This window comes from Bufo bufo, chromosome 1 (genome assembly GCF_905171765.1).
Source record: "Bufo bufo chromosome 1, aBufBuf1.1, whole genome shotgun sequence".
NCBI classification, from domain to species: Eukaryota; Metazoa; Chordata; class Amphibia; order Anura; family Bufonidae; genus Bufo; species Bufo bufo.
The window spans coordinates 3,755,916-3,900,094 of NC_053389.1; the positions used below are offsets into that span (position 1 = coordinate 3,755,916).

The 144,179-nt window shown below is 48.5% G+C and overlaps 1 protein-coding gene and 1 long non-coding RNA gene across 19 annotated transcripts; one reads left to right on the plus strand and one right to left on the minus strand.

The window, feature by feature from the left end:
- The first annotated feature begins 44,417 nt into the window (after positions 1-44,417).
- LIPE (lipase E, hormone sensitive type) lies at positions 44,418-86,512 on the plus strand. The gene is made up of 10 exons (XM_040419709.1): positions 44,418-44,509; positions 68,224-68,762; positions 76,236-76,326; positions 79,180-79,325; positions 79,914-80,099; positions 83,316-83,610; positions 83,843-84,070; positions 84,486-84,644; positions 85,311-85,858; positions 85,948-86,512. Exons 1-10 carry the CDS (start codon positions 44,458-44,460, stop codon positions 86,236-86,238), a joined length of 2,535 nt encoding a protein of 844 aa, XP_040275643.1. The 5' UTR covers positions 44,418-44,457; the 3' UTR covers positions 86,239-86,512.
- Positions 86,513-87,620: 1,108 nt separating this feature from the next.
- Positions 87,621-92,303, minus strand: LOC120990813. 18 transcript variants are annotated; one of them, XR_005776499.1, is made up of 12 exons: positions 92,204-92,303; positions 92,058-92,130; positions 91,334-91,625; positions 91,042-91,260; positions 90,537-90,828; positions 90,391-90,463; positions 89,959-90,177; positions 89,450-89,885; positions 88,957-89,167; positions 88,738-88,883; positions 88,521-88,593; positions 87,621-88,238 (listed from the first exon to the last, which is right to left on the minus strand). It is a non-coding gene; the product is annotated as an uncharacterized LOC120990813 (long non-coding RNA). The 18 variants fall into 18 exon arrangements; XR_005776486.1 differs by lacking the exon at positions 92,204-92,303 and having other exon boundaries at positions 89,450-89,522; positions 89,667-89,885; positions 92,058-92,153; XR_005776490.1 differs by lacking the exons at positions 91,334-91,625; positions 92,204-92,303 and adding an exon at positions 91,772-91,844 and having other exon boundaries at positions 92,058-92,155.
- Between the last annotated feature and the right edge of the window lie 51,876 nt (positions 92,304-144,179).

Consider the following 144,179-nt stretch of genomic DNA (forward strand, 5'->3'; position numbering starts at 1 on the left):
AGTGACATCATCGTTCTGCCTCCGCCAGCCAGTCAGCTCCTCAGGAGCCAATGACACTCTACTAGAGTTTTCACCTGTATCCATGTCCTGAGGCCCCGGATACAGTTAAGGAAGGCAAATGGAATGTCAGACTTACCAGATTCTCACTCCGACTCTGAACCTCTTGGCCGCCTTCCTCAGCTAGTGCCCAAGAGCTACAAAAATGGCAATACCAGTCCCCATATTTGTAAATATGATCTTTAACACTGTGCATATAACGCCATGCCTGACTACCAGGGGGCACCATTATATATGTGCTATGTAATGCCATGCCTGACCACCAGGGGGCACCATTATATATATACACATGTAATGTAATGCCTGACCACCAAGGAGCACTATTATATATCTGCTATGTAATGCCATGCCTGACCACAAGGGGGCACCATTATATTTCTTCTATGTAAAGCCATGCCTAACCACCAGGTGGCACCATTATATATGTGCTATGTAATGCCATGTCTGACCACCGGGGCCACCATTATATATATGTGCATGTAACGCCATACCTGATCACCGGGGGCACCATTATATATATGTGCTATGTAAAGCCATGCCTGACCACCGGGGGCACCATTATATATATGTGCATGTAACGGCATGCCTGACCACCGGGGGCACCATTATATATATATGTGCTATGTAAAGCCATGCCTGACCACCAGGGGGCACCATTATATATGTGCTATGTAATGCCATGCCTGACCACCAGGGGGCACCATTATTTATTTATTTATTTATTTATATATATATAATTACAAAAAACAAAATGGTTGCACACCATTATATATACAGGGAGTGCAGAATTATTAGGCAAGTTGTATTTTTGAGGATTAATTTTATTATTGAACAACAACCATGTTCTCAATGAACCCAAAAAACTCATTAATATCAAAGCTGAATATTTTTGGAAGTAGTTTTTAGTTTGTTTTTAGTTTTAGCTACTTTAGGGGGATATCTGTGTGTGCAGGTGACTATTACTGTGCATAATTATTAGGCAACTTAACAAAAAACAAATATATACCCATTTCAATTATTTATTTTTACCAGTGAAACCAATATAACATCTCAACATTCACAAATATACATTTCTGACATTCAAAAACAAAACAAAAACAAATCAGTGACCAATATAGCCACCTTTATTTGCAAGGACACTCAAAAGCCTGCCATCCATGGATTCTGTCAGTGTTTTGATCTGTTCACCATCAACATTGCGTGCAGCAGCAACCACAGCCTCCCAGACACTGTTCAGAGAGGTGTACTGTTTTCCCTCCTTGTAAATCTCACATTTGATGATGGACCACAGGTTCTCAATGGGGTTCAGATCAGGTGAACAAGGAGGCCATGTCATTAGATTTTCTTCTTTTATACCCTTTCTTGCCAGCCACGCTGTGGAGTACTTGGACGCGTGTGATGGAGCATTGTCCTGCATGAAAATCATGTTTTTCTTGAAGGATGCAGACTTCTTCCTGTACCACTGCTTGAAGAAGGTGTCTTCCAGAAACTGGCAGTAGGACTGGGAGTTGAGCTTGACTCCATCCTCAACCCGAAAAGGCCCCACAAGCTCATCTTTGATGATACCAGCCCAAACCAGTACTCCACCTCCACCTTGCTGGCGTCTGAGTCGGACTGGAGCTCTCTGCCCTTTACCAATCCAGCCTAAGGCCCATCCATCTGGCCCATCAAGACTCACTCTCATTTCATCAGTCCATAAAACCTTAGAAAAATCAGTCTTGAGATATTTCTTAGCCCAGTCTTGACGTTTCAGCTTGTGTGTCTTGTTCAGTGGTGGTCGTCTTTCAGCCTTTCTTACCTTGGCCATGTCTCTGAGTATTGCACACCTTGTGCTTTTGGGCACTCCAGTGATGTTGCAGCTCTGAAATATGGCCAAACTGGTGGCAAGTGGCATCTTGGCAGCTGCACGCTTGACTTTTCTCAGTTCATGGGCAGTTATTTTGCGCCTTGGTTTTTCCACACGCTTCTTGCGACCCTGTTGACTATTTTGAATGAAACGCTTGATTGTTCGATGATCACTCTTCAGAAGCTTTGCAATTTTAAGAGTGCTGCATCCCTCTGCAAGATATCTCGATATTTTTGACTTTTCTGAGCCTGTCAAGTCCTTCTTTTGACCCATTTTGCCAAAGGAAAGGAAGTTGCCTAATAATTATGCACACCTGATATAGGGTGTTGATGTCATTAGACCACACCTCTTCTCATTACAGAGATGCACATCACCTAATATGCTTAATTGGTAGTAGGCTTTCGAGCCTATACAGCTTGGAGTAAGACAACATGCATAAAGAGGATGATGTGGTCAAAATACTCATTTGCCTAATAATTCTGCACGCAGTGTATATATATATACAGTCGTGGCCAAAAGTTTTGAGAATGACACAAATATTAGTTTTCACAAAGTTTGCTGCTAAACTGCTTTTAGATCTTTTGTTTCAGTTGTTTCTGTGATGTAGTGAAATAAAAAAAATAAAGGGAACACAAAAATAACACATCCTAGATCTGAGTTAATTAAATATTCTTCTGAAATACTTTGTTCTTTACATAGTTGAATGTGCTGACAACAAAATCACACAAAAATAAAAAAATGGAAATCTAATTTTTCAACCCATGGAGGTCTGGATTTGGAGTCACACTCAAAATTAAAGTGGAAAAACACACTACAGGTTGATCCAACTTTGATGTAATGTCCTTAAAACAAGTCAAAATGAGGCTCAGTAGTGTGTGTGGCCTCCACGTGCCTGTATGACCACCCTACAACGCCTGTGCATGCTCCTGATGAGGTGGCAGACGGTCTCCTGAGGGATCTCCTCCCAGACCTGGACTAAAGCATCTGCCAACTCCTGGACAGTCTGTGGTGCAACGTGACATTGGTGGATAGAGCGAGACATGATGTCCCAGATGTTCTCAATTGGATTCAGGTCTGGGGAACGGGCGGGCCAGTCCATAGCATCAATGCCTTCGTCTTGCAGGAACTACTGACACACTCCAGCCACATGAGGTCTAGCATTGTCTTGCATTATGAGGAACCCAGGGCCAACCGCACCAGCATATGGTCTCACAAGGGGTCTGAGGATCTCATCTCGGTACCTAATGGCAGTCAGGCTACCTCTGGCAAGCACATAGAGGGCTGTGCGGCCCTCCAAAGAAATGCCACCCCACCCCATTACTGACCCAATGCCAAACCGGTCATGCTGGATGATGTTGCAGGCAGCAGAACGTTTTCCACGGCGTCTCCAGACTCTGTCACGTCTGTCACATGTTCTCAGTGTGGACCTGCTTTCATCTGTGAAGAGGACTGTCACGGCTGAGGATGGGGGAAACCCTCAGCCGTGCGATGTCAGAAGATGTTAGTGGCTGCTCGGCCAGGACGACAGAATTAGGGAGCAGGTCACCTCCTATCGCGTCCCTAATCTGACCCTGACTCCTAACCATATGAGCCAACCCTGATGGTGGGAGGGCTCATACACCGGAACCTAATAATCCCTGCTAGCCCTCAGGATTGCCCTGGAACAAGGAGCAGGGTAAGACGACCTGTTCCTCCTAGGCACGGAGGAATAGGAGTCTCACTGGCCAAGCTGCAAGGAAAAGGGGTACCAAAAACAGATCTATGGATATGGCACGTGAACTGCACTAGTTCCACCTACCTGCCACAGCCTTGCTGACTGGATCCCTGTGCTGACACGCTGATGTCCAAACCATACTTAAATGGACACAGCCAACACCCATACACACACACAGGAACCCAGATCCATAGCTGCATTAAATAACAAAAGGTATAACATCAACTTAACATATAAACATCTATGACCACAAGGGTGGCCCTCCCTGGCAGATGGTATAAAGAAGGAGGATGACTCCAGCAGACCATGGCTGAAGTACCCCTCTGACTACTGCTCTCAGCAGAGGCTAAATAGCCCATGTAGCCACACCCAGTGCTCACACACACAGAAGGGAGTTAACCCTTCCTACACCAGGCAAGGGAAAACAGCCACATACAGGGGAAGTGTACAAACACTTATCACACTGCAGCTGTTACCGCAGGCAATGACATGCGTGGCAACCGTGTCCTGGGAGTCAGCCAGAAGGCCGAGACACTGCCACCACATGTACACAATACAACACGTTGCCTCGGGCAGCCACAAGTGAAGGGAAAATGTCACAGTGCACACACCCAAACCTCGTGCACACCAAACATATAAAAAGGCACACCTACAAAGATAGGTTGCCAAGTGCAACCGCATGCAGATTGCAGCAAGCTGCCTAGCAACAGCTCAGGCTGCTATACTGCCAAGTATAAACATGTTGCCAGCAGCAACCACATGTGAGGCAACAATCCAGCCGCCCTCACAATGTGATTGACAAAAACCAAACTGCAGGCAACTGCATGCGGATCAGGAGTCACGACCATAACCATGGTCGTGATCAAGCACAGGGCGCCAGTGGCGAATTTGCCAATCTTGGTGTTCTCTGTCAAATGCCAAACGTCCTGCACGGTGTTGGGCTGTAAGCACAACCCCCACCTGTGGATGCCGGGCCCTCATATCACCCTCATGGAGTCTGTTTCTGACGGTTTGAGCAGACACATGCACATTTGTGGCCTCCTGGAGGTCATTTTGCAGGGCTCTGGCAGTGCTCCTCCTGTTCCTCCTTGCACAAAGGCGGAGGTAGCGGTCCTGCTGCTGGGTTGTTGCCCTCCTACGGCCTCCTCCACGTCTCCTGATGTACTGGCCTGTCTCCTGGTAGCGCCTCCATGCTCTGGACACTACGCTGACAGACACAGCAAACCTTCTTGCCACAGCTCGCATTGATGTGCCATCCTGGATAAGCTGCACTACCTGAGCCACCTGTGTGGGTTGTAGACTCCGTCTCATGCTACCACTGGAGTGAAAGCACCGCCAGCATTCAGAAGTGACCAAAACATCAGCCAGGAAGCATAGGAACTGAGAAGTGGTCTGTGGTCACCACCTGCAGAACCACTCCTTTATTGGGGGAGTCTTGGTAATTGCCTATTATTTCCACCTGTTGTCTATCCCATTTGCACAACAGCATGTGAAATTGATTGTCACTCAGTGTTGCTTCCTAAGCAACAGTTTGATTTCACAGAAGTGTGATTGACTTGGAGTTACATTGTGTTGTTTAAGTGTTCCCTTTATTTTCTTGAGCAGTGTATAATTACACGCACTTCATACGTTTCAAAGGCTTTTATCGACAATTACATGACATTGATGCAAAGAGTCAGTATTTGCAGTGTTGCCCCTTCTTTTTCAGGACCTCTGCAATCCGACTGGGCATGCTCTCAATCAACTTCTGGGCCAATTCCTGACTGATAGCAACCCATTCTTTCATAATCACTTCTTGGAGTTTGTCAGAATTAGTGGGTTTTTGTTTGTCCACCCACCTCTTGAGGATTGATCACAAGTTCTCAATGGGATTAAGATCTGGGGAGTTTCCAGGCCATGGACCCAAAATGTCAATGTTTTGGTCCCCGAGCCACTTAGTTATCACTTTTGCCTTATGGCACGGTGCTCCATCGTGCTGGAAAATGCATTGTTCTTCACCAAACTGTTGTTGGATTGTTGAAAGAAGTTGCTGTTGGAGGGTGTTTTGGTGCCATTCTTTATTCATGGCTGTGTTTTTGGGCAAAATTGTGAGTGAGCCCACTCCCTTGGATGAGAAGCAACCCCACACATGAATGGTCTCAGGATGCTTTACTGTTGGCATGACACAGGACTGATGGTAGCGCTCACCTTTTCTTCTCCGGACAAGCCTTTTTCCAGATGCCCCAAACAATCGGAAAGAGGCTTCATCGGAGAATATGACTTTGCCCCAGTCCTCAGCAGTCCATTCACCATACTTTCTGCAGAAGATAAATCTGTCCCTGATGGGTTTTTTTTGGAGAGAAGTGGCTTCTTTGCTGCCCTTCTTGACACCAGGCCATCTTCCAAAAGTCTTCGCCTCACTGTGCGTGCAGATGCGCTCACACCTGCCTGCTGCCATTCCTGAGCAAGCTCTGCACTGGTGGCACTCCGATCCCGCAGCTGAATCCTCTTTAGGAGACGATCCTGGCGCTTGGTGCACTTTCTTGGACGCCCTAAAGCCTTCTTAACAAGAATTGAACCTCTTTCCTTGAAGTTCTTGATGATCCTATAAATTGTTGATTGAGGTGCAATCTTAGTAGCCACAATATCCTTGCCTGTGAAGCCATTTTTATGCAACGCAATGATGGCTGCACGCGTTTCTTTGCAGGTCACCATGGTTAACAATGGAAGAACAATGATTTCAAGCATCACCCTCCTTTTAACATGTCATGTCTGCCATTTTAACCCAATCAGCCTGACATAATGATCTCCAGCCTTGTGCTCGTCAACATTCTCACCTCAGTTAACAAGACGATTACTGAAATGATCTCAGCAGGTCCTTTAATGACAGCAATGAAATTTTTTTGGGGATTAAGTTAATTTTCATGGCAAAGAAGGACTATGCAATTCATCTGATCACTCTTCATAACATTCTGGAGTATATGCAAATTGTTATTATAAAAACTTAAGCAGCAACTTTTCCAATTTCCAATAGTTATGTAATTCTCAAAACTTTTGGCCACGACTGTGTATATATATATATATATATATATATATATATATATATACACTCACCTAAAGAATTATTAGGAACACCTGTTCTATTTCTCATTAATGCAATTATCTAGTCAACCAATCACATGGCAGCTGCTTCAATGCATTTAGGGGGTGGTCCTGGTCAAGACAATCTCCTGAACTCCAACCTGAATGTCAGAATGGGAAAGAAAGGTGATTTAAGCAATTTTGAGCGTGGCATGGTTGGTGCCAGACGGGCCGGTCTGAGTATTTCACAATCTGCTCAGTTACTGGGATTTTCACGCACAACCATTTCTAAGGTTTACAAAGAATGGTGTGAAAAGGGAAAAACATCCAGTATGCGGCAGTCCTGTGGGCAAAAATGCCTTGTGGATGCTAGAGGTCAGAGGAGAATGGGACGACTGATTCAAGCTGATAGAAGAGTAACGTTGACTGAAATAACCACTCGTTAAAACCGAGGTATGCAGCAAAGCATTTGTGAAGCCACAACACGCACAACCTTGAGGCGGATGGGCTACAACAGCAGAAGACCCCACCGGGTACCACTCATCTCCACTACAAATAGGAAAAAGAGGCTACAATTTGCACAAGCTCACCAAAATTGGACTGTTGAAGACTGGAAAAATGTTGCCTGGTCTGATGAGTCTCGATTTCTGTTGAGACATTCAAATGGTAGAGTCCGAATGTGGCGTAAACAGAATGAGAACATGTATCCATCCGCTGATGGCTACTTCCAGCAGGATAATGCACCATGTCACAAAGCTCGAATAATTTCAAATTGGTTTCTTGAACATGACAATGAGTTCACTGTACTAAAATGGCCCCCACAGTCACCAGATCTCAACCCAATAGAGCATCTTTGGGATGTGGTGGAACGGGAGCTTCCTGCCCTGGATGTGCATCCCTCAAATCTCCATCAACTGCAAGATGCTATCCTATCACTATGGGCCAACATTTCTAAAGAATGCTATCAGCACCTTGTTGAATCAATGCCACGTAGAATTAAGGCAGTTCTGAAGGCAAAAGGGGGTCCAACACCGTATTAGTATGGTGTTCCTAATAATTCTTTAGGTGAGTGTATATACACACACACACATGTAATGCAATGCCTGACCACCAGGGGGCACCATTATATATCTGCTATGTAATGTCATTATATATGTGCTATGTAATCCCATGCCTGACGACCTGGGGCTTATATATGTGCTATGTAATGCCATGCCTGACCACCAGGGGGCACCATTATATATGTGCTATGTAATGCCTTGCCTGACCACCAGGGGGCACCATTATATATGTGCTATGTAATGCCATGCCTGACTTCCAGGGGCACCATCATATATACAGTACAGACCAAAAGTTTGGACACACCTTCTCATTCAAAGAGTTTTCTTTATTTTCATGACTATGAAGGCATCAAAACTATGAATTAACACATGTGGAATTATATACATAATGTAACGGACCGTTTCAGCAGACAAGGGGTTAAAATCCGTTTAGGCGATATGCCCCTTTCTGAGAGACAGGCACAGCTACTGCAGAACACCAAACTCCCGAACTGGATACAAAATAGCACTCCGAACTGGAACCTCACGAATAGCTGCTAGCAGACGAACAGCAATCAGCTTACACTCCTGGCAATCAGTCTCTAACAGCATACAGTGGATCCCCCCAATAACGAGACAAGGCTCCGTGTTGAGGGTCAAGCAGTGGTCTGAGGTGCTGGCACACCCAGCCTGTTTTTTATTACAGTTGTTGCAAATACAGGTCCGCCCACAGGGAGGTATAAAACAACCAAGCCCATCTGGTGTACACACCCCTAGGGGACCAGAATGAAGACTGTGACACAGGACAGATATGCAGACCTGCAGGATACACAGAGACAATACATCCCCACAATGCATCATGGTTTCCTCCTCTCTGCCCTAGAGACACCCGAGGAGTAATCCAATTATCTCTCAGGACAAAGGGAAATCACCAATACACATGTGGGGACAACAGAACAGAAATCACCATTTAAACATACAATGTCACAACCCTCTTCAATACACAGATATTTAACATCCCAAAATGGCACGAATTAGACCAGGAGTTCAAGTTAGTTCAAGTCCTTTGTGAACAAATGAGGCCTGGCTGATGAGAGGGCCCATAATCCTGGGGCAAGAGGCCAGCAGCCAGGCCCCTCCAAAACCCAGTGGCGAGGTTGGTTTCGCCACACATCTCCCCCTCCCAGGGAAGACTAACCAGATACCTGACCTCACGGTCAGTACCTAAGTTAGTCTGGCAGTCCACCCACAACCCAATACTGGACCTGTTGAATTTGGTAGCCTGTCTCTGTCCACTGAGTCCACCAAGGTTATGTTGGTAGCTGGTACTCCCGGTCTCTGTGTTGCTCCCTGGCTTGGAGTGGAGGTTGCTTTGTGGGCAGGTATCAGCGGTACTCTGCCCTGGTGCCAGCGTTACCATGGAAGAAGCCTGGTTGGAGCCTGGTTGTTGGAGGGGGAGACCGACTGTCTCCCCTTTGGATACCCAGCTCTGCTGCTGGAGGGGGATACCGACTGTCCCTACCCCCTGTGCTGTAAGTGCAGAGACCACGGTCCCATCTGCACTGTTGTGGGGCTTACTGTCTCCCCCTGGTGCGTTAAGCTGCCGCTGGGGAGAGGGGGTAACAAGCTCCTCTCCCATACATACTTCCAGCCGCTGGGGAGGGCGACCGACCGTCTCTGCTCCCAATACAGTGTCCTGCTGCTGGGGAAAGGAGACTGGGCTCTCTATTCCCTGCTGGACACTCTGCCGCTGGGGGACAGGACCGACTGTCTCTGCCCCCTGTATCTCCGCCTGCCACTGGGGAATGGAGACTGGACTCCCAATTCCCAATAAATCACACGGCCGCTGGGGAATGGAGACTGGGCTCCCAATTCCCTGTACATCACACGGCTGCTGGGGAATGGAGACTGGGCTCCCAATTCCCGGCACATCACTCGGCCGCTGGGGAATGGAGACTGGGCTCCCAATTCCCAAAAAATCATGCTGCTGCTGGGGGGCAGGAACAACTACCTCTGCCCCCTGTAACTCAGCCTGCCGCTGGGGAGGGAGGACGCTGCTCTCCTCTCCCTGCATTTCACACTGCCTTCCCAACATATCACTCTGCTGCTGGGGGGCAGGAACAACTACCTCTGCCCCCTGTAACTCAGCCTGCTGCTGGGGAGGGAGGACGCTGCTCTCCTCTCCCTGCATTTCACACTGCCTTCCCGGCATATCACTCTGCTGCTGGGGGGCAGGAACAACTACCTCTGCCCCCTGTAACTCAGCCTGCCGCTGGGGAGGGAGGACGCTGCTCTCCTCTCCCTGCACTTCACACTGCCGCTGGGGAATGGAGACTGGGCTCCCAATTCCCTGCAATTCACACTGCCGCTGGGGAATGGAGACTGGGCTCCCAATTCCCTGCTGGACACTCTGCCGCTGGGGAGGGGAGACTGAGCTCTCTCTGTCCCGCAACTGTAACTTCCGGTGGAGGTCCACCCAACGTGGCAGCTGACCGTCACCTTCTGCCCGGTATAGTAGGGTCTTGAACACTAGACTCCTCACGAACTTCACGGATTTCTCAGCTGGATTGGGTCCGAAGAAGTTCAGCCGCAACCACATCATACGGTCAAATTCCTCAACAGAGTATCTGTACTCCACTGCTGGTTCCATCCTGGTGCTTTTAGGGTCGCGGTACTGAGACATGCGTTGCCCTTAAGTTGTAAAATCCAAAGAAATGGTGTCTCCTGTAGCTGTCCTTCTGGCTGTAGGAACGATCCCGCTGCTTGCCACCAATGTAACGGACCGTTTCAGCAGACAAGGGGTTAAAATCCGTTTAGGCGATATGCCCCTTTCTGAGAGACAGGCACAGCTACTGCAGAACACCAAACTCCCGAACTGGATACAAAATAGCACTCCAAACTGGAACCTCACGAATAGCTGCTAGCAGACGAACAGGAATCAGCTTACACTCCTGGCAATCAGTCTCTAACAGCATACAATGGACCCCCCCAATAACGAGACAAGGCTCCGTGTTGAGGGTCAAGCAGTGGTCTGAGGTGCTGGCACACCGAGCCTGTTTTTTATTACAGTTGTTGCAATTACAGGTCCGCCCACAGGGAGGTATAAAACAACCAAGCCCATCTGGTGTACACGGCCCTAGGGGACCAGAATGAAGACTGTGACACAGGACAGATATGCAGCACTGCAGGATACACTGAGACAATACATCCCCACAATGCATCATGGTTTCCTCCTCTCTGCCCTAGAGACACCCGAGGAGTAATCCAATTATCTCTCAAGACAAAGGGAAATCACCAATACACATGTGGAGGACAACAGAACAGAAATCACCATTTAAACATACAATGTCACAACCCTCTTCAATACACAGACATTTAACATCCCAAAATGGCACGAATTAGACCAGGAGTTCAAGTTAGTTCAAGTCCTTTGTGAACAAATGAGGCCTGGCTAATAAGAGGGCCCATAATCCTGGGGCAAGAGGCCAGCAGCCAGGCCCCTCCAAAACCCAGTGGCGAGGTTGGTTTCGCCACACATAACAAACAAGTGTGAAACAACTGAAAATATGTCATATTCTAGGTTCTTCAAAGTAGCCACCTTTTGCTTTGATTACTGCTTTGCACACTGTAACGGACCGTTTCAGCAGACAAGGGGTTAAAATCCATTTAGGCGATAAGCCCCTTTCTGAGAGACAGGCACAGCTACTGCAGGATACACCAAACTACCGAACTGGATACAAAATAGCACTCCAAACTGGAACCTCACAAATAGCTGCTAGCAGACGAACAGGAATCAGCTTACACCCCTGGCAATCAGTCTGTAACAGCATACAGTGGATCCCCCCAATAACGAGACAAGGCTCCGTGTTGAGGGTCAAGCAGTGGTCTGACTGTACTTCACGTACAGCCTCTTTTATTCATAAACCACAAACATAGTACTGCCCACAGGGGTTTGAAATATAACCAATCAGTAATTTACAACACATACAATGTAACTACAGCAACCAATCGTTCACGCCCCCAGAGGACCAGAATGAAGACTGTGACATAGGACAACATATCCCCACAATGCATCATGGTCTCCTCCTCTCTGTCCCGGAGACAACCTGAGGAGCAATCCAATTATCTCTGAGGACAAAGGGAGATCGCCAATACACATGTGAGGACAACAGAACAGACATCATCATTTAAACACACAATGGGACAATGGCACAATAGAAACCCACCCAGCATATTCCTCCCAAGCTGACAAGTTACACTTATTATAAATTGTTACAACTTTGTGAGTTTACATTGGCCATACATATAACTTACATCAATTTAAACAGTATAACTTGGGGACAAACCTATCCAAAATTCACTTTAATAGGTTCAGGGGTTTAAAAGTTAGTATATGGCCCATAATCCAGGGGCAAGAGGCCAGCAGCCAGTCCTCTCCAAAACCCAGTGGCGAGGTTGGTTTTGCCACACATCTCCCCCCCCCCCAGGGAAGACTAACCAGGTACCTGACCTCACGCCGGTAGGTACCTGAGTTAGTCTGGCAGCCCACCCACAACCCAATACTGGACCTGTTGCATTTGGTAGCCTGTCTCTGTCCAGTGAGTCCACCAAGGTTATGTTGGAAGCTGGTACTCCCGGTCTCTGTGTTGCTCCCTGGCTTGGAGTGGAGGTTGCTTTGTGGGCAGGAATCAGCGGTACTCTGCCCTGGTGCCAGCGCTACCACGGAAGAAGCCTGGTTGGAGCCTGGTTGTTGGAGGGGGAGACCGACTGTCCCTACCCCCTGTGCTGTAAGTGCAGAGACCATGGTCCCATCTGCACTGTTGTGGGGCTTACTGTCTCCCCCTGGTGCGTTAAGCTGCCGCTGGGGAGAGGGGGTAACGAGCTCCTCTCCCATACATACTTCCAGCCGCTGGGGAGGGCGACCGACCGTCTCCGCTCCCAATACAGTGTCCTGCTGCTGGGGAAAGGAGACTGGGCTCTCTATTCCCTGCTGGACACTCTGCCGCTGGGGGACAGGACCGACTGTCTCTGCCCCCTATAACTCCGCCTGCCGCTGGGGAATGGAGACTGGGCTCCCAATTCCCAAAAAATCATGCTGCTGCTGGCGGGCAGGAACAACTACCTCTGCCCCCTGTAACTCAGCCTGCCGCTGGGGAGGGAGGACGCTGCTCTCCTCTCCCTGCACTTCACACTGCCTTCCCGGCATATCACTCTGCTGCTGGGGGGCAGGAACAACTACCTCTGCCCCCTGTAACTCAGCCTGCCGCTGGGGAGGGAGGACGCTGCTCTCCTCTCCCTGCACTTCACACTGCCTTCCCGGCATATCACTCTGCTGCTAAGGGGCAGGAACAACTACCTCTGCCCCCTGTAACTCAGCCTGCCGCTGGGGAGGGAGGACGCTGCTCTCCTCTCCCTGCATTTCACACTGCCTTCCCGGCATATCACTCTGCTGCTGGGGGGCAGGAACAACTACCTCTGCCCCCTGTAACTCAGCCTGCCGCTGGGGAGGGAGGGCGCTGTTCTCCTCTCCCTGCACTTCACACTGCCGCTGGGAAATGGAGACTGGGCTCCCAATTCCCTGCAGGACCGGTGGAGAGACCTCGGTCCCATCTCTACCGGCCACCTGGGGTCCTTCCCAGTAACACTCTACAATATCTGCCCAGCTGAATGGGTCTGGATCTGGGTCTGTCACCTTACCGTCCTGCTGAGCCTTCTCAATGGAGTGGAAGAGATCTCGGTAGTCCTGCTCCAGTTCCCACTCCAGGGTTGCTAGGTGAGCCAGCTCTTGCTCTACCTCATGGGGGTCATCCCACTCATGCCTAGCCTCCCTCTCATAGAAAATGTCCTGAATTCTGGACTGTGCAGGGCTCCTGAAGTCCGGCTCTGCAAAGGACTCCCATAACAAGCCAGGACCATAAAACTCCTCTCCCTCTGGCTTGTCATGTTCGGCTGTCCAGGGTATATACTGTGCCATATACCACCAAAGCGCCTGGTAGGCATCCTCCAGCCATAGCTCCTGCCATACCCGGTGCTCTAGTTCCTTCACCCATTCCTCCAGGGGCTGCTCTCCCAGGAAGGGCATCCGCAGGGCCACTTGCTTCTGCAACCGCTGCTCTTCACTGGGGAGACTCTCACCTCGCTGGTATTGTAGATTATCCAGGGCCTGGTACCAGATGCCTTTCCTTAATGCGTCCCGGCCATCCAGGTCCTCCTCCTCGTATAACACTGCTGGTTCCATCCTGGTGCTGTCAGGGACGCTGTACTGGGACATGCGTTGTCCTTAAATTGTAGAATCCACAGAAATGGTGTCTCCTGTAGCTGTCCTTCTGGCTGTAGGAACGATCCCGCTGCTTGCCACCAATGTAACGGACCGTTTCAGCAGACAAGGGGTTAAAATCCGTTTAGGCGATAAGCCCCTTTCTGAGAGACAGGCACAGCTACTGCAGGATACACCAAACTACCGAACTGGATACAAAATAGCACTCCAAACTGGAACCTCACAAATAGCTGCTAGCAGACGAACAGGAATCAGCTTACACCCCTGGCAATCAGTCTGTAACAGCATACAGTGGATCCCCCCAATAACGAGACAAGGCTCCGTGTTGAGGGTCAAGCAGTGGTCTGACTGTACTTCACGTACAGCCTCTTTTATTCATAAACCACAAACATAGTACTGCCCACAGGGGTTTGAAATATAACCAATCAGTAATTTACAACACATACAATGTAACTACAGCAACCAATCGTTCACGCCCCCAGAGGACCAGAATGAAGACTGTGACATAGGACAACATATCCCCACAATGCATCATGGTCTCCTCCTCTCTGTCCCGGAGACAACCTGAGGAGCAATCCAATTATCTCTGAGGACAAAGGGAGATCGCCAATACACATGTGAGGACAACAGAACAGACATCACCATTTCAACACACAATGGGACAATGGCACAATAGAAACCCACCCAGCATATTCCTCCCAAGCTGACAAGTTACACTTATTATAAATTGTTACAACTTTGTGAGTTTACATTGGCCATACATATAACTTACATCAATTTAAACAGTATAACTTGGGGACAAACCTATCCAAAATTCACTTTAATAGGTTCAGGGGTTTAAAAGTTAGTATATGGCCCATAATCCAGGGGCAAGAGGCCAGCAGCCAGTCCTCTCCAAAACCCAGTGGCGAGGTTGGTTTTGCCACACACACTCTTGGCATTCTCTTGATGAGCTTCAAGAGGTAGTCCCCTGAAATGGTCTTCCAACAGTCTTGAAGGAGTTCCCAGAGATGCTTAGCACTTGTTGGCCCTTTTGCCTTCACTCTGCGGTCCAGCTCACCCCAAACCATCTCGATTGGGTTCAGGTCCGGTGACTGTGGAGGCCAGGTCATCTGGCGCAGCACCCCATCACTCTCCTACATGGTCAAATAGCCCTTACTTTCAAAGTTTTCCCAATTTTTCGGCTGACTTACTGAGCTTCATTTCTTAAAGTAATGATGGCCACTCGTTTTTCTTTACTTAGCTGCTTTTTTCTTGCCATAATACAAATTCTAACAGTCTATTCAGTAGGACTATCAGCTGTGTATCCACCTGACTTCTCCTCAACGCCACTGATGGTCCCAACCCCATTTATAAGGCAAGAAATCCCACTTATTAAACCTGACAGGGCACACCTGTGAAGTGAAAACCATTTCAGGGGACTACCTCTTGAAGCTCATCAAGAGAATGCCAAGAGTGTGCAAAGCAGTAATCAAAGCAAAAGGTGGCTACTTTGAAGAACCTAGAATATGACATATTTTCAGTTGTTTCACACTTTTTTGTTATGTATATAATTCCACATGTGTTAATTCATAGTTTTGATGCCTTCATAGTCATGAAAATAAAGAAAACTCTTTGAATGAGAAGGTGTGTCCAAACTTTTGGTCTGTACTGTATATTATAAGTATGTAGCAAGGTAAAGAGCAGGCACACATCCTTCTGGAAAAATAATGTATTAGACTGTTTATTCAGGCTATAATAATACACGATTTAAAACTCAATAATACACAAGATATCATATAATAAAAATATAAATATAGACAATAAAATCACTAAATAAAAGTCACTAAGTGAAAATTCAAGGAATGTTCAGAGGTCTGGCGCCCTCATAATATACGGACTCCACTGTATACAGTCTCCTGAAACGTGCCACAACTGTGGCAAAAAAGGGGGTTATCCGGCTGTAACACAGAAGTAAGCACCACTCTTCTCACAGACCGCCCAATATGGTCTGATAAAGAGTTGCCAAGTAGTGTTGAGCGAACTTCTGTTTTAAGTTCGGCGTCTAATTCCGTGGTAGCGGAATCCATAACGCGATTCTTTGATAACCCGAACCCGAACTTTAGACGCCGAACTTAAAACACATTATATATATACATGTAATGCCATGCCTAACCACCAGGGGGCACCATTAAATAAGTGCTATGTAATGCCATGCAGGACCACCAGGGGCACCATTATAAATGTGCATGTAATGCCATGCCTGAACACCAGGGGGCACCATTATATATGTGCTATGTAATGCCATGCCTGACCACCAGGGGGCACCATTATATATGTGCTATGTAATGCCATGCCTGACCACTTGGGGGCACCATTATATATATATATGTGTGTGCATGTATCAGTGAATCTTCTGGCGCAACCGATTCAATGTTCTGGTAGAGTGCCATTCAGGTTCTGGTGAACATCCAACTGGAAATGAGGAGGAGGCCATCCTGCCATGTTCGGCAGACATTCATCCATCTGTGGTAACAGCCATTTCCATAACATTTCCAGGTATGATCGGGCAAAATCCTCGGCAAAAAAGAAGGGTCCGTAGCCGCTGCTCATTGCACAGAATACGGTTACTTTGGGCGAGTCCCTCATGGGTCTAATAAGGGATTGTGGGTTTTCTGAGCCCCAGATCTGCCCTTGTGGTGACTGACCTTCCCACGAGGGTGAATTGTACCAACACCAGCCGCTCAGTGAATTCGTCCTCTTCCAATTGGCCAGTCAGTGTAAGTCTCGGCATTTCGGTTTGTCATCCATTTGTAATTGGCGTGACATTTTCGTAGATGCACCATACGTGGCTTGTGGGATGGTAGGTCCATATACAAGCCCGCCTGGTCGACGGTGCTGATCCACGGCTCCAATCCTGTTTACCGTCTCTCCCAAAGTCTCCGGAGCGCCCAGATTGTCCCGGAAACAGCCAGGGTTCCCCCAATACGAAGTACAGTTTCCATACGCAGAACATTTGCCACTTTTACTCAGAAAATGTTGCTGCACAAAGGGGGAGATTTATCAAGACTGGCGCTTCCTGTGTACCCCAAAATGGCACTATTAAAAAATACAACTGTTACCGCAAAACCCAATGCCCCCCCTACAGCTACGTAGATGGAAAAATAGAAAAATTATAGCTCTTGGTCAGTAAGGCCCAAAACAAGCTGGTCACTAAGGGGTTATTCATCCTGTAAGTGTGCGTGTAATACCACGCCCGGCCACCTGGTGCGCTATTATTTATATACATGAATTCTACAGAAAAGATACGACTAGCGATAATATAACGCCACCACCTAGTGGTAAAATGGTGGTGGTGCATCATATCCTTCTTTGTGCTCCTTCCTCCATATTTGTGCTACATACATGTCATTTACAGAACTTTCCTCACCTCTTACAGGACCCGTGTGAACACCAGAAGAGGAGCTACCAGCTACTATAGTGACATCACTGACGACGGACATGGTGGGATCCGTCTCCCCTGACAATATCGGCTGGTGGCTTCGGGTCTATTCATCTGACTGTCCAGCATCACACGACAGTGACCCCGCAGGATGAAGCTTCAGTGTAATAGGCTTGTACATTACCCTATTAGGATGCATTGGGGGGGAGGAGCGTCTGGTAAAATATTAAAGATGCTATATATTCAAAATCGTACAGCCTGGATTTATATTATTGTACTTGATTATATTTACTGATATCCAGTGGTCGCCCCCCTTCTCTACACATTACACCCCTGAGCTCAACAACGCTATGTATTGTCTATTGGGGTAAGATTCCCACCTGTAGCCACCACTAGAGGGCGCTAACTGCACACAGATTTCCATGGCTGCCTTCACAGCAGATGGAGGAGAATGGCATTCAGAGAAGTGGTGTGGTGAGGGGAGGCGCTGATAGGACCCCTCTAGTGTTGGGTCAGGAGACGTGGGACAAGGTTCAGTTCGCTGCCACCATAGAACACTGGATGGGGCAGAGTTCAGGTAGGTAATATGTCCAATCACATCTACCAACCCATTTATAGTGGAGATGCAAAAGTTACACTGGTCAATCCATATTACATGGGGATGAACTTTGGGGAGGACCCGCGGCGCGCGCCATGTAAAATATGTACGTTCTCCCATGTCCATGATTAGTTTAAAGGGGTTATCCAAGACCATAACATGCACCCCATAGCCCGGGCCCCTCGCAATGAATGTACTTACCTGGTTCCCCGCTCCCTGTGCCGCTCCTGGTCCCACACCGCTGCTTCTGTCGGGGACGAGCATCGCGGGTGACGCTAGGGAGGCTCACCCCCGCCTGCCACCAGATGTTTTCATCCGCGCACGGGGAGAAGCTGCAGCTGCATCGCAGGGACCAGGAGCGGCACAGGGAAGCGGGGTAAGTATATTCATTGTGAGGGGCCCGGCCTATGGGGTGCATTTTATAGTCTTGGATAACCCCTTTAAGATAATTAAAAGTCTCCTGATTGGTGTGGAATAGAAAAATGGTGCTATGCTCTCCTCTTTCTCCACTACAGCCGTAACGTGCAGGTGTACAGCATGAGACCACTGCAGCCGTAACGTGCAGGTGTACAGCATGAGACCACTGCAGCCGTAACGTGCAGGTATACAGCATGAGACCACTGCAGCCGACCACTGTCCTCAGCGGTACAGCACATACTTACACATCACTGCTGCAGCCAATCACTGTACACAGTGGTACACAATATACCTGCATAACACCGCTACAGTCACCGTCTTTAGCAGTAGACAGTATACCCGTATACCATATGACACCAGTGCGGACAATTACTGTTCTCAGCAGTATACCATATACCTGCATGTCACCACCACAGCCAATGACTGCCCTCAGCGACACACTATATACCTGCATAACAGCACTACAGCCAATCACTGTCCTCAGCAATATGCATATCACTACTGCAGCCAATCACTGCACTCAACAGAATACCATATACCTGCATGTCACCACTGCTGCCAATCAATGTCCTCAGCAGTATACCATATACCTGCATTTTACTACTGCAGCCAATCACTGCCCTCAGCAGTACACAGCATACTTGAATATTGCCACTGCAGCCAATCATTATACTCAGCAATAGACCACATACCTGCATGTCACCACTGCAGCCAATCACTATCTTTAGTGGTGCACCAGATACCTGCTCATCACCATTGGAGCCACATCACCGCTCTAGCTAATCACTGTCCACAACAGTAGACTATACACCTACATATCACTATTGCAGCCAATCACTGCCCTCAACAATCTATCATATACCTAAATGTCACCACTGCAGCCAATCCATGTCCTCAGTGGTCCACTGTATACTTGCACAGCACCACTACAGACAATCACTACCCTCAACAATAGACCATATACCCCTATGTCATCACTGCAGCCAATCACTGCCCTCAACAATCTATCATATACCTGCATGTCACCACTGCAGCCAATCCATGTCCTCAGTGGTCCACTGTATACTTGCACAGCACCACTACAGACAATCACTACCCTCAACAATAGACCATATACCCCTATGTCATCACTGCAGCCAATCACTGCCCTCAACAGCCTACAGTACACCTGAACATAACCACTGCAGCCAATAACTCTCCGTAAGTTCCTCTCCTATAACAGATGTATGTCAAAGACACAGACCCCCCTCACAGAAGAATGTCCTCTCCTACAACAGTCACGGATGAAGGGGGTGTTCTTAATTTTAAAAAAATGCATGACTTTGGGAACATTGGGAAATGGCAAAGAGAACACACAAAGTGCGCTGGCGTATAACAATGGAGGGGTGCGGCCGGTATACATGTCTACTCTGCCCAAGGTACGGACAAGTCCTGTGGGATCCAGGCCTGGTTCATTTTAATGAACGTGAGCTTTTCCACATTGACTCCCACTTTATTAATGAAGCAGGTGGAGCATACGCGTGACGAAGTGCGTGACCGGCCAGCCTGCCTGCTAGTACGGGAGTTTCATAGCACTACGTGGATTGGGCTACCGCAGAGGATTGCTATACCTTATATATGAATGCTGCTGTGTGCGGGGCCCGGTGTAATAGAGTACAGTGACTGCACCGGGCCCCGCCGTGATTCCAACAGCAGTTGCCGGCCTCCAGCCCCTCCTCCCTCCCGGCTGATACATCGCAGGCCGCGCTGTGCTGCATCGTGGCCCGCGATGTATCAGTGTTAGCAGAGTAAAAAGGGCAGCATTCGCCCCATTAGACGCACTGACATTTCCCCCCCACTTTTGGGGGGGGGGTGCGTCTTATTGGGCGAAAAATACGGTACATGCCTGTGGCTGAAGACTGACTTGTACTAAAAAATATATATGAGTAAATAATATAATGACACGATGTACAATAATGCAGGATGAGAAACAATCGTATAGTAATAATGTAATAAAATATCTGTATGATAATCCATTCCAGAAGGGTGAGCGGTGTTTAAGGTGAAAATCCAGAAGGCTTCTCTCCAATAATCATTTTTTGGAACTGCCCCCCCGCTTGTATAATTTCACTTTTTCTATACAAATTAAACTGAGGGACGCAACCTTACCATTATGTTGTTCCAAAAAGTGCCTCTGACAAAAAGAGAAAGGAGTTATTAACCCCTAACGCTGCAAGGTCAGGATCAGACCAACGATATAATAATAGTAACAAACCAAGAATATGACATTCTCCACCACATACAGCCTTGACTACAGACAGATAGCAGATATCATCAATAGATAGATCCCGATATTACATCAGGACAAAACATTCACAAGGGTCTTGCAGGAAGGTGTTAATTGTGTTGCAAAGAGGGCACCTACTATTGGTTCGTTACTTTCGCCAAGTTTGTTTTTTTCTGACAAACCTCACCATACATGGTTAGATACAAAAGGGTTTTTTAATGCAGCCAAAACACATGTCGTTGCTGCGACTTTACAAAAATTTCAAAAACCTTTTCCTCTTTCAATACCAATAGCACTTCTAAAATATCTTCGTATGTGGTGAACCTTGTGAACTGCAGCATCTTTCTGATGTCAGTAATGAGAAGGCGTTGAATATTTCTGCTGATATCCATAAGGGAGATTTATCCTTCTTTACTTTTATTTGTATCAAAAGGGCCATAGGAGAAAGCTTTTGGCCAGGGAAACATACTGGATTTTCATGTTAGAAACCAGAGCCCCAAATGGTCTAAATAAAAGACAGGTTGTAGGGGGCAGGGCCTGCTCGCTGATGGCGCCGGTCACTTGATTTACTCGCATTGTAAAGCGGCTCACATCGGCTTTCCTCGCGACCCTGCTTTGGCACAGAGCATCCCTTGAGACCCACCAACATGTGGAAAGTCAAAAGACCCCCAGCCCCAGCAAAAATGAGTTTTTCGGCAAATCAAACTCTGCCAACCAGGGCCTAGGCAGAGTCACACCGCTGGCGCGCTCTCCTGCTTCTTCCACCACCACGCCAACAGCCTCAAGGGAAGAATGCGTAGGGAAACCTGCCACACACCTCACTGAGAAAACCATGCGTGCAATGCTGGAGTCCCTACCCTCTTCCATGAAGGAAGACATGATGGGCTTGCTCAGAGACCTCAGAAGAGACATTCAAAGCATTGGGACCGCACTGCACACCTGGAAACCAAGATGGGGGGAATTTGCCACCTCTCATAGATGCCCACGAGGTCATGGAGGACGATATAGCCAAACTCGCTGCTTAATTGCACGATTTAGAAGACCGGCACTGTCGTAACAACATACGGCTGCGCAGGATCCCGGAATCTGTGGAGGTGGCTGACCTGGAACCCCTGCTCAGAGAACTCCTCAAGGCAGCATTACCGGAGGCCGCTGAGAGAGATCTGACCATAGATCACATTTATAGGCTGCCGAAACCGCAAGGTCTAGACAAGTCCTTACCTCGTGATGTAATAGCGTGGATCCACTTTTACACGATCAAGGACTCATTTCTTCGGGCCCTACGACAGAATCCAACGCCTACAGATGTCTTCAAAGGGATCTCTGTTTACCCGGATCTCTCCGCGGCAACCCTGGCCAAGCGAAAATAATTGGCCCCCCTCACCAAAATCCTAAGGGAGCACCATGTAAAATACCGATGGGGGTTCCCAGTGAAGTGTTTAGTCTCGTAAAACGGGACCTCCTACGTGCTCAAGTCACCCCAAGGAGCGGCCCGCAAGCTGCAGGAATGGGGTCTTCTCCCGAAGGAAGTTCAACTAGTGGATGAGGCCCAATCGACCTTACAAGATCACCCCAGACAGGGACTGTAACGGCATACAAGGGAATGCTCCAAACTCCAAACGGAACCTCACGAATAGCTGCTAGCAGACGAATAGGAAATTCACCCAAGCGGCTTACACTCCTAGCAATCAGTCTCTAACAGCATACAGTGAATCCCCCCAAGAACGAGACGAGGCTCCGTGTTGAGGGTCAAGCATTGGTCACCCAGAGCTGTGCGTTTATTGATCTTATATAACATTGGTACACATCAGTACCACCCACAGGGTTTTGTAAAAACAACCAATAACCACGTACAATACAGTAAAACACTCCCACACAAAATCCTCCTCTCTGCCTGTGATATAATTATGGTACAATGGGTTGATGTAATTATCACAGGCAGGAGAATACACAATGTCCTCTGTCCTGGAGACAACCGAGGAGTAATTCAATTATTTCTCAGGACAAAGGGAAATCGCCAATACACACGTGGAGACAATAGGACAGACATCACCACTCAAACATACAATGTCCCACCCATTACAGTAACATAGACATTTAACATATCCCAAAATGGCACGAATTAGACCAGGGGTTCAAAAGTTAGTAAAAGTCCTTTGTGAACCAAAACATGGCTTAAGTTAGAGCACTCCTTTCTTAGTGCCCCAGCTCGAGCCCTCTTGTTGGCTGACAGCCCTCTTCCAGCTCCTAGCTCCATACCTAACTCCATGATCCGCAACACTCTAAAGGTCTGGAAGTCGGTCTCAGCTGACAGGGAGATCTTGATGCTTCCCTCCCCTCTGCTGCTTGTTGAAGATATTGTAGCCCTTGCCCCTAAGGAACTAAGACAAAGCTGCCCCTCTGCTATAAGGTGCTCAAAACTCACTTTACCTAGCTTACTGGATTCAGAAGGTTGCTTTCCTACAGAAGTTGATCTTATAAGGAAACTAGGACTCTCGGCCCAAAAGTATATGCTTACCCGTTATCTGATAACGAAAATACCTCCCCTTGTCAAAAAAATACCCCCCAAAAGACAGATTAGCTGGCTGGAGAAGTTGTTTAGCCAACTATTGCCCCCCCTTAAATCAATCTCTACCATATATAAATCTCTAAAGACCTCTCCCCCCTGCCCCAAATTAGCGGCTCTAGGCCTTTGGGAACGAGGCTTGGAGAAGACCTTCTCACCACCTGAAATTGCAAAGATACTGCTAGCGCCGCACAAAATTTCCAGATGTATCCGCATACAGGAGAATAGCTATAAAATTCTCCTCCGCTGGTATAATACTCCTCACAAAACCTGTCATTTTAAACCGGGGTCTCCAGATACTTGTTGGAGGTGCCTTAAAGATAAAGGGACGTACCTCCACATTTCGTGGTCCTGCGATCCTATCAAATTATGGTGGCTTGAAATAGTTAGGCTTAGCAACCAAATTTGTAATACCACATACCCATGTACCCCAGATTTAGTTCTCTCCCTAGGAGTAACTGGATCTAAAGAACACAAGGCTTCTCTCTTCTCTTTCCTGCTGGCGGCCGCCAGAATGATTATACCTGCCCACTGGCTCTCCACCGAGATACCAAAGAGAGACCATTGGATCAACAAAGTTGATCAAATATATAGATTTGAGGAGATCTCTCATTGGGAAACAAGATCGAGACCTACCTTCCTTCAAATATGGTCGCCCTGGAAGAACTACAGGAATTTTTCTTGATCAGTCCAGATATCCCGATCTCCTCCTACTTCCATGCAAAAAATTATGACTTGCCACATATGCGATTTACCATAGAACATTGTTAATATGCTAACCCACATCTAATTGTTGGTATAGTTACACTGTTTTACCCCATTTTTGTTTTGATTTACACTTTATGATTGTCACCATTCAAGAATAATATTTAAAAATGCTTCTATGATTATTGTCTATACGCTTATGTTAGGCGTTTTGTGATACAATGATATGTACAATCTGCCCTTTATGACAAAACAATAAAATTGTTAATTATAAAAAAAAAAAAAAAGTCCTTTGTGAACAAAGGAAGCATGGCTGATGAGAGGGCCCATAATCCTGGGGCAAGAGGTTGGCAACCAGGCCCCTCCAAAACCCAGTGGCGAGGTTAGTTTCGCCACACATCTCCCCTTTTCCAAACAGACTAACAGGGTATCTGACCTTCTGCCGGTCAGTGCCCTTGTTAGTCCAGCAGCCCACCCACAAAACAGAAACAGCAGCACAGCCCACCCACAATAAATGGTTACTACACCTGAGCAAGGGATAAACTTGTCCATGTCCAGGTGCCTCACCACGGCTGTGTGGGGGACTGGTAGACTGCCTTGGTGGGTTGCTGATGGGCAGAGGCCAGCGGTACTCTGCCCTGGTGCCAGCGCTACCACGGAAGTAGCCTGGTTGGAGCCTGGTTGTTGGAGGGGGAGACCGACTGTCTGCCCGAAATATACACCGCTCTGCTGTTGTAGGGAGAGACCGACTGCCTCCCCTTTAGATAGACCAAGATGCTGCTGTAGGGGGAGAGCGACTGTCTCCCCTTTGGCTAAATAGCCCTGTTGCTGGGGGACAGGACTGACTGTCCCTACCCCCTGTCCTGTGAGTGCAGAGACCATGGTTCCATCTGCACGGTTGTGGGGCTTACTGTCTCCCCCTGGTGCGTTAAACTGCCGCTGGGGGATGGAGACTGCGCTCCCAATTCCCTGTACATCACACGGCCGCTGGGGGATGGAGACTGGGCTCCCAATTCCCTGCATATCACACGTCCCCTGGGGAATGGAGACTGGGCTCCCAATTACTTGTACATCACACGGCCGCTGGGGAATGGAAACTGGGCTCCCAATTCCCTGCATATTACACTGCCGCTGGGGAATGGAGACTGGGCTCCCAATTCCCTGCATATCACACTGCCGCTGGGGAATGGAGACTGGGCTCCCAATTCCCTGCATATCACACTGCCGCTGGGGAATGGAGACTGGGCTACAAATTCCCTGTAGATTATACTTCCGCTGGGGAATGGAGACTGGGCTCCCAATTCCCTGCATATCACACTGCCGCTGGGCAATGGAGACTGGGCTCCCAATTCCCTGTACATCACACGGCCGCTGGGGAATGGAGACTGGGCTCCCAATTCCCTGTAGATTACACTGTCGCTGGGAAATGGAGACTGGGCTCCCAATTCCCTGTAGATTACACTGCCGCTGTTGAATGGAGACTGGGCTCCCAATTCCCTGCATATCACACTGCCACTGGGGAATGGAGACTGGGCTCCCAATTCCCTGTACATCACACGGCCGCTGGGGAATGGAGACTGGGCTCCCAATTCCCTGTACATCACACGGCCGCTGGGGAATGGAGACTGGGCTCCCAATTCCCAATAACTCCCATTGCCGCTGGGGGACAGGACAGACTGTCTCTGCCCCCTGTAGCTCAGCCTGCAGCTGGGGAATGGAGACTGGGCTCCCAATTCCCTGCAGGACTGGTGGAGAGATCTCGGTCCCATCTCCACCGGCCACCTGGGGTTCTTCCCAGTAAACCTCCACAATAACCTCCCAGCTGAAGGGCTCTGGACCTGGGTCTGACTTCTTGCTGTCCTGCTGAGCCTTCCCAATGGAGTGGAAGAGATCTCGGTAGTCCTGCTCCAGTTCCCACTCCAGGGTAGCTAGGTGAGCCAGGTCTTTCTCTACCTCATGGGGGTCATCCCAATCTTCCCTAGCCTGAAGTCTGGACTGTGCAGGGCTCCCGAAGCCAGGCTCTGCAAAGTACTCCCATAACAAGCCAGGACCATCAAACTCCTCTCCCTCTGGCTTGTCATGCTCAGCTGTCCAGGGTATATACTGTGCCATATACCACCAGAGCGCCTGGTAGGCATCCTCCAGCCATAGCTCCTGCCATACCCGGTGCTCTAGTTCCTTCACCCATTCCTCCAGGGGCTGCTCTCCCAGGAAGGGCATCCGCAGGGCCACTTGCTTCTGCAATCGCTGCTCTTCACTGGGGAGACTCTCGCCTCACTGGTATTGTACATTATCCAGGGCCTGGTACCAGATGCCTTTCCTTAATGCATCCCGGCCATCCAGGTCTTCCTCATCGTATGCCACTGCTGGTTCCATCCTGCTGCTGTCAGGGACGCTGTACTGGGACATGCTTTGCCCTCAAACTGTAATTCCAGGGGATGATGTTTCCTGTAGCTGTCCTTCTGGGCTGTGGGAACGATCCTGCCGCTTGCCACCAATTGTAACGGCATACAAGGGAATGCTCCTAACTCCGAACGGAACCTCACGAATAGCTGCTAGCAGACGAATAGGAAACGCACCCAAGCGGCTTACACTCCTAGCAATCAGTCTCTAACAGCATACAGTGACTCCCCCCCAAGAACGAGACGAGGCTCCGTGTTGACGGTCAAGCAGTGGTCACTCAGAGCTGTGCGTTTTATTGTTCTTATATAACATTGGTACACACTAGTACCACCCACAGGGTTTTGTAATAACAACCAATAACCACGTACAATACAGTAAAACACTCCCACACAAAATCCTCCCCTCTGCCTGTGATATAATTATGGTACAATGGGTTGATGTAATAATCACAGGCAGGAGAATACATAATGTCCTCTGTCCTGGAGACAACAGAGGAGTAATTCAATTTTCTCTCAGGACAAAGGGAAATCGCCAATACACATGTGGAGACAATAGGACAGACATCAACACTCAAACATACAATGTCCCACCCATTACAGTAACATAGACATTTAACATATCCCAAAATGGCACGAATTAGACCAGGGGTTCAAAAGTTAGTAAAAGTCCTTTGTGAACAAAGGAAGCATAGCTGATGAGAGGGCCCATAATCCTGGGGCAAGAGGCTGGCAACCAGGCCCCTCCAAAACCCAGTGGCGAGGTTAGTTTCACCACAGGGACACTGCCTGAACTGCGAGTTGTTCTGTGCACTTCAGGGAATGCAAGGAACCAACAAAAATTATTATCCTCTCTTGCCCCACTATCTCACTACCTTATTGACCACTAAGGTCGGAACGCCCTGAATGGGCATTTTGCCATGTTGGCTAACTGTTGTTTGCTGTTTTTCCTTTGTTCTTTTTATTTTTTCCTTTTTTACCAGTGTGCTCCTGAGAAAGCCACTATTGATCCGTGTGGCAAACCATGCCAGGCCTCACCTTGCTGCGTCAATATACACTCACCTAAAGAATTATTAGGAACACCATACTAATACGGTGTTGGACCCCCTTTTGCCTTCAGAACTGCCTTAATTCTACGTGGCATTGATTCAACAAGGTGCTGATAGCATTCTTTAGAAATGTTGGCCCATATTGATAGGATAGCATCTTGCAGTTGATGGAGATTTGAGGGATGCACATCCAGGGCACGAAGCTCCCGTTCCACCACATCCCAAAGATGCTCTATTGGGTTGAGATCTGGTGACTGTGGGGCCATTTTAGTACAGTGAACTCATTGTCATGTTCAAGAAACCAATTTGAAATGATTCGAGCTTTGTGACATGGTGCATTATCCTGCTGGAAGTAGCCATCAGAGGATGGATACATGTTCTCATTCTGTTTATGCCAAATTCGGACTCTACCATTTGAATGTCTTAACAGAAATCGAGACTCATCAAACCAGGGAACATTTTTCCAGTCTTCAACAGTCCAATTTTGGTGAGCTCGTGCAAATTGTAGCCTCTTTTTCCTATTTGTAGTGGAGATGAGTGGTACCCGGTGGGGTCTTCTGCTGTTGTAGCCCATCCGCCTCAAGGTTGTGCGTGTTGTGGCTTCACAAATGCTTTGCTGCATACCTCTGTTTTAACGAGTGGTTATTTCAGTCAACGTTGCTCTTCTATCAGCTTGATTCAGTCGGCCCATTCTCCTCTGACCTCTAGCATCCACAAGGCATTTTTGCCCACAGGACTGCCGCATACTGGATGTTTTTCCCTTTTCACACCATTCTTTGTAAACCCTAGAAATGGTTGTGCGTGAAAATCCCAGTAACTGAGCAGATTGTGAAATACTCAGACCGGCCCGTCTGGCACCAACCACCATGCCACGCTCAAAATGGCTTAAATCCCCTTTCTTTCCCCTTCTGACATTCAGTTTGGAGTTCAGGAGATTGTCTTGACCAGGAGCACCCCCTAAATGCATTGAAGTAACTGCCATGTGATTGGTTGACTAGATAATTGCATTAATGAGAAATAGAACAGGTGTTCCTAATAATTCTTTAGGTGAGTGTAGATGGAGCGTACCCACCTCCACAGAGAGCCTAAGACCACATGCCATGGGGTTAAAGGTATATTCACTTAAAGAGGACCTCTCACCGATCCTGACATTCCTGGTTTAATAGCTTCATGCATCCCTCACGTAATAACAATTCTGGAGCCTCTAGTCCAGGGGTGGCCAACCCATGGCTCTCGATCTGCATGCGGCTCTTTGCCGCTTCAAGTGCGGCTCTTGCGGTGGAGATGGGAAGCAGCTGCGCAGCCTAATAGAGAACATGGCATGCGCCGCTTTCAGCGTGTACCATGTTCTCTTCACTAGCACATTGGAGAAGGAGGGAATCCCTCCCTCTCCACTGTGACGCGGCTGCCGCTGCTACCAATTAGGAGATAGCAGGGAGGAGAAGGGGAGCGGCTGTGGCCACTGCACCACTAATGAATGTAATTACCACATTAATTCAAGTATAGGAGGCAGCGGGTGCCGGCGGTGGTATCACATACCCGGCCTGAATAACAGGGCATGCGATCCGCCGAACCGCGGAAAATTAACCCCGGCGGATCGCATGGGCTTCGGCGGATCGCATGCTCTGTTATTGAGGCCAAGTATGTGATACAGCCGCCGGCACCCGCTGCCTCCTATACTTGAATTAATGTGTTAATTACATTTATTGGTGGCGCAGTGCGCGCCCCCCCAGGTTTATAAATTCTAAGTATTGGTGGCACAGTGCCCAAGTATTAGTATCATTGGTGGCAGTGGCCACAGGGTCCCCTCCCCTCTCTTCATTGGTGGCAGTTCTGATCTGAGCCCCAGCAGTGTAATCCTGGGGCACCAATCTGTTACCATGGCAGCCAGGACACTACTGAAGCCCTGGCTGCCATTGTAAGCTCCCTGCTGCTGTGTGTACTATGCACAGGGCAGCAGGGAGAGTGTGAAGTCCTAGTCACACTATGTGCTCTTTGCATCCGCATTTCCGGAGCGCAGCCCCGATCTTCCAGTCTGCAGCTCCACAAGAAAATAGAGCATGTCCTATTCTTGTCCGCAATTGTGGACAAGAATAGGCATTTCTATGGGGGTGCCGGCCGTGCGTATTGCGGATCCGCAATGCACTACGGACGTCTGAATGGAGCCTTATCACGATATCTGGAGGTACCAACACGGGGGAGAGCATGATTACACGTTCATCTCTCCGGTTCACTTGTCTCAATCCCGTATTGACTACTTTTTAGTGTCAGGAGGCTTGCTTCATAAGGTGCTTGAGCTGGATATTGGGAGCGCCACGTGGTCTGACCATGCACCTGTGAGCATAACACTTGATAATGGCCTTCCCAATCCACTTCCCCTACAATGGAAGTTGAATCCTTATCTGCTTAAATGTGCCAAGAGGGTTGAGGGGTACACTGACAGGCTGCGGCAATTTAGAGGTAGGCTTACATGAGAGGCATCCTGCTACAATATGCTGTACATCTGAAGAGAAACAGAGAGCTGGCGGTGCGAGACGCCTTACTGCACTTGCAATCTACGGAACAGCTGCATAAATTACATAAAACTCCCTCAACATCAGCGGAGTTGCAAGGCTGTAAGCTGCATTTAAGATCTTTGCTCCTTTACCGGCACGAAGTCGGTCTGAGACGCCTCAAAACTAATTTCTATCACATGGGGATAGAGCAGGCGCACTGCTGACCCGTAGGTTAAACCGTAAGCAAGCAGAGGCTAGGATAGACAGATTGCACTTCGCCAACTCAGTTCTCACCCATCCACAAGAAATAGCCAATGCCTTTACTCCTCTTTACACAATCTGGATGACTGTACCCCTCAGCCCTCTGCCATAACCTCCTTTCTGGAAACACTTTCGCTACCCACACTTTCTCCTGCAGCCTTAGACTCCTTAAACAAGCGGAGCATTATAAAAGCCACCTCAGTAAACAAAGCCCCCGGTCCCGACGGATTTACGGCAGAATATTATAAAACATCTCACCCCTTCCTTCTTTCCTGTATGGAAAAGTTGTTCAACGGCTTTATGACCTCTGTCTACAAACCCCCTGATATGCTTTCTGCCACAGTTGTTACTCTACCTAAACCCCCCTACTAGACCGGCGAATTTTTGACCGATTTCATGTTTAAATGCTGACCTTAAAATGTTCGCCATATTGTTGGCTACCAGAATCAACGCATTCCTGCCCTCCCTGATGGCCACCAACCAGGTAGGGTTCGTGCCTGGCAGGCAACGCAGGGATGGCACCAGGCATATGATAAACCCACTTCAGATAGCGGAATGGTCCAGGACCCCCACAGTATTAGAAAGAGTTTGACAGAGTCTACTGGGGGTTCCCAGACCAGGTTCTGCAGAAATTTAGGTTTAGCGGCCATATATTGACAGCTGTTTCCGGCCTATACTCCAAACTTTCTGCCAGGGTGCTAGCCTCTGGATATCTATCCAATGCCTTTCCGATCACTAACGGCACAAGGCAAGGCTGCCCTTTTTTCGCCCCTCATCTTCACCATAGCCATGGAACCACTGGCGGAACTCTTCCGCACTTCCTCGGATATCTCTGGTGTCCTTGTAGGTAAACGCTCTCATGTTATTGGGCTCATTCTGACATTAACTGACCCATTAAGATCCTTGGAAACGGCACCCAAGCTCATAACTCAATACTCCTAACTCTCCTATTATAAGCTTAATGTCACTAAAACTAATGTGTTACCCAGTAATGTACCTGATGGGACCGGAGACAACATCCGGAGACATTTCCAATATAATTGGGCCGAATGGTCACTTAGGTATAGAGTTGACACAATCTGTTAACTTTAGAAGCCCAAGAATAGATTTGCAGAAAGATTATGCCAGATATGCATCAGTGCAGCTATCTTGGATTGCAAAAATAAATACAGTAAAAATGCTCATATTATCAAAAATACTATACAAGTTTCGCTGCATTCCTCTTAAGATCCCTAAACCGCTGATCACACAATTGCAAGAGGACATGCTCCGTTTTATATGGAGCAATTCTCGTCCTAGAGTCGCCAAAAAAGCACTACACCCTCCTCTCCGATTGGGCGTCCCGGATCTATATAGCTATTACATTGCCAATTTGCTAGATTAAGCTACAGAATGGGGGTCACCTCCTGCGTCACACCAATGGTTACGCATTGAGGAACATTTCACTAGACGGAAGTCTCTGAAATCACTACTCGCTGCTTATGGGCTAAGCCTGCGTAGTCCTAATCTGCGCCTGGGTACCACATTCTTTGCTTGGACCCGCTTGTTCAAATCTTTAAGCTGTATACATTTGGACGCCTTCAATTTCCCAATCACAGTTCTTGAACATCACATTCCCACTTTGTCTCTATCCAAATGGTTGGAATGTGGCATAGATACCTTGGGTTGCCTTTTTGTCAACTCCGCATTGGTAGATTTTGAAACCCTGCACGCCCAAACTCCCATTTTTATCAATATCTGCCGATCCGTCACTTCCTCTCTCCCCAGTCAGTAATTCAGAATAAAGCTAAACCAATGAACAGGCTTTTTGCAGCCGACACCCCACTGCGCTCCAACCTGTCTATTTGGTACTCCACCTTGGTAGAGGAGGATATAGATGTCAAACAGCAATTCATACCCAAATGGGAAGCAGAGCTAGGGAAAGAATTCCCCCTGCCCTCGAGGCAATCTGCACTATATTGGTCTATGAAGGGCTGCCGTTGTATTAACCACACAGAACAGAATAAGAAAATTCAACTCAGATGGTACTTGACCCCAGATTATCCCACATTACTCCCCCTTATGCTGGAGAGGACCCCAACTGATATGTGGTGGTATTGCCCGTCAGTTAATAGTTTCTGGTCGGCTATTATCCAACATTATAAGGGAGGATACAGATCTGCAGATATCACTATCCCCGGAGTGAATAGGCCTAGCAGATCCCTGCCTTCCAGTAAAAAAAAAATCAAGGGTTAATAGCCAAACAAAATGCTATATTTATTGCCCTGATTCTGTAGTTTGCAGAAACACCCCATATGTGGCCGTAAACTACTGTGATTTTGCTGGACTTATGTCCCATTTGAAGCCCCCCTGATGCACCCCTAGAGTAGTAACTCCATAAAAGTTACACCATCTAAGAAACTACACCCCTCAAGGTATTCAAAACTGATTTTACAAACTTTGTTAACCCTTTAGGTGTTGCACAAGAGTTATTGGCAAATGGAGATGGAAAATTTGGCAAACAATTTTAATTCTCTAATTTCATTTAAATCCATTTTTTCCAGTAACAAAGCAAGGGTTAACAGCCAAACAAAATGCTATATTTATTGCCCTGATTCTGTAGTTTGCAGAAACACCCCATATGTGGTCGTAAACTGCTGTACGGGCACACGGTAGGGCGTAGATGGAAAGGTGAGCCATATGGTTTTTGGAAGGCATATTTTGCTGGACTGGTTTATTTACAACATGTCCCATTTGAAGCCCCCCTGATGCCACCCTAGAGTAGAAACTCCATAAAAGTGACCCCATTTTGGAAACTACGGGATAAGGTGGCAGTTTTGTTGAGACTATTTTTAGGGTACATATTATTTTTGGTTTATCTATATTACATTTTTGTGAGGCAAGGTTACCAGAAATAGAAATTCTGAAATTTCATCTCCATTTGCCAATAACTCTTGTGGAACACCTAAAGCCGTGGGAGGGACTGGGAGGAGGAGCTGGGGGCCGGCAATAGCGGCGGGGCGGTGCGGTCACTGTACTATAGCCCCGCCCCACTGCTCCGGTATTCTAATATAAAATGTATTATTGAATTAAAAGTTATTAAACATGCCCCCCTCACTCCTAATAGTACCGTATATCCTAATTGCTTCTGTATAATGCCGGCAGGCAGGCCGGGCGGGCAGCAGCGTAACTGCCTGATGTCACGTGCCTGCGCCGCCTCCTTTATGAATGAAGCAGGCGGCGCAGGCAAGTGACGTCAGTGAGTGACGCGCCGGCCGCCCGGCCTGCCGGCATTATACAGAAGCAATTAGGATATACGGTACTATTAGGAGTGAGGGGGGCATGTTTAATAACTTTTAATTCAATAATACATTTTATATTTGTATACTGGGGGGGCACACGGACTCTGTGGATGGCACAGTTAAGGGGTGGGGGTCTGTGGATGGCACTGTTATGGGGTGGGGGGTCTGTGGATGGCACATATATAACAGTGCCAGCCACAGATCCCCCCCCCCTGTAACAGTGTCCGTCATCCACAGATCCCCCCATAAGTGTCCGTCATCCACAGATCCCCCCATAAGTGTCCGTCATCCACAGATCCCCCCCATAAGTGTCCTTCATCCACAGATCCCCCCATAAGTGTCCGTCATCCACAGATCCCCCCATAAGTGTCCGTCATCCACAGATCCCCCCATAAGTGTCCGTCATCCACAGATCCCCCCATAAGTGTCCGTCATCCACAGATCCCCCCATAAGTGTCCGTCATCCACAGATCCCCCCATAAGTGTCCTTCATCCACAGATCCCCCCATAAGTGTCCGTCATCCACAGATCCCCCCATAAGTGTCCGTCATCCACAGATCCCCCATAAGTGTCCGTCATCCACAGATCCCCCATAAGTGTCCGTCATCCACAGATCCCCCATAAGTGTCCGTCATCCACAGATCCCCCCATAAGTGTCCGTCATCCACAGATCCCCCCATAACAGTGTCCGTCATCCACAGATCCCCCCATAACAGTGTCCGTCATCCACAGATCCCCCCATAACAGTGTCCGTCATCCACAGATCCCCCCCATAACAGTGTCCGTCATCCACAGATCCCCCCCATAACAGTGTCCGTCATCCACAGATCCCCCCCATAACAGTGTCCGTCATCCACAGATCCCCCCCATAACAGTGTCCGTCATCCACAGATCCCCCCCCATAACAGTGTCCGTCATCCACAGACCACCATTAGTTCCAAACCCACCAAAAGCACACCTTTTAGTTAAAAAAATTATTTTATTTTCCTTCCCAAAAACCTAGGTGCGTCTTATGGGCCGGTGCATCTTATAGGGTGAAAAATACGGTATGTGTTTCTGTCCCCTCCAGTGATCCTCAAAATATGTATCATTTTACATATTATTCTGTACACATATATATACAGTATGTCTTTTTCTATGCACATGTGAGTCTTCCTGAGATCCAATACAGGGGCATCGGCTCCTCCGCTTTAACCCAATACGTTGTTTGGGACTGACAGTTGTTGGAACGCACGCCGACCAGCGTGCGTTCCACAGTCGCCATGGATCTCATGGGGCCTCCCATTATTTGAAGCTCCGGGCGCTCGTTTTGCCAATATCCAGTATGGCAGTGGAATGGAACGCACGCTGACCCGCGTGCGTTCCACGGTTACCATAGCTTTCATGGGGCCTCCCGTCTCTTGATGCTCCATGTTCCCTTAGTGTTCCGGTTTGGCTTAGTGGAACGCATGCGTCACTGTGTGCGTCCCACAGGTCCCGCCCCCCTCCCTGTTTGTTTTACCGACACGCAGCCACAATCTTGAGTACCTCCATTCTGGAGAGGTAATATATGTCTTTATATATGGCAGTATATGTTATATGTATGTGTATAAATTTGTCATCTGCATTTATCCTAAGGCCTGATGGAACACCCTTATGCAAATTCTATGCATTCCACTGACGTCACATCCGGTTTTTCCGGCAGCTACCGAACCAAGTTCTGAATCCTTATTTTTCTCCTATTTTTTGATTTAAGATATTATTGGTTTTAATAATGTATCATTGTTTGTCCCCCTATGGGACTGCTGTAAAACTGCTTTAGATCGATTTTCACACCCTTGAAGTGACTGTGTGTGATGTCACTTCCGTAGCCACGCCCACAAGAATTTGGCGCCAATTTTCAATTTGTTTTGATTCGTTCATTTGGTATATATGTATCTGTAGACAATTACTCACCTTCTCTATCTGCTCCTGAGGAAGGGGGATATTATATGGACCCCCGAAACGCATTGAGCTTGTTTTATTCTGAATAAAAGAGAGATTTCATGAAGTAAAGGATCCGCCTGCTGTTTCCATCTCCACCGCAGATTTGGTCTACTTACCTGGATCTCTACCATTCTACCACGACCTCGGATCAGGGGGGTATCACCCCAGGTGTCTTAAGTTTATCCTGGAGGTGACCCCCCTTGTGAAGTGAGTGGAAAAGCTCTAGGCTCATATTACTTGTTTTTACGTATTTATTACCTATATACACTCACCTAAAGAATTATTAGTGCCCCCATACTAATACGGTGTTGGACCCCCTTTTGCCTTCAGAACTGCCTTAATTCTACGTGGCATTGATTCAACAAGGTGCTGATAGCATTCTTTAGAAATGTTGGCCCATATTGATAGGATAGCATCTTGCAGTTGATGGAGATTTGAGGGATGCACATCCAGGGCACGAAGCTCCCGTTCCACCACATCCCAAAGATGCTCTATTGGGTTGAGATCTGGTGACTGTGGGGCCATTTTAGTACAGTGAACTCATTGTCATGTTCAAGAAACCAATTTGAAATTATTCGAGCATTGTGACATGGTGCATTATCCTGCTGGAAGTAGCCATCAGAGGATGGATACATGTTCTCATTCTGTTTACCCCAAATTCGGACTCTACCATTTGAATGTCTCAACAGAAATCGAGACTCATCAGACCAGGCAACATTTTTCCAGTCTTCAACTGTCCAATTTTGGTGAGCTCGTGCAAATTGTAGCCTCTTTTTCCTATTTGTAGTGGAGATGAGTGGTCCCCGGTGGGGTCTTCTGCTGTTGAAGCCCATCCACCTCAAGGTTGTGCGTGTTGTGGCTTCACAAATGCTTTGCTGCATACCTCGGTTGTAACGAGTGGTTATTTCAGTCAACGTTGCTCTTCTATCAGCTTAAATCAGTCGGCCCATTCTCCTCTGACCTCTAGCATCCACAAGGCATTTTTGCCCACAGGACTGCCGCATACTGGATGTTTTTCCCTTTTCACACCAGTCTTTGTAAACCCTAGAAATGGTTGTGCGTGAAAATCCCAGTAACTGAGCAGATTGTGAAATACTCAGACCGGCCCGTCTGGCACCAACAACCATGCCACGCTCAAAATTGCTTAAATCACCTTTCTTTCCCATTCTGACATTCAGTTTGGAGTTCAGGAGATTGTCTTGACCAGGAGCACACCCCTAAATGCATTGAAGCAACTGCCATGTGATTGGTTGGCTAGAGAATTGCATTAATGAGAAATAGAACAGGTGTTCCTAATAATTCTTTAGGTGAGTATATATATTTACATATATGTACCAATTTTCCTTTTGAGCTCCATTTAAAACACTTCTTCTGCTGAGAAGTGTCCAGATTTTGGGTCTTGGTTTAGTTGGAACTATATTTTATTATAGTGAAGGCCTTATTGGCGCTAATACCGATAAGAACCAACAATATCAATACTATATTCGTCTGTCTTGTATGTTTATCTATTGGGGTATGCACCCATCCGTTCACTATTCTCCTATATATACATCACAGACTGGAAGTTTGGCACTCATCCTTTTCCTCCCCGGTGTCGTTTCTATCACTTCAAGGGTTACGGATTTTGTTTTTTTCTGTTTCATGTTCATTGACTTAGTGTTAAAACTCTGTTTTCACTGATTTGAGCTGCCTACTTCTTTTTAGTGACTTTTTACCTCGATCCTCACATTATTACAGTCCTGTTGGCGCCCTTCTTTCCTTCTCTTCAGGGTCATTTAGTTGATCCCTAGATACAGTTGGGATAACCTTGTTCTCTTTTTTATGTTCCTGTTTGGTCATACAGCAGTTTACGACCACATATGGGGTGTTTCTGTAAACTGCGGTATGAGGGTAATAAATATAAAGTTTTGTTTGGCTGTTAACCCTTACTTTGTTAGTGGAAAAAAAAAATGGATTAACATGGAGCAGATTCTTACGGACACGGCGATACCTAATATGTCTACTTTTTATTTATTTATGTTTTACACTATATTATCATTTTATAAAGAAAAAAAAAATTTGAGTATCTCCATAGTATGTTTTTTTTCGTTTAGTTTTTAGCCGATTATCTTATGTAGGGGCTCATTTTTTGTGGGATGAGAGGACGGTTTTATTGGCGCTATTTTGGGGGCATATGACTTTTTGATCGCTTGCCATTACAATTTTTGTGATGTAAGGTGACAAAAAAACACCTTTTTTTGCAGTTTTTTTTTTTTTTTTACCGTGTTCATCTGAGGGGTTGAGGGGGGTATTTTTATAGAGCAGATTCTTACGGACGCGGCGATACCTAATAAGTCTACTTTTTTTTTTTTTTACTAAATAATATTTTTTACAAATTTTTTGTTTTGTTTTAGTGTCTCAAGTCTGAGAACCATTTTTTTTATCCGATTGTCAGTGGCTAAATTGGGATATAAATTTTGTACTCCATGGAAGTGTGGTACTCCCTGAAGCAATCGATAACGCAGAGGCCCGGATGATCGGGGCACGTGTCGCACTGAGTAGTGGTGTCCTTCCGTATCCCCCTCCTGCGACACACTCTGCACTTTTTTTGGGTCCGTCCCTTCTTTCCAGTATGGGGGACCACACCTGGACAGTGTTGGCCAGGGACGATCCGGGCGCCTCCAGTTCCCAAGGTACTCTGGCCTGCTCTTTCCCAGTCCGAAAAGATCAGGGCCTTGAGGACTGCCTCATAGAACTGAAGGAATGTCCCTGTGTTGCCAGTGCTCCAGGACAGCACAAAAGAGTTGTACAAGGCAATCTGCACAAAGTAGACCGCAACTTTTTTGTACCATGCCCGGGTTTTGCGCATGGCGTTATATGGCTTGAGGGCTTGATCAGAGAGATCAACTCCTCCCATATACTGATTGTAGTCAACGATCCAATTGGGCTTGAGGACCGTTGCCGCGGTACCTCGCACAGGGACAGGGGTGATGCCGTTACCATGAATTGTGGACAGTACAAGGACATCCCTCTTGTCCTTATATCTGACCAGCAACAGGTTTTCACTGGTAAGGGCACGGGTCTCACCCCTGGGGATAGGTACCTGGAGGGGGTGGGCAGGGAGGCCGCATTGATTTTTCCGCACGATCCCACAAGCGGACGTGGATCTGGCGGCGAGGGACTGGAACAAGGGGATACTAGTATAAAAGTTATCCACGTACAGGTGATAACCTTTATCTAGCAGTGGGTGCATAAGGTCCCACACAAGTTTCCCGCTAACACCCAGAGTGGGGGGACATTCTGGGGGTTGAATACGGGAATCTCGCCCCTCGTAAACACGAAACTTGTAAGTGTACCCTGAGGTACTCTCACAAAGTTTGTATAGCTTCACGCCATACCTCGCCCGCTTTGAGGGAACATACTGGCTGAAAATGAGTCTCCCCTTGAACGCAATGAGAGACTCATCAACCGCGACCTCCCTTCCAGGTACATAGGCCTGTACAAATTTGGCCCCAAAGTGATCAATGACCAGCCTGATTTTGTACAGACGGTCATAGGCAGGATCACCTTGGGGAAGGGGAGGGGGGGGGGACATGCTGCATTATCTGAATAATGCAGGCATTTCCGGATGGCCTCAAACCGGGTACGTGTCATGGCCATACTGTAAAGTGGGGTCTGGTAGAGGACGTCCCCACTCCAGTAATGCCTGACACTAGGTTTCTTGACTAGGCCCATGTGCAGTATGAGGCCCCAAAATGTCCTCATCTTGGCTGCACTGACCAGGGTCCAGCCACCGGGCCTAGCCAAAAAGGAGCCCGGGTGTTGAGCAACGAACTGTTGGGCGTACAGGTTTGTTTGCTCCACCACTAGATTTACAAAGTGGTCACTGAAAAAAAGACTAAAAAAGTCATATTCAGTGAAGCCCACTGTGGAAATCTGGATTCCTGGTTGGCCTACAAAATCAGGAATCACGGGCTCAAATCACTCTGGGGTACACCAGACAAGTTCACCAACAGGTGGCTCCAGTAAATTTAACTGGTGGGCCGGAAAACTAGTACGAGCCCCAGAGCTGCTCGTACTAGGGTGGGCCACAGGGTCCCTAGCATGGCGGTCCCCTTGCTCCGCCTGGCGGCATCTCCGCCGCCTTGGGGGCTCATCATCATCGCTAGATGATGAGGAGGATGCGGATGACAACAGGAACGTGGGGTCATCCTCGTCCTCACTAAGACTCTCGGACTAAGAGGAAAGCTGGGCGTATGCCTCCTCGGCCGAGAACATCTAGCGGGCCATAGGGGAGCGTGCGTCTGCGTGTGTAAATCTTTATTCAGTGTGCGCGTGTGTTGGGGCACGGGTGTTCGCATACTTATCCCTAAAACTAACAGAAAAAAAAAAAAAAAAAAAAAAGGGGGAAAAATGTGAAAAAAAAAAAGAATAAAAAAATTTCAAAACCGCTGATCAACCGTCCGAAGTTGATCAGCGGTGGGGTGTGCGATGCGATAACAGTGGCCAGACGCTAAGAGTGCCGGCCACAGTCAGCGTACGCACAATTTTTTTTTTTAAAGTTATGTGGGGGGGGGGGGGGGCTAGCAGCAGCACCCCTGGGGGGTCTAGGGTCACACAGCTGTGCTGTGGTCCCCAGACACCCTATTTAGGGTGATGCAATCAAAGTTTTTTTCCCCCACTAAGGCTGGGTTCACACGGGCGTTGCGGGAAAATGTGCTGGTACATTACGGGAACACCCGCAATTTTTCCGCGCGAGTTCAAAACATTGTAATGAGTTTTGCACTCGCGTGAGAAAAATCGCGCATGTTTGGTACCCAAACTCGAATTTCTTCACAGAAGTTCGGGTGTGGAATCAGTGTTCTGTAGATTGTATTATTTTCCCTTATAAACATGGTCTTAAGGGAAAATAATAGCATTCTGAATACAGAATGCATAGTAAAACAGCGCTGGAGGGGTAAAATAAAATAAAAAATAATTTAACTCACTTTAGTCCACTTGATCGCGCAGACCGGCATCTCCTTCTGTCTCCTTTGCTGAACAGGACCTGTGGTGAGCATTCATTACATGAACAGGACCTTTGGTGACATCACTCCGGTCATCACATGATCCATCACCATGGTCCTGTTCAGCAAAGGAGACAGAAGGAGATGCCGGTCTGCGCGATCAAGTGGACTAAGGTGAATTACATTTTTATTTTAACCCCTCCAGCGCTGTTTTACTATGCATTCTGTATTCAGAATGCTATTATTTTCCCTTATAACCATGTTATAAGGGAAAATAATAATGATCGAGTCTCCATCCCGATCGTCTCCTAGCAACCGTGCGTGAAAAATCGCACCGCATCCGCGCTTGCTTGCGATTTTCACGCAACGCCATTCACTTCTATGGGGCCTGCGTTGCGTGAAAAACACAGAATATAGAGCATGCTGCGATTTTCACGCAACGCATAAGTGGTGCGTGAAAATCACCGCTCATTTGAACAGCCCCATTGAAATGAATGGGTCAGGATTCAGTGCGGGTGCAATACGTTCACGTACCGCATTGCACCCGCGCGGAAATCTCGCCCGTGTGAACGCAGCCTAACTTTCCCTTTTATATCCCTGCCTAGCCCAACCTTTCCCTAATTACCTGGCTGATAAGATGAGGGGTGCTGGGGCACAGATGGGGTGATGCTGGCTGAGAACCACACGTGCAGCGGCAGCGCTCCTCTCTCCTCTGCTCCCCGGACACAAAAGGAGGAGGAGAGGAGCGTTGCCAAGATTTGAACGTCTCGCCGCACACCTACCAATCAGAGGCGATCCTGAGAGGTGATGTCACCATCACCTCTCCGGATTGTGATTGGTGGTGTATTATCACACCACCGATCACCATCCTGTTCCGGGTTATCGGGTCCTCAGAGACCCGAATAACCCGGAAACGCAGCAAACCGCAGGTCTGAATTGACCTGCGGTTTGCCGCGATCACCTACACGAGGGGGGTCACAGGACCTCCCAGCGCATTGGCCCCAGGTGCCTGCTCAATGATTTGAGAAGGCACCGGGTTCTGATCACCGCCCGCCGCGGTGATCGGAAATACACAGGACGTACAGGTATGCCTTGTGTCCTTCAGTACCAGGACATCAGGGCATAACTGTATGCCCTGTGTCCTAAAGAGGTTAAAAGTAATATCAGGAAGTATTACTTTACTGAGAGAGTAGTGGATGCATGGAATAGCCTTCCTGCAGAAGTGGTAGCTGCAAATACAGTGAAGGAGGTTAAGCATGCATGGGATAGGCATAAGGCTATCCTTCATATAAGATAGGGCCAGGGGCTATCCATAGTATTCAGTATATTGGGCAGACTAGATGGGCCAAACGGTTCTTATCTGCCGACACATTCTAGGTTTCTATATGTGTAATTTTTTGGGTAAATAAACTCCATGAATCCATTCACAATGTCCGGCTCTTCCAGATGTTTTTGTAAGATTATTGGGCAGTTTCTCTGCCTACAAATTATTATCACAGATGCTTTGTTTACTTTTGCAGTTCTCAAAACTGAATTTGACTCAGCAGAGATCACAGGCCTCTTCTTCACAGCAAAAATGTTATAACATGAAGAGTTGAGAAAAATACCTTAATCCTAACTTCTACAAACCAATAAATGCAGAATCAACCGAATCAAACTAATATGAAAAGTTGTTATTCTAAAAATCTTCATTTACTTGCATAATATAAGTTATACCAGCGAGAATTAGTCTTTATGTAGAAAACTAGGATTTAAATCAAGCCTTACTGACTAGGATTTAAATCAAATCCAAATCCTGCTTTACGGTCACAAGAAATTTGAATTTGTCAACCAACAATGTAACAGCAGTATTGACTAATTGCATTGGACTGCAGCAAAAGCCGCAAATGTAGTATCTTGCACAAAATGGGTGTTTTTTTTTAAACCACAATATAACAGCAGTATTTAACGCTTGTATTGGACTGTCGGAAATGCAGAAAAGGTACTTTATGGAGAAAAAAAATATATGATTTTTTCACCCACAGTTAAACAGATTGCTTTAGCGATTTTATTTCACTATCAGATTTGCAGTACAGGCCGCAAAAGTACTTTATGGAAAAAATATTTACTTAGATTGTACATTACTGAAAAAAAATGTGAATATATCACCCCCTGGGTCCCTGAACTCAGACGGATTGCCTATATTATTTTCCTTTCCCCTGGCACATATGCAGTGCAGGTGCACTTAAAAAATGGGTATATGTTGCTGTGCTGGTGCACTGAACTTGCACAAAATGGCCACCAACGCCCACCTTACTAACAGACGGATAAAACATATTTTGTCACTAGGCTCAGGGCAGGGTACAAAAATGTTGCACTGCACCCACAAAACAAAATCGCTGTAGATTGCAGAGTTAATAAGTTGTGATGTGATATCAGATAGATTCTTTCCTATTCTCTCCCTCACAGCAGCAGCATCCTCTCCCTACACTAAGCACAGCAGAGTGACGGGCGGCGCTACGTGACTGCAGCTTATATAGAGCCTGGGTCACATGCTGCACTGGCCAATCACAGCCATGCCATTAGTAGGCATGGCTGTGATGGCTTCTAAGGGCACACGAGTTAAAAGCTTGTTGATTGGCTGCTCTGCAACCTTTCAAAAAGCACCATTAAATCGCCTAACTTTTACTGAAATCTTCGGGTTCTCTAGATTGCCAGCCTCCATCTCATCCATCGGCCTTATTCTCACGCCTGCGCGTCTGTATTGGGCGCAGGCACCGGCTGACCGTCGTCTGTAGAATAGCATGGTTAGGTAGAGCAGACACTAGCAGATCGCTAGTGTCTGACAGCTAATTAAGTCCAAATGAGGTGGTAGAAACCCTTTAAATAAGAGCAATAATTGCCACCTGCTTTTCAAAGAATGAATGACCTCACTCATTGAACCCCACACTGCTATTATTCTGAACATGCCCCTTTCAATTAGTGATTCACTTACACAGAATGAGCAGCATGTCCTGACTGTTGGATTTATATTACTCTACTACACCTGCTAGTAAATTATTTATATAATTTCTACCAAAAACAGTGATTGATCAGGTTAGTGATGTCTGACTGTGACCGGATCTACAGCCGCCGTGCGAACAGCCCCACAGACTGTGACCGGATCTACAGCCGCCGTGTGAACGACCCCACAGACTGTGACCGGATCTACAGCCGCCGTGTGAACGACCCCACAGACTGTGACCGGATCTACAGCCGCCGTGTGAACGACCCCACAGACTGTGACCGGATCTACAGCCGCCGTGTGAACGACCCCACAGACTGTGACCGGATCTACAGCCGCCGTGTGAACGACCCCACAGACTGTGACCGGATCTACAGCCCCGTGTGAACGACCCCACAGACTGTGACCGGATCTACAGCCGCCGTGTGAACGACCCCACAGACTGTGACCGGATCTACAGCCGCCGTGTGAACCACCCCACACACTGTGACCGGATCTACAGCCGCCGTGTGAACCACCCCACACACTGTGACCGGATCTACAGCCGCCGTGTGAACAGCCCCATAGACTGTGACCGGATCTACAGCCGCCATGTGAACGACCCCACAGACTGTGACCGGATCTACAGCCGCCGTGTGAACGACCCCACAGACTGTGACCGGATCTACAGCCGCCGTGTGAACAGCCCCACAGACTGTGCCCGGATCTACAGCCGCCGTGTGAACAGCCCCACAGACTGTGACCGGATCTAGGAAATCAGCAGTAAATCCCACATACACCGCGATGTGCACTGCAGGGGACCCCTCACTGGGAACACAGCTGTGCACATTGTGCAGCACGTGACCTCAGGGTCTCCTGTATCCGCACAGTAACCAGATTAAACCGCTGTGGTAAACTGAAAGCTAAACGCTGATTGGTTGCTCCTGTGATGCCCCGCCCCCTCTATCCCTGCAGGGCTCGTCCCCTCACGCCGCGACCCCCCCCCCCCCCCCACCTGTCGTCACGTGACCGCCCCGTAGCCTGAGAGCAGGGCGTGTTTGACCTGTCAGCCGTTCGATGACGTCATTGCAAGATGGCGCCGGCCGGGGAGGGGGAGGAAGGAACAGAGGCAAACGGATATACAAGTGAGTTATTATAACAATAAGTGGTGTACTGTGCGGGGGCGGCGCCTGTGTTACGGAGTGTCCGTATCGGCAGAATACGGAGCAGTGTCTGAAGGGGGTGTTCAACAATGTACAGCCCTGGGGTCTGTGTCCTCTGCTACCTGTGTGTTATAAACCTCCCCTGTCCACCCAGACGGAGCCGGTGTCCTCCCCTGTCCCCTCAGGCGGAGGCGGTGTCCTCCCCTGTCCCCTCAGGCGGAGGCGGTGTCCTCCCCTGTCCCCTCAGGCGGAGGCGGTGTCCTCCCCTGTCCCCTCAGGCGGAGGCGTTGTCCTCCCCTGTCCCCTCAGGCGGAGGCGGTGTCCTCCCCTGTCCCCTCAGGCGGAGGCGGTGTCCTCCCCTGTCCCCTCAGGCGGAGGCGGTGTCCTCCCCTGTCCACCCAGACGGAGGCGGTGTCCTCCCCTGTCCCCTCAGGCGGAGGCGGTGTCCTCCCCTGTCCCCTCAGGCGGAGGCGGTGTCCTCCCCTGTCCACCCAGACGGAGGCGGTGTCCTCCCCTGTCCCCTCAGGCGGAGGCGGTGTCCTCCCCTGTCCCCTCAGGCGGAGGCGGTGTCCTCCCCTGTCCCCTCAGGCGGAGGCGGTGTCCTCCCCTGTCCCCTCAGGCGGAGGCGGTGTCCTCCCCTGTCCCCTCAGGCGGAGGCGGTGTCCTCCCCTGTCCCCTCAGGCGGAGGCGGTGTCCTCCCCTGTCCCCTCAGGCGGAGGCGGTGTCCTCCCCTGTCCCCTCAGGCGGAGGCGCTGTCCTCCCCTGTCCCCTCAGGCGGAGGCGGTGTCCTCCCCTGTCCACCCAGACGGAGGCGGTGTCCTCCCCTGTCCACCCAGACGGAGGCGGTGTCCTCCCCTGCCCCCTCCGGCGGAGCCGGTGTCCTCCCCTGCCCCCTCCGGCGGAGCCGGTGTCCTCCCCTGCCCCCTCCGGCGGAGCCGGTGTCCTCCCCTGCCCCCTCCGGCGGAGCCGGTGTCCTCCCCTGCCCCCTCCGGCGGAGCCGGTGTCCTCCCCTGCCCCCTCCGGCGGAGCCGGTGTCCTCCCCTGCCCCCTCCGGCGGAGCCGGTGTCCTCATGGGTGGGAGGCTGTTGGTATACAGCACTTTTCTCTGGTGCAGTTGCAGTAGTGATAATATGTGTGATATATTTCAGCTCATCCATTGCTTTTCAATAAACTTTATTCACGGTGGTCCAGAGAGCAATAAGCGGCCTGTCTTGTGTAGGTCGTAGAGAGGGGCCTCACTATATAGCGCCATTCTTTGTTTTTTCTGACCGCTTTCAGCTGACGCCCCGTCTCCAGTGATAACAGCGGATCGTGCGGGATTTACGCTATGGACCGTGATTGTCCCGCTCCGAGCCCCCTCTTATCCAGAGACTATGCTGATAGCATCTGGAGGGTGCCATGTAATCCCTGGTGGTGTTCAGCCCATTGTTTAGGAGCAGTTTGGCTTTGGCTGTGCGGGCATGCTGGGAGTTGTAGTTTTGCAACAGCTGGAGGCACACTGGTTGGGAAACACTGGTTTAGGGTGTGTATACTTTTGCAACATAATTTATTATTTTTATTGTTTCAATGAATTAAAAAATGGCTGCAATCAATCATGATTAAAGGGGAGGCAGGGAGGCTGGGGGACACGTCGTCGGGGAGGCTGGGGGACACGTCGTCGGGGAGGCTGGGGGACACGGCGTCGGGGAGGCTGGGGGACACGGCATTAAGGAGGCAGTGGGGGGAGGCTGTGGAAGCTCTTCTGGTCTGGATGATATGCGAGTCTGGTGCCCGCTTTGTCATAGTTGTAGGAGCTTCTGGGCCCTGACAGGACATCTAAGGGCAGGTAGGTGACAGTCATCAGGTGGTTCCTCTCCTTGGCTGAGACTTGTTCAGCCCAGAGCTGGATGCACGATCACACCACTGATTGTCATTAGGAAGGCTGAGAGCTGGAAGCACCATGAACACAGCGGGAGGACGTAAGTGCTGCATCTCAAGGCTGAATCTGACAGTTTCACAACAGCTGAGATATCTGGCTGCTCCTTGGACTTTGACCATTCTGCACGATGTGAGGGTTTATCAGGGGATAGGGATCCACGGACCCAGAGCGCCCGTCATTTGTAAGGTTTCTAAAAGAGCTTTTATCGTTAGGATAGACGAGGGCATCTGTGCTGTATGCTGAACTATAGGCACAGCCATAGTCTGGAGGGGGACAGAGGAGTCAGGTGTGCACTGAGGGGTCTGGAGGGGGACAGAGGAGTCAGGTGTGCACTGAGGGGTCTGGAGGGGGACAGAGGAGTCAGGTGTGCACTGAGGGGTCTGGAGTGGGACAGAGGAGTCAGGTGTGCACTGAGGGGTCTGGAGTGGGACAGAGGAGTCAGGTGTGCACTGAGGGGTCTGGAGGGGGACAGAGGAGTCAGGTGTGCACTGAGGGGTCTGGAGGGGGACAGAGGAGTCAGGAGTGCACTGAGGGGTCTGGAGGGGGACAGAGGAGTCAGGTGTGCACTGAGGGGTCTGGAGGGGGACAGAGGAGTCAGGTGTGCACTGAGGGGTCTGGAGGGGGACAGAGGAGTCAGGTGTGCACTGAGGGGTCTGGAGGGGGACAGAGGAGTCAGGAGTGCACTGATGGGTCTGGAGGGGGACAGAGGAGTCAGGTGTGCACTGAGGGGTCTGGAGGGGGACAGAGGAGTCAGGTGTGCACTGAGGGGTCTGGAGGGGGACAGAGGAGTCAGGTGTGCACTGAGGGGTCTGGAGGGGGACAGAGGAGTCAGGAGTGCACTGAGGGGTCTGGAGGGGGACAGAGGAGTCAGGAGTGCACTGATGGGTCTGGAGGGGGACAGAGGAGTCAGGTGTGCACTGAGGGGTCTGGAGGGGGACAGAGGAGTCAGGTGTGCACTGAGGGGTCTGGAGGGGGACAGAGGAGTCAGGAGTGCACTGATGGGTCTGGAGGGGGACAGAGGAGTCAGGTGTGCACTGAGGGGTCTGGAGGGGGACAGAGGAGTCAGGAGTGCACTGAGGGGTCTGGAGGGGGACAGAGGAGTCAGGTGTGCACTGAGGGGTCTGGAGGGGGACAGAGGAGTCAGGTGTGCACTGAGGGGTCTGGAGGGGGCAGAGAAGTTAGGAGGGCATTGAGGGCTCAGGAGTGCACTGAGGGGCCTGGAGGGGGGCAGAAGGGTCAGATGGGCACTGAGGGGCCTGGAGGGGGACAGAGGAGTCAGGAGGAAACTGAGGGGCAGAGTGGTCAGGGGGCACTGAGGGGCCTGGAGGAGGACAGAGGAATCAGTAAGACACTGAGAGGTCAGGAGGGGGGCAGAGGAGTCAGGAGGGGGACAGACGGATCCTGATGAGGACTGAGGAGTCCTGGCTGTTTAAAGGCGGTTTCCAGTATTCTATTATTGATTGATTGTTCTCTACCAGAATCGGCAGAGGGCTGACACCCGGTACCCCCATCGCTCAACTGTTGGGAAGTATCTGTGACAATCTCCCCCCATACAGCAGTAACCAGCTCTGACGGATACACATGGCATGGAGCAGGTACTTCTGGCGCTGGACGTACTCCAGAAAGCTGATCGACAGGGGCACAAAGTGTCGGCCCCCCACTGATCTGATATTGATGACCTGTCCTGAGGATAAGTCCAGAAAAAAGACAGAATGTGTCCTATTATTGTACGTCTCTGCGGATATTTCTATCATAGAGAAGGATGTTCTGATCTGCAAAATACGGAACGCACACGGCCCGTATCCATGGTTTGTGGATCCTTAATTTGTGGTCCACAAAAACGGATACGGCCGTGTAAATGTTGCCTAAAGCTACAATATCAAAATCCTGGACAGCCCCTTTAAGAGGAATCTGAGTGGATTTCCCTCCCAGCAGTGACGATGGCGGCCCTGGGGCTGATGTATTGGTGGGCCCTTCACACGCCGCGTGTACAGTCTTGGCAGTGTTATCTATATGTGACACCCGGAACGCAGCGGGTCTGTGGTTGTCTCATCACCGGGAGGTCGTCCTCCAGGAATGTCGGATGCCTTGTACATCTGGTGCGTCTTTCCTATGGAGATTCATGGTGGAGCTTGTACTGTCTGCCCGTAGACCTCAGCGTGGTGTGAACAGCGCCTTGAGGAGCGCGTGCGCAGTATCATACGTGAGTTGCTATAATCTGATCTACCGAGACTGGCTTCAGCTGGCAGTGTGAGCCGGTACCAGGGGGCAGGTTTAGGGTAACGGCCGCGGTCACCTGATCCACAGTCTTCAGTTCCAGCTCTATACAATATTTATACAAGCGGCTAAAGACGTCGGGGACACGGCCGCTCCGGGTGGTGAGTAGTGGGCACAATGTATGTAGGGATGTGAGCCAGCTCTTTTCTATTACACCTCTGCTCCGGTATTAACCCATTCCTGACTGTGCAGGGTTCAAAACAGATTCTACTTTCAGGGGCAAAAGCTCTGGAAAAGTCTAAACATTGCACCCCGATTAGCACCGTAATGGGGGGCAGTAATCCCCCAGGAATATCCAAACTGTCAGGTCATAGCCCCCAGTAATATCTGTACTGTCAGGTCTACATCAGGTAATAGCCCCCCCAGTAATATCTGTACTGTCAGGTCTACATCAGGTAATAGCCCCCCCAGTAATATCTGTACTGTCAGGTCTACATCAGGTAATAGCCCCCCAGTAATATCTGTACTGTCAGGTCTACATCAGGTAATACCCCCCCAGTAATATCTGTACTGTCAGGTCTACATCAGGTAATACCCCCCCCCCCCCCCCCCAGTAATATCTGTACTGTCAGGTCTACATCAGGTAATACCCCCCCAGTAATATCTGTACTGTCAGGTCTACATCAGGATATAGCCCCCAGTAATATTTGTACTGTCAGATCTACATCAGGTAATAGCCCCCCAGTAATATCTGTACTGTCAGGTCTACATCAGGTAATAGCCCCCCAGTAATATCTGTACTGTCAGGTCTACATCAGGTAATACCCCCCCAGTAATATCTGTACTGTCAGGTCTACATCAGGTAATAGCCCCCCAGTAATATCTGTACTGTCAGGTCTACATCAGGTAATACCCCCCCAGTAATATCTGTACTGTCAGGTCTACATCAGGTAATAGCCCCCAGTAATATCTGTACTGTCAGGTCTACATCAGGTAATAGCCCCCCAGTAATATCTGTACTGTCAGGTCTACATCAGGTCATAGTCCCCAGTAATATCTGTACTGTCAGGTCTACATCAGGTAATACCCCCCCAGTAATATCTGTACTGTCAGGTCTACATCAGGTCATAGTCCCCAGTAATATCTGTACTGTCAGGTCTACATCAGGTAATAGCCCCCCAGTAATATCTGTACTGTCAGGTCTACATCAGGTAATAGCCCCCCAGTAATATCTGTACTGTCAGGTCTACATCAGGTAATAGCCCCCCAGTAATATCTGTACTGTCAGGTCTACATCAGGTAATACCCCCCCCCCCCCCCCAGTAATATCTGTACTGTCAGGTCTACATCAGGTAATACTCCCCCCCCCCCCAGTAATATCTGTACTGTCAGGTCTACATCAGGTAATAGCCCCCCAGTAATATCTGTACTGTCAGGTCTACATCAGGTAATACTCCCCCCCCAGTAATATCTGTACTGTCAGGTCTACATCAGGTAATAGCCCCCCAGTAATATCTGTACTGTCAGGTCTACATCAGGTAATAGCCCCCCAGTAATATCCGTACTGTCAGGTCTACATCAGGTAATACCCCCCCCCCCAGTAATATCTGTACTGTCAGGTCTACATCAGGTCATAGCCCCCAGTAATATCTGTACTGTCAGGTCTACATCAGGATATAGCCTCCCAGTAATATCTGTACTGTCAGGTCTACATCAGGTAATAGCCCCCCCAGTAATATCTGTACTGTCAGGTCTACATCAGGTAATAGCCCCCCAGTAATATCTGTACTGTCAGGTCTACATCAGGTCATAGCCCCCAGTAATATCTGTACTGTCAGGTCTACATCAGGTAATAGCCCCCCAGTAATATCTGTACTGTCAGGTCTACATCAGGATATAGCCTCCCAGTAATATCTGTACTGTCAGGTCTACATCAGGTAATAGCCCCCCAGTAATATCTGTAATGTCAGGTCTACATCAGGTAATAGCCCCCCAGTAATATCTGTAATGTCAGGTCTACATCAGGTAATAGCCCCCCAGTAATATCTGTAATGTCAGGTCTACATCAGGTAATAGCCCCCCAGTAATATCTGTAATGTCAGGTCTACATCAGGATATAGTCCCCCAGGAACATCCATACATTTCCGGACTGCAGATGAGAGGGATTGTACTGTAATGGTTCTTACTGGGATATTGGGTTCAGTGCTGGGGTCTCCTGATACTTCCATTCATAGTGCCCCTCCCCCTCCAGCCCATCACACCACCGCTGACCATTGGCTGCTGCTGACCTTCCAGTCTCACACTAGTGAGCATGTATTGTCCGGGGGCACTTACTGTACAGGCCTGCCGATCCTCACCTGCACTGTAAGTACGTCTGTGTGTTAACCCTTCATAGACTCTGCATGCAGTCATAGCTCCTCTCTGGGTGGGATGTCCATTGTCAAGGTGATTTCTGCTGTCTAATCCCTGCAAAGGTTTTCTAAGGGAGACGTCCGTGTGTATATTCACTATTCACAAAAAGTTCGGGATATTTGGCTTTCAGATGAAATTTATGGAAAACGTACGAAGTTTCTGCTCCAATGATATTATATCATGAAGGCCGAGCATTTAAGCAGAAGCAGTAATGGTGATTTCCTCATCTCAAACAATTTATTGACACAGAAGCCAACACCAGTGCTGGGTATACGGCCACAAAATGTCAGCGTCTCAGGAACTTGTCCTGTGTCCTTGAGCATCAATTCCAGCTTGAAAACGACGTCTCCTGCTGTTCACAAGTCGCCTTATCGTCCGCTGAGGCATGGCATCCCACTCTTCTTGAAGGGCGACCCTCAGGTCATTGAGGTTTTGGGGTACAGAGTTACGAGCCTCCACACGGCGAATCAGCTGATCCCATAGGTTTTCAATTGGAATCGGGTCTGGAGAAAGTGCAGGTCACTCCATATGAGGTCCCCCAGTCTCCAGCAGCTATTCCGTAATGATGGACCTTGATGAGCCGGCGCATTGTCCTCCATGAAGATGACATTAGGCCTGTGTTGTTCCTGCAGAGGCACCATGACTGGAGTAATGATGTTCTTCAAGTAGTCTGGGCTGTCACTGGACCATTCACAGTGTAGGGCAGTTCTGTACTGACAGGACGCACCTGCCCGCACTGTGACACCACCACCAAAGGCTCGTCTGGTGACAGCAGAGGCTGATGCAGAGCGCTCTCCTCGACGTCTCCAACATTGTTGGTGGCCGTCATTTCTGCTCACTGTGAATCGACTGGCCCATACAAGACGATGACGCCTGTGCCTGGTGGTGTGGTTAGGAACCCATGCAGGTCGTCTAGCACACAGATCACGCTGGTGTAAATGGTTTTGAATGGTCTGACGTGACACTTGGTGCCTCTCATCCTCCGATTTCGGCGCGAAATAACCGGTGGAGACGGTCTTAATAGACGTATTCTTCTTATTTAATAGAAACAACGCGTTTCGGGGATTAGGATTTCCCCTTCATCCGGTTTCACAATAATGCAATAAATATAATGCACAGGTTAGTATTCATAGATGAAACATATAAAAAAAAACGCCAAAAGGATGCACCTGGGTGACACCCCCTGGGGGAGGGGCCGCCCCAGGTGTCATCCAGGTTACAAACTGGATTCTTCAAATCAAACACTGAGGGGCTATTCATATCATTTGTACACATGATCGCTTATGGAATTATTGAAAACGAGTGTTATTCATAATGCAGCTCAAAAAATTCTTCTATATGTATAAGCCTCTCGGTCATGTGATCACATGACCCGGGGGAACGGAAGTAACGGCATCCTCTAGTGGTCGCCTCCCTCCCCATGTAGAAAGAGAAGCAGGGGGAGAGGCCAGTCGCCACAAGACCTGATTTGTGAATGGGCGCATGCTCGGTCTTCAACTCTGTGCCGGCGGCTGTAGTTTGTGGGCGCGTCCACAGGTGACGTAGGGTGTCACGTGATCGCATCTGTGCGGTCACATGATCCCTTTTCCTGGGATGCTAACAGTTAAGAGGCGTAGCCTATAGGATCGAATTCAGAATTGTCCAGATATGGTTAATTAGTGCATATCTGTATACAGTTATATATATGCACATTGTCTGCATAAAATGACATAATAAAAAATATATATAAAGATAAAAATAACATTTTTCCTAAAAAGATTATTTTAGGGGATGATAAAAATCCATATATAAAAAAAATCATGTAAAAATCCATGGAGAACGTATTGTGTAGAATATATATATGTTTACACACGTATCCATGGTATGTACATGAAATACTAAATACATGATTGTGAAACGCATCCGGAACGGAATGGCTATTGGGGGATGGGGGGGGGGGGGGGAGAAGTGGCCGGCGGGAGGTTTGACAGGGGATATTTAGATGGTAAATTCAAATTTGGTGGGTGGGGTCTATGTGAATGGGAGTTTGTCCCATACTCAATATATGTCTGTATCCTTGTACAGACACAATCGGCTTTATAGATTGATTTTGAAGACCTCATTCAGGCCGTAGGGATTGAGGCTATGGAGTTTAAAAATCCAATCCATCTCACGGCGTCTGATGTATTGGACGTCTTTTTGGAGATGCATTGGAATTTGTTCAATGGGTGTTACAGAAAACCCGACAGCATTGCCTTCATGGTGTTCGGCCGCATGTCTGGACACGCTGTGCTTCATATATTTCTTTCTTATACTGGAACGTCGTTTGTTAAATCTGTTGCGCAGAGTCTGGATGGTACGGCCTACGTATTGTAGGTGGCATGGGCCCTCGAGCAAATAAATTACATGATTCGAGTTACAGGATAAGAGTACATTGTTTAGTGGCTGCACTTGGTATTGCAGCTCAGCTGCTTTCACTTGAATTGGCCTGAGCTGCGCCTAGGCCACGTGACCGATGTACGGTGATGTCACTGGCCTGGGAAGAGGCCAAAGCGGTCACAAACGGCTATAGCGCTCCATGCACCGTTTAGTGGCAGTGGCGGGGTACATTGAGCTGTGGGGCACGGCCATTGCACAGTGTGTGGAGACTCCAGGTTTCTAGTGGCTGGGGTCAGCCCCTCACCACTTTCATATTAATGACTTATCTGGAGGCAGGAAACCCCTTTAAATTTAATAGAAGACAGGTAATAATCAGTAGAGTAAAGAGTCAGTGGTTAACATGGTGGTCTCCAAACATACGTGTACCATCAGTGGGGATCTGACCGGCCCAGATCCCAATGCCTCACACCTGTGGGTGTATTTGGTTGCCATTTCCTTGTTGTGATCACATTCTCTCAGTTTTAGGGGTTTATTGGTCGTCTTTCTTCTGCTTTCCATTATTTCGGATCCATCATGAGAATGACATGTTGTTGTGAAGATGAAGTTGGCGATATGTGTCCTCTCCTTTCTGTGGAGTTCACAGTCCTCTTGCCAAGTGGTCCCGTGTTGTTGTTGCATCCCCTGACCCGTGGGTTTATGTTGTTCCCTAAGCCTGCACGTTCTTCACCAGTGTTGGCCGAGGCTCTATGTACAGAGGGCACCCCTGCCTCCTTGCTCTATGGGACAGCTGGATATGACCGTCATCATAAACACATCTATTCCCGGAGTTGGGGAATTTCTGTTCGGTCTCCAGTGTTCCAGTGAAGAAGGTTTATTGTTCTGCCAGATAATCTGTGGCATGGGACATTACTATACAGAGATGTAACAAATACAAGCTGTCCAGAAGGGTAAATAGCAATAATTTGCTATGCTCCAGACAAAATGGATGACCATCCACTGACATAGCTAGCTGTCATTGGTCAGACTATCTAGAACTGTAACTGTAGTAGAAGTGCTGTCATGGCATCTATAATCTAATTGGTCCATGGTCTACAGCTCCAGTCTTGCATGCCCAAGAATATCATCAAGGCAGTACCTACCCTGCGCTTTCCTCCCCTCTTCTCTGTCTTCGGGTTCCTTCTCTCTCTTCCTCCCTCTTCTCTTTGGTTGTTCCTCTCTTCTCCGATTCCTTCTGTCCTGTCTCTTTGATTCCTCTTCTCTCTTTACCTGTCCCCTCTCTATGACTCCTCTATTTGGTTCCTCTTCTCTCTTCTCCTCTTTTTTACACTTACTTTGTTTTCTCTGCTCTCTTCTCTGTCCATGATTCTTCCTACCTCTCTCATCTGTTTAGTTCCTTCTCTGCTTTCCTTTCTGTTTGGTTCCCCCACTCACCTCTCTTCATTCTTTAGTTCTTCTTTTATTCTTTCCTATTTCTTTGCCTCCTCCTCTCACCTATTTTCTCCCCCTCTGTTTGATTCATCTCCTGCTCTTCTCTCTGTTTGGTTCCTCTTCTAACCTTTCATCTCTTCTCTCTTTGGTTATTCTTCTGTTTTTCCCCTTCCTTCTGTCTTTGTTTTCTCCTCTCTGGTTCCTTCTCTCTTTTCTTTCTCTCTACTCTCTTCTTTCTTTGGTTTATCCTTTCCTCACCTCTCTCCTCAACTCTCTTTGGTTCCTCCCCTGCTCTCCGCTGTGGTTCCTCTTCTAACCTCTCCTCTCATTGGTAACTTTTCTCTTTTCACCTTTCTTTTGTCTTTGTTTCCTTCCTTATCTTCTGTGTATGGTTCCTCCACACATCTCCTCTTTGGTTCCTCCTTTTGTCTCTTTGGTTAATTATTTGTCTGTCCCTCTCCTCTCTCTCTCTCTTTTTTTCTCATCTTGTTTTTATGTTTTAAGCAGAACTTAACCTATCGTGGCTTTGGACTCAATTTACTTATAGCCAGACCTACACTATGCAGACTCCAAACCCTGACTGTTATATTGTTATGATAAAGGGGTTGTCCCTAAAAAAAAAAAAAAATACAGACAATAGACCCTCAGCATGTCCAATTCGCCAACTACGATTTTATTAAACCACGCTCCCGGGGCCCCTCTGACCCCTGCTCCTGAGGCCCCTCTGACCCCCTACCCCCCCCCCCCCCTGTCACGATCAGTGTGTGGTGGGGGGGGACTTCACACTGCACAGAGGCGGGAAGGGGAACAGTAACTGGGCCTGGAAACCGGGGAAGAAACAAGTCACCTCCTAGACAACCCTAAATCCGGGCCCTTACTGTCAATATGAATGGACCCTTAAGGTAGGAATATTCATATGCAGGATACCTAGGCCTTTATATCCCTATTAGACCCTGGAAAAGGTTAGGACCAGAGACAACCCATTCCTCCCCAGATGGACGAATGGAAGTCTCTGTCTCAGGCCCAGATACAACAACACGGAATATAACAAATACAAACAAACACGACACTTAAATTCTGTAGAGACGAACAGGAACACCAGAGACTACCTCACACCAGCTCAGCCAAACCTAAGTGAAGCTATCTACCGCATAGTCAGAAGGATGGGGTCAAACTATAAAGGGTAGAAGTGGTGACCACTGAGCAACAGCTGAGAAAAGGGAAGTGGTCATTAACCCTATCAACACTGAAATCAAGGAGGCTGTTAGATTCCTCCACGCTCAGCCAATCTCCTTGATTTCCTGACATCAGTCACCTGAGGGACCGTTATAGTACCCCCCCCCCCCACTTCTACGGGTGACCTCCAGGCACCCAGCACCGACCTTATCAGGATGGGCTCTGTGAAAGGCCTTCACCAGACGATTCGCATTAACATCCTCTCCTCTGGTCCGTAACCCTTCCAGTGGATGAGATACTGGAGTGATCTACGGAGAACTCGGGAGTCCACAATCCTGCTGATTTGAAATTCCAAATTGTCATTCATCATGACAGGAGCGGGAGGTGGGGAGGACAGCTCAACAGGTTCGACACATTTCTTCAACAACGACTTATGAAATACGTTATGAAATTTCAAAGCCTGAGGAAGTTCAAGACGGAAGGCTACAGGGTTAACAATGGCAGTGATCTTATGTGGACCAATAAATCTTGGGCCCAACTTCCAAGAAAGTACCTTAAGCTTAATGTTTCTTGTGCACAGCCACACAGAATCACCCACTCTCAGGTCCGGACCATTCATACGTCTCCTCTCAGCCACTCGCTTATACCTGTTGCCCATCTTTTTTAGGTTATTTAGAATTTTCCGCCAAATTGAAGACAAAGAAGAGGAAAATCGTTCGTCCTCAGGAATACCGGAAGTTTGAGAACCAGAAAATGTGTCAAACTGTGGATGGAATCCATATGCCCAAAAAAAGTCAACTTATCAGTGGACTCCTGTCTACGGTTATTAATGGTAAACTCAGCTAACGACAAGAATGAAGACCACTCCTCCTCGTTCTCCGAAACAAAACATCTCAATAAGTCTCCAGATTCTGATTGGTGCGCTTCGTCTGTCCGTTCGACTGAGGATTAAAAGCCGAAGAAAAGGACAATTGTACCCCCAGTCGACTACGGAACGCTTTCCAGAATCTGGAAACAAACTGAGTCCCCCGATCAGACACCACATCAGAGGGAATGCCATGTAGTTTCACAATGTTATCGACAAACACCTGTGCAGGAGTCTTGGCATTAGGTAAAGCCAGGAATGCTATAAAATGCGCCATTTTGCTAAACTCATCAACTACTACCAGGATTACATTTTTTCCTGCATGGACAAATGTGTCCAAGGTCTGGACGGTATTGGTAACAGAAGAAGAGATCCAGAAGGCCGAGTATGTGTCACCTTAGCAGGAGCACAGGTAGAACAGGCTGACACATAGTCCTCAACACACTTACGCAGCCCAGGCCACCAAAATCTGCGAGAGATGAGATCGACAGTGAATCTACTCCAAGGGTGTCCAGCCAAGACAGTACAGTGATGTTCCTCAAATACCTTGTGACGTAAGTCTGAAGGAACAATTTCCCTAGAGGACAAGAGTCCGGAGCATCCTCTTCCTTAGCCTCAAGATCAGGATATAGGGCAGATATGACTACCCCTTCAGACAAAATAAGACTAGGATCTTTAGAATCACCTCCCCCCAGGAAAGCAGCACGACAAAGCATCCGCCTTGACGTTCTTAACCCCAGGGCGGTAGGTGACAATGAAATTAAATCTGGTAAAAAAAAACAGCGACCATCTGACCTGCCTTGGATTCAGTCGTTTAGCTGACTCAAGGTAGGCCACCATTTACTAGGTGAAGGACCTTGCGACAAAACTGCTTCCACTCCTTCGGATGCGTCAACCTCTACAATGAATGGCTGAGACACGTCCGGTTGCACCAGAATAAGGACTGAAGCAAAACATTACTTCACAGCAGAAAAGGCCTGTAATGCCGCCTCAGACCAAACTGAGAAATCTACTTTCTTCCTAGTCATGTCTGTTAAAGGTTTAACCACAGTTGAATAGTTCAAGAGGAATTTACGGTAGTAGTTGGTAAATCCCAAAAACCACATAAGTGCTTTCAGATTTTCGGGTCGATCCCAGTCCAACACCGCATGGACTTTCTCGGGATCCATACAAAAACCTGAGGGTGAGGGCAGGTAACCCAGGAATTGCACTTCCTGAACAGCAAATACACACTTTTCCATCTTAGCATACAACTTATTCTCTCTTAGGATCTGTAACACCTGTCTCACATGATCCTGATGAGTCTCCATGTCTGGAGAATAAATTAGTATGTCATCCAGATATACAACAACCAACCTGCCCACCAGATGATGAAAGATGTCATTGACAAAATGTTGAACAATGGCTGGAGCATTGTTTAACCCAAAGGGCATGACCAGGTTTTCAAAATGAACCTCAGGGGTATTAAATGCGGTCTTCCACTCACCCCCCTCCCTGATCCTTACCAGATTATATGCCCCCCTCAGATCCAATTTAGACAATACCTTGGCACCGACAATCTGACTAAACAAATCCGGAATCAAAGGAAGGGGGTAGGGATCACGGACGGAAATACGGTTGAGCTCACGGAAGTCCAGACATGGTCTAAGGGTACTATCTTTTTTTTTTTTTACAAAGAACAAACCAGCAGCCACTGGGGGTTTGGATGGTCTGATATGACCCTTCACCAAGTTCTCGGTGATATACTCTCGCATAGCCTCCGAAAGATTATACAACCGATATTTGGGCAGTTTAGCTCCAGGAATAAGATTGACGGGACAATCGCACTCCTGATGCAGGGATAAATCCTGGTTACTATTCTCAGAAAACACATCAGAAAATTGGGAAATGAACGAGGGTACAGTTTTAGTGGTGACCACAGAGAACGATGCATTAAGACAGTTGTCCATGCAAAAATCACTCCAATCGAGAATCTGTCTCGCTTGCCAGTCGATGGTAGGGTTATGTTTGCTTCACCATGGTAAGCCCAACACCAACGGAGCAGGCAGACCCTCCAATACATAACAGGAGATAGACTCCTGATGGAAATCACCCACTCCTAAATGATGTAATTTACCACCTGCGACAGGCATTTTTGGGTAAGAGGTGCAGAATCAATTGCAAAGACAGAAATACTTTTCTCTAGTGCACTAGTAGTCAACTCATGAATACGAACAAACTTTCCATCAATCAGGTTCACCCCTGCCCCACTGTCGATAAATACCTCAATTTCCACCGTTTTGGACTCCACCTCGGCAGACAGGAGAAATTGGGTACTACCAGTAAATGACAAAAGTACGTTTTCTTGCTCCCACACCACCAATAGTAATTTGGGGATTAAGTGTTTTTTTGTTTACACCTTGACGCTGAATGTACAGACAAATATTCACTAAACGTTTCTTCTTTCCACAACAAAAACAGACTCCCTTCATATGACCAGAGCTCTTACCAGCAGTCCCAGGAGTCGCTCCCCCCAACTGCATAGGCTCCTCGCAAGGCGTAACCACCGGTGTCTCTTTACCATAAGTGTCAAAGGAAGCCGCCACCTTATTTGACAGTACGTCCTGAGGGTGAGGACCATTAGATCTCCCCCTCAGGCGTCTATCCAGATATACAGCAAGTGACATAGCTGCTTCCAATGAAATGGTTTTTCATGAAAGGCCAACGCGTCCTGCAGCCTCTCAGATAGACCCTGACTGGCTACGGAGCGCAGGATCATTCCACTCCGTATCTCCTAAATTCAGAGCAATAGATCTCCGCTTTCTCCCTGCCGTAAACCACGTAACTTGGTCTCAGCCTGAGAGACCCAATCCGGGTTATCATAAATAAGACCCAAAGCTCTAAAACATTCATCTACCGACTGGAGGGACGGTGATCCGGTCGGCAGAGAAAAAGCCTAAGACTGTGCATCAATCTTAGGCCTCATGCACACGGCCGTTGAGCGGCTGTTCCGTGCATTGGGGACAGCAATTGCGGTCCCCAATGCACAGGCAACATCCGTGCAGCGGGCCGGACCCATTCAACTTTATTTGCGGTACGGAACAACGGAAAGTAACACCTCGGAAGCACTCCATAGTGCTTCCGATGTTCCATTCCGTGACTCCGTTCTGCATCTCCGGAATTGAGGACCCATTGAAGTGAATAGGACCGCATCCAGGACGCGTGGTGCACGAAGCCGGTGCCCGTGGATTGCCGACCCGCCGTTTGCGGGCCACAATACGACCGTGTGTATGAGGCCTTAAGCAAAGAAATGATCATACCCACACGTTGACACTCCTCTCCAGAGGAGTATGGACACAGCTTGAAATACAACTTAACCGGTTCCCTGAACCGAATGAAATTTTCGCTACACCCAGAAAATCTTTCCGGGAGGGCAACCTTAGGTTCAAGGCAGGCCTGGTACCCACCATCTGTAAGACTGTCGCGCGGAGGTCAGCTACCTCCAAAGACAGTCCCTGCAGCTGTTCGACCAGTACAGACATAGGTCAGCTGCACTGACCTGAGCGAAATAGCGGTTTATATGGCGGTAGATAATGTCACGATCAGTGTGGGAGGGAAACTCAACACAGGAGGGAAGGGGAACAGTAACTGGGCCTGGAAACTAGGGAAGAAACAGGTCACCTCCTAGACAACCCTAATCCGGGCCCTGACTACCTATCAATATGAATAGGCCTTGAAGGTAGGAATATTTATATGCAGGATACCTAGGCCTTTATATCCCTATGAGGCCCTGGAATAACTATAGGACCAGAGACAACTCATTCCTCCCCAGATGGATGAATGGAAGTCTCTGTCTCAGGCCCAGATACAACAACAGGGAATATAACAAACACAAACAAACGCGACACTTAACTTCTGTAGAGATGGAAGAACAGGAACACCAGAGACGGCCTCACACCAGCTCAGCCAAACCCAAATGAAGCTATCTACCGCATAGTCAGAAGGGTGGGGTCAGACTATAAAGGGTAGAAGTGATGCCCACTGAGCAACAGCTAAGAAAAGGGAAGTGGTCATTAACCCTATCAACACTGAATCAAGTGAAATCAAGGAGGCTGTTGGATTCCCCCACGCTCAGCCAATCTCCTAGATTTCCTGACATCAGTCACCTGAGGGACCGTGACACCCGGCTCCTGAGTCCCTTCTGATTCCCCCCCGGCTCCCGAGGCTCCTCTGACCCCAGCTCCCTCCAGAGGCCCCTCTGAACCCCCCAGACGCCCCTCTGACCATCCCCTGACGCCCCTCTGGCCCCCCCACTCATTCTTTTTTACATCCGCTCTCCTTTGTCCTCTCTAGACCCCTCTTGCAGCGTCTTGCCTCTAATGGGAATAAAGGTTAGGGCTTACTCGACTGTTTGATCCCCCTACATTTGCTGTCAGGACACCCCCCACACATTAGGTGTTTGTTGGGTTCGGATGACGTTCACATGGTGTGTATGGCCGCTTTTGATAGAATCCATTTCTGTAAGATCTTTTAGGGTGTATGGATCTTAGTGGGTCCCAGAGCGACGAGCCCCTCTAAATAGCGCCTGGCGTGTTGGCGGACTTAACGTTGCTATGTATCACTGGGGAATCGATAAATGGGCGCCGCAGATCAGATGAGCGGCTGGACCCCAGGAAGCCTGCCGTGATATCAATATGGCCGATCATGTGGGAGATAAGTGGCCGCCGCGGCTTATTCACTTCTCCCCATTAATGACACACGTGTTCTGGGCCGAGTATACATGTGTGTGTACAGGCACCTCTAGAGAGGACACTGTTGTGTGACGCACTTCCCAGAAAGTTTGTGCCCCCATGTTGTTCCATCCGGCATGTTTTGTCATGGGAGGACGATGTTCTGCTTCTCTAGATAATAGTGCAGCTCTCTCCTTGCTCGTGTCCTGCGGACGCTGTGCAGAGGGCACTGTGCGCAGAGAGCACCACCAGCGGGTGAGGATGCCGGGCTCAGCTATGCACAGAGACCCCACTCTGTATTAAAGGTCTAATGTAGGAGACCCCGATAGACCCCAGCTGCTGATACTGCACAGATCATATGATGGCATGTATACTGCTGTTCATGATCAGCCTCTCAGGGAGCGGTGCCAGGTGAGGGGCCCATGTGCCATGATGTGTGGGGCCTCACGAGACTTCTTGCCTTTCCAAGTGGGCTGCTCCAGCTGCGGCTCCCTCCTCCTCCTCCTCCTCCTCCTCCTCGGGGTTTATAGCCGTGCGAGGAGGAGAGCACTTGGACATTGAGATACTTCTGTCTGAACAAGCAAAGGCCATACTGAGAGGCACTTCTTCAGCACAGGTATGATGATGGGGGTAGTGTATGTTCCTATGATGATGGGGGTAGTGTATGTTCCTATGATGATGGGGGTATTGTGTGTCCTGTGGATTCGCTACTACAGCTGTCCATGTCTTTTTCTATTTCTTCTGTATTTCTTGTAGTCAGCGCCTCCGGCTCGCAGAGACCTTTACTCTCCTGTGACGCTGCGGGAGCTCTAGATAAGGGATCAGGAAAGTACAGCTGCTCCCCACATATATGATGGGAGGAGGGCGGCTGCTCCCCACATATATGATGGGAGGAGGGCGGCTGCTCCCCACATATATGATGGGAGGAGGGCAGCTGCTCCCCACATATATGATGGGAGGAGGGCGGCTGCTCCCCACATATATGATGGGAGGAGGACGGCTGCTCCCCACACGTATGATCTGAGGAGGGCGGCTTCTCCCCACACGTATGATGGGAGGAGGGCGGCTGCTCCCCACACGTATGATGGGAGGAGGACGGCTGCTCCCCACACGTATGATCTGAGGAGGGCGGCTGCTCCCCACGCGTATGATGGGAGGAGAATGGCTGTCTGCAGATTACATGGTGACAGGTTCTCTTTATATATAATCTGCTCAGCTCCTCCTGCTCTATAACACGCTCCCTGCAGATTACATGGTGACAGGTTCTCTTTATATATAATCTGCTCAGCTCCTCCTGCTCTATAACACGCTCCCTGCAGATTACACGGTGACAGGTTCTCTTTATATATAATCTGCTCAGCTCCTCCTGCTCTATAACACACTGCCTGCAGATTACATGGTGACGGGTTCTCTGTATATATAATCTGCTCAGCTCCTCCTGCTCTATAACACACTGCCTGCAGATTACATGGTGACAGGTTCTCTTTATATATAATCTGCTCAGCTCCTCCTGCTCTATAACACACTGCCTGCAGATTGCACGGTGACAGGTTCTCTTTATATATAATCTGCTCAGCTCCTCCTGCTCTATAACACGCTGCCTGCAGATTACACGGTGACAGGTTCTCTTTATATATAATCTGCTCAGCTCCTCCTGCTCTATAACACGCTCCCTGCAGATTACATGGTGACAGGTTCTCCTTATATATAATTTGCTCAGCTCCTCCTGCTCTATAACACGCTCCCTGCAGATTACACGGTGACAGGTTCTCTTTATATATAATCTGCTCAGCTTCTCCTGCTCTATCACTAACCTGAGGTAGAGAGTGCCTCCTGTCAGTGAACAGACTGTAGTGTCTTTTGCATCATGGTTCTGCTTAAAGGGGACCTCTGTGCTGTCCATACTAACGGCAGTATAAAGTACAGGCAGGTGAGATGATTTCAGCGGTCGGTCATTTATAAGATAAAAGTAAGTGGTCGCCGAGAACCAACATCACAATCATTACAGACTAGGCCTGGAGAAGAGTCCCGGCCTCCTGAGAAGAGTCCCGGCCTCCTGAGAAGAGTCCCGGCCTCCTGAGAAGAGTCCCGGCCTCCTGAGAAGAGTCCCGGCCTCCTGAGAAGAGTCCCGGCCTCCTGAGAAGAGTCCCGGCCTCCTGAGAAGAGTCCCGGCCTCCTGAGAAGAGTCCCGGCCTCCTGAGAAGAGTCCCGGCCTCCTGAGAAGAGTCCCGGCCTCCTGAGAAGAGTCCCGATCATCAGCAGATGGGAGGAGAGCAGGAGATTATAATCACCAGGACTCTTCTCAGGTGGATGTGACTCTTTTCCAGGCCTGGGCTGCAATGATTGTTATGCTGGTTCTCGGCGACCCCTGACCTTTAGCTCCTGAGTGACACTCCGGTGACATCAGCACTTCTGTCACTTTTTTAATGCGCCCTCAGTGAGGTCAGCAAGAAGTTGATGACAAGTTCCCTTTAATATATGAAGGAGTAGCAGGGCACGCCTACACTTGGACACACATAGGAGATTTAGTGAATACAATTTATTCAACCAAACACTGTGTGCAATAACACATATGTATAATAACACGTAAAATATAATTAAGCAGATATTTGCATGCTATAAATTCTCATAAAGATGAATAAAATCTATAAAAATGTCCACTGAATCAGACACTTGAATGTAGTTCTGAAAAAAGGGAGCCTGATGTAGACAGAGAAGGATAGATCCTTCCAATTGTGTCTGTCTATGAAATAATGCTTCTATAGCAAGTCAGAAATAGTTCGTAGTATTCAGGAATTACAAGGCAAAGTTCCCAGGAGTAAGTGGTCTTGTCACTTATATTCCTTTTGTTTGGTTTTGGTGTCCCAAAGCTCACTTGATATATGCACTAGTTCAGCGATAGTTCTTTACTCACGGTTGTGCCGGCTGTGTTGCGGTTAGCGTGGCGTCCCACGTATGTTCCGCTTGCAGGCAGTGATGTAGCTTCCAGGGTATAGATCCAGGGATCTCTGGTCATCAATTGCAGGAGTGCTGCAGTTAGGAGTGTCTAGGTGGAGATTCCTGCCAGGTGCTCTGATCAGGCAGCAGGCTGGTTCTTACTGCAGCCATCAGTCTAACACCGAAAGTCAATGGGGGACGGATCCGACCAAAGACTGAACCATATTATGTCATCCTCAAACGGATCCGTCCCCACCGACCCACACTGCAAGTCCGGACGGATCCGCTTGCCTCCGCACGGCCAGGCGGACACCCGAACGCCGCTTGCAGCGTTCATGTGTCCTCCTGCGGAGCGGAGGCTGAACGCCGCCAGACCGATGCACTCCGAGCGGATCCGCATCCACCCAGAATGCATTAGGGCAGTACGGATGTGTTCGGGGCCGCCTGCGAGCCCCCTCAAACGGAGCTCACAAGCGGAGCCCCGAACGCAGGTGTGAAAGCAGCCCTCTTTTCCTAAAAAAACACTATCAGTTAAATCTACCACCAATGCTCACCAACACACGATAGAAGATTTCCTCACATGCAATTCTATTAGCGTAATCTATATAATACAATGCCCCTGTAAAAGGCAATATGTGGGCAGGACCAAAAGACTACTGAAGGTACGCATAGCGGAACATATCTCCAATATTACATAGGGTTATGAAAAACACACCCTATCTAACCACTTTAAATCCACACACAATCAGGACCCAAAAGGTTTAACCTTTACCGCTCTAGAAAAGGTCGAAATTGATTGGAGGGGTGGAAACCATATCAAAAGAATGTCAAGAATTGAATCTAGGCATATTTTTGAATTTAATACTCTCCTACCAGCAGGATTGAATGCCGAGTTAGAACTATATGGTTTCCTTTAGGATGGTGGGGCCCCTCACCGATGGGAGATCCGCGGGTTATTACCTACGTGGGCCCCCCTCGGTGTGTGACCTCACTGTCCTCCCTATTCTACTTCACATAATTCAAGAAGGCGATGAAATTTATCTAAATGATCAAACAAAAGCAAAGAATATATTTATAATTTTAATAATTTTATAAAATTCTCAATTTTATAATTTTTTAGTATTATATGTACATCTATCTGTTCATCTTAATTAGATTCCATAATATTTACAAAGAATACAAAAATTTTCTTGTCCTGATATATATATATATATAGAAAAAACGCCATATTACTGCAAGGGTTAAATCCGCTTGGAATCAAAAATAACAGTAAAAACAACATTAATGATAGAGAATAATGATCATTAAACAGTTCAGCCAAATACCCCTATGTACACATATAGCAAAATACAAGATTGTCTGTAGGGGTTAAAATTGTTTGGGATAAAAGACTGACATAAATCGATATTCCTTACAAGCTCTTATTGACTCCATTTTTTGTTCACTCTGGTGATTCTTTATATTAATTAGCATATTACAAAATAAGATTGAATGCGAGGTCAGACTAAGGCTACTTTCACACTAGCGTTGTTTTAATCCGGCGTTCAATTCCGACACCGGAACTGCCCGCCGGATCCGGAAAAACGTGTGAAAACGGATTACATTTGAATCCTGATCAGTATTTTGATCACAATGAAAAAATGCATTGGAAAAAACGGATCCGCCATTTATGGACTTTAACTTTTTTTTCACATTTTTCGGGTTTAACATGCAAAAGCCGGATCCGTTTTGACTGAACACACAGCGCCAGATCCGGCGTTAATGCAAGTCAATGGGAAAAAGGCCTGATCCGGCGTTCAGTCAAAGTGTTCAGGCTTTTTGGCCGGAGGTAAAAATACTGCATGCTACGTTTTTCTGAAAAGCCTGATCAGTCAAAAAGACTGAACTGAAGACATCCTGATGCATCCTGAAGGACTGACTCTCCATTCAGAATGCATGGGGATAAAACTGATCAGTTCTTTTCCGGATTTGAGCCCCTAGGACGGAACTCTATGCCGGAAAAGAAAAACGCTAGTGTGAAAGTACCCTAAGGCTACTTTCACACCTGCGTTCGGGTGTCCGCTCGTGCGCTCCGTTTGAAGGGGCTCACGAGCGGTCCTGAACGCATCCATCTGGCCCCAATGCATTCTCAGTGGACGCGGATCCGCTGAGAATACATCCGCCTGCCAGCGTTCAGCCTCCGCTCCGCTCAGTGAGCGGACACCTGAACGCTGCTTGCAGCGTTCGGGTGTCCGCCTGGCCGTGCGGAGGCGAACGGATCCGTCCAGACTTACAATGTAAGTCAATGGGGACGGATCCGTTTGAAGATGACACAGTATGGCTCAATTTTCAAACGGATCCGTCCCCCATTGACTTTCAATGTAAAGTCAAAACGGATCCGTTTGCATTATCATGAACAAAAAAAAAAAAAAAAATTTTTTTTTTTTGTTCATGGTTATGCAAACGGATCCGTTCTGAACGGATCTAAGCGTTTGCATTATAGGAGCGGATCCGTCTGTGCAGACACCAGACGGATCCGCACCTAACGCAAGTGTGAAAGTAGCCTAAGGCTGCTTTCACACCTGCGTTCGGGGCTCCGCTTATGAGCTCCGTTTGAGGGGGCTCGCAGGCGGCCCCGAACACATCCGTACTGCCCTAATGCATTCTGGGTGGATGCGGATCCGCTCGGAGTGCATCGGTCTGGCAGCGTTCAGCCTCCGCTCCGCAGGAGGACACATGAACGCTGCAAGCGGCGTTCGGGTGTCCGCCTGGCCGTGCGGAGGCAGGCGGATCCGTCCGGACTTGCAGTGTGGGTCGGTGGGGACGGATCCGTTTGAGGATGACATAATATGGTTCAGTCTTCGGTCGGATCCGTCCCCCATTGACTTTCGGTGTAAGACTGATGGCTGCAGTAAGAACCAGCCTGCTGCCTGATCAGAGCACCTGGCAGGAATCTCCACCTACACACTCCTAACTGCAGCACTCCTGCAATTCATGACCAGAGATCCCTGGATCCATAGCCTGGAAGCTACATCACTGCCTGCAAGCGGAACATACGTGGGACGCCACGCTAACCACAACACAGCCGGCACAACCGTGAGTAAAGAACTATCGCTGAACTAGTGCATATATCAAGTGAGCTTTGGGACACCAAAACCAAACAAAAAGAATATAAGTGACAAGACCACTTACTCCTGGGAACTTTGCCTTGTAATTCCTGAATACTACGAACTATTTCTGACTTGCTATAGAAGCATTATTTCATAGACAGACACAATTGGAAGGATCTATCCTTCTCTGTCTACATCAGGCTCCCTTTTTTCAGAACTACATTCAAGTGTCTGATTCAGTGGACATTTTTATAGATTTTATTCATTTTTATGAGAATTTATAGCATGCAAATATCTGCTTAATTATATTTTACGTGTTATTATACATATGTGTTATTGCACACAGTGTTTGTTTGAATAAATTGTATTCACTAAATCTCCTATGTGTGTCCAAGTGTAGGCGTGCCCTGCTACTCCTTCATATATACATTTTTTTCCCGAAGATTGGGTGTAATCTTCCTTGTAGGTGCACCCACCCCTATCGTTGTCCAGGAAGTGAGCCCTCTCTAAACACTATTTTCCAAGTTCCCTTTAATGTTCTGTCTGATCTCTGGGGACCTCATGCCTTTTCACCTTTTGTCTCCTAGGTTTGGTGGTTGTGCCCCCCGAGCAGATGGACCCTCGGCCCCTGTTTCAGGAGGTGGATGCCTTGTGCCAGGACAATATCCTTCATTTTCGGGAGTCTGGCTCTGAAGTGTCTTCCCGCCTGGTGCAGGCCTTCTCCTGTATCCAAGATGATGCCCGGGGCCTGGAGCCTGCCCTGCGCGCTCTGGCTGCCGTGTGTCCTCTGTTTGACCTGGACCCCGACACTCCGGCTAACGGGTACCGCAGTCTGATTAAGGTGGTGTTGGCCTGCACCCAGCACATCCTGCACAAGTGCCGCTACGTCGCTGCCAGCCGCCGCAGCCTCTTCTTCAGGGCCGCACACAACTGTTCCGAGCTCGAGGCCTACGGAGCCGCTCTCACCCAGCTTCGTGCACTGCTCTGTTTTGCACAACGTCTGCTCACCGCTAACCGTCATGGCGACCTGTTCTTTCGCCAGGAGCGAGGCTTGTCGGAGGAGTTCGTAAAAGAGTACAGCACTATGCACAAAGGCTGCTTCTATGGACGGTGCATGGGCTTCCAGGTGAGTGTGACAACCCCCCGTAATCTCCGCCGTGTTCCTGGTGCCCTTATCCTGAGCTCCTTCACTAGGGAACAACCAGCGATATATGGGGGAGCGGTGAGTGTGACAACCCCATAATCTCCACCTTGTTCCTGGTGCCCTTATCCTGAGCTCCTTCACTAGGGAACAACCAGCGACACATGGGGGAGCGGTGAGTGTGACCACCCCGTAATCTCCACTGTGTTCCTGATGCCGTTATCTGTTCACTACAGTCCAACCAGCAATTTGGGGGTATGGGGGAGCGGTGAGTGTGACCACCCCGTAATCTCCACCTTGTTCCTGGTGCCCTTATCCTGAGCTCCTTCACTAGGGTACAACCAGCGACACATGGGGGAGCGGTGAGTGTGACCACCCCGTAATCTCCACTGTGTTCCTGATACGCTATCTGTTCACTACAGTCCAACCAGCAATTTGGGGGGGATGGGGGATTGGTGAGTGTGACAACCTCATAATCTCCACCTTATTCCTGGTGCCCTTATCCTGACCTCCTTCACTAGGGTACAACCAGCAACACATGGGGGAGCGGTGAGTGTGACCACCCCGTAATCTCCACTGTGTTCCTGGTGCCGTTATCCTGAGCTCCTTCACTAGGGTACAACCAGCGACACATGGGGGAGCGGTGAGTGTGACCACCTCATAATCTCCACTGTGTTCCTGATGCCCTTATCCTGAGCTCCTTCACTAGGGTACAACCAGCGACACATGGAGGAGCGGTGAGTGTGACAACCCCGTAATCTCCACTGTGTTCCTGGTGCCCTTATCCTGACCTCCTTCACTAGGGTACAACCAGCGACACATGGAGGAGCGGTGAGTGTGACAACCCCGTAATCTCCACTGTGTTCCTGGTGCCCTTATCCTGACCTCCTTCACTAGGGTACAACCAGCGACACATGGGGGAGCGGTGAGTGTGACCACCCCGTAATCTCCACCTTGTTCCTGGTGCCCTTATCCTGACCTCCTTCACTAGGGTACAACCAGCAACACATGGGGGAGCGGTGAGTGTGACAACCCCATTGTGACGGTATCATCCGTGTCACCGTCTAGTATTCCCTTCTCCCCTTGAAATAGCACCGCCAAGTAATCCACAGAGCAATAGATCGCTATTATCGCTAGTATCGCTGGTATCGCCGGTATCGCCAAATAAGTCTATACATTAGCCCAAGCTGAATGCTAGAAAATCTTTACTCGAAGACTCACATTGAAAAATGCAATTGCTTTTATCCCCTGCTCCCATGCAAGGGAGACACCCACAACAAACATACATTAACCCATAACACAAAGGTTACAACCCACATAGACACCATGGTTAACATAATCAACACAGGCAGGAGAATACACATTGTCCTCTGTCCTGAGAGACAATCGAATTACAACTCGGTTGTCTCCAGGACAGAGGACAATCGCCAATACACACAGAGAGACAATGGAACAGACATCACTTACTCAAACATACAATGTCCCACCCTTTACAATACACATAGACATTTAACACATCCCAAAATGACACGAATTAGACCAGGAATTCAAAAGTTAGTACAAGTCTCTTTGGCCTGGATGTACTTATGGGTTTTCTGCACAAAACCGGTGCATTCAACATGGGACCATAATCACATGGTGAGAGGCTGGCAAGTAGTCCTCTCCAAGCACTCGTGGCAACCTCAAAAGAGGGGAGTTTGTCACACCCATAATCTCCACCTTGTTCTGATGCCCTTATCCTGAGCTCCTTCACTAGGGTACAACCAGCGACACATGGGGGAGCGGTGAGTGTGACAACCCCGTAATCTCCACAGTGTTCCTGATGCCGTTATCCTGAGCTCCTTCACTAGGGTACAACCATCGATATATGGGGGAGCGGTGAGTGTGACCACCCCGTAATCTCCACCTTGTTCCTGGTGCCCTTATCCTGACCTCCTTTACTAGGGTACAACCAGCGACACATGGGGGAGCGGTGAGTGTGACCACCCCGTAATCTCCACTGTGTTCCTGATACGTTATCTCCTGTCTCTCAGTACTTCACTCTCGCACTCTCCTGTCTCTCTCAGTACTTCTCTCTTGCACTCTCCTGTCTCTCAGTACTTCACTCTCTCGCACTCTCCTTTTACTATGTCGCTCTCTCGCACTCTCCTTTTACTATGTCGCTCTCTCGCACTCTCCTTTTACTATGTCGCTCTCTCTCACTCTCCTTTTACTATGTCGCTCTCTCGCACTCTCCTTTTACTATGTCGCTCTCTCGCACTCTCCTTTTACTATGTCGCTCTCTCGCACTCTCCTTTTACTATGTCGCTCTCTCGCACTCTCCTTTTACTATGTCGCTCTCTCGCACTCTCCTTTTACTATGTCGCTCTCTCGCACTCTCCTTTTACTATGTCGCTCTCTCGCACTCTCCTTTTACTATGTCGCTCTCTCGCACTCTCCTTTTACTATGTCGCTCTCTCGCACTCTCCTTTTACTATGTCGCTCTCTCGCACTCTCCTTTTACTATGTCGCTCTCTCGCACTCTCCTTTTACTATGTCGCTCTCTCGCACTCTCCTTTTACTATGTCGCTCTCTCGCACTCTCCTTTTACTATGTCGCTCTCTCGCACTCTCCTTTTACTATGTCGCTCTCTCGCACTCTCCTTTTACTATGTCGCTCTCTCGCACTCTCCTTTTACTATGTCGCTCTCTCGCACTCTCCTTTTACTATGTCGCTCTCTCGCACTCTCCTTTTACTATGTCGCTCTCTCGCACTCTTCTTTTACTATGTCGCTTTCTCGCACTCTCCTTTTACTATGTCGCTCTCTCGCACTCTCCTTTTACTATGTCGCTCTCTCGCACTCTCCTTTTACTATGTCGCTCTCTCGCACTCTCCTTTTACTATGTCGCTCTCTCGCACTCTCCTTTTACTATGTCGCTCTCTCGCACTCTCCTTTTACTATGTCGCTCTCTCGCACTCTCCTTTTACTATGTCGCTCTCTCGCACTCTCCTTTTACTATGTCGCTCTCTCGCACTCTCCTTTTACTATGTCGCTCTCTCGCACTCTCCTTTTACTATGTCGCTCTCTCGCACTCTCCTTTTACTATGTCGCTCTCTCGCACTCTCCTTTCACTATGTCGCTCTCTCGCACTCTCCTTTTACTATGTCGCTCTCTCGCACTCTCCTTTCACTATGTCGCTCTCTCCTTTCAATATGTCGCTCTCTCGCACTTTCCTTTCACTATGTCGCTCTCTCCTTTTACTGTCGCTCTCTCCTTTCACTATGTCGCTCTCTCCTTTCACTGTCGCTCTCTCCTTTCACTGTCGCTCTCTCCTTTCACTGTCGCTCTCTCCTTTCACTATGTCGCTCTCTCCTTTCACTATGTCGCTCTCTCCTTTCACTATGTCGCTCTCTCCTTTCACTATGTCGCTCTCTCCTTTCACTATGTCGCTCTCTCCTTTCACTATGTCGCTCTCTCCTTTCACTATGTCGCTCTCTCCTTTCACTATGTCGCTCTCTCCTTTCACTATGTCGCTCTCTCGCACTCTCCTTTCACTATGTCGCTCTCTCGCTCTCTCCTTTCACTATGTCGCTCTCTCGCACTCTCCTTTCACTATGTCGCTCTCTCGCACTCCTTTCACTATGTCGCTCTCTCGCACTCTCCTTTCACTATGTCGCTCTCTCGCACTCTCCTTTCACTATGTCGCTCTCTCGCACTCTCCTTTTACTATGTCGCTCTCTCGCACTCTCCTTTTACTATGTCGCTCTCTCGCACTCTCCTTTTACTATGTCGCTCTCTCGCACTCTCCTTTTACTATGTCGCTCTCTCGCACTCTCCTTTTACTATGTCGCTCTCTCGCACTCTCCTTTTACTATGTCGCTCTCTCGCACTCTCCTTTTACTATGTCGCTCTCTCGCACTCTCCTTTTACTATGTCGCTCTCTCGCACTCTCCTTTTACTATGTCGCTCTCTCGCACTCTCCTTTCACTATGTCGCTCTCTCGCACTCTCCTTTTACTATGTCGCTCTCTCGCACTCTCCTTTCACTATGTCGCTCTCTCCTTTCAATATGTCGCTCTCTCGCACTTTCCTTTCACTATGTCGCTCTCTCCTTTTACTGTCGCTCTCTCCTTTCACTATGTCGCTCTCTCCTTTCACTGTCGCTCTCTCCTTTCACTGTCGCTCTCTCCTTTCACTGTCGCTCTCTCCTTTCACTATGTCGCTCTCTCCTTTCACTATGTCGCTCTCTCCTTTCACTATGTCGCTCTCTCCTTTCACTATGTCGCTCTCTCCTTTCACTATGTCGCTCTCTCGCACTCTCCTTTCACTATGTCGCTCTCTCGCTCTCTCCTTTCACTATGTCGCTCTCTCGCTCTCTCCTTTCACTATGTCGCTCTCTCGCACTCTCCTTTCACTATGTCGCTCTCTCGCACTCCTTTCACTATGTCGCTCTCTCGCACTCTCCTTTCACTATGTCGCTCTCTCGCACTCCTTTCACTATGTCGCTCTCTCGCACTCTCCTTTCACTATGTCGCTCTCTCGCACTCTCCTTTCACTATGTCGCTCTCTCGCACTCTCCTTTCACTATGTCGCTCTCTCGCACTCTCCTTTCACTATGTCGCTCTCTCGCACTCTCCTTTCACTATGTCGCTCTGTCGCACTCTCCTTTCACTATGTCGCTCTCTCGCACTCTCCTTTCACTATGTCGCTCTGTCGCTCTCTCCTTTCACTATGTCGCTCTCTCCTTTCACTATGTCGCTCTCTCCTTTCACTATGTCGCTCTCTCCTTTCACTATGTCGCTCTCTCCTTTCACTATGTCGCTCTCTCCTTTCACTATGTCGCTCTCTCGCGCTCTCCTTTCACTATGTCGCTCTCTCGCGCTCTCCTTTCACTATGTCGCTCTCTCGCGCTCTCCTTTCACTATGTCGCTCTCTCGCGCTCTCCTTTCACTATGTCGCTCTCTCGCGCTCTCCTTTCACTATGTCGCTCTCTCGCGCTCTCCTTTCACTATGTCGCTCTCTCGCGCTCTCCTTTCACTATGTCGCTCTCTCGCGCTCTCCTGTCACTATGTCGCTCTCTCGCGCTCTCCTGTCACTATGTCGCTCTCTCGCGCTCTCCTGTCACTATGTCGCACTCTCCCTGGCTCTGTACGTCCTCCGTTTTCGCCCTTCAGAGCGGCCTTGAATTGTCTCCTGTGTGGTGATGACATCACGGCCTCTGATCTGCGCCTGTGATAAGATAGGACGGAGGTTTTTCCGGATTCTCCTGTGTTCTGGTTGAAGTGCGTGACTCACATCAGGACGCCATCTTTGATGTGACGGCGGGTGCTCGGGGCCACACCTCTCTGCAGCTGGGGTTTTCTATGGCGATGTAATATTTAACCTGTTCACATGGTCATTTTTTTCCGTACTGGGCTGCGTCCAGTTCTGATGCCCTTATCCTGAGCTCCTTCACTAGGGAACAACCAGCGACACATGGGGGAGCGGTGAGTGTGACCACCCCGTAATCTCCACCTTGTTCCTGATACGTTATCTCCTGTCTCTCAGTACTTCACTCTCTCGCACTCTCCTGTCTCTCTCAGTACTTCTCTCTCGCACTCTCCTATCTCTCTCAGTACTTCTCTCTCGCACTCTCCTGTCTCTCAGTACTTCACTATCTCGCACTCTCCTTTTGCTATGTCGCTCTCTCGCACTCTCCTTTTGCTATGTCGCTCTCTCGCAATCTCCTTTTTGCTATGTCGCTCTCTCGCACTCTCCTTTTACTATGTCGCTCTCTCGCACTCTCCTTTTACTATGTCGCTCTCTCGCACTCTCCTTTTACTATGTCGCTCTCTCGCACTCTCCTTTTACTATGTCGCTCTCTCGCACTCTCCTTTTACTATGTCGCTCTCTCGCACTCTCCTTTTACTATGTCGCTCTCTCGCACTCTCCTTTTACTATGTCGCTCTCTCGCACTCTCCTTTTACTATGTCGCTCTCTCGCACTCTCCTTTCACTATGTCGCTCTCTCGCACTCTCCTTTCACTATGTCGCTCTCTCGCACTCTCCTGTCAGTATGTCTCTCTCTCGCTCTTTCCTGTCAGTATGTCTCTCTCTCGCACTCTCCTTTCACTATGTCGCTCTCTCGCACTCTCCTTTCGCTCTGTCGCACTCTCCTTTCACTATGTCGCTGTCGCACTCTCCTTTCACTGTCGCTCTCTCGCACTCTCCTTTCGCTCTCTCGCACTCTCCTTTCACTATGTCGCTGTCGCACTCTCCTTTCGCTCTCTCGCACTCTCCTTTCACTATGTCGCTCTCTCGCACTCTCCTGTCACTGTCGCTCTCTCACGCTCTCCTTTCACGGTCGCACTCTTTTTTCACTATGCCGCTCTCTCTCTCACTCTCCTTTCACTATGTCACACTCTCCTGTCAGTATGTCGCTCTCTCGCGCTCTCCTGTCACTATGTCGCTCTCTCGCACTCTCCTGTCAGTATGCCGGTCTCTCGCACTCTTTTTTCACTATGCCGCTCTCTCTCACTCTCCTCTCACTATGTCGCACTCTCCTGTCAGTATGTCGCTCTCTCGCGCTCTCCTGTCACTATGTCGCTCTCTCGCGCTCTCCTGTCACTATGTCGCTCTCTCCTGTCACTATGTCGCTCTCTCACGCTCTCCTTTCACTATGTCGCTCTCTCGCGCTCTCCTGTCACTATGTCGCTCTCTCGCGCTCTCCTTTCACTGTCGCACTCTCCTGTCAGTATGCCGGTCTCTCGCACTCTTTTTTCACTATGCCGCTCTCTCTCACTCTCCTTTCACTATGTCGCACTCTCCTGTCAGTATGTCGCTCTCTCGCGCTCTCCCTGGCTCTGTGCGTCCTCCGTTTTCGCCCTTCAGAGCGGCCTTGATTGTCTCCTGTGTGGTGATGACATCACGGCCTCTGATCTGCGCCTGTGATAAGATAGGACGGAGGTTTTTCCGGATTTTCCTGTGTTCTGGTTGAAGTGCGTGACTCACATCAGGACGCCATCTTTGATGTGACGGCGGGTGCTCGGGGCCACACCTCTCTGCAGCTGGGGTTTTCTATGGAGATGTAATATTTAACCTGTTCACATGGTCATTTTTTTCCGTACTGGGCTGCGTCCATGCGGTCATATTTTTCTTCCATTCCATTAAAGCTGCATACACAAACGGTTTACAGTGGTGCTTCAGCATTTCTTTTAGGGGCAATAAATAAGATGGATGTGTCCTGAACTGCAGGGGCCAAGTACCCCACCAGGAGCCGAGAGCATAATAGACATCTAAAGAGGGCAATGCAAAGGGGCCGGCCCCGGGGGCTCCTTCCAACCTTGATTGAGTATGAGACCAGTCTCCACCTCAGCCCTTTCCATGTAACCAGCTTGGGGCCCCTACCTGTTTGTCCAACCTTTGACCTCTCACCTGCTTTTTATTAGTCCTTTGACCTCGTATCTGCTGAGTTTCTGTTTTCACTATCTTCTGCTTGCAGTTCACCCCGTCCATCCGCCCGTTCCTGCAAACTATTTCCATCGGGCTCGTGTCGTTTGGGGAGAATTACAAGCGCCATGGATCTGGAATAAGTAAGTCTCCATATTGGATGGGGGATGCAGTTGCCAGGTTTGTGGGGGTCCAAACTCTATGCTGGGTCCCTCCCCCGGACACCGTCGAGGTGTCACCATGTGTTGCTGCTCTCCGGAAGGGATGGTAAGATGTGGTGCACCCCAATGGAAAATAAGTCCAGAGAGTCAGGGTCTGCAGTAACCAGGGGGCTTCTTTACTGGAGGAATTCAGGTACAAAACAATACATGCATAGGGCTGGCTTCTCCAGTCTCCTCCCTGAGACGAGGCATAGGGCTAGCTTCTCCAGTCTCCTCCCTGAGACGCGGCATAGGGCCGGCTTCTCCAGTCTCCTCCCTGAGACGAGGCATAGGGCCGGCTTCTCCAGTCTCCTCCCTGAGACGAGGCATATGGCCGGCTTCTCCAGTCTCCTCCCTGAGACGAGGCATAGGGCCGGCTTCTCCAGTCTCCTCCCTGAGACGAGGCACAGGGCTGGCTTCTCCAGTCTCCTCCCTGAGACGAGGCACAGGGCTGGCTTCTCCAGTCTCCTCCCTGAGACGAGGCATAGGGCTGGCTTCTCCAGTCTCCTCCCTGAGACGAGGCACAGGGCTGGCTTCTCCAGTCTCCTCCCTGAGACGAGGCACAGGGCTGGCTTCTCCAGTCTCCTCCCTGAGACGAGGCACAGGGCTGGCTTCTCCAGTCTCCTCCCTGAGACGAGGCACAGGGCTGGCTTCTCCAGTCTCCTCCCTGAGACGAGGCATAGGGCCGGCTTCTCCAGTCTCCTCCCTGAGACGAGGCACAGGGCCGGCTTCTCCAGTCTCCTCCCTGAGACGAGGCACAGGGCTGGCTTCTCCAGTCTCCTCCCTGAGACGAGGCATAGGGCTGGCTTCTCCAGTCTCCTCCCTGAGACGAGGCATAGGGCTGGCTTCTCCAGTCTCCTCCCTGAGACGAGGCATAGGGCTGGCTTCTCCAGTCTCCTCCCTGAGACGAGGCATAGGGCTGGCTTCTCCAGTCTCCTCCCTGAGATGAGGCATACGGCCGGCTTCTCCAGTCTCCTCCCTGAGATGAGGCATATGGCTGGCTTCTCCAGTCTCCTCCCTGAGACGAGGCATAGGGCCGGCTTCTCCAGTCTCCTCCCTGAGACAAAGCATAGGGCTGGCTTCTCCAGTCTCCTCCCTGAGACGAGGCACAGGGCTGGCTTCTCCAGTCTCCTCCCTGAGACGAGGCACAGGGCTGGCTTCTCCAGTCTCCTCCCTGAGACGAGGCATAGGGCTGGCTTCTCCAGTCTCCTCCCTGAGACGAGGCATAGGGCTGGCTTCTCCAGTCTCCTCCCTGAGACGAGGCATAGGGCTGGCTTCTCCAGTCTCCTCCCTGAGACGAGGCATAGGGCTGGCTTCTCCAGTCTCCTCCCTGAGACGAGGCATAGGGCTGGCTTCTCCAGTCTCCTCCCTGAGATGAGGCATACGGCCGGCTTCTCCAGTCTCCTCCCTGAGATGAGGCATATGGCTGGCTTCTCCAGTCTCCTCCCTGAGACGAGGCATAGGGCCGGCTTCTCCAGTCTCCTCCCTGAGACGAGGCATAGGGCTGGCTTCTCCAGTCTCCTCCCTGGCAGAAGAAGGGTTTGATGCTGAGGAAAGGCCTGAGCTAGCTGTCCATCTCTTTCTCTTCAGAAGGCTGGTACACTGGTCGTGAGCCAGGGTCTGAGGCAGAGTTTCCCCATCTCATCGTCGTCTTCTGGTCACTCAGTAGTCTTGCAGAGTCTCCTCTTCCCAGCACTGTTCCCTATCTGCAGAACACTATGGTCTCTGACTTCTCTCCTTATATACAGTTTTTGCTAGAGTAGAACCTTCTAGTGGGAGGGGTGGAGCGGAGAAGCTCCGCACAAACAGATACAATGTTACACTTCCCGTCTCTCATTGACTTACATTAGTGCTAGAATATTACTCAATGGCAATGAAGCAGCAGTTTTTCCAGACAAAAACAAGTTTCCAGACATAACAACAGAGCTGAACTAGACATTCACGAGGTCAGTCTGTCTGGTCTGGATACCCTGTACATGTGATGTCATCTAGCACATTCAGCAGCTGCATTGTGGGAGATGGCGCGCAGAGAGCTCGGAGAAGATGACAACCGGCCCAAAAGCTGAGAACATTCTAGAAGGACACCAGCCGCGCTGTCCCCGGCAGAACCTGAATTTCAGCCCATCCTATTCTTTTTTCCTCTAGATAAGCAGAGACAGAGTTGTCTGCTGACTGCTTATCTCCCACCCTTTATAGAAGCGGGGGTAAATTAATGGGGTGTAATGGGGCCTACATAGAGCTGAGCTCAGACGCAACCTGGAGATGGCTCAGCTATTGTCTCACAGGCTGCTTGTCTCCATGGATAAGCAGCACCTTATGTGTCTGAAAGCCGCTTATCCCTCTCCTTCCATAGCAATACCTGATAGGGGAAGTCTGGTAGGCCCCTCTTGACGGAGTGGTTGTCAGACTCCAGCTATAGCCCTCGTCTATTAGGTGTCATGGTTTCCATGTACAAGCTCAAATGTTGTAAGTACAGCAGAGTACCTGACGCTCCATCTTATGGAGATGATGGTTAGTGCCCTCTAGTGGACTGCTGTCTGCATGGTGACCTCGTTCTTTCCACTTACTGGGCAGATCCTCACTGTCCCTCTGTCCTGCAGTCCATCTGATTAGTTACGTACTCGGTCTTTATTGCAATGTGACTGTTTCCCCTCTTCCTCCTCGTAATGCTCTCACTGAAGCGGAGGGAGCGCTCTCAGCCTATTACGGTAAGTGCGGAATGTCTCTTCCGCCGCCATATTGTCCATGCGCGTCTTGATAATGATGATTGACGTGTCTCCTCCCTCGCCCCTGCAGGTGTAGCTGCCAGCTCCTTCTTTATCAGTGGCAAGTACGCCATTGACCCTGAGCTTCGAGGGGCAGAGTTTGAGAGGATCACACAGAACCTGGACGTGAACTTTTGGAAAGCGTTCTGGAACATCACAGAGATGGAGGTTCTGACAGTGAGTAATGTGCAAAGCGGCTGCCACAGACCACATACGCCCCGGGTGCAAAACCAGGTTGTTGTGAAGTCACACAGGCCATGAGGGGGCACTCACTGCGTCCGACACCCTGGATATGAGGGGGAATACCCCTTCCGCACTCACCTACGCACTAGACCGCCAAGGAATTAAAAACATGTCGGCACATCCACACTGCCACCGACACCGGAGCACATGACAGGCAAACCTCCAGCAGGGGGGGGGGGGCACGTTTACAGCAGCAAGGAACCGCTTTTACATTTTAAGATCTAATATAAAAAAAAAAAGTACAGTCCTACAAGCTACAAACAGATGCTAAAAAGACATACGGTCCATGGACGTAAGAGATCCACACTGGGAGCACAGCCGATCGGTCCTACGTTGGCTGCATCTCCAGGTTCTGACCCTGTGTCCTTTTCAGTACGCAGTTTTTAAAGGGATCATACCCAGCCCCTTGCATCCAAGTATTGGGTGAGGATATTTACTGACAGCAAGCAGAGATCTTGTAAATGGTGAAGAATAAATGTCAGAAAGTTCCAGGTTGTCTCATTTTCTTCTCTTTCCACACAGTCGCTAGTGGGCATAGCCTCCACTGCTGTCCGCATCAACAAGACCCTGATTGTGCCCCCCGAGCCGCTGGAGATGCCGCTACTCTCAGACCCTCAGTGTACGGTGACCATCAATCCACCTGTAGCCCACACTGGTCCTGGCCCCGTTCATATGCGTCTCATATCCTACCAGCTGCGGGAGGGACAGGTAAGTGACCGCCACACACATCACATCCGACTTAGTGAATCCTACAATTGTTCAGTGGTCAGACACATGGCTCCTTTGAAGCAGTGAGGTCCTGAAGCTTGCAGCTCTGGGTGTGACTGGAGATGAAAACATCAATACGTCAGCAAGCAGACAGCGCAAGTCAATGGAGCTCGGGGGCTTTATCACCAGTCCACAGGGTAGGCGATGAATATCAGATGGCAGGGGGTCCGATTGCTGGGGTCGAGGCGTCCCTGTATGAATGCTGTTCACTGCTCCATTCACTGCCGTGGGGCTGACGTGTGACATGAGCTGATATTTATCACCTATCTTGTGGATTGACCCCTTCAAGGACATAAACATTCAGAATGTGTGGGCGATGATTGTTAACATGCGTTTCTTTTATGTAATACACTTTATTAGAGAAATATGTCTATTCTATAAAAAAAGCCTCTAAAGGGTCCTTCGGGGCCCCTCTCAGTGCAGCGGAGGAGAGTCCCTCTTCATTGTGCACTGTATGGTGACGACGACTGTAAGATGCAGAGGCCTCCCAGCTCCTCTCCTTACCCTTGTGAACATGTATACACCAAGAGGCCCCGTGGGGCCCCCCAACACTGGTCAGCGGCAGCCCTGCACCCCGCTATCTTCTCAGGTTCAGTGCTGGGAACGTAGAGTAGATCGGGGCTGACAGCGAACAGCACAGGCAGCAGATGAAATAGGGGGCGACTCCCCGGACAGCAGCTAATCTCCAGAATAACCTCTGTGTGCAGCACGGACAGCAGCTAATCTCCAGAGTGACCGCTGTGTGCAGCACGGACAGCAGCTAATCTCCAGAATAACCGCTGTGTGCAGCACGGACAGCAGCTAATCTCCAGAATAACCGCTGTGTGCAGCACGGACAGCAGCTAATCTCCAGAGTGACCGCTGTGTGCAGCACGGACAGCAGCTAATCTCCAGAATAACCGCTGTGTGCAGCACGGACAGCAGCTAATCTCCAGAATAACCGCTGTGTGCAGCACGGACATCAGCTAATCTCCAGAATAACCGCTGTGTGCAGCACGGACAGCAGCTAATCTCCAGAATAACCTCTGTGTGCAGCACGGACAGCAGCTAATCTCCAGAGTGACCGCTGTGTGCAGCACGGACAGCAGCTAATCTCCAGAATAACCGCTGTGTGCAGCACGGACAGCAGCTAATCTCCAGAATAACCGCTGTGTGCAGCACGGACAGCAGCTAATCTCCAGAATAACCGCTGTGTGCAGCACGGACAGCAGCTAATCTCCAGAATAACCGCTGTGTGCAGCACGGACAGCAGCTAATCTCCAGAATAACCGCTGTGTGCAGCACGGACATCAGCTAATCTCCAGAATAACCGCTGTGTGCAGCACGGACAGCAGCTAATCTCCAGAATAACCTCTGTGTGCAGCACGGACAGCAGCTAATCTCCAGAGTGACCGCTGTGTGCAGCACGGACAGCAGCTAATCTCCAGAATAACCTCTGTGTGCAGCACGGACAGCAGCTAATCTCCAGAGTGACCGCTGTGTGCAGCACGGACATCAGCTAATCTCCAGAGTGACCGCTGTGTGCAGCACGGACAGCAGCTAATCTCCAGAGTGACCGCTGTGTGCAGCACGGACAGCAGCTAATCTCCAGAATAACCGCTGTGTGCAGCACGGACATCAGCTAATCTCCAGAGTGACCGCTGTGTGCAGCACGGACAGCAGCTAATCTCCAGAATAACCGCTGTGTGCAGCACGGACATCAGCTAATCTCCAGAATAACCGCTGTGTGCAGCACGGACATCAGCTAATCTCCAGAGTGACCGCTGTGTGCACCGTGCAGGGGACGAGTTCTAGATGTCGGCCATATGTGTGTGCACCGTGCAGGGAACGAGTTCTGGATGTCGGCCATATGTGTGTGTGCACCGTGCAGGGGACGAGTTCTGGATGTCGGCCATATGTGTGTGTGCACCGTGCAGGGGACGAGTTCTGGATGTCGGCCATATATGTGTGTGCACCGTGCAGGGGACGAGTTCTGGATGTCGGCCATATGTGTGTGTGCAGGGGACGAGTTCTGGAGGTCGGCCATATGTGTGTGTGCACCGTGCAGGGGACGAGTTCTAGATGTCGGCCATATGTGTGTGCACCGTGTAGGGAACGAGTTCTGGATGTCGGCCATATGTGTGTGTGCACCGTGCAGGGGACGAGTTCTGGATGTCGGCCATATGTGTGTGTGCACCGTGCAGGGGACGAGTTCTGGATGTCGGCCATATGTGTGTGTGCAGGGGACGAGTTCTGGAGGTCGGCCATATGTGTGTGTGCACCGTGCAGGGGACGAGTTCTAGATGTCGGCCATATGTGTGTGCACCGTGTAGGGAACGAGTTCTGGATGTCGGCCATATGTGTGTGTGCACCGTGCAGGGGACGAGTTCTGGATGTCGGCCATATGTGTGTGTGCACCGTGCAGGGGACGAGTTCTGGATGTCGGCCATATGTGTGTGTGCAGGGGACGAGTTCTGGAGGTCGGCCATATGTGTGTGTGCACCGTGCAGGGGACGAGTTCTGGATGATGGCCATATGTGTGTGCACCGTGCAGGGGACGAGTTCTGGATGTCGGCCATATGTGTGCGCACCGTGCAGGGGGCGAGTTCTGGATGTCGGCCATATGTGTGTGTGCACCGTGCAGGGGACGAGTTCTGGATGATGGCCATATGTGTGTGCGCACCGTGCAGGGGACGAGTTCTGGATGTCGGCCATATGTGTGTGCACCGTGCAGGGGACGAGTTCTGGATGTCGGCCATATGTGTGTGTGCACCGTGCAGGGGACGAGTTCTGGATGTCGGCCATATGTGTGTGTGCACCGTGCAGGGGACGAGTTCTGGATGTTGGCCATATGTGTGTGTGCACCGTGCAGGGGACGAGTTCTGGATGTCGGCCATATGTGTGTGCACCATGCGGGGGACGAGTTCTGGATGTCGGCCATATGTGTGTGTGCACCGTGCAGGGGACGAGTTCTGGATGTCGGCCATATGTGTGTGCACCGTGCAGGGGACGGGTTCTGGATGTCGGCCATATGTGTGTGCACCGTGCAGGGGACGAGTTCTGGATGTCGGCCATATGTGTGTGTGCACCGTGCAGGGGACGAGTTCTGGATGTCGGCCATATGTGTGTACTTGTCATCTTGCCTTCACCCCTTTGAAATATCCATATTTATTTCAGGAGAGTGAAGAACTGAACGCTTTCACCAAGCCCGAGGGTCCGCTGAGCCTGGACCTTCGTCTCCGATCTCGTCCTGCCCCGCTCTCTCCCGACCTGATTGTCCACTTCCATGGCGGGGGCTTTGTAGCCCAAACCTCCAAGTCTCATGAACCCTACCTGAGGACCTGGGCTCAGGAGCTGGAGGCCCCCATCTTGTCTGTGGATTACTCCCTAGCTCCTGAGGCTCCTTTCCCGCGGGCGCTGGAGGAATGCTTCTACGCGTACTGCTGGGCGCTGAAGCACTGCCGCCTCCTGGGTGAGTGCTGCACTAATAATGCGCCAGTTACATCTGAACATACGGAGGCGTTTGGCTATAATCAGTCACGTTCCTTGTACGCACAGGTCACTGCTGAGGCCACTGATTAACCGCCAGCGGTCACCTCACCACCCCTGATGATACTGCCCCCTATGTGTATCTGGAATCCCCCCACTTAGTGATAAGTCTGCCCCCAGCTGCAGGTTTGTCACATGTTCTCCTTTCCTTGTAGGTTCCACAGGAGAGCGGATCTGTCTGGCGGGTGACAGTGCTGGCGGTAACCTCTGTATCACCGTCTCGCTCCGCGCAGCCTCTGTTGGTGTCCGATTACCAGATGGTCTCATGGTTGCCTATCCAGCGACATTACTGCAGGCTACAGCGTCCCCCTCCCGCCTTCTGACCCTGATGGACCCGCTGCTGCCCCTCAGTGTCCTGTCAAAGTGTCTAAGTGCATATGCAGGTGATATATCCAGAAGCATACATAGTAGCCGAGAGATCAAGATGGGCGCCCATCTGTCTGTTAGCATTGGTACACATCATCCATTGCTGAGCTGAAGGTCCTCTTCCCCATGGGCCACATAGGGGGTCATTTAAGACCGACCTTTTGGACACCGGTCTTAATAACCCCTGTGCTGGCGGAGGATCCGCTGACGTTATGAAGAGTTGTCCACCGCTCCATAACTTCAGACGGCTTCCGAGCCTCCTCTGTCTTACATTCAGACCATTTTCTACACCTAAAACAGGTGTAGAAAATGGTGAATGAGATGAGCCCGCCGGACCCTCCCCTAATATAGACGTACTTCTGGATGATAGACGACTCTACATGAGGGGCCTGTATGGTATGTGCACCCCTGGTGACTGAATATCTGCTACAGGCACCGAGCGGGTCCCAGTAGAGGATCGAGCGCTGGAGAAGCTGAGTGCTGTCAGTCAGGTGAAGCGAGGAACTGCGCTGTTTCTTAGAGACATCCGGCAAGGAGCTGCCTCCTGGCTGAGCAACCTGATGGAGGGCAACAAGGAGAAGACTAGTCCTGGTAAGTGATGGGACTCACTAAAGACCGTGTGAGGCTGTGTGTGGCGGAGGCTGTGTGTGGCGGAGGCTGTGTGTGGCGGAGACTGTGTGTGGCGGAGGCTGTGTGTGGCGGAGGCTGTGTGTGGCGGAGGCTGTGTGTGGCGGAGGCTGTGTGTGGCGGAGGCTGTGTGTGGCGGAGGCTGTGTGTGGCGGAGTGTGTGTGTGTGGCGGTGTGTGTGTGTGTGGCGGTGTGTGTGTGTGTGGCGGTGTGTGGCGGTGTGTGTGTGTGTGGCGGTGTGTGTGTGTGTGGCGGTGTGTGTGTGTGTGGCGGTGTGTGTGTGTGTGGCGGTGTGTGTGTGTGTGTGGCGGTGTGTGTGTGTGTGTGGCGGTGTGTGTGTGTGTGTGGCGGTGTGTGTGTGTGTGTGTGTGTGTGTGTGGCGGTGTGTGTGTGTGTGTGTGTGTGTGTGTGTGTGGCGGTGTGTGTGTGTGTGTGGCGGTGTGTGTGTGTGTGTGGCGGTGTGTGTGTGTGTGTGGCGGTGTATGTGAGGCTGTGTGTGGCGGTGTATGTGAGGCTGTGTGTGGCGGTGTATGTGAGGCTGTGTGTGGCGGTGTATGTGAGGCTGTGTGTGGCGGTGTATGTGAGGCTGTGTGTGGCGGTTTATGTGACTGTTAATTATCCATATTTCAGAGACCGTCAGGAAAAGCGCATCGGATGCAGCACTGGCGGACGTGGGAGCAGTAAACAGACGGGTGTCGATGAAGAGTAAGACCGTCCAGGATTTCAGCCGCCATCAGTACAGCGGGTGCAGCTCGACCGCTGGAGCCCTGAGCCAGCAGAACCAGCCGAGAGGAGCACAGAGCAGATCAGAGGGCAGCACTGGGAGGAGGCCGCAGTCACCGCCATCCCCGTCCATCCTGTCTGACCCCGGAGTAGGCGAACTGCAATCTCCATCCAGCCAGCAGGAACCGGTTAACTTCTTCTTGACCGAGAGTGAGGACTCCTATGAGAAAGAACCGGCAGCACACTCTAAGGAGAACATCCCCCCGGAGGACACGTCCTCTCCGTCTTCCAGCCTTTTCTCCCTGGGGTTCCCTGAAGGATTCCAGCCTATCCGCTCCCAGAATGGGGTGGCGAATATGACCCTGCAGACCTCCGCCATTGTACACAATCCCTACATGTCCCCGCTCCTGGCACCCGACAGTATGCTGCTAGGCCTTCCGCCCATTCACATTGTGGTGAGTACCAGATAGGATTGGCATAGACCTAGCGTGTACCCATTGATGTTGTAGTAAAACACTTGTGCCCGCCTATTGTCTCCACGCAGGCCTGTGCCCTGGACCCCATGCTGGACGACTCTGTGATGTTTGCGAAGAGGCTGCGCTCCCTCGGCCGTCCGGTCACGCTAAAAGTGGTGGAAGATCTTCCTCATGGCTTCCTGACCCTTGCACACCTCTCCCAAGAGACAAGAAACGCCACCAACGTGTGCATCCAGCGCATCCGACAGATCCTGCGAGAGGAGCCTCCTGCCCCACCCCCCACTGTCCCCAGAAAACACCGCAAGCTAGAAAGGACCCTGGGGAAGACCCCGGTGACTGAGCGAGAGATTGGGGCCTGAGACTGTAATAACCTTCATAAAGTGCAATGCTTAACGCTTCACTCCTCACTCCCATTATAACGGGGGTCACCAGCAGAGGGCAGAGCAGACCGGCTGCAGTGGAGCCCCACGGGTAATGCCAGCTGTGTGCAGGAGACACCAGACTCTGTACTAGGGTTGTTGCGGGTATCGAAATAACGATACCCAATTGATACTTTTGTCACGGGTTCGATACAATACCAGAATTTGACATTTATCGATGCATCAGAGAACATGGAGCGCGCACGTGATCTCCTTAGCAGCTTATTGATGCATCAGAGAACATGGAGCGCGCACGTGATCTCCTTAGCAGCTTATTGATGCATCAGAGAACATGGAGCGCGCACGTGATCTCAGCAGCTTATCGATGCATCAGAGAACATGGAGCGCGCACGTGATCTCCTCAGCAGCTTATCGATGCATCAGAGAACATGGAGCGCGCACGTGATCTCCTCAGCAGCTTATCGATGCATCAGAGAACATGGAGCGCGCACCGGATCTCCTCAGCAGCTTATCGATGCATCAGAGAACATGGAGCGCGCACGTGATCTCCTCAGCAGCTTATCGATGCATGAGAGAACATGGAGCGCGCACGTGATCTCCTCAGCAGCTTATCGATGCATCAGAGAACATGGAGCGCGCACGTGATCTCCTCAGTCACTCTCTCCCTCCCCCCTGTGCCGCTGCTGCCAATAAGAAGAGGGAGGGGCGGGCGCACTGCGCCACCAATGAAAGTTAACGTTTAATACAAATACAGGTGCCAGCAGCAGAATCACATAGCGTGACACCTAAGGGGTTAACTGCCGCTGATCGCAGCTCCCAGCTATGTGATTCTGCTGCCGGCACCCGCCTCCTGTATTAAAGGTTAATTATCATCATTGGTGGCGCAGTGCGCTCACCCCCCCCCCCAGAATTATAATCATTGGTGGCAGTGGCCACAGGGTCCCCTCTCCCCTTCTCATTGGTGGCGCAGTGGCAGTTTCTGATCGGTGTACTCCTGGGTCTCCGATCGGTTACCATGGCAGCCAGGATGCTGCTGAAGCCGTCCATAGTCAGCTCCCTGCTGCTGTGTGTACTAAGCAGGGCGGCAGGGAGAGTGTGATCTCTATCAGGGTGAATAGGACAAGGGTTCTAGCCCCTAAGGGGGCTAATAGTTATTAAATAAACAGTAAAAAAAAAAACCCACAAAATTATTAAGTATAAAAAAAAACTTTTCCCAATTTTACATATAAACTATATAAATAAACATATTACATATTGCCGCGTCTGAAAAGTCCAAACTATTAAAATCTCCTATGCGGTTAATGCCGAAAAAAAATAAATTAAAACTGTGCGATTCGCCTTTTTTTTTTTTAACTGCAGAATGCATGCAGCTTTTTTGCTGTTTTATTTTTATTGCGTGGTATCGAGTATCGCAATACTTTTTTATAGAATCAAAATTTTGGTATCGCAACAACCCTACTCTGTACCACACCCGTCATCATCGCCAGGCCTAAGAATAACCAGTATGGTTAGTACAATGTGCACGGATCTCTTTAGGTGGTGACGGGGGTCGCGGCACGCCCGCTTTATGTATACCGTTCGGGGGGAATTTATTTCAGGAAGTAACTGGCAGATTAGTGGTCACCCGTGGATGTAACTACTGTCCTTACCGCCATAGTGTCCCTGTGAAATGGTTGGAAGGTTCAGTCCATATGTCTACATACACGTGCCCGGGACGAGCCCCTGTGTCACGTATTGTCGTCATTGCGCCTCTTCGGTCCACCTCATTACATACTTCTGCGTCCAGGACGTGCCCTTGTGTCACATGTTCTTGTCATTACGGCTCTTCAGACCACCTCATTACATACACCCGTGGCCGAGGCTAGCCCTTGTGTCACATGTACTTGTCCTTGACTGTTCGGTTCACCTCATTCCATTCCTCCGTGTCTGAGGCTAGCCTCTGTGTCACATGTTCATGTCATTACGACTGTTCGGTCCACCTCATTACATACACCCAAGGCTAGCCTCTGTGTCACATGTTCATGTCCTTGACTGTTCGGTTGACCTCATTCCATTCCTCCGTGTCTGAGGCTAGCCCTTGTGTCACATGTTGTTGTCATTACGGCTGTTCGGTCCACCTCATTACATACACCCGTGGCCGAGGCTAGCCTCTGTGTCACATGTTCATGTCCTTGACTGTTCGGTTGACCTCATTCCATTCCTCCATGTCTGAGGCTAGCCTCTGTGTCACATGTTCATGTAATTACGACTGTTCGGTCCACCTCATTACATACACCCGTGGCCGAGGCTAGCCTCTGTGTCACATGTTCATGTCATTACGACTGTTCGGTCCACCTAATTACATACACCCGTGGCCGAGGCTACCCCCTGTGTCACATGTTCATGTCATTGCGACTGTTCGGTCCACCTCATTACATACACCCGTGGCTGAGGCTAGCCCTTGTGTCACATGTTCATCTCCTTGACTGTTCGGTTGACCTCATTCCATTCCTCCGTGTCTGAGGCTAGCCTCTGTGTCACATGTTCATGTCATTACGACTGTTCGGTCCACCTCATTACATACACCCGCGTCCGATGCAAGCCTCTGTGTCACATGTTCTTGTCATTACGACTGTTCGGTCCACCTCATTACATAAGCCCGTGGCCGAGGCAAGCCCCTGTGTCACATGTTCATGTCATTGCGGCTCTTCAGACCACCTCATTACATACACCCGTGGCCGAGGCTAGCCCTTGTGTCACATGTACTTGTCCTTGACTGTTCGGTTCACCTCATTCCATTCCTCCGTGTCTGAGGCTAGCCTCTGTGTCACATGTTCATGTCATTACGACTGTTCGGTCCACCTCATTACATACACCCAAGGCTAGCCTCTGTGTCACATGTTCATGTCATTACGACTGTTCGGTCCACCTCATTACATACACCCAAGGCTAGCCTCTGTGTCACATGTTCATGTCCTTGACTGTTCGGTTGACCTCATTCCATTCCTCCGTGTCTGAGGCTAGCCCTTGTGTCACATGTTGTTGTCATTACGGCTGTTCGGTCCACCTCATTACATACACCCGTGGCCGAGGCTAGCCTCTGTGTCACATGTTCATGTCCTTGACTGTACGGTTGACCTCATTCCATTCCTCCATGTCTGTGGCTAGCCTCTGTGTCACATGTTCATGTCATTACGACTGTTCGGTCCACCTCATTACATACACCCGTGGCCGAGGCTAGCCTCTGTGTCACATGTTCATGTCATTACGACTGTTCGGTCCACCTCATTACATACACCCGTGGTCGAGGCTACCCCCTGTGTCACATGTTCATGTCATTGCGACTGTTCGGTCCACCTCATTACATACACCCGTGGCTGAGGCTAGCCCTTGTGTCACATGTTCATCTCCTTGACTGTTCGGTTGACCTCATTCCATTCCTCCGTGTCCGAGGCTAGCCTCTGTGTCACATGTTCATGTCATTACGACTGTTCGGTCCACCTCATTACATACACCCGTGGCCGAGGCTACCCCCTGTGTCACATGTTCATGTTATTACGACTGTTCGGTCCACCTCATTACATACACCCGTGTCCGATGCAAGCCTCTGTGTCACATGTTCTTGTCATTACGACTGTTCGGTCCACCTCATTACATAAGCCCGTGGCCGAGGCAAGCCCCTGTGTCACATGTTCATGTCATTGCGACTGTTCGGTCCACCTCATTACATACATCCGTGGCCGAGGCTAGCCCCTGTGTCACATGTTCTTGTCATTACGACTGTTCGGTCCACCTCATTACATACACCCGTGGCCGAGGCTAGCCCCTGTGTCACATGTTCATGTCATTACGACAGTTCGGTCCACCTCATTACATACACCCGTGGCCGAGGCTAGCCCCTGTGTCACATGTTCATGTCATTACGACAGTTCGGTCCACCTCATTACATACACGCGTGGCCGAGGCTAGCCCTTGTGTCAGATGTTCTTGTCATTACGACTGTTCGGTCCACCTCATTACATACACCCGTGGCCGAGGCTAGCCCCTGTGTCACATGTTCATGTCATTACGACTGTTCGGTCCCCCTTATTACATACACCCGTGGCCAGCCCCTGTGTCACATGTTCATGTCAATACGACTGTTCGGTCCACCTCATTACATACACCCGTGGCCGAGGCTAGCCCCTGTGTCACATGTTCATGTCATTACGACTGTTCGGTCCACCTCATTACATACACCCGTGTCCGGAATGAGCCCCTGTGTCACATGTTGAGGTCATTACACATGTGTAGTCTACCTCATTACATACATCCGTGGCCGAGGCTAGCCCCTGTGTCACATGTTCTTGTCATTACGACTGTTCGGTCCACCTCATTACATACACCCGTGGCCGAGGCTAGCCCCTGTGTCACATGTTCATGTCATTACGACAGTTCGGTCCACCTCATTACATACACCCGTGGCCGAGGCTAGCCCTTGTGTCAGATGTTCTTGTCATTACGACTGTTCGGTCCACCTCATTACATACACCTGTGGCCGAGGCTAGCCCCTGTGTCACATGTTCATGTCATTACGACTGTTCGGTCCACCTCATTACATACACCCGTGGCCAGCCCCTGTGTCACATGTTCATGTCAATACGACTGTTCGGTCCACCTCATTACATACACCCGTGGCCGAGGCTAGCCCCTGTGTCACATGTTCTTGTCATTACGACTGTTTGGTCCACCTCATTACATACACCCGTGTCCGGGATGAGCCCCTGTGTCACATGTTGAGGTCATTACACATGTGTAGTCCACCTCATTACATACACCCGTGGCCGAGGCTAGCCCTTGTGTTAGATGTTCTTGTCATTACGACTGTTCGGTCCACCTCATTACATACACCCGTGGCCGAGGCTAGCCCTTGTGTCAGATGTTCTTGTCATTACGACTGTTCGGTCCACCTCATTACATACACCCGTGGCCGAGGCTAGCCCCTGTGTCACATGTTCTTGTCATTACGACTGTTCGGTCCACCTCATTACATACACCCGTGTCCGGGATGAGCCCCTGTGTCACATGTTGAGGTCATTACACATGTGTAGTCCACCTCATTACATACACCCGTGGCCGAGGCTAGCCCTTGTGTCAGATGTTCTTGTCATTACGACTGTTCGGTCCACCTCATTACATACACCCGTGGCCGAGGCTAGCCCCTGTGTCACATGTTCATGTCATTACGACAGTTCGGTCCACCTCATTACATACACCTGTGGCCGAGGCTAGCCCCTGTGTCACATGTTCATGTCATTACGACAGTTCGGTCCACCTCATTACATACACCCGTGGCCGAGGCTAGCCCCTGTGTCACATGTTCATGTCATTACGACAGTTCGGTCCACCTCATTACATACACCCGTGGCCGAGGCTAGCCCTTGTGTCAGATGTTCTTGTCATTACGACTGTTCGGTCCACCTCATTACATAAGCCCGTGGCTGAGGCTAGCCCCTGTGTCACATGTTCATGTCATTACGACTGTTCGGTCCACCTCATTACATACACCCGTGGCCGAGGCTAGCCCCTGTGTCACATGTTCATGTCATTGCGACTGTTCGGTCCACCTCATTACATACACCCGTGGCCGAGACTAGCCCCTGTGTGACATGTTCATGTCATTGCGACTGTTCGGTCCACCTCATTACATAAGCCCGTGGCTGAGGCTAGCCCCTGTGTCACATGTTCATGTCATTACGACTGTTCGGTCCACCTCATTACATACACCCGTGGCTAGCCCCTGTGTCACATGTTTATGTCATTACGACTGTTCGGTCCACCTCATTACATACACCCGTGGCCGAGGCTAGCCCCTGTGTCACATGTTCATGTCATTACGACTGTTCGGTCCACCTCATTACATACACCCGTGTCCGGGATGAGCCCTTGTGTCAGATGTTCTTGTCATTACGACTGTTCGGTCCACCTCATTACATACACCCGTGGCCGAGGCTAGCCCCTGTGTCACATGTTCATGTCAATACGACTGTTCGGTCCACCTCATTACATACACCCGTGTCCGGGATGAGCCCCTGTGTCACATGTTGAGGTCATTACGCCTGTTTAGTCCACCTCACATATTTGTCCAGGAACGAGCCCTTGTGTAACATGTTCTCCTGTCCCAGAAATACAGGAGCAGTGTATGATTATCATGGATACAGCCTCTTGCTTACACAGCTGAGGGTTTGTCACAATGCAGACAGTCCTCTGTATCACCAGCACAAATCTCTTCTTTCTCCAGCATCTGTTAGACTGTATCAGAGGATACAATGTAGCAAATATCAGCTGTGGAAAGTGTTAGGTCTGCCAAGGCCCTAATGCATTTTTTCATACACTGAAAGCAATCGGAGATCTTGAAAACGTTGAGGAACTGAAGAAAGTATATTAGAAAGTTTTAGAAACCCCTGTTCAGTGGCTTTTGGGATAGGATTGGGGAGGACTTTGTAGGGTACACCCATGCCTGAGGTGGGTACAGGGGTAGCCATGTCCCAGCACCTCATCTCGGAGGTCTGCTCCTATTCTATCACGTAGACACTTCTAGAACTGCCCAGAAGGGAGGTCAGTGACAGGAGCGCCGGCCCCTCGATGTAACAGGGCACAGAACAACATGGCCGCCTCCATTTATTTTATTTTCTTTTTTTAGACTGACATCCACTCGAGGAGGCAGTGACTTTTAGGTCCAGAACACAAATCGGTCCAGATTTGGTTGTGAAGTTTGCGCTGTGGTTGTTCGGGCCCAAAACGATTCTACACTTTAAATAATGACACATTTAGGGAAATAATCTATATTAGGGAAAACTACAACTCCCAGCCAGCAGTCACCATCCAGCGGCAGGCTTCCCCCATGTACACTCACCAGCCGTCTCCTGTGTACACACAGCACTCGTGTATATCCATGTACAGATCACGTCTGTCCATTATATGTATGTAACGTGTGCACCGTCTCTTATATATACATGTGTATATATAACATGTGCACCCTCTCTAATATATACACATGTATATAACGTGTGTCCCGTCTCTCATATATGTGTATATAACGTGTGCACTGTCCCTAATGTATATACATGTATATAACGTGTGTCCCATCTCTAATATATATGTGTATATAACGTGTGCACCGTCTCTAATTATATATGTGTATATAACGTGTGCACCGTCTCTAATATATACACATGTATATAACGTGTGTCCCGTCTCTCATATATGTGTATATAACGTGTGCACTGTCCCTAATGTATATACATGTATATAACGTGTGCACTGTCCCTAATGTATATACATGTATATAACGTGTGCACTGTCCCTAATGTATATGTGTATATAACGTGTGCACCGTCTCTAATATATATGTGTATATAACGTGTGCACTGTCCCTAATGTATATACATGTATATAACGTGTGCACTGTCCCTAATGTATATACATGTATATAACGTGTGCACTGTCCCTAATGTATATGTGTATATAACGTGTGCACCGTCTCTAATATATATGTGTATATAACGTGTGCACACCCTCTCTAATAATATATATATATATATATACATGTATATAACGTGTGCGCCGTCTCCTATTTTCTGTGCTTGGTTTTTACCTGTGAATAAAATAACTTGTACAGAATCTCTTGCGCCCAGTTCATTATACAGCGGGACACAAAGTCTCATGTATTAATAACATGGATCCATGATGTCCTGGACATACTGAAGGCTGGTCAATGTTCCCTCCATCAATACCAGAGGGGTATGGCCATGGTAGATGATGGCCCCCTCCCATCATGACACCTGGTGCTGGTCCTGTGTCTCCACACTGTACATGATGGCAGTAGGACTGGATCCATGATCTCCTGAACATACTGAAGGCTGGTCAATGTTCCCTCCATCAATACCAGACATACAGCCAGGGTAGAAGATGGTGCCCTACGCCATGACACCTGGTGCTGGTTCTGTGTGTCTCTGCACTATACATGATGGTAGTAGGACCAGATCCATGATCTCCTGTACATACTAAAAGCTAGACAATGTTCCCTCCATCAATACCAGACAGGGACAGCCAGGGTAGAAGATGGTGCCCCACGCCATGACACCTGGTGCTGGTTCTGTGTGTCTCAGCACTATACATGATGGTAGTAGGACCAGATCCATGATGTCCTGGATGTACTGAAAGCTGGTCAACGTTCCCTCCATCAATACCAGAAGGGTATGGCCATGGTAGATGATAGTGCCCCTACCATGACACCCTGCTAGTCCTTTGTGTCTCCACACCATACATGATGGCAGTAGGACTGGATCTATGATTTCCTGGACATACTGAAGGCTGGTCAATGTTCTCTCAACCAATTCCAGACAGGAACAGCAATGGTAGATGACGGCACCCCACACTATGACATCTGTTGGTCCTGTGTATCTCTGCACTATACATGATGGGAGTTGACGCTCCCACCCTCCTGTGATCTCTGATGTGACCAGCATTAGCATAAGGCAGAGCCTGCTTCCATCACTGAACACTACTGTATGACATTCATGCCTGCAATGGGCCCTCCTCATGGCGTTGAGAGGTTAGTCGTATATGAGCTAGTGGAGTGTGTGAGTCCTGCTTTAATTAGATGGTTTCTTATGGTCTGGGGCGCTTACTGCAGGGAGTGCTGCAAAACCAATTTGTGATGCCGTGGCTGTCCTGTGTGATACAGCGACTCTTCTACAGGATTAAACAGTGCTGCCACACAAAACACAGCAACAGTGCTGCCACACAAAACACAGAAACAGTGCTGCCACACAAAACACAGAAACAGTGCTGCCACACAAAACACAGCAACAGTGCTGCCACACAAAAAACAAGTGATGTCAGACAAACCACTACAGTGATGTCAGACAAAACACAGCAACAGTGATGTCAGACAAAACACAGCAGCACTGATGTCAAACAGCAACACTGATGTCAGACAAAAAACAAGTGATGTCAGACAAACAGCAACAGTGATGTCAGACAAAAAACAAGTCATCACACAAGAAACAGAGAAGTCAGACAAAAAAACTAGAGTGCTGCCAGACAAAAGTCTGTGGAGAATCCTTATGTCTAGGCAGGATCTTGGAACCACTACATGTAACACCCTCCAGACATATTGTAAGATAGGCTTTTTATCCCATCTCTGTTTAGGTGGTCTTCTTTCATTTTCCAGTAGTGTACAGTTGCAAGAAAAAGTATGTGAACCCTTTGGAATGATATGGATTTCTGCACAAATTGGTCATAAAATGGGATCTGATCTTCATCTAAGTCACAACAATAGACAATCACAGTCTGCTTAAACTAATAACACACAAAGAGTTAAATGTTACCATGTTTTTATTGAACACACCATGTAAACATTCACAGTGCAGGTGGAAAAAGTATGTGAACCCTTGGATTTAATAACTGGTTGAACCTCCTTTGGCAGCAATAACTTCCACCAAACGTTTCCTGTAGTTGCAGATCAGACACAACGGTCAGGAGTAATTCTTCACCATTCCTCTTTACAGAACTGTTTCAGTTCGGCATTATTCTTGGGATGTCTGGTGTGAATCGCTTTCTTGAGGTCATGCCACAGCATCTCCATCGGGTTGAGGTCAGGACTCTGACTGGGCCACTCCAGAAGCCGTATTTTCTTCTGTTTACGCTATTCTATTGTTGATTTACTTCTATGCTTTGGGTCGTTGTCCTGTTGCAACACCCATCTTCTGTTGAGCTTCAGCTGGTGGACAGATGGCCTTAAAGAGGACCTTTCACTACAATAAAAAATCTAAACTAAGTATTCAGACATGGAGAGCGGCGCCCAGGGATCTCCCTGCACTTACTCCGTTCTCCCGGTATAGGCTCCGGTATCTTCACTTGTTCGGCTCAACTGGGCGGAACCTGCCAGCGTCTCCTTCTCCCAGGCTGGAGTGCTGGCCAATCGCAGCGCTCAGCTCATAGCCTGAACTAGAGCAGGCTCCACCCAGTTGAGCCAAACACATGAAGATACTGGAGCCTATACCGGGAGAACGGAGCGGCGCCCAGGGATAATAGTAAGTGCAGGGAGATCCCTGGGCGCCGCTCTCCATGTCTGTATGCTTAGTTTAGATTTTTTATTCTAGTGAAAGGTCCTCTTTAAGTTCTCTTTCAAAATGTCTTGATAAACTTGGGAATTCATTTTTCTGTCGATGATAGAAATCTGTCCAGGCCCTGATGCAGCAAAGCAGCCCCAAACCATGATGCCCCCACCACCATACTTCACAGTTGGATGAGGTTTTGAGGTTGGTGTGCTGTGCCTCTTTTTCTCCACACATAGTGTTGTGTGTTTCTTCCAGACAACTCCACTTTGGCTTCATCTGTCTACAGAATATTTTGCCAGTACTGCTGTGGAACATCCAGGTGCTCTTGTGCAAACTGTAAACGTGCAGCAATGTTTTTTTGGACAGCAGTAGCTTCCTCTGTGGTATCCTCCCATGAAATCCATTCTTGGTTAGTGTTTTACGTATCGTAGATTCGCTAACAGGGATGTTAGCATATGCCAGAGACTTCTGTAAGTCTTTAGCTGACACTCTAGGATTCTTCTTCACCTTATTGAGCAGTCTGCGCTGTGCTCTCGCAGTCATCTTTACAGGACGGCCACTCCTAGGGAGAGTAGCAGCAGTGCTGAACTTTCTCCATTTATAGACAATTTGTCTTACCGTGGACTGATGAACAGCAAGGCTTTTGGAGATACTTTTATAACCCTTTCCAGCTTTATGCAAGTCAACAATTCTTAATCGTAGGTCTTCTGAGAGCTCTTTTGTGCGAGGCATCAGTCACATCAGGCAATGCTTCTTGTGAAAAGCAAACCCAGAACTGGTGTGTGTTTCTTATAGGGCAGGGCAGCTGTAACCAACACCTCCAATCTCATCTCATTGATTGGACTCCAGTTGGCTGACACCTCACTCCAATTAGCTCTTGGAGATGTCATTAGTCTAGGGGTTCACATACTTTCTCCACCTGCACTGTGAATGTTTACATGGTGTGTTCAATATAAACATGGTAACATTTAATTATTTGTGTGCTATTAGTTTAAGCCGACTGTGATTGTCTATTGTTGTGACTTAGATGAAGATCAGATCCCATTTTATGACCAATTTGTGCAGAAATACAGATCATTCCAAAGGGTTCACATACTTTTTCTTGCAACTGTATATTCTGGGATCTAGAGGACCTCTACATAGAGCTGTACTGTAGCCTGGCCGTGCGCAGGATTATGTGGATTATGCATTTATAAAACCAACTTCACTTTATCTTTAATGTACTGCACCCCCATCTCTTCTGCTTTCTTGCATAACTAAAAAGTACCGCCATATGGTTCACTGAAAAAAATGCTAAATTAACAAAATAATTCCAAACACAGGACATGCATGAACCTGCAGACACATACATATATAGGGGCACATAGCGGTGCTCAGGACACACATCTGTCTCCATTCATGTCACTGGTTTATCTCCATTAGTTGGTAAATTGACGAAAAAAAACACGTATTCATATTAACTGAGTCTCCTAAGGAAAGAAATGGTAGTCACTCAGGGGCTTCACGTTGAGCTGGGTGCTTAGCGGGGATGTTGCGGTGCAGTCCGCGGTGTCGTCTTCTGTCACACGTGTTACTGACAGGACGTGACCCTAATCCCCCGTCTTTATCACTGATCCGCTCAGCTGCTTTCCAGGAAAGGATTTCTGAGTATGTGAGACGTAATAGCAGCGTCCAGAGGAACTAACACACTGTAACGACCCCACAGTGATAACACCCTGTACAGGGAACATAAGGGCCCATGTGCCGCTATACAGTTCACGCCACAGACGTGGATTGTGATGGAGATTTGATGCATTTCATTGCAGGGGGGAATTGAAGAATATCCGGGGTAAATCCGCAGCAAACTCTACATAGAAGAGTGGCCCGTGGTGTAACCCACCGCCCCCTGTAAATCCATCCTGACCCCCCCTTGTTTCAGGATTAATGAGGGTCCCAGGTACCAAACAATCACATTGCCATGACTCGTCGGATTAGTCACAGTCCTCTCTATAAGGTTGTCTGGGATTGCAGTACCAGCCCCTGCCTGTGGACAAGAGGGGGCAGTGTCAGGATAAAAGTATATGGGGTTCCTTCTCTGGTGGCCGAGTCTATGGCCCCAGAACAGCGCACAGGATCCATCAGGGTCGGCTGGGGTCTCGCTGGCTTCCTTATCTGCACGTGTGACTCCAGCCGCATCCACAGATCCTGACACCAGTGTGAACAGAGCTCTACATACGATGATCACTCCTGGCTCTATGTCCTTGGGATTCTCCGGGCTAATCTCCCTATCGGCCTTGGCTGTGTCTATATATATATAGATGGCGGTCACGTCCCGTTACATGCCTCCGCCATCATCTCCGGAGATTTGTCTGTGACACTCTCACATCTGTCATCTCTCTCTCATCTGTCATCTCTCTCTCTCATCCAGCTCTTTCCTCTCTCATCTCTCTTAACTCTCATCACTCTCTCTCATTGCTCTCTCTCTCATCCATCTCTCATCTCTCTCCCCTCTCATTGCTCTCTCTCATCTCTCTCCCCTCTCATTGCTCTCTCTCTCTCCCCTCTCATCCCTCTCATTGCTCTCTCTCTCTCTCTCATCCCTCTCTCTCATTGCGCTCTCATCCCTCTTTCCCCTCTCTCTCATTGCTCTCTCTCATCCCTCTCTCATCTCTCTCCCCGCTCATCCCTCTCTCATCCCTACCTCTCATTGTGCTCTCTCTCATTGCGCTCTCTCATCCCTCTCTCTCATTGCTCTCTCTCATTCCTCTCTCTCATTGCTCTCTCTCTCATCCCTATCTCTCATCCCTCTCTCTCATTGCTCTCTCATCCCTCTCTCTCATTGCTCTCTCTCATCCCTCTCTCTCCCCTCTCATCCCTCTTTCCCCTCTCATCCCTCTCTCTCCCCTCTCATCCCTCTCTCTCCCCTCTCATCCCTCTCTCTCCCCTCTCATCCCCCTCTTTCCCCTCTCTCTCATCTCTCTCCCCTCTCATCCCTCTCTCTCCACTCTCATCCCTCTCTCTCATCTCTCTCCCCTCTCATCCCTCTTTCTCCCCTCTCATCCCTCTCTCACCCCTCTCACCCCTCTCTTTCCCCTCTCATCCCTCTCTCTCCCCTCTCATCCCTCTCTTTCCCCTCTTATCCCTCTCTCTCCCCTCTCATCCCTCTCTCATCCCTCTCTCTCCCCTCTCATCCCTCTCTTTCCCCTCTCATCCCTCTCTCCCCTCTCATCTCTCTCTCTCCCCTCTCATCCCTCTCTCTCCCCTCTCACCCCTCTCTTTCCCCTCTCATCCCTCTCTCTCCCCTCTCATCCCTCTCTCTCCCCTCTCATCCCTCTCTTTCCCCTCTTATCCCTCTCTCTCCCCTCTCATCCCTCTCTCTCCCCTATCATCCCTCTCTCTCCCCTCTCATCCCTCTCTTTCCCCTCTCTCCCCTCTCTTTCCCCTCTCTCCCCTCTCATCCCTCTCTCTCCCCTCTCATCCCACTCTCTCCCCTCTCATCCCTCTCTCTCCCCTCTCATCCCTCTCTCTCTCATTGCTCTCTCTCTCATCTCTCTCCCCTCTCATCCCTCTCTCTCCCCTCTCATCCCTCTCTCATTGCTCTCTCTCATCTCTCTCCCCTCTCATCCCTCTCTCTCCCCTCTCATCCCTCTCTCTCCCCTCTCATCCCTCTCTCTCTCTCATTGCTCTCTCTCTCATCTCTCTCCCCTCTCATCCCTCTCTCTCCCCTCTCATCCCTCTCTCATTGCTCTCTCTCATCTCTCTCCCCTCTCATCCCTCTCTCTCCCCTCTCATCCCTCTCTCATTGCTCTCTCTCATCTCTCTCCCCTCTCATCCCTCTCTCATTGCTCTCTCTCTCTCATCTCTCTCCCCTCTCATCCCTCTCTCTCCCCTCTCATCTCTCTCTCATTGCTCTCTCTCTCATCTCTCTCCCCTCTCATCCCTCTCTCTCCCCTCTCATCCCTCTCTCTCCCCTCTCATCCCTCTCTCTCCCCTCTCATCCCTCTCTCATTGCTCTCTCTCTCATCTCTCTCCCCTCTCATCCCGCTCTCTCCCCTCTCATCCCTCTCTCTCCCCTCTCATCCCTCTCTCTCCCCTCTCATCCCTCTCTCATTGCTCTCTCTCTCATTGCTCTCTCTCTCTCATCTCTCTCCCCTCTCATCCCCCTCTCTCCCCCTCATCCCTCTCTCTCCCCTCTCATCCCTCTCTTTCCCCTCTCATCCCTCTCTCTCCTCTCTCATCCCTCTCTCTCCCCTCTCATCCCTCTCATTTCTCTCTCTCCCCTCTCATCCCTCTCTCTCCCCTCTCATCCCTCTCTCTCCCCTCTCATCCCTCTCTCATTGCTCTCTCTCTCATTGCTCTCTCTCTCATCTCTCTCCCCTCTCATCCCTCTCTCTCCCCTCTCATCCCTCTCATCCCTCTCTCTCCCCTCTCATCCCTCTCATCCCTCTCTCTCCCCTCTCATCCCTCTCTCATTGCTCTCTCTCTCATTGCTCTCTCTCTCATCTCTCTCCCCTCTCATCCCGCTCTCTCCCCTCTCATCCCCCTCTCTCCCCCTCATCCCTCTCTCTCCCCTCTCATCCCTCTCTCTCCCCTCTCATCCCTCTCTTTCCACTCTCATCCCTCTCTTTCCCCTCTCATCTGTCTCATCTCTGTCTGAGAGTTCATATTGTACAACAAGGTGTTATGATTCTGGAGCAATTCTCTGCTGTCTCCAGCCCGACCACTAGATGGCGCCATTGGCCTAGAGGATAATTGACTTCTGTCAGTCATCTCCCTGAATAGCCCTCATTATTACTTGCACGGACAGCCGAGCGCCCACCGCCCTGTGCTGGAGGTTCGGCGCAATGTGAGCCGCCTGTTTTGTGGTGCTATTACATTCCACCTGAGAGTTACACTGGCTGTATCGGGGGCACCCTGCCATGTTATGAGGAAGGCAATGTGAGCAGAGTGCCCCCTTAGCAATCAGGCCTTGGCACTGTTCTGTCCTGGCAGTGATGTACTATGAGGGGTAAGTCTTAAGTGAGTGGCAGATATCCACTCCGAGGGCCGGATTAAAGGGGGGCACCGAGTAGTTCCCCCTATATTCTATTTTCAGCTTGTTCCATACTTTATTTTTTCCCTTATTTCCGATTTTTTTTTCACAAATCACTGGAATGATGAATATATCCCCATTGATTTGCAATAATCATGATAATATCATTTTAGGCCAAAATTCTGTAAATAAGGACATTATAAAAACTAATTCCTTTGGACTACTTTTTATATTGTTTTATATATATTTTTTCTTATATAAGACATTATATGTTTTTATCAAGTTTATATGTATCGATTATTGATTGATCTATGTTAGGATGACCAGTCCTCGTCCTGGACGATAGAGCGCACGTTACTCTATCAATATACATTGTTCTTTATTTTCTGAGCTTTCTTTTATGACCTGCGTACTTCCGAGTCATCACTGTATTTCCAGTCTATACTGTACTGTACCTTCAGGTTTACCCATTATATGATCTCCCAGAATGTTCTTCTCTATAACATCTGCCGTTGTATTTTCCAAGTACTGTGTGTGTGTGTGTGTGTGTATCTTTTTGAATGTGTGCATTTATATGTACTGTATGTATGTGTTTGGTACGTATGTTTATATATGTGTATATGTACAGTGGCTGCGGTATGGAGCCGCTTGCAGACTGGTTGCATAAGCGAAATCCCAGGGATAGAGCAGGTTACATGCTGCAGTCACCCCGGGATGTGCTCCGGACGGCCTGTATTTATATCCTAGGTGGATCTATGAATGTGCCCACACCCACGCTGCCAGTACAAGGATTACCGCCTGCCTGACAGCTAGCTGAAAAGCGCTAGTATATGTGAATGCAAAAGCAGCTCCATACGCCATCTGCTGTTTACAAAGCCAAATTGCACCCAGATTTTTCTCACTTCTCTATTTACGCGATTCGTTCTCAAATGAAACAGGATATCGCTCTGCGCTCACGCGATTGTAGTGTGATCGCTAGCACTGCTACATCTGTACTTTGTGTTGATCTATCACATAAAATCTCATTAAAATACATTTAAATGTGTGGGTGTAACGGGAACAAATAGGGAAAAGTTCAACAGGTATGAATACTTTTTCAAGGCACTGTAGGTAGGTCTCAGTATTTTTATTTGCCTCATCCTGGTGCGCAACATGAAAAAAGTGTTCCATCATGTTTATGATACTGCGCTGGCTGCTGCTTCTGGCAGCGGGGATAGTGGGAGTGGGTGACTTTGCGGGGGATGGAGAGGGAACTCCTGGTCAGACACACGGGCAGGAGGCATCTGCTCGCCAAAAGCTGTAGCAAGCTGCGTACACAGTGTCTCCTGGTAATACAGTAATTTGGCCTCCCTTCATCAACAGGAAAACATTGCCCATTTTGCTTTGATAGCGAGAGTCTAAAAGCATGGCTACCCAGTAATCCTCAGACTGCTTGATGTCAATGATACGCCTGTCATTATGTCAGCAAGTAAGCATACAGCTCGCCTTTGTTGCTAGAGTGCCTGATGACCTAGTTCTTTCTGGGTCCACCCCACTGAGATGATTGGTCATCATGGCCAGTGTCGTCTTCATCATCAGAAGCCTCATCTTCCTGCACAAGTGACACCTCCTCTTCCTCCACTTCTTCCTCCATGGCACTTTCTCTGTGAAAGTCCGCAGCAGTTACAGGATGGCCAGCAAGATGCGTAAGCTGGTCTTCTTCTGTTCTTCCACCGCCCTTGTTGCAATAGGGTGAGCATCTGCAATAAGATAAATATCAAGGGGTGAACATTGTTTATATGCCCCTACTGACAAATCTGGTGGCATCTTTGAAGGTACTGAGTATGTGGACAGGGGTCTTGGATGAGCTGCCACTGTCTGACATCAAAATAACACATTCTCCCTGCTGAGTGGGTCTGGTACATGACAGAATCATTCACAGTTTTACGCTGCTCATACAAACACGATAGCATGTGCAAAGTGGAATTCCATAGAGTTCAAATGTTGCAGATTAAACAGTGTAATTCAGAATTGCTGAAAGCCAGGGCAGTCACGTGTGCACAACTAAACTTATGACATAAACCATGCAGGGTATATGTGTTATGTCCCCTAAATGCATGTGGTTACAATGTTCCTACTATTGTTGTTGTGGGCACCTTTCCGCACAGTGCGAATTGAAGGGAGCATCCCAAATTCTCTTTCCCGTGAGAGTACAAGGCAGGGATGGCTTTTTTTGAGAAATAATGGTGGCTATGTATATTATAGCGATACTTAGCGCACGCATTCAGCTCCCTAAAGGCAGCAGAATCCACTAAGTGGTAGGGCAGCGACTGCACCACCAGCAAATTGAGCACCTGTGGAAAGACAGGAAAAACTCTGGCCTACTACTACTACTACTACTGACTGGATGGGTGGTGCTGCTACTGCTGCTACTACCCACATTGTGACTTTAGGTTGACAAGGCATGAGTCTTTCTTTTTCTATTCTTTTATTTGCCAGACATTTTATTATCAGGTCTATAAATAAATAAAAATTCACAGTTTAGTGAATGACTTATACTGTACTAGCAATTACAAAGTAATTTAAAGACAGAAACGCAATTAAATGTCCCTCTCCTTCTACAAACACCATGCACACTGCTATTTTTATTATTATATTTATTATTATTTATTATTAAAGCGCCATTCATTCCATAGCGCTGTACATATGATAAGCGGTGCACATACATAATACAGACCATTGCACTAATCATAAACAAGACGAGTTACAGACTGGTACAGAAGGAGAGAGGGCCCTGCCCGTGAGGGCTTACAATCTACATGGTATGGGAGAAGGACACAGTAGGTGTGGGTGAAGTTGGTCATGGCGGTATGGAGGCAGCAGGGTCACTGGTTGTAGGCTTGTCTGAAGAGGTGGGTTTTCAGGTTTCTTTTGAAGGATTCCACTGTAGGTGAGAGTCTGATATGTTGGGGTAGCGAGTTCCAGAGTATGGGGGATGCACGGGAGAAATCTTGGAGGCGATTGTGGGAAGAGGCGATAAGAGGAGAGAAGGAGGTCTTGTGAGGATCGGAGAGTGCGTGTGGGGATGTATCAGGAAAGTAGCTCAGAGATGTAGGGAGGGAACAGGTTATGGACGCCTTGTATGTATTTGTTAGTACTTTGAAGTGAATTCACTGGGAAATGGGGAGCCAGTGAAGGGATTGGCAGAGGGGAGAGGCAGAAGAGTAATAGGGTGAGAGGTGGATCAAAGTTAAGGAAAGCACGGATGCGGGAGATGTTTTTGAGTTGGAGGCGGCAGGTGGTGGAAAGTGCTTGGATGTGCGGTCTGAAGGAGAGGGCAGAATCCAAGGTCACGCCAAGTCAGCGGACTTGGTTGACCGAGGAGAGTGTGCAGCCATTGATCGTGATAGATAGGTCTGTTGGGGGCGGGGGGGGGGGTTGAGCAAGATGGGGGAAAGAGGATGAATTCTGTTTTATCCATGTTAAGTTTTAGAAAGCGGAAGGAGGAGAAGGATGATATAGAAGATAGACATTGTGTGATTCTGGATAGTAAGGTGGTGATGTCTGGACCAGAGAGGTAAATTTGTGTGTCGTCAGCATAGGAGTGATACTGAAAGCCATGGGACTCTATGAGCTGTCCCAGGCCAAAAGTGTAGATAGAGAAGAGCAGGGGTCCTAGGACAGAGCCTTGCGGGACACCAACAGAGAGGGAATGAGACGAGGAGGTGGTGCGGGAGTGGGAGACGCTAAACGTCCGGTCTGTGAGGTATGATGTGATTCAGGAGAGGGCCAGGTCAGTGATGCTAAGAGATGAGAGAGTTTGCAACAGAAGGGAGTGGTCAACAGTGAAGGCAGAGGACAGGTCAAGGAGAAGTAGGACAGAGTATTGTTTCTTGGTTTTGGCTATCAGTAGGTCATTGGTGACTTTGGTGAGGGCAGTCTCAGTCGAATGGTGAGGTCGGAAGCCAGATTGTAGGCGGTCAAAGAGGGAGCAGGAGGAAAGGTGAGAGGACAGTTCAGAATGGACATGTTGTTCAAGTAGCTTTGAGGTATACGGAAGAAGTGATATGGGGCGATAACTGGACAAGGAAGATGGGTCAAGTGAAGGCTTTTTGAGGATGGGTGTAATGGTAGCGTGTTTAAAAGCAGAGGGGAAGACACCAGAGGTTAGTGATAGGTTGAAGAGATGAGTTAGGGCTGGGATAAACACTGTGGTGAGGTTAGGGATGGGATTGGGTCAAGTGCACAGGTGGTGAGATGTGATCTGGAGAGTAGAGTAGAGAGTTTTTTTTCTGTAATGGTGGAGAAGCGGGTTTTGGGAGAAGAGGACCGAGCAGTTGTGTAGAGGGTCTGTGGGGACTGTGTAGTGAAGCTTTCTCTTATGTTGACTATCTTTTGTTTGAAATATTTGGCAAAGTCCTCAGCTGAGAAGAGAGGAGAGGGTGGGGGCGCTGGGGGACGGAGAAGGGAATTAAAAGTGCTAAAAAGTTGTTTAGGGCTGTGGGCCAGGGAAGATATGAGAGATGAGAAGTAGGCCTGTTTTGCATCAGCGAGTGAGGATTTGAATATGAGGAGGGATTGCTTGTATGCAGTGAAATGATCTTTTGAATGGGATTTCTTCCATTGCCGCTCAGCAGTCCTGGAAGCTTGTCTGAGTTTTTTGGTCAGGTTGGTGTGCCAGGGTTGTCTGTTAATTTTTTGGGTTTTGTTGTGTGTGAGGGGGGCAACAGTGTCCAGAGTTGTACTTATTGTGGTGTTATATAGAGTGGTAGCAGCTTCTGGGTCTTGGAGGGAACAGATGGTAGAGAGTGGAAGAAGAGAGTCAGAAAGCAAGCGAAAGTCTAGATGTTTGAGGTTCCTGCGGGGGGGTGTTAGTGTGCGGACCGGGGGAGCAGCAGAAGAGACCAGTGAAGAGAAGGTGAGTAGGTTGTGGTCGGATAGGGGGAGAGGCAAATTAGAAAGGTTAGATAGGGAGCAGAGGCGGGTAAAGATAAGATCCAAAGTGTGACCATCTCTGTGGGTGGGAACTGAAGACCACTGTGATAGGCCGAAGGAGGAAGAGAGCGATAGGAGTTTAGAGGCGGCTGAGTGGCAGGTGTCAATAGGGATGTTGAAGTCACCCATGATGATAGTGGGGATGTCGGCAGAAAGAAAGTGTAGTAGCCAGGTGTTAAAGTGGTCAAGAAAGATAGTGGCTGGGCCTGACGGCTACTTGAAGGTTGGAGGGAGAGTAGATGCGAACAGAGTGTACTTCAAATGAGGTGAGCGTAATGGAGGGTGGCAGTGGAGTTGGGCTGTAGGAGCAGGTGTCTGATAGGAGAAGACCAACTCCTCCACCATGTTTGCAGCCGGGGCGGGGGGTGTGAGTGAATTGAAATCCACTATATGAGAGTGCAGCAGGGGAGGAGGTGTCAGAGGATATCAGCCATGTTTCTGTGAGACCCAGAAAGGAAAGGTTTTGAGAGATGAAAAGTTCATGAATGTACGACAGTTTGTTACAGACAGAGCGTGCGTTCCATAATGCTCCTGCAAGAGGAACCAAAGGAGCAGGGGTCACAGGAATGGTTATTAGGTTTAAGGAGATTTGGAGAGATATCACCAGCAGTAAGGAGAAGCAGAGAAAGTGTTAATAGGTGAGAATAGGGGAGGGCAGGAGGTATCTGTGTGTGTTTGGGAAGGAAGTGTTTTATGTTGCTAAACAGGTTTGTGCAAGCTGTCAGATGAGAAGGTAAGATGGAGGGAGAGATGAGTAGTTCCTTGCTAAGTGAATGAACGTGGGGGTATTTCAGAAGGTTGTTGACAAGTGGGAACAATAAGTTAAAAAATTGAAACATTGTTTGCATAACACAGGTATAAAAATTGCATTATTACAGTAGTACTTGTTGTAATAACTAGGGATGAGCGAACCCGAACTGTATAGTTCGGGTTCGTACTGAATTTTGGGGTGTCCGTGACACGGAAGTTCGGGTTCGGTGTTCGGCGCTTTCTTGGCGCTTTTTGAAAGGCTGCAAAGCAGCCACTCAACAAGCGTCATACTACTTGCCCCAAGAGGCCATCACAGCCATGCCTACTATTGGCATGGCTGTGATTGGCCAGTGCAGCATGTGACCCAGCCACTATTTAAGCTGGAGTCACGTAGCGCCGCCCGTCACTCTGCTCTGATCAGTGTAGGGAGAGGTTGCAGCTGCTGTTAGGGCGAGATTAGACAGTGATTAACTCAGCAAAAACACTTAATTCAGTGATCGATCTACAGCTGTGGATCATTGAACTGCTGCTATTTAATTGCTCACTGTTTTTAGGCTGCCCAGAGCGTTTTTCTGTCACTTTTTTCTGGGGTGATCGGCGGCCATTTTGTGTCTTGTGGTGCGCCAGCACAAGCTGCCACCAAGTCCATTTAACCATCAATAGTGTGGTTATTTTTTTGCTATATCCTACATCAGGGGCTTGGCTGTGCTTGCTATTTTATTGAGGGGTAAAATACAATTGGCAAAATAGCAGTACCCTAAATCTGGTGTTTCAGCTGTGGCTAGCCAATTGTAATACTGTCTGCTGTCTGCCGAAGCACAGTTTTTGTTCTGGGTTGAATACAATTCCCAACTTAGCAATTCCCTAAATAATTTTTTTCTGCTGTATCAGGCCAAGTTTAAATCAATCCATAAAAGGGTATATTAGATTTAAGGTGCGGATAGTGTCATCCTCAATAACTTCACACGCTACCGTGCATTTCCAAGTTTAATTCTGTCCGTAAACGTATACCTGTCACCCAGCGCCTAAATAATAGGCCTAAAATTTATATTCAGCTAAATCTGTGTTTATTGCTGAGGCTGGTCAATTCATTTAGTGTCCGCCAAAGCACAGTTTTTGTTCTGGGTTGAATACAATTCCCAACTTAGCAATTCCCTAAATCAGTGATTTCTGCTGTATCAGGCCAACTTTAAATCTATCCATAAAAGGGTATATTAGATTGAAGGTGCGGATAGTGTCATCCTCAATAACTTCACACGCTACCGTGCATTTCCAAGTCTAATTCTGTCCGTAAACGTATACCTGTCACCCAGCGCCTAAATAATAGGCCTACAATTTATATTCAGCTAAATCTGTCATTACTGCTGTGCCTGTATTAGTGTAATACGGTACCTAAATAGATAGCCAGATAGTGTTAGGTGTCTGTAAAAAAAGGCCTGAATTTGAATTCAATACATTGGGCCAAATAATTTTTTTCTTATTGTGGTGAACAGTAACAATGAGGAAAACATCTAGTAAGGGACGCGGACGCGGACATGGTCGTGGTGGTGCTAGTGGACCCTCTGGGGCTGGGAGAGGACGTGGCCGTTCTGCCACAGCCACACGTCGTAGTGAACCAACTACCTCAGGTCCCAGTAGCCGCCAGAATTTACAGCGATATTTGGTGGGGCCCAATGCCGTTCTAAGGATGGTAAGGCCTGAGCAGGTACAGGCATTAGTCAATTGGGTGGCTGACAGTGGATCGAGCACGTTCACATTATCTCCCACCCAGTCTTCTGCAGAAAGCGCACAGATGGCGCTTGAAAACCAAGCCCATCAGTCTGTCACATCACCCCCATGCATATCAGGGAAACTGTCTGAGCCTCAAGTTATGCAGCAGTCTCTTATGCTGTTTGAAGACTCTGCTGGCAGGGTTTCCCAAGGGCATCCACCTAGCCCTTCCCCAGCGGTGGAAGACATAGAATGCACTAACGCACAACCACTTATGTTTCCTGATGATGAGGACATGGGAATACCACCTCAGCACGTCTCTGATGATGACGAAACACAGGTGCCAACTGCTGCGTCTTTCTGCAGTGTGCAGACTGAACAGGAGGTCAGGGAGGAAGACTGGGTGGAAGACGATGCAGGGGACGATGAGGTCCTAGACCCCACATGGAATGAAGGTCGTGCCACTGACTTTCACAGTTCGGAGGAAGAGGCAGTGGTGAGACCGAGCCAACAGCGTAGCAAAAGAGGGAGCAGTGGGCAAAAGCAGAACACCCGCCGCCAAGAGACTCCGCCTTCTACTGACCGCCGCCATCTGGGACCGAGCACCCCAAAGGCAGCTTCAAGGAGTTCCCTGGCGTGGCACTTCTTCAAACAATGTGCTGACAACAAGACCCGAGTGGTTTGCACGCTGTGCCATCAGAGCCTGAAGCAAGGCATTAACGTTCTGAACCTTAGCACAACCTGCATGACCAGGCACCTGCATGCAAAGCATGAACTGCAGTGGAGTAAACACCTTAAAAACAAGGAAGTCACTCAGGCTCCCCCTGCTACCTCTTCTGCTGCTGCCGCCTCGGCCTCTTCCTCCGCCTCTGGAGGAACGTTGGCACCTGCCGCCCAGCAAACATGGGATGTACCACCAACACCACCACCTCCGTCACCAAGCATCTCAACCATGTCACATGGCAGCGTTCAGCTCTCCATCTCACAAACCTTGGAGAGAAAGCATAAATTCCCACCTAGCCACCCTCGATCCCTGGCCCTGAATGCCAGCATTTCTAAACTACTGGCCTATGAAATGCTGTCATCAGGCTGGTGGAGACGGACAGCTTCAAACAGCTCATGTCGCTTGCTGTCCCACAGTATGTTGTTCCCAGCCGGCACTACTTCTCCAGGAGAGCCGTGCCTTCCCTGCACAACCAAGTATCCGATAAAATCAAGTGTGCACTGCGCAACGCCATCTGTGGCAAGGTCCACCTAACCACAGATACGTGGACCAGTAAGCACGGACAGGGACGCTATATCTCCCTAACTGCACACTGGGTAAAGGTAGTGGCGGCTGGGCCCTAGGCGAAGAGCTGTTTGGCACACGTCCTTCCGCCGCCAAGGATCGCAGGGCAACCTTCTTTGCCTCCTGTTGCCTCCTCCTCCTACTCGGCTTCCTCCTCCTCTTCTTCCACCTGCTCATCCGGTCAGCCACACACCTTCACCACCAACTTCAGCACAGCCCGGGGTAAACGTCAGCAGGCCATTCTGAAATTCATATGTTTGGGGGACAGGCCCCACACCGCACAGGAGTTGTGGCGGTGTATAGAACAACAGACCGACGAGTGGTTGCTGCCGGTGAGCCTCAAGCCTGGCCTGGTGGTGTGCGATAATAGGCGAAATCTCGTTGCAGCTCTGGGACTGGCGCATGTGCTGAATTTGGTGGTGCAGAAGTTCATTCACAACTACCCCGACATGTCAGAGCTGCTGCATAAAGTGCGGGCCGTCTGTGTGCGCTTCCGGCGTTCTCACCCTGCCGCTGCTCGCCTGTCTGCGCTACAGCGTAACTTCGGCCTTCCCGCTCACCGCCTCATATGGGACGTGCCCACCAGGTGGAACTCCACCTTGCACATGCTGGACAGACCGTGCGAGCAGCAGCAGGCCATAGTGGAGTTTCAGCTGCAGCACGCACGGGTCAGTCGCACTGCGGAACAGCACCACTTCACCACCAATGACTGGGCCTCCATGCGAGACCTGTGTGCCCTGTTGCGCTGTTTCGAGTACTCCACCAACATGGCCAGTGGCGATGATGCCGTTATCAGCATTACAATACCACTTCTATGTCTCCTTGAGAAAACACTTAGGGCGATGATGGAAGAGGAGGTGGCCCAGGAGGAGAAGGAGGAGGAGGAGGAAGAGGGGTCATTTTAGCACTTTCAGGCCAGTCTCTTAGAAGTGACTCAGAGGGAGGTTTTTTGCAACAGCAGAGGCCAGGTACAAATGTGGCCAGACAGGGCCCACTACTGGAGGACGAGGAGGACGAGGATGAGGAGGAGGTGGAGGAGGATGAGGATGAGGATGAGGATGAAGCATGTACACAGCGGGGTGGCACCCAACGCAGCTTGGGCCCATCACTGGTGCGTGGCTGGGGGGAAACGCAGGACGATGACGATACGCCTCCCACAGAGGACAGCTTGTCCTTACCTCTGGGCAGCCTGGCACACATAAGAGACTACATGCTGCAGTGCCTGCGCAACGACAGCAGAGTTGCCCACATTTTAACGTGTGCGGACTACTGGGTTGCCACCCTGCTGGATCCCCGGTACAAAGACAATGTGCCCACCTTACTTCCTACACTGGAGCGTGATAGGAAGATGCGCTAGTACAAGCGCACGTTGGTAGACGCGCTACTGAGAGCATTCCCAAATGTCACAGGGGAACAAGTGGAAGCCCAGGGCGAAGGCAGAGGAGGAGCAAGAGGTCGCCAACGCAGCTGTGTCACGGCCAGCTCCTCTGAGGGCAGGGTTAGCATGGCAGAGATGTGGAAAAGTTTTGTCACCACGCCACAGCTAACTGCACCACCACCTGATACGGAACGTGTTAGCAGGAGGCAACATTTCACTAACATGGTGGAACAGTACCTGTGCACACCCCTCCACGTACTGACTGATGGTTCTGCCCCATTCAACTTCTGGGTCTCCAAATTGTCCACGTGGCCAGAGCTAGCCTTTTATGCCTTGGAGGTGCTGGCCTGCCTGGCGGCCAGCGTTTTGTCTGAACGTGTATTCAGCACGGCAGGGGGCGTCATTACAGACAAACGCAGCCGCCTGTCTACAGCCAATGTGGACAAGCTGACGTTCATAAAAATGAACCAGGCATGGATCCCACAGGACCTGTCCATCCCTTGTGCAGAATAGACATTAACTACCTCCCCTTAACAATATATTATTCTACTCCAGGGCACTTCCTCATTCAATCCTATTTTTATTTTCATTTTACCATTATATTGCGGGGCAACCCAAAGTTGAATGAACCTCTCCTCTGTCTGGGTGCCGGGGCCTAAAAATATCTGACAATGGCCTGTTCCAGTGGTGGGTGACATGAAGCCTGATTCTCTGCTATGACATGAAGCCTGATTCTCTGCTGACATGAAGACTGATTCTGTGCTGACATGAAGCCAGATTCTCTGTTACGGGACCTCTCTCCTCTGTCTGGGTGCCGGGGCCTAAATATGTGACAGTGGCCTGTTCCAGTGGTGGGTGACGTGAAGCCTGATTCTCTGCTATGACATGAAGCCTGATTCTCTGCTGACATGAAGCCTGAATCTCTGTTATGGGACCTCTCTCCTCTGCCTGGGTGCCGGGGCCTAAATATCTGACAGTGGCCTGTTCCAGTGTTGGGTGAGGTGAAGCCTGATTCTCTGCTATGACATGAAGCCTGAATCTCTGCTATGAGACCTCTCTCCTCTGTCTGGGTGCCAGGGCCTAAATATCTGACAATGGACTGTTCCAGTGGTGGGTGACGTGAAGCATGATTTTCTGCTATGACATGAAGCCAGATTCTCTGTTTCGGGACCTCTCTCCTCTGCCTGGGTGCCGGTGCCTAAATGTATGACAATGGACTGTTCCAGTGATGGGTGACATGAAGACTGATTCTCTGCTGACATGAAGCCTGATTCTCTGCTATGGGACCTCTCTCCAATTGATATTGGTTAATTTTTATTTATTTTATTTTTATTTTTATTCATTTCCCTATCCACATTTGTTTGCAGGGGATTTACCTACATGTTGCTGCCTTTTGCAGCCCTCTAGCTCTTTCCTGGGCTGTTTTACAGCCTTTTTAGTGCCGAAAAGTTCGGGTCCCCATTGACTTCAATGGGGTTCGAGTTCGGGACGAAGTTCGGGTCGGGTTCGGATCCCGAACCCGAACATTTCCGGGAAGTTCGGCCGAACTTCTCGAACCCGAACATCCAGGTGTTCGCTCAACTCTAGTAATTACCTGTTATGTTGCACTAATATACAAGGCATTCAGTAATAAGGATATAATACACTGAATTGCCCAATTACAAACAGTAACTTTTAAACTTTTGCAGCAGAATGTATGCTATTGTGCTTACTCCAAGTATTTGAGCCATAGAAACTTTTTTCACAAAAAAATAAGCTGCTTGACTGTTCATACTGAAAAATATCAGTTTCTTGCAGAATTTTGTAATGTACTGTAGTCAGCAAGTTGCACGAACCAACTGAGACAGTGACCACTCTCGCTATATGGTTTTCCTGATCAAACCCTAAAATATACCCAATTCTATCTCCCTATTCTCTCCCTATACTCTCCCCATAGTGTCCGTGTAGCACTAGATTACTGGCTTGTGTCTGTCTTTTTGTCAGACACTGGCACAAGGCATCCTTTCAGGTCGATCACAGAATGGCATTCTATGACATTCTCAGCAAAAGGCCCTTCCTGAAACTGTCCCCTGATTGGCTGATCAGGCTGTCTGTCAGTCTCTGAGCCCTCCTCGTCTTCTTCCCAATGTCATGTGATCCTCCGTCTTCTTCCTCCCTCCTGGTTTTTCCCACCAATATTTACAGTAAAATGCCGCTGGCTATCATTCTTTGCTTGATTTGTCTGAAACTAATTTCCAAAGCTTCGGATTCATTTGTGAAATTCATAAAAACCCAGATTTGTTTACAAGTGATTTGCTCATTTCTACTTTGGAGTCTTCAATGGTTTCACATACTCCCATCATGCAAAACTACAACCCACATCATGCAAAACATCAGGTAACATCAGGTAAAAAAAAAATATACTATTACAGAGTAACTGGTAAACAGGGGGGGTGATATTAGACAGGAACTATACCGATGGCAGTGGTGTCAGGTAGCTGCTGCCAAGCCACATGAGATCATCGGATACGTGGGGATAGTTTAGCAGCAGGTAGCGAGTGTCACGTTCTACAGCTCTAAAGTCAAAATACAAAATACCAGAGAAGGGTGGGGATGTCTAGGAGGGGGAACGATACCTGGAAATCTGTCACTAAGGGACTTACCATGATGTGACAGATATTTGAATTCCACGACTACATTTCCGTGTACAATTTACAAGAATCACTGTAATCACTGCCTATGGAAACACGCAGAGTAAATTAGAAGCCGTGCACCATGGGGGACAGGTCGTGGCAGGAGTTTTGTACAAGAGAAATTCTTTTCCTCAACTTTTCATATCTCTAACCGCTCGAGCAGTGAACTTCATCTACGAGGTTAAAGAGGACCTTTCACCTGGATATCCTTAATCTAATTATTATCCTACCTTATAGTGCAGCCCCCACTGATGTCTCTGCACTTTTAGTTTTTTTCTAAAGAACCCCCCGTTCGTCTGTTGTGGTCCCCGTATCTTTTGGCGCCTCATATGCTAATGTTATACTAGGCGTGGACTTGTATTTCTCCTGGGCGCGGTTATCTTCTCCCTGGCTGCGAGCGCATCCAATCAGAGCGCCCCGCTCTTAGCCAGGGAGAAGGAGCTCAAGTTCTCGAAAGAATCGCAGCTCCTTCTCCCGCAAGAACTTGAGCACCTTCTCCCTGGCTAAGAGCGGGGCGCTCTGATTGGATGCGCTCGCAGCCAGGGAGAAGATAACCGCGCCCAGGAGAAATACAAGTCTACGCCTAGAATAACCGAGTCGTCTCATTAGTATATGAGGCGCCAAAAGATACGGGGACCACAGCAGACGAACGGGGGGGGGGGGGTTCTTTTGAGATAAAAAAAATGTGGGCCGCGCTATAAGGTAGGATAATAATTGGATTAGGCCTCATATACACGACCGTTGTTGTGTTCCGTTCCGCAAAATGGGGTTCCGTTGTTCCGTGATCCATTTCCGTTTTTGTTTTTTGCGGACCGCTAACTGCGATTTTTTTAAAGGAAGGGAAAAAATGAAATTTTCATATTCCCACCCAGGATACAGGTATATAATGCTATTCACCATTTTCTGTAGTCTTCACAGGGTACAGAGTGTTGTTGGCTTTGCTGATCTTTGCTTCTCAGTTTGCGTCTTGGGTTCACCATGGCAGATGACTCTGAAGAAGAGGTCATACTGCACTGGCTTATTTCTCGTCGATGGGGACAGCGCTCCCTTTTGTTGGACGAGGAACCGGTTAGAAGGCAGCGATTTTGGGTGCATCCCATTGTTTCCCAACGCTACCGGAAAGGACACTTTCATACCCTCTACCAAGATATTCGCAGCATCCAGAGAAGTTCTTTGCGTTCTGTCGGATGTCAGTGTCTACATTTGATGGCTTGCTGTCGTCTCTACGTACTGTCCTTACCTTTATGGACACCAATATGAGATGCAGCATTTCTCCGGAGGAAAGGCTCATCGTCACGTTGAGGTAAGCAGTATAGTACTTTTATAGTTCAAATTGTAATGTGCACTGCTTCTGGCATGAGGACCATGTTAGCAAAATAGCCTGGTCTTACACATGTGCTAATGTCTTTGGACGTTACCTTTCTTAGTCCATAATATGTATGTATCAGTGTATGTATCAGCCAAGATAAAAGGTAGTCGTGTATTTTAAACCATATTTTCTTTTGGATTTGCTTAACTTTATCATTATGCAGACAGTTGGGGTAACATAGTTTGTGGAAGTAGTGCCCAGACTCCAATTGCTACTAGTGTTTTTTTCAAACACAACAAATCCTATTGTGAATGTTATTTATGAATGGACATTGTTGAAACAAGTGTCTTATAAAGCATTAGAGGAAACATGTATTGTATGTTCCCTTTTTTAAGCTGTTTACTGATTAATTTTTTTATTTATTCTACAGATTCCTTGCAACTGGGAACTCGTTTGCATCCCTGCATTTTGAGTTTCTTTTGGGAACCTCAACAATTTCTCGGATTGTGCGTCACACTTGCCATGTCATCTGGCATCAACTCCGAGAGACGGTGATGCCACAGCCAAAGGTGGATGATTGGGTTTGGATTGCTGAGGGCTTCAATATTTCGTCCAGTTTCCAAACTGCATTGGGGCTATAGATGGCAAGCACATCCGTGTGAAAAAGCCGCCACACTCAGGGACCCGTTTCTTCAATTATAAACAATATTTTTCGGTAGTGCTTATGGCTGTTGCTGACAGTAACTACCGGTTTATAGAGCTTGATATTGGGTCCTATGGAAGCACAGCAGATGTTCGCATCTTTAGTGCTTCTAGAATGGGTGAGCGGCTTCGTGCCAACCAGCTTGCCCTGCCCTTGCCCAGATATGCTGGTCCGCCGGCTCCATTTGTCATTGTGGCGGATGAAGGGTTTGCATTGACTCCCCATGTTATGTGGCCCTTCCCAAAGCGTGGATTGGAAGTCAGGAGGCGTATTTTCAACTACCGGTTGACTCGTACCCATCGGTATGTTGAGTGCGCTTTTGGAATACTCTCTAGCAAATGGAGGGTGTTTTTGTCATCCATACAGATGGATCTGGAGAATGCTACCCTGGTGATTCAAGCTTGTGTTGTTCTACTCAACTTCACCAGGATTCACAAGGCTTCCTCTTCTGTTGACATGGATGAATTTCTGTCGTCAACAGTTTTGGGATTGGATAGGACCCTGCATAGACGACCAGGGACTGCAGGCATTGCAGTTCGTGAACTGTATGCAGACTAATTTTTCAGCCCAGAGGGGTCCTTGCCATGGCAGATGGACGCTATTCGTGGCAATGTTCAATTTCTTCTGTGCTCGCTAGTTGTTTTTTATTTTTACTAAGGAGAACCCAGCACGTCCATGCTGAAAAAGTAGCACCAATATCTATCAACAAATTAAACGACACCGTCCTTCTAGCATCCTCAGCCCATTTATCTCTTCTCCACCGCCTTAATACTTGCTTAACCAGAAACATTTTTGTAACGTCCGTAAGACCTCGTAAACTAAAAACCAAACGCTAAGCCCATCTTTCTTCCCTGATGTGACCTAAAAATAACAATAACGCCATTTCCTTGTCCACCTCCTGTGTCCCTAACTGCACACACCACCTCTCCCAAGCCTCCCATGCCTTACTGTATGCAGCCCAAGTGCCAGGACTCAATGATGCCTGAACCAGCCCCATTACTGTTCCTCAAAGATTTCCCACAGGCAAGCAGGACACTCCAACCCCTTGGCCTCCGCCTATGGCGCCAGTTGACGTAAATGCTCCCACTGTGAATGAGAAAGGGCATCCGCAATACAATTAAAAACTCCCGGAACGTGAACTGCCACTATCCACGCATTGATGGTCAAGCACCTGAGCACTAAAAGCTGCAACAGCTTAACAACTGGGTGGGGGACAACGCGGACAAACTATTAATTGCCTGCACTACCCCCAGGTTGTGGCAATGGAACCAAACCTTCTTATTCGCAAACTTATCTTCCCACAGCACCCCCGCCATCACAATTGTAAAAAGCTGTAACTGCGCCAAATTTCTGACCCAACCCTTAGTAACCCAAGAGTCGAACCACCGTCCCGCACACCATTGCCCATGGCAGTATACCCCGAAACCTGCCCCCCCGTCCGCATCGGAAAACTGCTCAAAGTCAACGTTCTTAACAGCTTCACCCATAACAAACGTCCTCCCATTATAGACCTCTATAAACCCCACCCAAACATCCAAATCCCCCCGCAGCTCTTTTCCCAGCCGAATAAAATGATGTAGTGCTTAGACTCCTGAAGTCGCAGACGCCAATTGCCGGAAAAAAATACGGCCCAAAAAACACAACTCGGTTGTCGGCCCCTCTGTCTTATCCGCCGCCAATGGAACCCCGGACTCCCCAAAAACTGACTGCACAATGTGCAACAACAACGAGCACACCCGTGAACCCACCGGACCGAGACACAAAAAATGGTCTAAGTAATGAATAACTGATGAACACCCGGGCACCTCAACTATTACCCATTCAAGAAATGAACTAAATGTCTCGAAGTAGGCACACGACAATGAGCACCCTATTGGCAAACACCTATCCACAAAATAACACCCTTCCCAAAAACAACCTAACAAGTGCAAACTCTCCGGATGAACCGGTAACAAGCGAAAAGCGGCTTCAATATCAGTTTTTGCTAGTAACATCCCCGGGCGCAGCTTCCTCACCCATGCCACAGCCGTTTCAAATGACGTATAAACCACTGAACATAATTTAGGATCAATACCGTCATTGACCGACGCACCTTTTGGAAAAGACAGGTGATGAATGAGTAGAAACTTATTCGGCTCTTTTTTGGGAACCATCCCCAACAGCGACACCCTCAAATTCGCCAAAGGCAGGTCGGAAAACGGAGCCGCCATTCGTCCCAACATCACCTCCCTAGCCAATTTTTCAGACACTACCTCAGGGTGAATTAGCGCGACCTCAAATTCTTATGAACCACGGAACCTTGCGATGGAAATGACGGAATGTAAAAACCCTAGTTAAAACCTCCCTCCAACAACTTTGCCGCCTCCTGATGCGGGTACTTATTTAAAAACTGTGCCATCTTTTCCACCCGAACCGGAGTCCGACCCTTTTCCAACATTGTCTCCCCCTTTTTGTCGACCTCCCATAAAGCATCTATTCGCTCCGTGAGATCCACCAGATGTGACGCACTCATGTTTGAACTTACACTTTGTGCCAAATATACAGTTTCCTCCGTTAAACATAAAACACAACCCTTTTGCTGATGCCGCCGCAAAATTGCCCTGTCCTGACCCCCCAGCCTCCCCCAAAAGGTCTGTCCGAACCTTACTGGGGCTGTAACCCTTAACCAGAGCCCGATATCCTTGTGGTCCCAACGTATGCTGAGCCGCACCACCTTTCTCTGCCTAAACTGTTCGTCGTACCGGAGCCACCCGTACCTCCGTAAACCCGGTATTCCTCCCCTATCGCATCTATGTAACAGAACAGCGCCGAACAACATTCCGGCGCCTTTTCTCCAATGACGCTGGCCAAAATTGCAAACGCCTGCAACCAGTTTGCAAACGTCCGCGGAATCAAGCGTTAACGCCGCTTCTCTTCCTCCTTTCTACCTTCATCTTTCTTTCCCTTATACAAATTATATCTCCCCAAAGGAAGTAGGGAAAATATTTCCACATACTCCCCTTTCCAAATCCTGTCCCTAACCTCCTGCTTTAAGTGCGCCCCCAGCGGACCCTCAAAGCACACGTACACCTCGCCCTTTGCTGCGTCGTCCACTTTTTGCCTATCGTCCTCCCCCCGCCTGAGTTTGTACCGACATTGACCCACTTGACCTACTAGCTGTACCCGCGTCAGACACCCCACTCCCTGGACCCACTCCCCAAGCCGGCAGCGGCGACGCTCCCCCCGTCCCTAAACTCGATAACCACCCCGCCAATCCGCCCAAAAGCTGTCCCAGACCCCTTCCAACTTCACCCGGACGTCTCACTACCCCGATGCCCCCCGGACAGCTAAGAAAATAAAGAAAAGGACCCCAAGCAATCTCACCAGGCTGCACGGGTGCTGTGTAACTCGTAGCCGCTGATCCTGTATCCAGCCGCTCCTGGTCACCGATGGAACATTCCCCGGATGTACTTGCCACGCTATACCTGTAGTCTGACCTCCCGGCTTCTGGTCCATTAGCATCGCTCCTGTTCCTCGCTAAGATGGCTCCTGCCACTAGGGGGGCATGGCTTTCTCCTTTATCCCGGGCAGCATGGGGCCTGTGCACGTCCCTGGAAGCCTCCTGCACAGCCCGTCCTTCAGCCGTATCTCTCCCTCGCTGAGCAGACCTCCCAGAGCCAGGGCACCTGGGGGGAACCGCAGACCCTGGTCCTGATCCTGTCGAACATGCTGCAGAGAGCGGGGGGTAAACACTCCACTCTGCTCAGGGGCCCGCCACTGCATAGGATTCCTCCCACGGCGGGAGCGCCTAACTGGAGCCTGCTGCGCCACTTCCAGTCATGGAGGGTCCCCGAAGGGGCTCCGCAATCGTCGCCTGATCCGTGGGGTTTCGTCAGGGCTCAAGCGCGCTGTCTAGCCCCTTCATCTGGGATCTCCACAGCTACTGAGGGTCCCTGAATCAGGCCTCCTAACTGCTCCCTCAGCCATCCCGGTAGGCCTTGCCTCAGTTTCCTATATGGGCCAGCATCACATCCACGGACATGGTGAGTGCAGGTTGATATCTACCTAGAAAATGGCACCTATCTCTTCCACACTACCACTTTTTAATACCTCTCACCCCCCCCCCCCCCCCCCCAGTTACCTCGGCAACTCCCTCCACCTCTCAGCTACTGGGAGATTAACCCTTTAACTTCCTGACTCCTCGCCAACCAAACCAGCGTCATGCTGGCCTCCCCTCAGCTCCGCCCCAGTCCGGCCTCACTGGAGATGTGGCGCAGCTAATGTCACTGTCCGCAGCGGACACCTTCTATGGAAAAAGTACACTGGATGTCACAGATAAATTTTAGAAACACACACGTTATGTAGCTGGCCAGCTAGAACCTGTCCTAGGTTGCTAATATAGCTTGTATGTTTATGCAGCTGGACCTGCCAATAACCTTAATACATTTCCTATGTTTATGTGTTAGAGACAAAAGCAGAGTTATTTATAGTGACTTCATGTTTTGGATGTCATATAACTGTTATATTTTGTGTTCACAGAAGCAGAAAAAGATAATATGCCTTAAGGATTCATTTTGTAATGTAAAGTAAGCTCAGTGACACAGCAGACACAACAGAAAGCATAGTGTTAATCTGTTGTTGCTGGGCAGAAGTCTAGACCAATCATAGCCAGCTTCTCATACAGCCTGACTGGGAATTCCCCTAGCAGGAGCTGCTAGAATCATTATACACCAGAGACAGGAGCTGAACACACACAGATCTAGCCAGAGTTCAGTTTTATGGAAGCAAAGAGGCCAAAATAGGTATTTAATACAGATATGATGTGTTCCTATTGTTAATAGTGTGATTAGAGCTGTATGCTGAACTGGTTATATGTGTTTACTTACAGTTCCACTAATTGCAAACTACAAATAGCATACAAATAGCAATCCATACAAATTGCATACAGATCAGTAGAACTATCTGTCAAATCTTAGATATACCTCTCAGAGAGATCATAAAGTGCTTAAATAACTTAAAGTGACAGTTCAGATACTGAAGAGAGAAATATATCCACCATTTTATGTTGAATGACAAGATTGAACAGTTGAACCACCATCTTATGCATACCGCCATTTTGCCATTTTCAACACGTGTTATGTACATGGACTATCTGCTGCGGAGGCGGCAGTGTTATATATGAAGAAAAGTTGAAGTTAATAAAGAAGTTATTTGAAGCATTTGGTTGCTCTTTAAACCTACTGTTTCCATAGAACGGCGCTGGAGGAATTACAGAGTAATAGACAGTCTGGTTAGACTACAATTCAGAGATACCAAAATTCTTCTAATGCCACAGCCAGGGGAGGGCTGGCAGCCTTAGTCCTGGGGGGCAAATCCAGTCAAGTGGCCCATTTTGTAGCCCCGCCCATTATTAACCCCTTAAGGACACATGACGTATGGGTACGGCATGTTTCCCGAGTCCTTAAGGACACATGACGTACCGGTACGTCATGTGTTGTTCCGATCACTGCCGCCCGGCCGGCTGTGATCGGAACAAGGTGCCTGCTCAAATCATTGAGCAGGCACCTCGGCTAAATGCGCGGGGGGGTCCCGTGACCCCCCCATGTCCACGATCGCAACAAACCGCAGGTCAATTCAGACCTGCGGTTTGTTGCGCTTTCTGCTGTTTCTGATCGCTGCGGTCCCTGACCGCGGCGATCAGAAACTTTAGTGTGCCGAAAATATATTTTTATCACCCCCCCCTGCACCTCTGAATGATTTTAGCCCGGTGGGAGGTGCAGGGGGGGTGTTGCGGGCGGTGGGGGCGGTGCGGGAGGCGGGCGGTGCGGCAGGCGGGATCGCGATCCCCCGCCCGCCTCCCATTGAATAATCGTTGGTGTAGAGTGGGTATACCAGGGTGCCAGCACATTGCTGGCACCCTGGTATAAACGGCTGACATCGGTGATGCGATGTCAGCCGTTTAACCCTTTCCATACAGCGGTCCGTACGGACCGCTGTATGGAAAAAGTTAACAGTAAGAGGGAGCTCCCTCCCTCTCCGATCGGGGGGCTGCTGTGCCTTTGCAGCCCCCCGATGGGAGAGGGAGAGAGCCCCCAGACAGCCCCCCGCCAGATCCCATCCTTACCCTTCCCCGTCTGCGCAGTTCTGAGCAGACGGGGAAGGTTCCCATGGCAACAGGACGCCTCTCAGGCGTCCTGCTGTCCATGGTGCTGAACAGATCTGTGCTGAAAGCATAGATCTGTTCAGTGTAAGTAAAATACAGTACAGAACAATATATATTGTACTGTACTGTATTATACAGACATCAGACCCACTGGATCTTCAAGAACCAAGTGGATCTGGGTAAAAAAAAAAGTGAAAAAAAGTGAAAAAAAAGTAAAAATCAAAAAACACATTTATCACTGATTAAAAATTAAAAAAATAACATTCCCTACACATGTTTGGTATCGCCGCGTCCGTAACGACCTGATCTATAAAACGGTCATGTTACTTTACCCGAACGGTGAACGCCATAAAAATAAAAAATAAAAAACTATGATGAAATTGAAATTTTGCTCACCTTACTTCCCAAAAAAAGGTAATAAAAGTGATCAAAAAAGTCGCATGTACGCCAAAATTGTAGCAATCAAACCGTCATCTCATCCCGCAAAAAATGAGACCCTACTTAAGATAATCACCCAAAAACTGAAAAAACTATGGCTCTTAGACTATGGAGACACTAAAACATAATTTTTTTTGTTTCAAAAATGAAATCATTGTGTAAAACTTACATAAATAAAAAAAAAGTATACATATTAGGTATTGCCGCGTCCGTATCGACCGACTCTATAAAAATATCACATGACCTAACCTCTCAGGTGACCACCGTAAAAAAAAAAAAAAAAATACTGTGTAAAAAAAGCAATTTTTTGTCATCTTACATCACAAAAAGTGTAATAGCAAGCGATCAAAAAGTCATATGCACCCCAAAATAGTGCCAATCAAACCGTCATCTCCTCCCGCAAAAAATGAGACCCTACTTAAGATAATCGCCCAAAAACTGAAAAAACTATGACTCTTAAACTATGGAGACACTAAAACTTTTTTTTGTTTTAAAAATGAAATCATTGGGTAAAACTTACATAAATTAAAAAAATGTAATACATATTAGGTATCGCCGCGTCCGTGACAACCTGCTCTATGAAATTACCACATGATCTAACCTGTCAGATGAATGTTGTAAATAACAAAAAAAAAAAAACGGTGCCAAAAAAGCTAATTCTTGTTACCTTGCCGCACAAAAAGTGTAATATAGAGCAACCAAAAATCATATGTACCCTAAACTAGTACCAACAATACTGCCACCCTATCCCGTAGTTTCTAAAATGGGGTCACTTTTCTGGAGTTTCTACTCTAGGGGTGCATCAGGGGGGCTTCAAATGGGACATGGTGTCAAAAAAACAGTCCAGCAAAACCTGCCTTCCAAAAACCGTATGGCATTCCTTTCCTTCTGCGCCCTGCCGTGTGCCCGTACAGCGGTTTACGACCACATATGGGGTGTTTCTGTAAACTACAGAATCAGGGCCATAAATAATGAGTTTTGTTTGGCTGTTAACCCTTGCTTTGTGACTGGAAAAAAAATATTAAAATGGAAAATCTGCCAAAAATGTGAAATTTTGAAATTGTGTCTCTATTTTCCATTAAATCTTGTGCAACACCTAAAGGGTTAACAAAGTTTGTAAAATCAGTTTTGAATACCTTGAGGGGTGTAGTTTCTTAGATGGGGTCACTTTTATGGAGTTTCTACTCTAGGGGTGCATCAGGGGGGCTTCAAATGGGACATGGTGTCAAAAAAACAGTCGGCGCACCTTTCACTCTACGCCCCGCTGTGTGGCCGTACAGTAGTTTACGGCCACATATGGGGTGTTTCTGTGAACAGCAGAGTCAGGGCAATAAAGATACAGTTTTGTTTGGCTGTTAACCCTTGCTTTGTTAGTGAAAAAAATGGGTTAAAATTGAAAATTAGGCAAAAAAATGAAATTCTCAAATTTCATCTCCATTTGCCAATAACTCTTGTGCAACACCTAAAGTGTTAACGACGTATGTAAAATCAGTTTTGAATACCTTGAGGGGTGTAGTTTCTTAGATGGGGTCACTTTTAGTGAGTTTCTCCTCTAGGGGTGCATCAGGGGGCTTCAAATGGGACATGGTGTAAATAAACCAGTCCATAAAAATCAGCCTACCAAAAACCAAACGGCGCACCTTTCACTCTACGCCCCGCTGTGAGGCCGTACAGTAGTTTACGGCCACATATTGGGTGTTTCTGTAAACAGCAGAGTCAGGGCAATAAAGATACAGTCTTGTTTGGCTGTTAACCCTTGCTTTGTTAGTGGAAAAAATGGGTTAAAATGAAAAATTAGACAAAAAAATCAAATTCTCAAATTTCCTCCCCATTTGCCAATAACTCTTGTGCAACACCTAAAGGGTTAACAATGTATGCAAAATCAGTTTTGAATACCTTGAGGGGTGTAGTTTCTTAGATGGGGTCATTTTTGGGTGGTTTCTATTATGTAAGCCTCGCAAAGTGACTTCAAACCTGAACTGGTCCCTAAAAATTGAGTTTTTGTAAATTTCGGAAAAATTTCAAGATTTGCTTCTAAACTTCTAAGCCTTATAACATCCCCAAAAAATAAAATATCATTCCCAAAACAATTCAAGCATGAAGTAGACATATGGGGAATGTAAAGTCATCACAATTTTTTGGGGTATTACTATGTATTACAGAAGTAGAGAAACTGAAACTTTGAAATTTGCAAATTTTTCCAAATTTTTGGTAAATTAGGTATTTTTTTGTGCAAAAAAAATAATTTTTTTGACTTCATTTTACCAGTGTCATGAAGTACAATATGTGACGAAAAAACAATCTCAGAATGGCCTGGATAAGTCAAAGCGTTTTAAAGTTATTAGCACTTAAAGTGACACTGGTCAGATTTCCAAAAAATGGCCTGGTCCTTAAGGTGAAAATGAGCCCGGTCCTTAAGGGGTTAAAAGCCCCTCATACATATAATAGGCCACTCCCAACAAACACTGTACAGCTGACATTCTATAGTTGCGGCCTGTCTCTACACATCATACGGAGAGGGGGGTCTGTCCTGGCTGCACTGCCTGCTTCACATTATACAATAGACAGCCGGCTGCAGCCAGGAAGCTCCTCCGCTCTCCTCCCTCCCCCGATCCTGCTCAAGGCCTGTGGTTCCCCCCACCATCTGCCACCCGCCCGTGGCCTGCTGCCCCCTTTGGCCGTCCTCATCCAGCTCTGAATCCTCCTTCTGCAAATGGCAGCGGGGGGAAAGGGGAGCCGGAGCATCTCCTCTCCTACATAGCGCCCCCTACCTCCTACATCCAGTGATGTCACCTTCGTTGTAGACGTTCTCTTTCTTTATTTTCTCCATTCAGACCAGACCGCCATGATGATTCTTCAGCCATAGTAACATAGTACATAAGGCCGAAAAAAGACATTTGTCCATCCAGTTCGGCCCGTCATCCTGCAAGTTGATCCAGAGGAAGGCAAAAAAAAAAAAAAAAACCTGTGAGGTAGAAGCCAATTTTCCCCACTTTAGTGGAATAAAAAATTCCTTCCCGACTCCAATCAGGCATCAGAATAACTCCCTGGATCAACGACCCCTCTCTAGTAGCTATAGCCTGTAATATTATTACACTCCAGAAATACATCCAGGCCCCTCCTGAATTCCTTTATTGTACTCACCATCACCACCTCCTCAGGCAGAGAGTTCCATAGTCTCACTGCTCTTACCGTAAAGAGTCCATAGTCTCACTGCTCTTACAGTACAGAGTCCATAGTCTCACTGTTCTTACAGTATAGAGTCCATAGTCTCACTGCTCTTACAGTAAAGAGTCCATAGTCTCACTGCTCTTACCGTAAAGAGTCCATAGTCTCACTGCTCTTACAGTACAGAGTCCATAGTCTCACTGCTCTTACAGTAAAGAGTCCATAGTCTCACTGCTCTTACAGTAAAGAGTCCATAGTCTCACTGCTCTTACAGTATAGAGTCCATAGTCTCACTGCTCTTACAGTAAAGAGTCCATAGTCTCACTGCTCTTACAGTAAAGAGTCCATAGTCTCACTGCTCTTACAGTAAAGAGTCCATAGTCTCACTGCTCTTACAGTAAAGAGTCCAGAGTCTCACTGCTCTTACAGTAAAGAGTCCATAGTCTCACTGCTCTTACAGTAAAGAGTCCAGAGTCTCACTGCTCTTACAGTAAAGAGTCCATAGTCTCACTGCTCTTACAGTAGAGTCCATAGTCTCACTGCTCTTACAGTAGAGTCCATAGTCTCACTGCTCTTACAGTAAAGAGTCCATAGTCTCACTGCTCTTACAGTAAAGATTCCATAGTCTCACTGCTCTTACAGTAGAGAGTCCATAGTCTCACTGTTCTTACAGCTTAGAGTCCATAGTCTCACTGCTCTTACAGTAAAGAGTCCATAGTCTCACTGCTCTTACAGTAAAGAGTCCATAGTCTCACTGCTCTTACAGTAAAGAGTCCATAGTCTCACTGCTCTTACAGTAAAGAGCCCATAGTCTCACTGCTCTTATAGTAAAGAGTCCATAGTCTCACTGCTCTTACAGTAAATAGTCCATAGTCTCACTGCTCTTACAGTAAAGATTCCATAGTCTCACTGCTCTTACAGTAGAGTCCATAGTCTCACTGCTCTTACAGTAAAGAGTCCATAGTCTCACTGCTCTTACAGTATAGAGTCCATAGTCTCACTGCTCTTACAGTAAAGAGTCCACAGTCTCACTGCTCTTACAGTAAAGAGTCCATAGTCTCACTGCTCTTACAGTAAAGAGTCCATATTCTCACTGCTCTTACAGTAAAGAGTCCATAGTCTCACTGCTCTTACAGTATAGAGTCCATAGTCTCACTGCTCTTACAGTAAAGAGTCCATAGTCTCACTGCTCTTACCGTAAAGAATCCTTTTCTATGTTTGTGCACAAACCTTCTTTCCTCCAGATGCAGAGGATGTCCCCTCATCACAGTCACAGTCCTGGGGATAAATAGATGATGGGAGAGATCTCTGTACTGACCCCTGATATATTTATACATAGTTATTAGATCTCCCCTCAGTCGTCTTTTTTCTAAAGTGAATAACCCTAATGTTGATAATCTTTCAGGGTACTGTAGTTGCCCCATTCCAGTTATTACTTTAGTTGCCCTTCTCTGGACCCTCTCCAGCTCTGCTATGTCTGCCTTGTTCACAGGAGCCCAGAACTGTACACAGTACTCCATGTGTGGTCTGACTAGCGATTTGTAAAGTGGTAGGACTATGTTCTTATCACGGGCATCTATGCCCCTTCTTATTGGCCTTGGCAGCAGCTGCCTGACACTGGTTTTTGCAGCTTAGTTTGCCGTTTATTGAAATTCCTAGGTCCTTTTCCATGTCAGTGTTACCCAGTGTTTTACCATTTAGTATGTACGGGTGACTTGCATTATTCCTTCCCATGTGCATAACTTTACATTTGTCAGTGTTAAACCTCATCTGCCACTTATCTGCCCAAGCCTCCAGTCTATCCAGATACCTCTGTAGTAGTATACTGTCCTCTGTAGTATATATACAGTATACTGTCCTCTGTAGTATATATACAGTATACTGTCCTCTGTAGTATATATATACAGTATACTGTCCTCTGTAGTGTATATACAGTATACTGTCCTCTGTAGTATATATATACAGTATACTGTCCTCTGTAGTATATATATACAGTATACTGTCCTCTGTAGTATATATATACAGTATACTGTCCTCTGTAGTGTATATACAGTATACTGTCCTCTGTAGTATATATATACAGTATACTGTCCTCTGTAGTATATATATATACAGTATACTGTCCTCTGTAGTATACACTCACCTAAAGAATTATTAGTGCCCCCATACTAATACGGTGTTGGACCCCCTTTTGCCTTCAGAACTGCCTTAATTCTACGTGGCATTGATTCCACAAGGTGCTGATAGCATTCTTTAGAAATGTTGGCCCATATTGATAGGATAGCATCTTGCAGTTGATGGAGATTTGAGGGATGCACATCCAGGGCACGAAGCTCCCGTTCCACCACATCCCAAAGATGCTCTATTGGGTTGAGATCTGGTGACTGTGGGGCCATTTTAGTCCAGTGAACTCATTGTCATGTTCAAGAAACCAATGTGAGATGATTGGAGCTCTGTGACATGGTGCATTATCCTGCTGGAAGTAGCCATCAGAGGATGGATACATGTTCTCATTCTGTTTACCCCAAATTCGGACTCTACCATTTGAATGTCTTAACAACTCTTCTATCAGCTTGAATCAGTCGGCCCATTCTCCTCAGTATAGGAGGTAATGAGATCCGCACACCCTATTAGGTAAAGGGTGCCCACGGAGGACGAGGGGTCGTCACGTAGTAAGTGAAGAAAATCCGTGGCACACCAAAATAGATTCAATGCAATTTAATTTGATGTTTTACATCATTTCATATATTCACATATATAATAAATACATCCGGATAGGAGCAGTTTACAGTTGTATAGCGTGTCCCAACGTTTCGGCCATATGTCTGGCCTTTGTCAAGGGATCTGTAGTTATTAGCTGTGGAGACATCGACCGGATGTGAACGCGGTGAACCGCACGCTGGGATTTATAAAGGAGGCTAGAATGTACAATCTCGGTGGTGGCGGCGTGCGTGCGCGATGACCTCTAGACCTCTAGCATCCACAAGGCATTTTTGCCCACAGGACGGCCGCATACTGGATGTTTTTCCCTTTTCACACCATTCTTTGTAAACCCTAGAAATGGTTGTGCGTGAAAATCCCAGTAACTGAGCAGATTGTGAAATACTCAGACCGGCCCGTCTGGCACCAACAACCATGCCACGCTCAAAATGGCTTAAATCACCTTTCTTTCCCATTCTGACATTCAGTTTGGAGTTCAGGAGATTGTCTTGACCAGGAGCCCCCCCTAAATGCATTGAAGCAACTGCCATGTGATTGGTTGACTAGATAATTGCATCAATGAGAAATAGAACAGGTGTTCCTAATAATTCTTTAGGTGAGTGTATATATATATACAGTACCCTGTCCTCTGTAGTATATATACAGTATACTGTCCTCTGTAGTATATATATACAGTATACTGTCCTGTGTAGTATATATACAGTATACTGTCCTGTGTAGTATATATACAGTATACAGTCCTGTGTAGTATATATACAGTATTCTGTCCTGTGTAGTATATATACAGTATACTGTCCTCTGTAGTATATATACAGTATACTGTCCTCTGTAGTATATATACAGTATACTGTCCTGTGTAGTATATATACAGTATTCTGTCCTGTGTAGTATATATACAGTATACTGTCCTCTGTAGTATATATACAGTATTCTGTCCTCTGTAGTATATATACAGTATACTGTCCTCTGTAGTATATATACAGTATACTGTCCTCTGTAGTATATATACAGTATACTGTCCTCTGTAGTATATATATACAGTATACTGTCCTCTGTAGTATATATACAGTATACTGTCCTCTGTAGTATATATACAGTATACTGTCCTCTGTAGTATATATATACAGTATACTGTCCTCTGTAGTATATATACAGTATACTGTCCTCTGTAGTATATACACAGTATACTGTCCTCTGTAGTATATATATACAGTATACTGTCCTCTGTAGTATATATACAGTAAACTGTCCTCTGTAGTATATATACAGTATACTGTCCTCTGTAGTGTATATACAGTATACTGTCCTCTGTAGTGTATATACAGTATACTGTCCTCTGTAGTATATATACAGTATACTGTCCTCTGTAGTATATATACAGTATACTGTCCTCTGTAGTATATACACAGTATACTGTCCTCTGTAGTAAATATATGCAGTATAGTGTCCCCTGTAGTATATATATACAGTATACTGTCCTCTTCAGTGTAAATTACTTTACACAGTTTAGTGTCATCTGCGAAAATTGATATTTTACTATGCAAGCCTTCTACAAGATTATTAATAAATATAGTGAAGAGAATAGGGCCCAATACTGACCCCTGTGGTACTCCACTAGTGACAGTGACCCCTCCAGTACTGACCCCTGAGGTACCCCACTAGTGACAGTGACCCAATCTGAGTGTGTACCGTTAATAACCACCCTCTGTTTTCTATCACTCAGCCAGTTACTTACCCACATACAGATGTTTTCTCCCAGTCCGAGCATTCTCATTTTATATACTAACCTTTTATGCGGTACAGTATCAAATGCTTTGGAGAAGTCCAGATATACGACATCCATTGATTCGCCGCTGTCAAGTCTAGAACTTACCTCCTCATAGAAACTGATTAAATTAGTCTGACATGACCGATCCCTCATGAAGCCATGCTGATATGGCGTTATTTGCTTATTTCCATTGAGATGCTCTAAGATAGCATCTCTCAGAAAACCTTCAAACAGTTTACCCACAACAGATGTTAGACTTACCGGCCTATAGTTTCCAGGCTCTGTTTTTGGACCCTTTTTGGATATTGGCACCACATTTGCCATGCGCCAATCCTGTGGGACATTCCCTGTCAGTATAGAGTCCGCAAATATCAGAAATAAGGGTCTGGCTATGACACTACTTAATTCCCTTAGGATACGGGGGTGTATGCCATCTGGTCCTGGCGATTTGTCTATTTTAATCTTTTTAAGTCGCTGATGTACTTCTTCCTGGGTCAGACAGGACACTTTTAATGGGGAATTTATTTTTACATTCTGCATGTCATCTGACAGTTTATTTTCCTCAGTGAATGAATACAGTGGAGAAAAAAATATTTAACAGCTTTGCTTTCTCCTCGTCGCTCTCTGCGACTCCCCCCTCATTACTCTTTAAAGGGCCGACACCTTCAGATTTATACTTTTTAACATTTATATAATTGAAGAACATTTTAGGGTTAGTTTTACTCTCTTTGGCAATTAATCTCTCGGTCTCTAGTTTGGCCGCTTTTATTTGTTTTTTACATGTTCTATATTTTTCCTTATAGTTTTTCAGTGCTTCTGTGCTACCCTCCTGTTTTAGTGATTTATATGCTTTCTTTTTGTCATTTATTTCTTTCTTTACAGTTCTATTTATCCACATTGGTTTCTTCTTGTTCCTTAACCTTTTATTCCCATAAGGTCTGTACCTCTCACAATGAGATTTTAAGATGTTTTTAAAGATATCCCATTTTGTGGCTGTATTTTTATTTTTGAGGACTTTGTCCCAGTTAGTTAGGCCTATGGCCGCTCTTAGTTGGCTAAATTTAGCTTTTTTGAAGTTTGGTATTTTTGTTCCTCCCTGTAGAAACGCTCTTTTGAATGATAATTGGAAGGTTATTACTTTCTGGTCACTATTTCCCAGGTGTCCCCCAACCTGCACGTCTGTTGTTCTGTCAGGTCTATTGGTTAATACTAAGTCCAGTATGGCCGTCCCTCTAGTCGGGTCCTGAACCAGTTTGGAGAGGTAATTGTCTTTGGTTATTGCCAAGAACCTGTTTCCGTTTCCCAGTTTCCCAGTCTATATCTGGGTAGTTGAAGTCCCCCATAATTGCCGCCTCGTCTATCTCGTTTAGTAGTAGATATTCTGTGGACTCTGGTATATTAGGTGGTTTATAGTAAACTCCTATTAGTAATTTATTGTTGTTTTTAGCTCCATGTATCTCTACCCACAGTGACTCCACATGTCCATGTCCCTCACTTATATATTCCCGGAGTGTGGGCTTTAGATAGGACTTTACATAAAGGCAAACCCCTCCCCCATCTCCCGTCTCTGCAGAGATTGACAAACAGACATTAGTTTCCCACATTTCCATCATCTTCACATCTTCTGAGCACCCTTTCCTGCCACCCCCAATACTATACTGCAGAAACAGTCCCCCTGGAAATACTACTACCACACAGATAGGGCCCCCAATACTGTGCCCGCTGTGCCCCCAATACTATACTGCAGAAACAGTCCCCCTGGAAATACTACTAACACACAGATAGTGCCCCCAATACTGTGCCCGCTGTGCCCCCAATACTATACTGCAGAAACAGTCCCATTGGAAATACTGCTACCGCACAGATTGTGCCCGCTGTGCCCCCAATACTGTGCCATCCTAATACTGTACTGCAGAAACAGTCCCCCTGGAAATACTACTACCACACAGATAGTGCCCCCAATACTGTGCCTGCTGTGCCCCCAATACTGTACTGCAGGAACAGTCCCCCTGGAAATACTGCTACCACACAGATAGTGCCCCAATACTGTGCCTGCTGTGCCCCCAATACTGTGCCACCCAAATACTGTACTGCAGAAACAGTCACCCTGGAAATACTACTACCACACAGATAGTGCCCCCAATACTGTGCCTGCTGTGCCCCCAATACTATACTGCAGAAACAGTCCCCTGGAAATACTACTACCACACAGAAAGTGCCCCCAATACTGTGCCCGCTGTGCCCCCCAATACTATACTGCAGAAACAGTCCCCCTGTAAATACTACTACCACACAGATAGTGCACCCAATACTGTACCCGCTGTGCCCCCAATACTATACTGCAGAAACAGTCCCCCTGGATATACTACTACCACACAGATAGTGCCCCCAATACTGTGCCCGCTGTGCCCAATACTTTACTGCAGAAACAGTCCCGCTGGAAATACTACTACCACACAGATAGCGCCCCCAATACTGTGCCCGCTGTGCCCCCAATACTATACTGCAGAAACAGTCCCCCTGGAAATACTAATACCACACAGATAGTGCCCCCAATACTGTGCTCGCTGTGCCCCCAATACTATACTGCAGAAACAGTCCCCCTGTAAATACTACTACCACACAGATAGTGCCCCCAATAATGTGCCCGCTGTGCCCCCAGTACCTCTCATCTGCCTCCAGTAGCTTCTCAGCCCACAGCAACCTCTCCATCAGCCCCCAGTGCCCTCACCAGCCCCCAGAAGTGTCCATCAGCCTCATAAATATATATTAAAAAAATAAAACACTTACCCTTCCTGCTCCTGGACGTCGCCGCTCCTCTCCTCCAACGCGATCTGCATCCTCCTGCTGTCGGCTGTGCTGTGAAGGCTGCGCACAGCATGACATCACAGAGCGCCTTACGCCTGTGCGCAGCCCTGCACAGCTGACAGTCAGGGCCGGTGCAAAGATTTTTGCCAACACAAGCGAAGCTACATTTTGGTGCCCCCACCACCACCAGAACTCGGTGGGGGTGATGTAAAATGGAGGAGGTGATGTAAAAAGGAGGGGGAGAAATGTGACATGGAGGGGGGAGAAATGTGACACGGAAGGGGGAGAAATGTGACACGGAGGGGGGGAGAAATGTGACACGGAGGGGGGGAGAAATGTGACACAGCAGGGGGGAGAAATGTGACACGGAGGGGGGAGAAATGTGACATGGAGGGGGGAGAAATGTGACATGGAGGGGGGAGAAATGTGACATGGAGGGGGGAGAAATGTGACATGGAGGGGGGAGAAATGTGACATGAAGGGGGGAGAAATCTGACATTTCTCTCCCTCCATGTCACATCACCCCTCCCTTTTACATCACCCCCATGTCACATCTCTCCCCCTCCATGTCACATTTCACCTCCTCAATGTCACATTTCATCCCCTCTATGTCACATTTCTCCCCCCTCAATGTCACATTTCTCCCCCCTCAATGTCACATTTCTCCCCACTCAATTTCATATTTCTCCCCCCTCCATGTCACATTTCACCCCGTCAATGTCACATTTCTTCCCCCTCAATGTCACATTTCTTCCCCTCAATGTTACATTTCACCCCCCATGTCACATTTCTCCCCATGTCACATTTCACCCCCCATGTCACATTTCCCCCCTCCATGTCATATTTCCCCCATCCATGTCACATTTCCCCCCTCCATGTCACATGTCACCCTCCCCTCTATTAATGTTGTGTAAAAATATTATGCTTCCCTTCTCCTCTGTGTGGTCCTGGTATCTTCTCTCTGGGCTCCGGACAAGTTGTTGAGGACCTTTCCCATTCAGTCAATCAGTGGCCACAGCTGTGTCATGTGTCAGGCCAGGGATTGGCTCAGCAGGAAATCACTGGCCTGACACGTGACACAGCTGCAGCCACTGATTGGCTGAGTGGGAAAGGTCCTTAACAACTTGTCGGGAGCCCAGAGAGAAGATACCAGGACCAGACCGGCGGTGCGCAAGTCATTTCACCGCTTCCTGGTCCTCTGGTGCTCAGTGGGCGGACGTTTTTAACATACTTTAAGGCGGCCTGGGGGGCAATTGCCTCACTGCCCCCCGTCCCAGCCTGCCCCTGGCTACGGCGCAAAAGGCACTTCATAGTGCTGCGCCTGCCACACGTTACACTGCAGATGTGCAACTGGTAATGTCACTGTCCGCAGCAGACACCGTCTACGGAAAAAGTACACTGTATGTCACAGATACATTTTTGAAGCGCACACTTTACACTGCAGATGTGGCCCTGGTAATGTCACTGTCAGAAGCGGGCACCGTCTATTGAAAAAGTACACTGGATGTCACAGATATTTTTTGGATGCGCACACGTTACACAGGAGATGTGGCACTGGTAATGTCACTGTCCGCAGCGAACACCTTCTATGGAAAAAGTACACTGGATGTCACAGATAAATTTTAAAAGCGCACACATTACACTGCAGATGTGGCAATGTCACTGTCCGCAGTGGATGTCGTCTATTAAAAAACTACACTGTACATCACAGATACATTTTAGAAGCACACACGTTACACTGCAGATGTGGCGCTGGTAATGTCACTGTCCGCAGCAGACCCCGTCTACGGAAAAAGTACACTGTATGTCACAGATATTGTTTGGATGCGCACACTTTGCAAAGGAGATGTGGCACAGCTAATGTCACTGTCCGCAGCGGACACCGTCTATGGAAAAGTACACTGGATGTTAGAAATTTTTTGGATGCGTACACTTTACACTGGAGACATGGCACAGCTAATGTCACTGTCTGCAGCTGCCTAACTATTGTACGCTATTTAGCGCAGGATGCGCTAAAACTAGATATTGCTGCCACACACAATAGTTTTTAGAAGGACTTTTGGGTCTGTAAAGTTTTAGCTATTTAGCACAGGTTTTGCTAAAAATATAGATTTGCTGCTGCCACGCACAATAGTCAATAGTCTTTAAAAGGACTTTTGGGTCTCTGACAAGTTTTGGTGGTAATAATATTCTTAAATCACTCCCTACACTGTCTGTCCCTTCCTTAGCACAGCTCTCCCTGACTAACAATGAGCCGAACATGTGTTCCGGCCAGCCAATCACTGTAATGCCATCAGCCAACATGGCTATGGCATTACAGTGATGGCAGTAGTTACCCGCACGTTTATTGGCTGTCTAGCAGCCAAGAAATGTGCGGGGCAAAGACTCGATCATCGTGCTCAAGCACATGCGGTATTCGGCCGAATACCACCACGTGCCGAGCATCGAGATGCTCAAACCGAAAAGGTGTTGCTTGATCATCACTACTCCTGATGCTGCTGCCACCTCCACAATATGTCCCTCTCCTTTTACAAACACCATGCACACTGTTATTGACAATTTACTTTGGTAATAATGCAGTTTTTGCAGTAAATGTGTTTGAACTACAGGGTATATTGCAGTAATAAAAATGCGATCACTAACACATGTATAACAATTGCGTTATTACAGTAGTACTTGTTGTTATTTCCTGTTATGTTGCACTAATATACAAGACAATCAGTAATAAGGATATAATACACTGAATTGCCCAATTACAAACAGTAACTTTTGAACTTTTTTGTGAAAATCACAACAGCTCAGCGTTTTCAGCAGAATGTATGCTATTGTGCTAAAAACAAGTCTTTGAGCCGTAGAAACTTTTTCACAAAAAAAATAATAATAATCTGCCTGGCTGCCATACTGAAAAATATCAGTTTCTTGCAGAATTTTTTAATGTAGTTGCTAGCAAGTTGCGCGAAACAACTGAGACAGTGACCACTCTCGCTACATGGTTTTCATGATCAAACCCTAAAATATACCCAATTCTATCTCCATATTCTCTCCCTATGCTCTCCCTATAGTGTCCGTGTCGCACTAGATTACTGGCTTGTGTCTGTAATTGCAGAAACAGTCCCCCTGGAAATGACATTCTCAGCAAAAGGCCCTTCCTGAAACTGTCCCCTGATTGGCTGATCAGGCTGTCTGTCAGTCTCTGAGCCAATCAGGGCAAGCCCTCCTCATCTTCTTCCCAATGTCATGTGATCCTCGTCTTCTTCCTCCCTCCTGGTTTTTCCCGCCAATATTTACAGTAAAATGCCGCTGGCTATCATTCTTTGATTGATCTGTCCGAAACAAATTTCCAAAGCTTCGGATTCATTTGGCAGACAAATATTTGTGAAATTCATAATAAACCCGATTTGTTTACAAGTGATTCGCTCATTTCTACTTTGGAGTCTTCAATGGTTTCACATACTCCCATCATGCAAAACTACAACCCACATCATGCAAAACATCAGGTAACATCAGGTAAAAAAAATAAAAATACTATTACAGAGTAATTGGTAAACAGGGGGGGTGATATTAGACAGGAACTATACTGATGGCACTGGTGTCAGGTAGCTGCTGCCAAGCCACATGAGATCATCGGATACGTTGGGATAGTTTTGCAGCAGGTAGCGAGTGTCACGTTCTACAGCTCTAAAGTCAAAATACAAAATACCAGAGAAGGGTGGGAATGTCTAAATTGGTCACAAAGGGACTGACCCTGATGTGACAGATATTTGAATTCCACGACTACATTTCCGTGTACAATTTACAAGAATTACTGTAATCACTGCCTATGGAAACACGCAGAGTAAACCAGAAGCCGTGCACCATGGGGGACAGGTCGTGGCAGGAGTTTTGTACAAGAGAAATTATTTTCCTCAACTTTTCATATCTCTAACCGCTCGAGCAGTGAACTTCATCTACGAGGTTAAAGAGGACCTTTCACCTGGATATCCTTAATCTAATTATTATCCTACCTTCTAGTGCGGCCCCCACTGATGTCTCTGCACTTTTTTTTTCTAAAGAACCCCCCCCCCCCCCCCCGTTCGTCCGCTGTGGTCCATGTATCTTTTTGCGCCTCATATACTAATGAGGCGACTCGGTTATACTAGGCGTGGACTTGTATTTCTCCTGGGCGCGGTTATCTTCTCCCTGGCTGCGAGCACATCCGATCAGATCGCCCCGCTCTTAGCCAGGGAGAAGGAGCTCAAGTTCTCACAAGAATCGCAGCTCCTTCTCCCGCGAGAACTTGAGCTCCTTCTCCCTGGCTAAGAGCGGGGCGCTCTGATCGGATGTGCTCGCAGCCAGGGAGGAGATAACCGCGCCCAGGAGAAATACAAGTCCACGCCTAGTATAACCGAGACGCCTCATGAGGCGCCAAAAGATACGGGGACCACAGCAGACGAACGGGGGGGTTCTTTAGAAAAAAAAAGTGCCGAGACATCAGTGGGGGCCGCACCATAAGGTAGGATAATAATTTGATTATAGATATCCAGGTGAAAGGTCCTCTTTAATAAAGAAACGAGGAGCGTAAACCAGGAGAATGCAGGTCGCAGGGAGTCCGGTCATGTTTTATTACAAACATACACACTGAAAAACTGGACAGTACTTATTTTAGTCTTTGCCATTGAAACCCCAATTGTTAGCAGATTGTGACCTAAGAGGATACCAACGTAGAAATGCTCATTGCGGTACTGGAGGATGGAGTAGACTACACCAACTGTGTCAACCTGGAGATGTCAGACCTCGTACAAAGGACATCTCACATTAAAGAGAACCCAGCATGTCCATGCTGAATTTAATGGACATTGTGTAATGTTTCATGTGTCCTGTGGAGGCACTGCAGGGAAACTGAGCACCTCCTGTCTGGCTTTCCTCCAGATTACAGCTGACTGGGGATCACTGCTATTCAGGGAAGAAGATGATTGTCCACACTACATAACAAGCATAGCGTGGTGTTAAACAGGCAGTGCTCAGACCCATATGCAGTTGTGCATGTATATAAAGGGGAGCAAATCCTGCACATGTGGTCCATTGCTAATGGCAATCCCAAGCAAAAATGCATACGGTGGAGGATGCCCGCAACGGACCACAAGTACCACAATAGACATCCTACACAAGATATCAAATTATGTGGATGTGATAATTAATATAACAATATAATAATAGCAAAGACAGGTGAACTCTGCGATCTTACTAAGCCCTCAAACTGATGTTAAAATTGAGAGATTAGCAAACATGTCCTACCAGGAAGACATGTCTGAGTCCGAGCACCGCGCCAAGGTTTCTCAAGTAGCTACATTTAGGTGCACCTGTGAAGACTGGGCCATACCAGCCAGTCTTGAGTGGGACTCGCAGACTCCTCCCTCCTCCCATTGCTAGCATGGTAGATGCTGGAGTTAACTGGTGAGTTGTCTGTGAGTCGGTCCTCACACACCTGTAATTCGCCCACTGGCCCCTGGTATTGCCCATACGGCTCAGGTAGGTGAGTGTTAGGACCCGAGCTACTTGAGAAACCTTGGCGTGGTGCTCAGGCTCAGACATGTGCCCCTGGTAGGACAAGTTTGCTAATCTCTCAATTTTAACATCAGTTTGGGGGTTTAGGAAGATCACAGAGTGCACCTGTCCTTGTTATTAGATCCACACTACATAACCCCATTAAAACAACTGATTTGCACGGTTAATGAGCACGACAGGAAAATGTCAGTATAGACAGCCCTCCAAATGATAAATAAGGTGTTTCTGCACCTCCCTCAGGTTTAATGTCCATCAAAAATAGGATAAACCAAAATCACAAGCATCCAGATGTGACTTTTCTTTGCAGGACACATGTTCCGGTCATATGAATGACCCCAGCAAGCCAGTCTCCAACCAAATTGACAGTAATGGCCGGACTGGGGGGAACAGAGCCCTTAGGGGACGCTACATGACGGGGGGGGTTTGGTTTATAGAGACCCCGGGGGGTGGGGATAGGTCAGTGGGGTTGGAAGGGATGGGTTAGGTAATCCCTGGGGGGTAGGATCTGCCAGTTTGAGTGTAGGGGTGGAGATTTAGGGGTAGAAAGGGGAAAAGAGGGGAGCCATTTTAGGTGAGATTAGAGAGCTGAGGCACGTTGTTAAATAGCGCTCACCTTAGCCATGGAGCAGCTTGAAGAGGCCATCAGGGGGCGGCGGCGGAGATTCGCAGCACCGACTGGGTCCAGGACCAGGTGCAGCTGCTGTTATGGGGGGCCGCTGGGGCTTCTGTCCTGCCCCAGCCATCTGTAACAGGCGCTATAGTCCTCCTTCATCCCCCCGGGTTCAGCACCGGATTCTGAGCCCTTCCGAGGATCCTTCACATCGGGGCAAAACAGGGAAAGTTTCCTCCCATATGCCCCAATGTGAAGGGAATCCGCTATATAGGCGAAGCCCCTGACGTGGCCAGACACGGTCACCTCGTACTGCAGGAAGAGGCGGAGTGGGTTTCAGACCGGGCACCTTCACAAACCCTGGCGAGGAAGGTGCCCCCAGCATGAGCAGGTTATCCTGAGGCATGGGCTGCTGCAGGCTCCCTTACCGAGGCAGCAGCAAGGAAGGAGCTCTGCCCCCTGTGAGCCAACCATGGAGGAGACCTGCTCCATTGTCCCTGGCCCGAGCACTGCCAGGGGACAGTGTGAAGAAGGAACTTCTTCAGGATCCAGAAGGTCGTCGCAGAGGAGCAGTCATCTGGGATCAGGATCTGCAGCTGATGGGGACACAGCACCCAGGCCGCCAGGTGAGATTTCGTGGGGACCTTTAGCGCAGTTTGGGACGAGTCTGGGTAATGGAGGTGGTGGGGGGCCCCAGATGGATTTAGGTAGGGGTTTGAGACAGCGTCTGGGGGGCGGGCGGGCTTACTAGCGGGATGGGGTATGGGGGGTATCCCCATTGCCGGCGTGGCCACTGAACGTCCACAGATCAGGACATACAATATATACCAGCTATACACAATATCAACCTATAAACTGCATTAAGACAATGTTGAAGAAGATGAGGCCACTGATGAATGAAAGCAGACCACAATAAGGTCAAATAGTGAGCAAAAACCTGTATGAGCAGCTGGTGCAGTGGATCTGACAGAATGAGAGATGCAGAACGCGTATCGCCGGCGCAGTCCGGCGTCCTCAAGTGTAATGAGCCCAATGTCAGTGTATCATATATATACAAAAAAGTTAGATCCAAAAATTTAACATAATGTAATTCACCTGTGAGATGGGGGAGGGAGCGCAGCAGCATGCCAATTGACGAACAGCGGCACATACAAACAAGCGGATCGCGGACCGGAAATGCAAGAATCACATGCCCGGAAGTAACGTGGCGTCAGTACAAATGCAAGCGGGCGGCGACACAGAGGAAGAAACAGTGAGGTTGGATAATAAGGCAAGGGGGACGGTATATGTCTGTTTTGAGGGTCCATTGGGGGCTCATTTGAAACAAGAGGTGAAGGAGAGAATCTGGAAAGGGGAGTACGTGGAGATTTTTTCTCTGCTTCTGCTGGAGAGATTTGACCTAGACAGGGCAAGGAGGGAAGAGGCCAAAAAAGAAGATGAAGAAAAAGAAAAGCGAAGATTTTGGTTAATACTGCAAACGTTTTCTAATTGGTTGCAGGTGTTTGCGACATTGGCAAGTGTGATTGGGGAGAAGGCTCCGGAGTGTTGTTCGGCGCTGTTTTGCTATTTGTACGCGATTGGCGAGGCATATCGGGTGTATAGGGGGATAGCTTGGCTGCGCTATGACGAACAGTTCCGGCAGCGGAAGGCGGTATGTCCGGAAATGAGATGGGACCACAAAGATATAGCTTTGTGGTTGAATGTGACTGCGCCAGTTAGATCGGGTCAGTCCTTTCTAAGGGAATCCGGAGGTGGGAGTTCATACCATATTGCAACAGCGGCCGCAAAGGGATTGTGTTTCTCGTTTAACGAGGGCGGCTGTAAATTCGGGGCAAAATGTAAGTTCAAGCATGAGTGCTCAGTAGAGGGTCCCATGGAGTGGCACAGTGCTTTAAGGGCAGTAGACAGAGGATGGGGGGGGATATCAATAGCAAAGGGGGAGACGCCGGTACGTCTGGAAAAGATGGAGCCATACCTCGGTATATACCCGGATAAAAGGGCCGCGGCGTTGCTTCAGGATGGGTTTTTAGTGGGATTTAAAATTCCATTCGTTCCAGGTGATGCAGTGTTGTTAAAAAAAGACTTGCGGTCGGATAGGGAGCATCCGGAGGTGGTGGCAGATAAACTTTACAGAGAGGTGATGCTAGGGCGGATGGGTGGCCCATTTGCGGAACCACCATTCGTGAATTTGCGGGTGTCACCGCTGGGGGTAGTCCCAAAGAAGGAGGCGAGTAAGTTTCGACTTATTCATCACCTGTCTTTTCCAAAGGGATCGTCGGTCAATGACGGTATTGACCCTGCCTTGTGTTCTGTGGTCTATACCGCATTTGATACGGCAGTGGCGTGGGTTAAAAACTGTGGATGCAGAGAGTTACTAGCAAAAACGGATATTGAGGCAGCGTTTAGGTTACTGCCAGTGCACCCGGATTGTCTGCATTTGTTGGGGTGTTTTTGGGACGGGGTTTTTTTCATGGATCGTTGCCCACCGATGGGTTGTTCCCTGTCGTGCGCATATTTCAAGATGTTTAACTATTTTTTGGAATGGGCGGTGGTGGGCGCGTCAGGTTGTGAATCTATTATTCACTACCTGGACGATTTTCTGTGTATTGGCCCTCCGGAGTCGCGGGTTTGTGCACTATTGTTGCATACCTTCTGTACGTTGTTTGAGTCGTTTGGGGTTGCATTGGCGACGGAAAAGACAATGGGGCCGGCCACGGAATTAAGTTTTTGGGGAAAGTGATTGATACGATTAGGATGGAATGTAGACTGCCTAGGGACAAGTTGGAAGACTTGAAGAGGGAAGTAGCAAGGGCACAGCGGTTAAAGAAGATGCAATTGCGTCAACTTCAATCACTGTTAGGTAAACTCAATTTTGCGTGCCGGATTATGCCCATGGGGAGTGGTTTTAGCAGGAGATTAGCAGGAGCGACGGTGGGCGCAGTTGCACCACACCACTACACCACTTCTCGAAAGCAGAATAGGTGGAAAAACATATGATGTCATCAGAAGTTCCTACACTGCGAACAGATGCAGAGTGAAGGTAAATGGGAGGAGAACGGCTTATTTCCGGCAGAGCTGAGGAGTCCGAGAGGGCTGCAGCCTCAGTCCAACTCTCTTTAATCAATGAGCTGGCGGCGGCTCTGGAGTCCTCCACAGCATCTGGTCTCACCCTCCATGACACTGAGGTGAAATTTCTCCTTTATGCAGATGATCTTCTGCTACTATCGCCAACTGAGAATGGTCTCCAAGATAACCTGAAAATCCTGAAGAAGTTCAGTAACACGTGGGCACTGCCCATCAATCTAAAGAAAACTAACATCATGGTGTTCCAGAAAAGAAACCAGAAAGCAGCCCTTCCTGCTAAACAACTGTCCACTTTCAGAAACTGACAGCTACACCTACCTGGGCCTAGAAATCAGCCAAACAGGGCGTTTTAAGAAAGCCATGGAAACACTGAAAGACAAGGCGAGCAAAACCTTCTATGCCCTCAGAAGGCGTCTATATCATCTTAAGGCACCAGTGACCTTCTGGCTTAAAATCCTTGACACCATCATCGCCCCAATTATCCTGTATGGCAGCGAAGTCTGGGGCCCAGACATATACCCAGACTGGGCAAAGTGGGACTCTGGGCCAACAGAACTATTCCACCTAGAATTCTGCAAACACCTTCTCCAGGTTCACAGGAGCACCCCAAACGGCGCCTGTTGAGCAGAACTGGGCAGATTCCCACTCTACTTTGCTGTCCAGAAGAGGGCGTCTTCATTCAGAACCCATCTGCATAGCAGCAGTCCCAACTCCTACCATCACAAAGCCTTGTTACACCAAGAAGCTCTAGAAACAAAGCCCCCCTCAACAAATCACCCAAAACCAGCCTGCCCAAACCACCAACCAATACAGCCTGACAAAGGGCGAAATCCAGAGGATGATACACAAGTACAAAGAAAAGTATATCAGCGTCTGGAGGAACGACATACGAACATCCCAGAAGCTTGACAGTATACCAGAGCCTGCAGAGGAAGTACAAACTGGCCCCATATCTGGAGAAACTCCCCAATCCAAGAGAACGACAGATCCTGAGCCGTTACAGACTGAGCGCCCACAGCAGTGCGACCAAGAGGCCGTGGAGGATGAGGCTCATTTTCTTGCTGTGGTGCCCCAAACACTCACCAGTGAGGGAGACTCACTTCAGGAGACTGTCTGATCTCTGCCCAGACTTCACCTCCATGGAGGAGGAAGAAAGACTCTGCATACTGCTGGGAGAAGAGGAGAACACAGCGGCCATAGCAGCACAATATATTACTGCCTGCCATAGACTGAGAGGAGCCTGATATACCATGAACTCCTATACCCCCGCCTTGGATGTGTCCCCACCCCCCAACCCTACCCAATTATTTCACACTTGCTTTGGCAATGCTAAAATGTATTTAGTCCTGCCAATAAAGCTGATTTGATTTGATATTAGATAGATAGATAGATAGATAGATAGATAGATAGATAGATAGATAGATAGATAGATAGATAGATAGATAGATAGATAGATAGATAGATAGATAGATCAGTCAAATACCAACAGCAGCACAGCAGAAATGTGAAAGGGTGCAAGTCCTCAGGGATTTCAGGCAAAAAAATCCATAAATAATGTCCACAAATAGCAAATGATGAGGCAGCACTCCAATGAAGTTAAGAGAGATAGACCCGTTTATTTCCCCAGTCCATCTCAATGGGGCCTTTGTCAAGCAGGCAGCGGGCTTGGTTGACCGGGGAGAGTGTGCAGCCATTGATCGTGATAGATAGGTCTGTTGGGGAAGTTGAGCAGGACTGTGGAAAGATGATGAATTCTG

Bases quoted from the DNA above. Each gene is read 5' to 3' on its own strand.
- LIPE (XM_040419709.1), top strand. From the start codon at position 44,458: ATGGCGCCGGCCGGGGAGGGGGAGGAAGGAACAGAGGCAAACGGATAT. The intron at 84,645-85,310 runs GTAAGTGATGGG...TCCATATTTCAG, and splicing joins CAAGGAGAAGACTAGTCCTG to AGACCGTCAGGAAAAGCGCA. The intron at 85,859-85,947 runs GTGAGTACCAGA...GTCTCCACGCAG, and splicing joins TTCCGCCCATTCACATTGTG to GCCTGTGCCCTGGACCCCAT.